Source organism: Diospyros lotus, chromosome 5, assembly GCF_014633365.1.
Source record: "Diospyros lotus cultivar Yz01 chromosome 5, ASM1463336v1, whole genome shotgun sequence".
Taxonomy (NCBI): domain Eukaryota; kingdom Viridiplantae; phylum Streptophyta; class Magnoliopsida; order Ericales; family Ebenaceae; genus Diospyros; species Diospyros lotus.
Genome location: NC_068342.1, coordinates 289847 through 393473, shown reverse-complemented (window position 1 = coordinate 393473; position 103627 = coordinate 289847). Strand labels below are relative to the sequence as shown.

General features: G+C 38.0%; 13 protein-coding genes across 39 annotated transcripts; 4 read left to right on the top strand and 9 right to left on the bottom strand.

Annotated features, from left to right (window-relative positions):
- Positions 1-1524: 1524 nt before the first annotated feature.
- LOC127802000 (uncharacterized) lies at positions 1525-7643 on the bottom strand. 2 transcript variants are annotated; one of them, XM_052337604.1, is made up of 4 exons: positions 7383-7531; positions 7144-7292; positions 6491-6562; positions 1525-1905 (listed from the first exon to the last, which is right to left on the bottom strand). In XM_052337604.1, exons 1-4 carry the CDS (start codon positions 7489-7491, stop codon positions 1828-1830), a joined length of 408 nt encoding a protein of 135 aa, XP_052193564.1. In that variant the 5' UTR covers positions 7492-7531; the 3' UTR covers positions 1525-1827. The 2 variants fall into 2 exon arrangements, with proteins under 2 accessions (XP_052193564.1, XP_052193565.1); XM_052337605.1 differs by lacking the exon at positions 6491-6562 and having other exon boundaries at positions 7383-7643.
- Positions 7644-7802: 159 nt separating this feature from the next.
- Positions 7803-21932, top strand: LOC127801997 (E3 ubiquitin-protein ligase RFI2-like). Its single transcript, XM_052337597.1, has 6 exons — positions 7803-7974; positions 12544-12713; positions 16225-16283; positions 20522-20547; positions 20652-21057; positions 21210-21932. The coding sequence occupies exons 1-6, from the start codon at positions 7803-7805 to the stop codon at positions 21652-21654; spliced, it is 1278 nt and encodes a 425-aa protein (XP_052193557.1). The 3' UTR covers positions 21655-21932.
- A 214-nt stretch (positions 21933-22146) lies between these two features.
- Positions 22147-31905, bottom strand: LOC127801998 (serine/arginine-rich splicing factor SR30-like). Of its 10 annotated transcripts, none has more exons than XR_008023249.1 (16): positions 31806-31905; positions 31130-31221; positions 28028-28093; positions 27731-27805; positions 27515-27620; positions 27381-27427; positions 27153-27210; positions 26449-26498; positions 26208-26264; positions 25809-25972; positions 25589-25693; positions 23429-23517; positions 23054-23302; positions 22887-22920; positions 22638-22718; positions 22147-22497 (listed from the first exon to the last, which is right to left on the bottom strand). XR_008023249.1 is itself a non-coding variant. In XM_052337598.1 (14 exons), exons 2-14 carry the CDS (start codon positions 31214-31216, stop codon positions 22483-22485), a joined length of 945 nt encoding a protein of 314 aa, XP_052193558.1. In that variant the 5' UTR covers positions 31217-31221; positions 31806-31905; the 3' UTR covers positions 22147-22482. The 10 variants fall into 10 exon arrangements, 6 of the variants coding, with proteins under 6 accessions (XP_052193558.1, XP_052193563.1, XP_052193561.1 ...); XR_008023248.1 differs by having other exon boundaries at positions 23054-23213; XR_008023247.1 differs by having other exon boundaries at positions 23054-23517.
- A 1024-nt stretch (positions 31906-32929) lies between these two features.
- On the top strand, positions 32930-33855 carry LOC127802003 (uncharacterized). Its single transcript, XM_052337607.1, has 3 exons — positions 32930-33139; positions 33323-33413; positions 33519-33855. The coding sequence occupies exons 1-3, from the start codon at positions 33067-33069 to the stop codon at positions 33652-33654; spliced, it is 300 nt and encodes a 99-aa protein (XP_052193567.1). The 5' UTR covers positions 32930-33066; the 3' UTR covers positions 33655-33855.
- A 140-nt stretch (positions 33856-33995) lies between these two features.
- Positions 33996-39010, bottom strand: LOC127802001 (F-actin-capping protein subunit alpha). The gene is made up of 10 exons (XM_052337606.1): positions 38884-39010; positions 38660-38775; positions 38353-38442; positions 37898-37962; positions 37429-37590; positions 35947-36025; positions 35721-35798; positions 35075-35149; positions 34962-34997; positions 33996-34197 (listed from the first exon to the last, which is right to left on the bottom strand). Exons 1-10 carry the CDS (start codon positions 39002-39004, stop codon positions 34090-34092), a joined length of 930 nt encoding a protein of 309 aa, XP_052193566.1. The 5' UTR covers positions 39005-39010; the 3' UTR covers positions 33996-34089.
- Positions 39011-39415: 405 nt separating this feature from the next.
- On the bottom strand, positions 39416-52580 carry LOC127801671 (uncharacterized). The gene is made up of 7 exons (XM_052336987.1): positions 51632-52580; positions 43625-43743; positions 43485-43550; positions 43130-43327; positions 41511-41629; positions 41026-41131; positions 39416-40221 (listed from the first exon to the last, which is right to left on the bottom strand). Exons 1-7 carry the CDS (start codon positions 51852-51854, stop codon positions 39613-39615), a joined length of 1440 nt encoding a protein of 479 aa, XP_052192947.1. The 5' UTR covers positions 51855-52580; the 3' UTR covers positions 39416-39612.
- On the bottom strand, positions 43729-60030 carry LOC127801672 (uncharacterized). Of its 8 annotated transcripts, none has more exons than XR_008023121.1 (8): positions 59489-60030; positions 57494-57571; positions 57247-57389; positions 56700-56770; positions 55940-56035; positions 53970-54039; positions 53765-53837; positions 43729-43743 (listed from the first exon to the last, which is right to left on the bottom strand). XR_008023121.1 is itself a non-coding variant. In XM_052336989.1 (8 exons), the coding sequence occupies exons 1-7, from the start codon at positions 59978-59980 to the stop codon at positions 53776-53778; spliced, it is 1035 nt and encodes a 344-aa protein (XP_052192949.1). In that variant the 5' UTR covers positions 59981-60030; the 3' UTR covers positions 53195-53467; positions 53765-53775. The 8 variants fall into 8 exon arrangements, 5 of the variants coding, with proteins under 5 accessions (XP_052192949.1, XP_052192950.1, XP_052192952.1 ...); XR_008023120.1 differs by lacking the exon at positions 43729-43743 and adding an exon at positions 53195-53467; XM_052336989.1 differs by lacking the exon at positions 43729-43743 and adding an exon at positions 53195-53467 and having other exon boundaries at positions 53947-54039.
- A 3603-nt stretch (positions 60031-63633) lies between these two features.
- On the bottom strand, positions 63634-70710 carry LOC127802820 (ATP-dependent Clp protease proteolytic subunit-related protein 3, chloroplastic). 3 transcript variants are annotated; one of them, XM_052338857.1, is made up of 10 exons: positions 70339-70708; positions 69623-69724; positions 68844-68966; positions 68407-68466; positions 67338-67434; positions 67168-67241; positions 65620-65673; positions 65417-65500; positions 65184-65309; positions 63634-63914 (listed from the first exon to the last, which is right to left on the bottom strand). In XM_052338857.1, the coding sequence occupies exons 1-9, from the start codon at positions 70618-70620 to the stop codon at positions 65214-65216; spliced, it is 972 nt and encodes a 323-aa protein (XP_052194817.1). In that variant the 5' UTR covers positions 70621-70708; the 3' UTR covers positions 63634-63914; positions 65184-65213. The 3 variants fall into 3 exon arrangements, with proteins under 3 accessions (XP_052194817.1, XP_052194818.1, XP_052194819.1); XM_052338858.1 differs by lacking the exon at positions 63634-63914 and adding an exon at positions 63942-64320 and having other exon boundaries at positions 70339-70710; XM_052338859.1 differs by lacking the exon at positions 63634-63914 and adding an exon at positions 64747-65062 and having other exon boundaries at positions 70339-70710.
- Positions 70711-73176: 2466 nt separating this feature from the next.
- Positions 73177-78464, top strand: LOC127801178 (protein NRT1/ PTR FAMILY 5.4). Its single transcript, XM_052336085.1, has 4 exons — positions 73177-73310; positions 73564-73781; positions 74296-74807; positions 76914-78464. Exons 1-4 carry the CDS (start codon positions 73235-73237, stop codon positions 77770-77772), a joined length of 1665 nt encoding a protein of 554 aa, XP_052192045.1. The 5' UTR covers positions 73177-73234; the 3' UTR covers positions 77773-78464.
- LOC127801456 (pentatricopeptide repeat-containing protein PPR5 homolog, chloroplastic) lies at positions 77793-82748 on the top strand. Its single transcript, XM_052336639.1, has 4 exons — positions 77793-77815; positions 78045-78096; positions 80747-81127; positions 81505-82748. Exons 1-4 carry the CDS (start codon positions 77793-77795, stop codon positions 82585-82587), a joined length of 1539 nt encoding a protein of 512 aa, XP_052192599.1. The 3' UTR covers positions 82588-82748.
- On the bottom strand, positions 78308-80378 carry LOC127801180 (stress-related protein). Its single transcript, XM_052336087.1, has 3 exons — positions 80207-80378; positions 79864-80097; positions 78308-78962 (listed from the first exon to the last, which is right to left on the bottom strand). Exons 1-3 carry the CDS (start codon positions 80240-80242, stop codon positions 78492-78494), a joined length of 741 nt encoding a protein of 246 aa, XP_052192047.1. The 5' UTR covers positions 80243-80378; the 3' UTR covers positions 78308-78491.
- A 134-nt stretch (positions 82749-82882) lies between the features above and the next one.
- Positions 82883-96871, bottom strand: LOC127801176 (pentatricopeptide repeat-containing protein ELI1, chloroplastic-like). Of its 8 annotated transcripts, none has more exons than XM_052336084.1 (4): positions 84524-96871; positions 84387-84442; positions 83621-83687; positions 82883-83317 (listed from the first exon to the last, which is right to left on the bottom strand). In XM_052336084.1, exon 1 carries the CDS (start codon positions 95631-95633, stop codon positions 93606-93608), a length of 2028 nt encoding a protein of 675 aa, XP_052192044.1. In that variant the 5' UTR covers positions 95634-96871; the 3' UTR covers positions 82883-83317; positions 83621-83687; positions 84387-84442; positions 84524-93605. The 8 variants fall into 8 exon arrangements, with proteins under 8 accessions (XP_052192044.1, XP_052192043.1, XP_052192036.1 ...); XM_052336083.1 differs by having other exon boundaries at positions 84533-96871; XM_052336076.1 differs by having other exon boundaries at positions 84294-96871.
- A 140-nt stretch (positions 96872-97011) lies between these two features.
- Positions 97012-98743, bottom strand: LOC127801179 (cocosin 1-like). Its single transcript, XM_052336086.1, has 3 exons — positions 98418-98743; positions 97606-98314; positions 97012-97461 (listed from the first exon to the last, which is right to left on the bottom strand). Exons 1-3 carry the CDS (start codon positions 98617-98619, stop codon positions 97323-97325), a joined length of 1050 nt encoding a protein of 349 aa, XP_052192046.1. The 5' UTR covers positions 98620-98743; the 3' UTR covers positions 97012-97322.
- Between the last annotated feature and the right edge of the window lie 4884 nt (positions 98744-103627).

Here is a 103627-nt window from a genome sequence, read left to right as displayed (position 1 = left end):
AATAACGATTCAACATAAATACCAATGTTGTAATCATTCATCATTCAAATAACTAATTAACACAAATTTCTAGCTTTTCAATCTATTAGGTATCTTTTCTCCTTTCTTTTCTTTTTCTCTTCTATATATATGTGCGCGCGCGCATACGTGTGTGTTTGTATTGAGATTCATAATTCAAATCATATTTATGTTGCGATAACGGTTCAACATAAATACTAATGTTGCAATCATTTATTCATTCAAATAACTAACACAAATTTTAAGCTTTCCAATCTACTAGATATCTTTTCTCTTTTCACCTTGAGTGTGTGTATTTTTATTGAAATTCACGTATAACCAATTATGTGAGGTATCATTTAAAAAGCCCTTACAAAAATTGATTGAGATTGTCTCTAAGTGACAAAATTGAATAAAATTTTCTTTTATCTATGAGGCGCCGCTTAAAAGAAATGAAATGTACTAAATATGGGCAACCAAAGCGAATCAATACCTTGAGAAATTATCACAAAGAAGGAGGCAACGTGACAATCAATGCAAAACAATTGCTATTAAGGGAGATGCCTTCCCTGCTTTCAATTTTCTCCCAAACTTCATTCGTCTGATCCTTTCTTGCTTTATTGCAACAAGCTCCGACAATGCTCTAACAAACTTAATATCGATAGCATCCAGTGATGGAGTTTTGGGAGATCGAGGTGGTTTCAAGCTCGTCTTTGTCTGCTTGTCCTTGACCTTTTTTTTATTCAAAAAATATACCATCTCTAAACCCAACTTGTTATAGATCAGTGCTATGTTCTCAACCAATAGATCACTAAAACTCATCACCTTTTTGGAATAATGTGAACCTTCTCCACCCTTAATACATCGTCTTAATCTCCTAAGGCAACTCAATGCCCTACCCAACAAATTTTTTGAATGAGATCCATTGGTTTCAAGATTTTGAATCCTATCTCCCTCACTTATAGTTCTCCCACTTCCAAATCAGCATTTATATCACTACCTCTTGATTGATGAGATCCATCATGGGCTAATTGTTTGTTGTCACCTTAGCCCTCAGTAAGAATTTCTATCGGAATTTTAGCAAAACTTGCAAATCTTTTTAGGTGACCTATTCCATCAATCAAATGAAAAATTAATTTTCCAATTAGTAGGTAATGAATTCATCAATCCAAACAAAGATGCCTCCCCTTTGAACTTTAAAGGAATTCCAAAATTATTAATCTACGCAAACCTAACTAAGCTATACAAAGGTACAGCAACGACATATCATAAAGATAAGAAAAAAATCACCTTTAAAGATCTAGAAAATCATCTTAAATTGTAATCTCTTCAAACTTCACTAAACACAAAAGACTCTCCAACCTCTCAAAGCCTGATAATGCCTTGCATTTAACCACACATATATATATATAGATAAAAGAAATGCCAACGACAGATCATAAAGATATTGTCAACACCTTTTCCTATCTTAACCATGGAGCAAATTACATTAGCCCACAAGCTTTTTACTTCCCTGACAAATAATAATAAGAAAACAAAGAAAATGACATGTACATTAAAGGCGGAATGCCCCAGGTGGCTATTCAGACAATATAAAACAAAAAATAAAATAGAACTCATGCCATGGATATTCACTTGGTCAAATCAAACAGCTAACTTCATGTACTCCAGCTTAACTTCAAATTCGAACTCTGCTAGGAAGAGTTGCAAAGCTAAGAAAAATGATTACAGAGTACAAGACAAGTTCTCATACTTTAAAGGTAATTTAGCACCAATTTTGTGGGTGTGGCTGTTGGACTTCACTTCAAATAACTAGCCACTCTTGAGCGTTCATGATTTGACAGGCACCCCTTGGGGCCTCCATAGTCCCACTCTATACTTGTGAGTGTATTTCAATATCAGCTTTCTCTGCACAACAATGTCAGATGTTCACATTGGGTTTTGACTATGACAAATTCCATAAACTAAACACACTGCTATGAGAATAAACCAAAAAGAATTTAACTGCACCTATAGCAAGTCTGGTACATTAAGACAGTAAAGAAACATTTTAAGTAAGACGTTTTCTAATTGAAGGTACAAACTGTATCTTTGTATAACAAGAATGTGATATCATAAGTCAACAAATTTATTTGAATATTTCGACAAGTGAGGTTAGGTGAGGAGATAAAAACAAAATTCTGAAAGAACCTAAAGGAACTCATACAAATGATACCAAGAGGAGAGAAAGTGATTATAGGAGGTGATTTAAATGGTCACGTGGATAGAGACGAAAACGGCTATAGAGAGGTACATGGAGAGTATGGATTTGGAAAAATTAATAATGAGGGTAAGTTAATTTTAGATTTTGCTATGGCATATGGGCTTATCATAACCAATACTAGATTCAAAAAATGAGACGAACACTTAATCACATATAAAAATGTCGCATCAAGCACCCAAATAGATTACTTCCTCATGAGACAAGAGGATCGATTATGTTGTAAGGATTGTAAGGTGATACTAGGGGAGTATTTGACTACTCAACATAGACTTTTGATACTTGACTCCAAGTAAAAAATTGGAAGAGAAAAAATCACATAAAACAAAATCCAAAAATTAGGTGGTGGAATTTAAAAAGGAAGAAACAACCAATCTTCAAAGAAAAATTAAGGGGTAGAAGAGAATGGAATGGAAAAGGACATGCAAACTAAATGTGAAGGAAAATGGCTACTGCTTTGAAAAGCACGATAAAGGTAGTTCTTGGAGAGACAAATGATAGAGCACCAAACCTTAAGGAGTTTTGGTGGTGGAATGAAGAGGTACAATTGAAAATTAAAAATAAGAAAACTTGCTATAAGATTGTAAATCACTGCAACAATGAAGAAAATCTAAAAAATTATAAAGAAGCGAAAAATGCAGCAAAAAGAGCCGTTAGTGAAGCAAGATCAAAAGCATATGAGAATCTATATAAACAACTTGATACAAAAGATAGAGAAGGGGATATATATAAATTAGCTAAAGCAAGAGAAAGAAAAACAAGGGATCTAAACTAAGTGAAATGCATAAAAAATGAAAACCAAAATGTATTAGTGAATGAGGGAGTGATTAAGGAGAGATGGAATGAGTATTTCACAAAATTATTCAATGATGGTGGAGACACAAGAGTTAGGTTGGGACATCTTAGTAACTCCGAAAGAAACGTGAGCTATACATTTTATCGACGCACAAGTTCAAATGAAATAAGACAAGCATTAAAAAAGATGAAAAATCATAAGACGGTGAGACTGGATAATATACCAATAGAAGCATAGAAATGCATAGGAGAAGAGGGCATCTCCTGGCTAACGAAATTATTTTACCCGATCCTTAAATAAAAAAAGATGTCAGATGAGTGGAGGAAGAGTACTTTGGTTCCTATATACAAGAACAAATGAGATGTTCAAAACTGTGAAAATTACAGAGGAATTAAGCTAATGAGCCATACCTCTAGGAGAGAGTAATAAGGCAAAGGCTCAGAAAAAAAACAGATGTCTCGGAAAATTAGTTTGGTTTCATGCCTGGTAGGTCAACAATAGAAGCTATATACCTACTGAGGCAGCTAATGAAAAGGTATCGGGATCATCAAAAGAACCTGCATATGATGTTTATAGATATAGTAAAGGCCTATGATAGGGTCCCTAGAGAAGTATTATGAGGGGTTTTAGAGAAGAAATGAGTCCGAATAGCCTATATACAAGCTCTTAAGGACATGTATCACGGTATAGAGACAAGGATCAGAACATGCAAAGGGGATACTGAACCGTTTAAAATTACAATAGAACTACATCAAGGTTCTGCACTAAGTCCATACTTATTTGCTTTAGTAATAGATGAACTCACTAAGCACATTCAAACAGAGGTGCCATGGTGTATATGGAATGTAAATTTAGTAAGAATGTAAGAGTGGAAGATGTTATAATAAAATTGAAAAACTAAATCTTACAAAAAAAAGACCATTTTTGATATTTGGGATCAATGATTCAAAAATATGGAGAAATTCACGAAGAAGTCGCGCATAGAATTAAGGCAGGGTGGCTAAAATGGAGAAATGCATCGGGGGGTGTTATGTGATGGTAAAATCCCATTAAAAATAAAAGGAAAATTCTATAAGACAACTATAAGATCAGTCTTGTTGTATAGCTCAGAATGTTGGGCAGTCAAATACCAGCATGAGCAAAAGATGAGTGTAGCGGAGATGAGGATGCAAAGATAGATATGCGGCCATACAAAAAAAGATAAAATTAGAAATGAGGTTACTCGTAATAAAATAGGACTAGTGCCAATCGATGAGAAAATGAGAGAGACTAGACTAAGATGGTTTGGTCATGTGAGAAGGAGACCAAGAGACGCTCCTGTGAGAAGAGTTGATGAACTGGAATAATTAGTCAAAAAAAGAGGTAGAGACAGATCCAAGAAGACTTTGGGAGAGACATTAAAATTTGATATGAAGTGTATGTGCCTAAATGAAGATATAACAAAAGACAAAAATACATGAAAGTCTAGAATTCATGTAGCTGACCCTACATAGTGGGATAAAGACTGGATATGTTATTGTTGTTGTATGGATGGATAAGTTGATTATAAATCCTCTACTAACGTACAAGAACATAATATAATATCATATATAGCAAGTATTTACCCATCGTTGGACTTTCTATAACTTTTAAATATTTATAAACTTTAATATAGTTTTATAAGTTCCAAATTTTTATTCTAAAAGTGGAATTTGTATTTTTTAAAATATTTTTATATCCTATTCATTAAATAAATATAATTTTTTGAAATTAATTTTAAAACTATGTTAAAAACGGGTCAAACCAATGGGCTTCTGTTAAGTTTGGCCCATTTAGGCTCGGAAGCCCAGGCCCAACCCAACCAGCCCCAGGCAGGCTCATTTAATGCCCCAAATTATTTTTAACATATTTGGAGGCTTAAAGAAATAAATTCAAACTCAAGTTGGAGAATAATTTATTTGGCCACGTGAATGGGTCAAATAGCTTAATTCTTCAGGCATGTCCAAGTCATATGTCTAACATCTTTTTACTTCATTGGATGGATGAATTATAAATAAAAATATTTATAGCATTCCAAACAAGAATAAGAGCTGTAAGTATAAGATTTTTAGTTTAAGAGGTTAAGTGAAACTAAAGCATTAATGAAAAGCTCCTTATCAATCAACCCTTTGTATTGCAAAAGGGAAAAAGTAATTTTAACTCTTTCATTGAACGGTATTAATCTCAATTACCCCCTAGTACCATAGGGGTATAACCATATGCATTCATAGTTTAGGGAATTAAGGGTGTGGAAAATAATGGAATTGGATGGAAGAAGATTTTGTGTGTTTGGGAGGCCAATTAATAATGGAATGGAAGGAGATTGGATGGAACCCTTTTCCATCAAATCTCCTTCAAAAGAGCATTTCATTCCATTCCGTTCCATTACTAAATCTCTCCCAAACACAACCTAAGTGATACAAGGAGATATATAAGAAGGGTTTCCCATAATTACATCAACTACAACACACCAAGCCTGGAATCCCACAAGGTTTCTTGTAATTAACCTAAAAGAATTTAAGGATGGATTTTTACTAAATCAAGTGCATATTCAAGAAACAAGAATAAGGCTCATGGAGAAATTAATACAAAAGTGCAAGTCACGAGAATAAAAGAATGAATTATTAAATGCAAGAACAAAAGTTTGTTTCTTAATTCTAGAGTAAGAGAACTCTTAACATCTCAATATCCTGTACAACATACTTCACAAAAATTCATTTGTAGCACATGAAGGAACAAAACCACGAGAAAAAGATGGCGGGAGAAAGAATCCACATGGAAAGGAGTGGAAGTGTAGAGCAGCTCCATAGGGCTGCAAACAAGCTGAGATTTGCTAAGCTTAGGCTTGTTTGTTAAGGATTCTGCCAGGCTCGGGCTCAAGCTTGTTTGTTAAGAATTTTGGTAGGCTTTGGCTTGGCTTACTTACAGTAAACGAGCTTTGTCATGAACTGTAAACTCAAGCTCAACGTTAGGCTCATTTAAGGTTTCACACAACCCTAAAAATAAAGTTCAAGTTTGTTTATTTAGTTAAATAAACAAACTTGAAAGAGCCCTAATCAAACTGACCATCAAGTTGTTCACGAAGAGTTGCATGCATTTTCAGCCCTATGCAGAGGTAGGGTAGTTATACCAAGGCTGGACAAAAGATTATCTAAATTCTATATCGACTTACAGATAGAGAACCTACAATCTTTAGGAAATCATTATGGACATTTAACCCATTAAAAATAGTAGAAAACTGTAGCAAACTCATTCATTTCAAATCTCAACCTCTGTTGAAATAAGTGCATATGATAGTTTCCTGTACTCTTGGATCCTATTCAGCAGGGAGTGAATTATAGCCATCTTTCTCCCAGTAAAGTAAAGAAGAAAACCTACATAGTAAAGGCTCTACGATGCTTTTCAATGGTAACAAATACCTCCAAGATAACAGCTCCGACGATGAAATTACCGAGGAAAAAAGCAGCTCTAATGATGGCAAAGACCCACACCTAAGCCAAAGTTTATCCCCTTAAAAATCTCAAATTGCAAAAAGAATTGCACCATCACACCATAAAATACATGTCTTTAATAAGCGTGATGAAATGCAAACTTACAAGATGAATGGGGCCTGTCTTGTTACCAACAAAGCCTTTATCCCACTATATAGGGTCGCCTACATAAATTCTAGCTTTCAAGAGCCTGTTTCATTACCATCTAAAAATTTTCTACCGGTTTGAAGAAAAGGTTCTAAAATTTGTTTTTACAAAACTTGTCCCAACTAAGACATTTTAGAAAAATAAAGTAGTTCTCTGACTGGTATATAAATTATTCTTATATAAAATATGAAAATCATTCAAAAACAATGCTCTTTTCAATGTTTTCAGGTGTTTTCCATTCAGCCAACAATGAAATTGTGAAAACAAAAACACCTGGGCAAGCTCATAAATTTTAAATAGAACCAACGCATACTATGTTTATTCAATTTGACCATAGTATGGTGTGCAACGAAACGAAACATAATTTTTTCAATCAAACCCAAAAAATCAGCAGAATGCGAGTAAGGATAATTGCAACGATAGCAAGAGATTACGTGTTTGCAAGGAATGCCGAGTTTCTTAAGCTTCAAGGTACGGGTGACTAGCAACTTCTGAAAATCACCAATCTCTGATTCAAGTTTCTCGACATGAGCTTCGACCCCTTTTCCAACTCCGTTCAGAAACTCGGGTATTCCTACCTTTACTGCAACATGACCGACCATACACCCTAATTACTTCGTCACTGAATATATACAAATCTATACACATAGAAGCCCACTACGAATATATTTACCAATACGAGGAGCTGATTTAGAAGAGAAAGTTGCGAGCCCAGCAAACGAATGCAGAGGAGTCGACAACGTTCTTGGATTGAAGGATGACATCATTTGCCTCCACGCCATCTTCGCTCTCTCCTTCGCTCAAGATTGTCCCCAGTGAGGGTCTTGGGAAATTGGACGTATGCGTGCGCGGCAGCGAGAGCAAGAGTTAGAGAGCCAGAGCCAGTAGCCACAGATGCGACCTCCCCAGCTACCGACCGAGAGGCGAGAGCGAGAGAGCCAGAGGGGGAGAAGGGTTTGCAGAAGGAGCTGATTGGGGGTGGGCTTTGAAAAAATTTATGGGCCCTGAGGCAACCGCCTCTTGGGCCTCACTATAGGTCCGGCCCTGCACTGCCAATTAATTCGTATAATAGCGATGGTTTGCGTATATTTATATGAATGAATTTGGTTTTCTCGTGATGGGTTCGGAAGATTCCGATGTTCACGACGACGGCGATGGCGGAGGCAAAGCCTCGTTGGAGTTGTGCTCCATTTGCCTGGAGGCTGTGACGGATAATGGGGAGAGATCCTGGGCGAAGCTTCAATGCGGGCATCAATTTCATCTGGGTAAGTAAAGATTGAAGCAATTCGATTCTGAAGTTGCGAGCTTATGGGGAATTTGGTTGAGATCTGAGTTTAGAAATATTGACCGATTGATGCATACGCATCACTGATATTCTGATGCACATAATTGAGTTTGTGTGGCACGTAGTTTTTGGTTTCATTTTTGCTTTATTGAAAATTTTGATGAACTTTTTTTTGATGGAGATCCATGTTGTGTTAGACGAGATTTGGTTGAAGATCAGAAACACTAGATGGTCTGAAAGAGAAGTGATTTTGGGTAATAGCATCTTCATATTGTTTTCTAATGCAAAATAGGCTACTTGAGAGTTGACTTGTGACGGACTGGAAGGTAAAGTGGTTTGAAGTAGGTTGGCATTTTCTTTGAACTGAGTGGAGAAATTTATTCGACAATTTAGTTCTCTATTTGTCTGCTCGAGGATAAGATTTTTTCTTCCGAGATGGGGAGCTAAATTTTTAAAGAGGTTTTCTTCCATATCTTTCATTTAATTTTTCCTGTTGAGGTTGACATGGTATATGCCATTCGCATTTCTCCTCTTTCAAAACTCACTGCTTCTTTCTTAGAGGTTTTCTTCCATATTTAGTTTATTAGATTTTTTTCTAGATCTGGAATTAATCAATAATGGTTCTTGGGAGGGGACTTAAAGGTGGATCATCTTTGAAGCAGGAGTAATGCCATGATAGTAATTTTAAACATGGCATCCTATTTAGCTCCTCCTTCCTTCTTCTGTACTTTGGCTGAAGTCCTTTCCCAGAATATACGCAAGTTCATGTTTATGTGTTAGGAAATCTGATAGTATACTGGACTATGGATAACTGGTTGCTCCTATTACCGGGGTGGTTTCTGCCTGTTGCTATGTTGATGTAGATTAGGAGTCCCTTGCAGCAAAATACTTAAGGAGCAAAATAGTGGCTTTGTGGAAAACCCTCCTTGGCTCCAGTCCCCTTAAATTTCCCAGTCTCTCTCTTAACATCTTTGATGTGCCTTGGCAAGTTCTTTTTTGTAAGAGTAAAGCCAACATGCCTACAGAAGTTTTTTATATTTATGATAGAATTTTGGTTGGGGTTCAGACTGGCTTTTAGTGTCATTATTTATTTTTTAGGCCATCAGCTTGGGATGGTTAGTATGGGTAGTATTACTATGTTGAGAAGTTTAAGTCTTAGCTTCACTTGGCATTAGAGTATATTGCATTGTGTCAATTTGATGGTACTCTCACTAAGCCTGTTACATAGTTTAAAGATATGAGCCACTTAATCTTTGGCAGAGACATTGAACAGATGATTGTTATGAAGCTCAACATATGTTTGAGTGCTTCCTGCTATTGGTGTGACTTGTGAACCTTCTCTTGGACCAGCATCATAAAGATTGTCTTCACAAATTTTTTAATTCTTCTTAACTGTACCCTGGTTTAAGAATTAAAAATACAAAAAATTGAAAGTAAATTTGTTATCATTTATTTTTACATGTTAATGTTTTTTGGATCTAGAACAATAAGGTTACTTTTTTGTGATTGGAAGGCCATGGGTTCGAATTGTACAAACAACCTCTTTGCAAAACAAGGACAAGGCTACATAGAAAAACAACACTCCCCCGACAAAGTGGCGAACCTTGGTCCACTAAGGATGCCCTTTTTTTAGTGATTTTTAGAACCAACCGACCATACTTAGTGGGATTAAGGTTTGATGTTGTTGTTGTAGTGATCTTTGCTAAAATTGGGATGTTTTGAGTTCAATTCCTAGAAATAATTTTTAAAACTAGTTCAATAAACATGTTGTAACGACTCTGCTCCCGGAGTCCCCACAACCAAGGAAACCGAGAGGGAGCGTTAAAAAGAATGGACATAACATAAAATTCAATTAAGAACATTTGCTCCATTATGCAAAATAATGAAAACTACCACCATTTTTCCATTCTGACAAAATAAATATCATTCTTTACATCTCACTAGGTCTCCTCATATAACAGCGAAAGCCATAAGCCTTCACTTACAACATCATTCATTTAACACATATATTAGGGCTCAACCGCCCAAACCTCTCAATAGAATTACAACAAACATATACTACCTTCCTTTACATCCAAACCATCCCCAAGACCTTTTAGTCAGGAGAGCTCTGTACACATCTAACCCAAAATGATCATGCCCCACTAGAATCACCCTCCACCTTAGCTTTGCCTTTACCTAGAATGATGTTAAACAAGAATGAGCCACAAGGCCTAACAAGTATAATATAAAAGAACATATCATGAGAATATAGATCGCAGCATTAGGTAGACTCATGAAATACCAAACCATCAGTGACATAAAGCAACAGGAACCATCAAAAGATCTATACACAATAGCATGAGTCCACAACTGATGTAAAACACGATGGCATGAGTCAACAATGAATCGAGATCTACTGCAACACGAATCAATAATAGATAGACTCATCAACGAGGAGCAATGCAACACAACACCATTATTATCATCACATACACCCATGCCATGCACCATCCTCACATGCTCTATGAATGAGATCTGCAAATCTTTGAAACCACATAAACTCACATACATATGTACATATCAAGCGACTCTTGGGGCCCTTTAGCTCAATCCAAGGCATAGCCCATAGATAGAGTACGGTTCTTGGGGCCCATTAGCTCAACTCAAGGACTATGCTCATATATAACATACGAACCTTGAGGCCTATTAGCTCAACCCAAAGCCTTGGCACACAAATATCATACACAATATAACGATCATATCACATTATATATATAAAACATGCTCATGAAATGCTTTCCATACACAAGCTTCCATATGGCCCAACATCGGCCCCTTTATCCCTTTATCATGTTTACGCATGCACATTTATCCCCCAAAACATTTACCCAGAAGTGAAATCAAAAAGGAAAACACCCAAGAAACAACTTGTTTTTCATAGCGGAAAAATAGCAACATTGGTTGACAGCCCTTAAAAATTTTCGACAGAACGATCGACAGCTTCCAGGGCATCTGTCGACTAGCAGTGTGTTTTGGGGTGAACAGTTGACAGCCTCAAGCCATCTGTCGACCGACAGAACATTTTGCAACTCGAAACAAAGCATTTTCAACGCCACCACATGCAAGCCACACCAAATCCCTTCCATATTCTACACCCTAGTAAGAAATACATCATTCCCAAAGAATTATAGGGTGGAACAAACCCTATTTAAAGATCCAAGAGGCTTCGACAAGAATCATCAAGAAACAAGGAAGAATTACAAAGCTTTCTACATAGACATTTTTCAAGAACTCTTCTTCCAAAAATAGAGAGTTTTGGCTAATAAAACACAAAGATACTTTGCTTCAAGAGTTAGAGAGCTAAAGGAGAGATTAGAACTTGCATATGAAAAGAAAGAACAAGAGGAACTTACCTTTACTAGCTCTTCCTTTAATTTGAGCTTGAGAAAAGCTCCTACAAGGATCCAATCTTCACCAAACTAGAAGAAGCCACCCAAGGGAAGGAAGAAGATGATGGAAGATCAACCACCACTCTCTAAAATTCCTTCTTGAAGCACCAATGACCAATGAGAAAGAGAGAAGAAGAAAAGGAAAAGAGAAGAAGAAATCACCGCCTCACGAGGCACTCTCCTTCTACCAGTTTCCACAAGCTTCTCCCTCCATCCCTCTTAAATTTATCCATTGGATGGCTTGGAAAATCGTGCCTCAGCAGAAATTGGTCGATAGCTCGAAGGCATCTATCGACAAACTCAACACCATCGGTCGACAAACTACATGGAACGGGCAACCGACAAAAGCCAATTCCTCTCAAACATCCTCAAACCGCCTCAAACGGTCAACAACATCTGTTAATCGCCAGTGTCCATTGCACTAAACGGTCGATAGCCTTGCCCTATCTGTCGACTGCCAGAAGTCATTTCCTCCTTTGACTTTGATTACTCAACTTCAAATTTAGCTGCTTTGACCATCAAACATCACATGTGACCTTCCACTTCACCCACAAATAACGAGTAAGCCACAATTTAATCAACATAGAGTTAATCAACTTATTTCCTTCCATTTATTCTTTTTCCAAAATGCCGGGTCATTACACATGTTCTCTGAGTTTGTTAGATTGAAAACAAAAAATAGTTCTTAAAACTGCAACAAACCTGGCAGTTTAACTTAAAAACCTATTTGAGGTACTTAAAATGACAATGCCAAATGGTTTTAAATTGATAATTTGTAGCTACCACAGGCAGTTTAAATCAAAGCTTTCCAATCCATGTTCAGTGATGGTGAATGAAAGGTCCTGTTGTAGCTATTGCATAAGATATGTGCATTGGACTCAATTACTGGTAGTCATTCAACAAATATCTTGTCTGAAATTATTCTGGGGACATTCCAAGATTCTGGGGTTTTGTATGTTTCCTAATGCTCTGCAAAATTTTGAGAAGCTGATTTCTTTTACATATGTTCAGCGTTTCGCATTTAATTTCCTGTTTTGCAATGAATAATTTCTACTTAGATGTATTGAGATCTGTGCTGATCTTTGTTGTGTTTGTCATGCCCTTGTGACTATTTTCAGATTGCATTGGTTCCGCATTCAATATAAAAGGAGCAATGCAATGCCCCAACTGTAGGAAGATTGAAAAAGGTCAATGGCTTTATGCGAGTGGGTCCCGACCCTTTTCTGAATTTAGCATGGATGATTGGACCCATGAGGAGGATCTGTATGATATAAGCTATTCTGAGATGGTAAAGACATCATCTTGTTGACTTTTTTCTTTTGTTTATGTGGATTTTGAATGCTTACTCACTTTTGTTGTTGGCATCTTTAAAATGCTTATTCATTATTATTTGTCTTTGTGTGAATTTGTACTCTCATTGTCTCTCGTCTGAAAGGTGAAAGTTGACTGGTATTAGTTGGATTCCTCTGAAAATGGAGAGAAATTTCTACTGAAAAATGATTTGGCAAAGTATTGTTGACTTTAGGGTTAGGCTCCCATCTGCATGATATATATCATCATTGGAATTTATTATGGAATGTACTTGTTAAGCTGCTATATTCTTGAATTGCTTGTTTCCTCTACTCTTATCTGTGGAATATTTCTTTTGGTTTCCTTCATCCCAGTTAAGCAAGTTGTGTAAGTGGAAGTGTTTTGCCATTTTATGTCTCATATTCTTGATCTCTACTAGCACTTTTTAATGCGTAGCAAGTTACATTGCCCAGTGCCCATATATTATTCTGACAATGTTTCATAATACACTCTATTCTGAGAGATTCATGTGCTTTAAGGGAAAAGAATAAACAATTAAATAACAAACATCCCTTAGATGACCCACGTTACATCTTCATTTTGTTATCAGTTATCATGATCAAGGCTTGTTCGGTAGAAAGAGCTATTTGGTTTTGAGTATTCTGACAATGGTACAATGGCCTTCAATTTCTTTTAAAATCATGCGCGGATGCTATGCTCTCTTTTTTTCCCTGCTAAGAAAAAGGGGATACCTAGTTGACTAGGGACACAGCATACTACTTTCTAAACTGGTGGGACTCAACACATTGGCCATCTAGGACATCTGAGAAAATTCATGTTAGGAGTAGTCCGAGGCAGTATCATCAGCTTTCTAACTCTTAAATCCATGGACCATGTGGTGGACGACCACCCAAGGTACCGAGGGCCAAATTACTAAAACTTGAGACCTCAAATCTCAACATGAGGGGTGACTCCCATTGAGCTACCACCTTGAGTGGTTATGCTACTCTCTTTCTAATACTCTTACAAGTCAACCTTATACAAGTGCCTTTAGTTTCTTTTAATACCATATGCGAATGTTTGTATCATTCCAGAAGTTCTTTTCCTTTTGCCAACATAACTTGCTTGAATTTTGTTCATTAGTCAGAGCTGGGTGGTAACCATCTCTTTTGTCACTTATTTGTTTGTAATTTCACTGTTCTTCACAATATGGACCCTACTGCATTCTTCCTTTTAGCAAAGTTAAGACAAAATCTTTCTTTTTTGGTACCCATACTTTTACTTGGTGTCTTACAGCAGACTTGTCCTTTGCATTTGTTTGAAAAAGGAGCCCTGCTTCTTTATTTCTAGGGCAGTGAAAACTACAGATGGTATTTTATTTGTCTTGTTCATTTAAAGGCTTAAAATTGTGGGGAACAAGCTGGACTCTAAATGGGTTGATTTTAATGAATTCAAGAACACTGGGGGTTCTCCATTTGGTTATTTTAGCTGCAGTATCGATTTTTTTTAGGATTTCATGGATCTCAAGAATGCTGAAAAACTATGCAATTCTGAGGGTTGGAGAAGATTTTAAATCTGGTTTACCCTCGGACAGCTATAAACTTGTCTGATGAGGATGAGGAATATCACCTTCAATCTTCGCTCTCTTTGATCATTAGCAGCATATATTCAGAGATCAATAGGTCAGATGTTACCCTCCTTAAGCAGTGCTATTCTATAATTGAAAGCTCTTTGACTCTAGCTTATATCAGATGTAGTTGATAGATTGTGTATCTTTTTGTTCCCCTCTTCTTTTTGTTTTCTTAAAAACCTAGGAGTGTTCTTTGCTTTGATATTATTCATCTCGTCAGACTAAAGACTTGTTGCTTGAGAGTGCATTTTTTTTTTTTTTTGAACTTTTTTATTTTCATATGTTTATCTGTGTTTGCCATGGAGTTGGAAGTGAACCTTCATATATGAAGAAAGATATGAAGAATGATATGTTTCCTTTGGCAGAGTTAATGTTATCCGTGTGAATGTTGATGATCCAAAATGTTTACTAACTTGTTTCCAAAATACTTCATATGCACAGAGCTGCACTATTCAAATCTCACAATGACAAAAAGATAAATTTTTTTGCTCTGCTCTGGTCTCTCTATGTCAACCAGCAACGCATGCCTCTCTCATCCCTCCCTCCCTCTTTCTAACTACCCTCACCATTTTCTGCTTCTTATCACTCAAATCTCTCTCTAAACATCACCATCAGCTACTTCCCCTGTGCATGCCCCTCTCTCTCTCTCTCTCTCTCTCTCTCTCTAAGCAAGCAACAATGTCTTCATTAAGCTAAAAGAAGGGTAAATTACACAGCTTAGTAGTTGGGTTAAATTCAGAAAATACCTGCGATATTGAAAAGTTACACTCCGTACCCCTGTCAAAATATGTTGGCTAACTGAGTTAACAATGTCAGTAAAATGATGTTTGTACCCTTTGTCTTCAATAACCAATGAAAACTTACCACACTATAAAACAACATTTAACTACAATGTGCCATGTGATCAGTAATATCGTGATCAAAACACATTTATAACTCAACATCTCCTGTCCAGATAAAAGTTGACGCTTTATTACTATGGCAGGGAAACACACCAGAAAACCAACTAAGTTTCCCTCTTCAATCAGCAGCTCACAAATTGACCTCATTGAACACTGTAACAGTCACAACCCTGCCCCTTACCTTCTCTTCTTCAACAGACCATGACCATTTTCTCTGTCTCCAGCCACCAAAACCTAAATCTCCATACAGCCAAAGGCCCCAACCACCATTTTTGGTTTTATTTATACTTCTCCATTACTCTCCTTACTTGATAAATGGCATCCATTGTTGACCTCTTTTCGCATTAGCCGAGACTAATTATTTCTTATATGTTTTTTTAATCACAGATAACGTGTTATTATTATTATTATTATTATTATTATTATTCTTATTATTATTATTCTTATTATTATTATTATTATTATTATTATTATTATTATTATTATTATCATCAGTGACAGAATATATCCTAACTTGAGTCTTACTTCCATGTGCTATTTTATGTGCATAAAAAATAATCTGTTGCCCTGATTTGGAATTTTTACTAAATGTGTGAGATCTAATATAAACCTTGCTATGAAACTACAGGCAGTTCTAATTAGGATTTATTTCTTAAATCCATGTACACTTGGATAATTAATAGGACGTTAACATCTGGTGACTCCATGCTTTCTGAATCTGCCATCTGTTAATCAACACTATCCAATTGAATTTTATGTGTGGTCTTTGCTATTTCTTTTCTTTTATCCTGATTTCTGCAACACTGTTGTGCAAATCTGAAAATATGTGTGTGAGAAACTATATACTGTTGCTAACATTAATTTACTCCCCATCCCTGGGGTTCTGTCATTTTCCATACAAATATGTGCAAGTAAAGTTTGACTGGATATCTGTTGACCATGTAAGTTTTTTTTTTGGTCCCTAAATGGTTTTGCAGGCTTTTGGAGTTCACTGGTGTCCATTCACTGGATTAATGCAGCTTCCTTCAGCTTTTGCGTAAGCATGAGTTTTCCACATTATACTTTGCATACGAGGTTCCTTCCCTGCAAATATGATACCAAAATTTTGTCACTTTTTTGTATATGAAATGTTTTCTATTTGAATGCCTTTGCATATTTATTGAATTTTTTATTTTCTCATTTGGATGCTTTTCATCTATGAATTAGTACTCCACACCCATGTACCTTCTAATTTTTATTTGATATGGTATTTTTATTCATTTCGAATATTTTTTGGAGTAGATTATAGTCGACTTTTGTAACATCCTGCATCAAACGATAGGAAGGACTGGATCAACTTACCCTGATGGGCCTACACGAACTTGGCAGGGGTCACCCATCTTTGAGCAACTCTAGTTCAAGCACGCTTAACCTGAGAGTTCTTTATCTACATTCAGCAGTGTTCTAAAAATCGCTCTAAGCGGCCACTGGCCGCACCAAATATGCCTTAGTCCAGCCTCCTAGGCGCTGACCTAATTAATCAACTGCGACAACGCCTAAGCGGCCCACACCGCCTGGGTCGCCCAAGTTTTTGCTTTATATATCAGTCGATTTTAGGGTATTTTATTTCTTAATCTCGTCTCTCAGCCTCTCACCCCAAGGCCGTCGTTGCCTCAATGCTGTCGCCTCAACCCCATCGGCTCGCCGGTACTCACTACCGCCATCGCTGCCTCCAGCTCCATCATCGCCATCAAGCTTCATCAACACTGCCTCTATGCCATTCGCATCCTCCTCGCTGCCTGAACATAGTCGCCGCCGCCGCATCCTCGCCGTCAAGCTCCATCTCTGCTGCTAGCGAGCTCCACCTCCTTCATAACCTCTCTCTCTCTCTCTCTCTCTGAGTCTCTGGTTATTGGTTTCTCTTTCTCTCCGTTACATTGTTTCTGTTTTTTATTTTTTTTATTTTATTTTTTTGTTCTATTTATATATTAGATATGTATTTAGTTTTAATTATTATTAATTATATATAATATATGTGTTTTTACATGATGAAGAAGATTGAAAACAAAAAATTATAACACAACAACAACAACAACAACAACATATCCAGCCGTTATCCCACTATGTGGGGTTGGCTACATGAATTCTAGACTTCTATGTGGGTTACATCCCAACAGATAGTTTGTCTAGAATTCATATTTGGATCCGACTAGGTTTTACGCTGGCTGTCGGCTACCTAATGCAACCCTGCTCCTTTATCCGGGCTTGGGACCGGCAGTGGATAATATCCCCTGGCGGAGTAATGATGAAATGAAGTTTGAACACCATCTTCACATGGAGAAGTTTCATGAGATGGTGGTGGGTGGTGAATGGAGATAATTAATATGGTGAAAACAAAAAATTATATGAGGTTATTAGTTATTTGCAGAAAATAATTTCTGTTTTCATTATATTATAAAACAAAAGTTATTTTGCTATTTTATTGTTTTAATTTGATTATTTTGTAGTTATTTTGCAGTTATGGCATGATATGTTATTGTTATTTTGAATATTAAGTGAGGTTATTGGTTATATATATATAGGTTTCTATTGCAAGTTTCTCCAATTAAAAAAACATAAAATTTTTCTAGGCTCCGCCTAGGCACTAGGCCCCAGCCTGACGCTCGACTAGCACCCAACGTCTTTTAGAACATTGACATTCAGTCCAAAAGGTATTAATTGGTGTTATTTCCTTCCTTACTATCCTCGATATATATACTAGCTTCTCTAAATCTCTTCTTAGACCTGATCTTAGGCTCTCAAGGTATTACATTCTCCCCCCATTGGGCACATGATATTCTCGTCATGTGACCTTACAACTGGTCTCAGATCTTCTCCCTTTTGGGGGCTGCCATCCTAAAAGTCTGCCAAGAGCCGCTCCTTGTTCAGGCTTTTGTGCGCCGCCGCCACTCTTCGCCCTCATCGGATCGCCTTCTCCAAGGGTCAACTCGAATACCACCTATAACATCTCACATCGAGCGATAGAAATGACTGGATCAACTACCCTAATGGGGCTACGTGAATTTCCCAGGGGTCACCCATCTTTGAGCTACCCTAGTTCAAGCACGCTTAATCCAGGAGTTTTTATCCATATTTAGCTCAAAAGATATCCAGCTGGTATTGTTTCATTTCTTACTATTCTCGATATATATATTAGCTTCTCTAGAGTCCCTTTTCGGACCTGACCTTGAGCTCTCGGAGTATTACAACTTTAATCAAACTTTGGTTGCCTTTTATGCCTTTTTGATTCTTCAGGAAACTGGTTCTTACCCTACGATGTAGATGTGGAATCTTGTCTTACATTATTGATGGTGTCCTTTGCATCTAATGACAGCTCAACATAGAAAAAGGAAAACAAAAAGAAAGAAAAAAGAGATTGTGGCTTTGTGATAGAGAAAAATGAGGCCACCTTGGTCTACTACTATTTTCTGTGGTCTTGCATATTGTAGCAGAAAAGTCTAGAGAGCCCGACAGGCTTACCGATCGGGTTACCGAAAGGGGGCAAAAAGACGAATTTGCCCCCACGCCCTGCTCTCCTTTCCTCTTCCATGGATTGCCCCCCTTACTCTCTCATCTCCCCTCCCATGGCCGCTACCCTCGCCTCACCTCGGCTCCGTCGCCTCTCTGCCATCGCCGACAGTCGATGACTGTCGGCGATGGCAGAGAGGCGACGGAGCCGAGGCAAGGCGAGGGCAGCGGCGGCCATGGGAGGGAGGAGGAGAGAGGCAGGGGCAGTGGCCCTGCTTTGCAAAGTGGGCGGGGGCAAATTCGTCATTTTGCCCCCATTCAGTGAGGCGCTAGGCGCTCAGTAGGGCTATCTAGCCCTGTAGAACGACTCTATTGCAGCATATCCAAAGGCATCCTATTTTACTATTGAGGTCTCATGACGTAAAACTGGGGCTTTAGGATGGACAAACAGAGGGTTAAGACTTTTCTCATTGGTCAATCAAATTTGGCAGTCATTTATTTTTGACATCCCCTGATGTCAAGAAAGGGTTAAGATACTGAATGTCCCATCTGTTTGCCATGTTTTCATCAAGTTGACATTTAACACCAGTCTATTTTTCTGGCTTGCTGACAATAGGTGACTAGGAAATACAATATGCTTGGTGATAAGTTAAAGTGCCATAATATCATGTGCTGCTGAGTTATTTGATAGTTCCTTTATTGGACCCTTGTTTCTAACCTGCAAAAAATGTGTAACTGTAGATATGAGATGCTTTTGAGAGTGGGTGTCGGTAGCAACGGTAGGTTGTTCCTTTATGACTGGAAGGTGGGAGGTCATGGGATCAAGTTGTGGAAACAGCTTCTTTGTGAAGAAAAAGTAAGGCTGTGTATAAAAGCAACCCTCCCCTGGCCCTCATAAAGTGGGAAACCTCATGCAATGGGGATGCCTTTTTTTTAGAAATATGAGGTGCAGGGTGATAGTTTTTAAGCACCGAGAACTCATATTTTCCATATAGTTCTTTGATGTTTTGTGCTATGTTTTGAGGTCTTCGGGGCATATGAATCTTTTCTCCCTAGACCCCCTTTAGTTCAAAGTAAATGCTTGTGGAAAGTGTTTACTCATTTCTGCAGTTTGACATGGCAAACATGTTGAGTACTTTTTAGAAAGTATTTTTCATCAAAAGCCCAGTTGACTTGTGACATGATATTTTTCATCAGAAGCCCAGAATTGCTTAGGTTTCAAAATTCCACAATTCTTTTGCAGTATATTAAATTCTATAGTGCTTGATTCAACAATGGAATGAGGGAGAAGGTGTGAAGATTTCCCCTCTATTTTCTCTGTCAAGGCTTTGGGTTCTCTCTTTCTCTCCCCCTTTTGTGGTTCCTCAAAAACATAAATGCTCCTCTTACAAAACTAGCCATTCCAACTTTGAGTTCACAAATTGCTCTCTGTTTCTTCAAAGACCTAAACTTCAACTCCCCTGCCAGCCTCTCTCGATCTCAGACAAAGATAAAATAGTCCACACATTTCACCAACCCAAAACTAGTTCAAGAGGAAAGTTTATTTTATCTAGCTGGATCAACCTGTAGTAAGGCCTAAATATAGGAAATCTCATACTAATTTATCTTTTGCTCTGATTGCTAGTTTCTTCTTGTGTTTATATAACTTGTCCATTGGTGCATTATGCAGTCTTTCTGCTTTATTTTATTGATGTTTGTTGCTGTTTTTTAATTTTAATTGCTTATTTTTTTTCTTTCTTTCTTCAAGTTGAATCAATTCTCTCATGTTCATGTTTCTCATGTTTGCAGCGAGGGGGAATTTTCATCAAATGCATGTAAGGTTTTCCTTTCTCTAGCTGAACTGGGGCTCATTTTAAGTTTCAGGAAAAGCCAGTGTTCTACACTTGAAAGTTTAGTAACTGCTTTTGCTTTAATGCAGATCATGATATTCTCGAACAACATGCTATCTTTACTGAGCAAACAGCTGTATCCTCTGCTAGTCATCCTTGTCCATATATTCCATATTTTGGACCGATTCACCCCTCTTCATCAAATTCTGGTGGGAGTGTTTCAGACGGTACTAGCTTCAATAATTACTGGAATGGGCCATCAGTTCCAAGGGAGATACCCGATTCATATACTTTCCCTGCTATGGATGTCCACTATCCTAGTTGGGATCATCATTCTTCTCTCTTCTCCACATCCACATCCACGTCAACATCAACCAGCCGTGCTGTTGGTGCCGATCAGCTTTCAGTTGTATCTGTGACTCAGAGGGCTGCTAGGCCAAATTTGGATATACCGAGCCCAGGATCTTTTATGCATCCATTCGTAGTGGGCCACAGGTAAGCACTTGTGAAGTTGATTTGTGTGCATGTTTAGTATTTTCCTTGGGGGGGGGGGGGGGGATATGGATGTTTCTATCAACCCCCACAAATTCTTCTGATTACAATCCTGCATGTGCTCAACGTTAACCTGGGTTTATGCATTACTGCAGTTCTGCTGCTAGAGCTGGGAGCTCAATGGTATCTTCAGTGGTTCCTCCTTACCCCGGGAGCGTTGCTCGGGCCCGTGACCGAGTCCAGGCTCTGCAGGCATACTTTCAGCAACCCAGCAATGCACCACGCTTGCAACCATCCATCATTTCAGGTACACGGAGATCTAGCAGTCATAGGGGTATGGCTCATGTTGGTCCAGTTGCCCCATTGTCTGACCAGAGTGGCGGCTTCCACTTCTTCCCATCAGCTGCTTCTGGTCGAAATTTCCAAGAAACAGAAAATCCGGTTCCAAATCGCTTCCATGCATCATGGCAAAGAGAACATTTGACCTCGTTATCAATGGGCCAAGGCGAGGCAGATCTTGGTTGGGGGCCATTTCTTCAGGCTACTGGTGGTGGTGGGTCAAGCATTCGCCTGAGGCAGGGATCTGAAAGGATGCCATGACAATTGATCAGAGACTCGTTATTCTGGTTTGGTGAGAGAAAACGCCCAACGTTGCGAATGAATGAAACCAACATCAAAGAATTATGTACAATTTGAGGAAGAAAAAAACACACAATGTTAAAAGGCTGTGCGTCCGCCCTCCTAGACAGACTCCTATTCAATGATGCCCTTCCTGTTTAAAGCTGCTTCCTGATGATGGGTGGAGTTGATGATCATGTTCGTCATCATTCTTAATGACGATTTAAAATAAGCTGTGGAATTAAAGTTTATGTTGGTTATGATGCGGGATTTATTTCTTCGGTTACTACTACTTGACCTCCCTCCCGAGGATCAGGCAGGAGGCGGCTTCTTCTCCGGAATCTTACATTGTTCTGTTTGTTACGTTGGTTGGTTTGTTTGTGTTGATTCTGTCAACACCAGAGCTTATTAGAGAAACAATTCCAATCAGAGGAATTGATTTTCTCCTTTTAGAAGAAGTACACATACTAGAGCTAAGCAAACCCAAGTAATCATTCCTAGCCCATTGCAGCCTGAATCTGTTTTATTAGTAACAATCCACTTAGAAGCGGGAGCATAAAAGGAGATATCACTACCAAAAGTAAACAAGGCACACAAGGTCTACAACAAGCACTACCGAACAGACAAGAGAACATAGTTTAATCGCAGTATAAGTCAATGCTCCCAGCTAATATGAGAGTTCGAAATCCAACGTGCGGATGCCGCTGACGAGTTCTTTTCTATAGGGAACTGGGTTTCTATAAATAACATCTCAGAGTGGTCTATTAGAAACTTGATTCTCTGGGGATACTACTCGAGCGAGCCTCTTCCTTAACCCGATCTCACCTGCATATTACAAACACAATAAAATGAGTAAAGCATGAAATGAAAAGAGGACGTAGTATAGGAGGAGGTTGCAAACAACTGCAACAACAGAAAAGGTAAAAACTCCTAAATTAGGAGCCGAGAGGAGAAAAGACGAATACAGGTGAAGGGGACTGAGAAATGCTCCTGCTCCCGCTGGGGCTGCGTACTGGGCTTCTAGTCACCAGCTTTTGCCGAGGAGGCTGCAGTAGTACCTCATGTCAATTCCATTTGTTTGTGTGGATGCGCATATGATTGTATGACTATTACTAATTTGAGTTTTAAAAAAGGGGAGAGGGTGACGGAGGGTTGGTTTTTAAGGTTAGGGGTACAGTGCATCAAAACATCAAGAACAAGGAGAATTCACTGACCGATGGCAATGGAGATCTGGACCTTGATTTAGATCTGCAAAAAAGTTTCAAAAACAATCCAATTCAATAACCAGAATTTTGCCCTAAAGCTTTGATCCAAAAGCATCCATGTCACTTCCACCCAGGATAACAGAAGAACTTCTAACATATGTTAGTTTCAGCCTCACCATTACGACAATGATTTTCACCCAGCAGGTCAAGCCAGACCAGCCAAATCAAGAGAAGACCAGAATTGACGCACCACATTATATAACACAATGAGAAAAATCAAGAACACCATTCCCATTTGTATGATCGCATTCCAAATTGAGATCCACAGGGCAAGCCCTACAAGAGGTAAGACGTTGAACAGATGTCGAATTGTTCATACTGCTCACTTAGGGTTGTGGTACCACTAGCACTTCATAGTAATCCAGCTATAAATCAAAATCGGCAACTTTACTTATTAAGTCTAGCATCCAAGGGTTCCACCATGAATAACATATTAGAATTAGTGTAACATCAAGGTTTTGCCAGAGGTACCCATTGACAAAATAGCATACCTCCACAACCAAATGAGTTGCAGGAATTTGAGCACCATATCCCACCAAGTCCCTAACATGCAATTCCAGATCTCCTCGAAGAGCCGGATCTAGAAAAAAAAAAAACAAGGCAATCTTCATAATCATGGCATCAGAACCACGCAACCTGGAATCCTTTCTCAATTAATCCCCACCCACTTCTGAATAATAAAAAGAATTGTGCAAAGCAAGGATAGTACAAGGGAAGAATGTGAATAAGATTAAAAAATGAGGATTTTTTAGAACATTTTTTCCCAGGAAAATGACATTAGAAAAAGATCATAAAAAGATGCAAAACCTTTTTTTTTTACTTTTAAGATCCAAACATTAAATCAATGTACTAGAATGCATTTCAACGCCCGATGCAATGAATGATAAGTTGATGGGACTCAGTAGAAAGGGTGTTCAATGAAGTTTAACAAATGTTTTGAGCCATTAAAAAGGCAGACAAAGATCTAGATTTGAATCACTCATTTTTTATGGTTAGATAAAAGAGAGGCAGACAACAATTTTTTTTTTTCTTTTTCACTTTTCTCCAGGGGGTAGGGAGGGGTGGACAATGGAAATGTTTGGGTATCCACATTAACCAATAAATCTGGGTCTATCCCCATAAGCACAAGAAAAGTTAAAGAGGTTGAAAAGTCATCAATAAACAAGAGACGTAGACATTCCCTCCCCACACCAGAAAGGAGAAGAAAATTTAAAAAAACTCCACAATGAGGAATAAATTGAAAGAACAGATGTGGCTAACTCGGTTACACTTCCAGGCATTTCTGTTTCAGCTAAATCAATGTACTTATCCACAAGTCTTTTCACCTTGGAGTGCATGGATCTAATTGGTCTAGAGATATTTATCTTCCCAATAACCAATTTCTCTTTCTACTGTTTTTGCTAAGCAAATCCTTGACAAAAGGTTGAACAAAGCACCACAACAATTTTTTCGATACTATCTAAACTTAATTTTTTTGGAACTCAAGATATCATTTTAACATTTGTCTAACATACAGTCAGAAACAGTTAAATTTGATTTCTGGAAATTATTCAACTTAGTTTTGGAGAAAAGGAAAAAAAATAACACTGCCAAACAACTTTCCATGCAAGGATTTTAGGCATAATAATGCAGGACAAGTAATAGAACTATGAAGCATAACACGATTGCAATTTGCCACTTTATAAAAAGCAAAACAGGTATTATCGAATAGCAATAAAGTACATTAAGGAAACATAAGCAAGAAATAAATGGAACAGAAGTCTTGAAACATGATTCTGAGGCCCTGCACTAACCCAGGAAAGGGTACCAGACAATTTTGGTCAACATGAAATACAAACTTCAGATAGATCAAGGAGAGAATTCCAACGTGATAACCTAAGGCCCCATTTAGTTTTTTAGAAAAAAAATTTCTAGTTTTCAACTCCAATTTGATAACTAGACAAGTCCTAACATTTTATGTTTCAGAAAGCCATAGCATTCATTTTCAGAAAATTTAGAAAACATTGGAAAAGATGTTTTCCAATTAGTAGTATAAAGTTAAAAATTAGGAAAAAAAATAGTTTCCTATTTTCTATGAAGTTGAAAAAATAGAAAAAATTGAGTTTCCTATTTTAACTGAACAGGCCCTAAAAATTTTGAGTAATGCTGTTCATCTCTAGTAAAGATGAATAGCGGTGATATGGCAGCTCATGTGGAAGTGTTTGGTTGACATTACACATCTATTCAAAGAATATAAAAAATAAAATCTGTTTAGCGCCCTTTCATCTTTCCTAGGCAAACACTTCCACATGAGCTGTCACATCACTGTTGTTCATCTCTACTGGAGATGAATAGCATTACTCAAAATATTTTGAAGCAGAAAAAGAGATTTCTTTACACAGGAATTACAAAATAACTACGCTACTACTTATTAAATGAAAATTTGCATAAGGGCAGATTAACTGGAGCAGCATTAAGATCATATTAATAACCTAGATAATTGTGCCAGAGCTAGGGAGAACATATCTAGACAAAAGCAGCTAGGACACATAAGAAATGAGGTGACATCCACTGTGAAAGTACCATAAAGAACCTCATAAAAGTTAAAATGAGAATTTTCTACAAATCTGGAAATAGACACACACACAAAAAAAAGGTGCATTGGTGCATACCTTGAGACAGAGCGCTGTGATGAATCAGAATGATGTTGTGACGAAACAGACCTTGAACGGGATCTACGTGTAGAGCGATTAGAATATTTGGCTCTAGGAGACATGCTGCATGATGACTCAATCATGTAAATTTACATTAGGAATAGAACTATGCTTGCTACAACCTTACATTCCATAGGAATCAATCAAAGGAAGAAAAACAGGGGAAGGGTGAGGATACCTGTCCCTGGTATTATAGCTACAGCTGCGACTAGGACTCCTTGAGTAGCTGCGTCTTGAATAGTAAGGGCTACGGCTGGGACTCCTTGAGTAGCTGCGTCTTGAATCATATGGACTACGGCTGGGACTCCTTGAGTAGCTACGTCTTGAATCATACGCCATGACCTATAGAGACAGTCAATAGATACCACACCAATAAATATAAAACTTACATTTGACAGGGAGAACAAAAGAAAGAAGTAGGATGGCAGTCCTATTGCAAACAAATAGTGGATAAGACAAATGTTTCAAATGAACACTAGATAATTCTTCATTTCTTTGGCAATAAAGCCTCATTGAATAAAACAAAATGCAGATGGAATAATGAACACCAGGTATCAGAAAATCCAATATAGCATACCCTTATATAAGCCCGAGAAAATTGATTCCGAAAGAGAGAGTCATCAAGTTTTCTGATCTACATAATGAAGAAGTGGAACAGTTAGGGAGACAATAGTGAGCATGAAAATTCTTCCAGAAAAAAGGCTAAGACATTGTTTAGAAGTAAAACCCAGGTTGAAACAGCCACGACAACATCCTAGGGTATAAGTAACTACATGGATTTCAAACAGCATCAGATTCAGTGGAATTAATCAACTCACCGCATATTTCATGTCTTCAGAATTTGTATAGTCTACAATTCCTCTCATACCTACAGATCATAATTAGATAGTTAAAACAATGTAAAATCTTCTTCAAATCTAAATAAAATTTTCCAAACTGAAGAACTGTGTGTATATATATATATATATATAAACTCACTATGGGGACCATCATCAGCACACATCCCAAACATTTTGAGTATGCATAAGGGAAACATAGTCTACCAAGATAAACTACTACATGGAGAGAGAGTATTGGTAATACATACAATTTAACAAGACTGCAAAAATAATAAAAATCTATTTTACCATGAAAGGGATCAAACCCAAGTCATAGCGAACCTAACAAAGCCCAGCAACATGTAGCTCAACTGAATATTATTAATAGATTAACAAAATAAAAAGTAACAGAAAGAAAAGCACAACATATGCATAACCAATAAAAAAATCAGTTCCCTGTACAATTCTTATCAATTAGAAACCTTAGAAAATATATATTGCAAATTCCAGCTCCACAATTCCCAGGTTTCATATACACATAAAGACATCAATAGCCCTATCTAAACTCAGTGAATCATTTAACAATGCCTCCTGGAACCAGATAAAATTCATCTCAGAACCAGGATCACGGAAAACTTGCCATCACGATCATAGAAACAAGTGTAAGTTAACTTAAGTATGAAATCAAGGGTAGGTTAACTTACCATCACGATCACGGAAAACTTGTGAGAAACAGACATCCCCAGCTCTCCGCATGTGATCCTAGTAAAAACACACAAATTGTAAGAAACTGTAAAGGAAAAAAAGGCTCTCCAGCATGCAGGTTCTCTTCTTCTATCTGTTTGTTATTTTATTAGTGGGAGTGTTTAAACAACCACCCCCACGTAAACATGCAACAAAGGAGTACCGGAAGAAAGGAAATTCACAATCACCTTCAGGTCTTGCCATGAAGCAGAAGAAGGAAGTCCAGTTACCAAAACTGCAAGGAAAATAATTGCAAACATTTCTTAATTGCTTGCAAGTTGATGATACAGATAATACAAAGTTCAGTCTGGGGGGAACAAACCACGATAGTCAGACCGCCTAGAAACTCCACCTCGACCACTACCTCCACTGTAACTGCTGTAGCGATCAACAGATGATGATCCTCGCCCACCATGTGCAAATTCAACCTATAAAAGCACAAGCACAAGATGAGAAATTGAACAATGGAGCAACATCAGTATGGTAACAATATATTTGAAAAGCCATTAATAAAATGAAATTCAGATTAACAACTTACACGTAAGCGATGCCCATCAAAATTGTATCCATCCCGACCACGAATGGCATCTTCAGCATCACGATAATCTTCAAACTGAAATATATGCAAGGAAGACAAATTTTGAAAAAGAAAAATGAAGTGGAAACAAATGTGAATGAAATTGAAGAATCTGCACTAACTTATAATGCCAAAACTTATCAAAGGGAAACATGCACCTCGAGCCAACATATCAACTTTAGAACATTATAAGTAACATCTTAACATTGGAACACCCGGGAGACAAATTCTACAGACAATGTTTACATTTGAGCTTACCTCCACAAAGGCATAACCAGGAGGCCTTGGAGGAATTTTCAGATCAATATCCACAATACGGCCATACTGCAGTAAAGAAACCAACATTAGTAGCAAACAGTCTCACTCACAGGGGAGAAGAAAAAGAAAAGAGGGGGGGGGGGGGGGGGGGGGTGGAGTAGCTCAACCTACCCTACTTTTTTTTTTTGGTAGGTCTCAACTTGCCATACTTCAACATGCTACTTACGTGCCAACACAAAGAATGCATAATATATATTGGACCAATCAGGAAAGCAATTCTCATGCCCAAACTAACCAATTGCATCTATGATCTACCTACTTGCCAACTCAATCCTGATAGCTCAATCGGGAAATTTTACCAAAATTTTACTTAACAAGAGTCAAAACTTAGATCCATGTAGTTACACAAATACTCATACTTGATTGTCCATTCTAAAACCTAAAATCTGTTAAGAATGAAAAGTTGTGTTAGGACACCAAGGATAAAATAGTAAATCTAGTAGGCATTTTCTGTTTGTTCATGTTCTCTGTTTCAGTTTATGCTGTAACTGTAACTGACTTACCGCCAACCTAAAGGAAGTAGCTATATAAAGCTACCAGAGATGTACAGAGGCCTTATTGTAGAAATTGATAATTGAAATTCAGTCTTTTCCCTCTAGAATTCTCTCTCTCTCTCTCTCTCTCTCCCTTGTTCTCCCTCACTACCTCTGTCTCTCCCTCATTCTGTTCTGTTTTCTCCCTCCAATCTGTTCTCCTCCCTCAAAATTCCGTCTAAACCCTAGCTCAACTTTAGGAACCTAACAAGTTGCTACTTCTCACGTTAAAGCAACTCCCACAACATGGAAATATCAAGTTACAAAATCCACTCTCACCATGCCTTGACATACATTAGTTAGGTCCACTGGAAAAATGTACAATTCATTTCCATCAACAACAAAATAATAAATTGCATCAAATCAACAAAGAAGACAAGAATTATCTAGACTAAAGAGAGAAGTGAATGCAGGATGGATAACAACCCACCAAAAAATTGAGAAAAATGCCTACACTTTCCTACCCCATACTCCATGCTCTGTAAAACACAATTAAGGGGTAAACCATATCTCAATTGTTAACAGAAAAAGGCTTCTTGCCAGTGGGTGTTGTAGAGGGTCCATGTTCAAGTGTAGGACTTCTTTTCAAACCATTTTTCCAAGTATGGGTTTAGAGTGCCATCTTGATAGTGTAGGCATAGACTTTGTGGAAGGTGTTTCCAAAAATTTTTTACTTAGCCAGAGATAGAGATAGCTACTGCAAAAGAGACTCTCTCTCTCTTCCACACTCACCCCCGGAGGGTGGGTGGGGGGGAGGGATTAGTATTTGGTTACCACTGCATAGGCATAATGTCTAGGATTATGAATTTGACTCCATGACTGCATTCTTTTGGATTACTTAACAGCCAGCCCATAACCAAGCACAACGACAGCTAGGCATGACACCAATCAAGGGTAAAAATTTTTACTGTTTGCTTTGAACTTAGGGTAGGACAGGAGGATGGGTTCCTTGTAATTATTTGCAGAGTAAGACTGCCAAACAATGTGGCTTTCTTCACTTTGACAGCATCATATAGCTCTATACTTATTACTGATAACTTGAGAGAGAGAATGCATGTTAAGAGAGACTGGTGCTTCATGTTAAAGTATGGAAAGCATTGTTGGACCATCTCCTCTTACATAGCCTGGTTGCCTATCACTTGTGGGATCTTGTTCTCAAGCTTTTGCAGTGTTTGTTGGGCAATGCTTGCATTTATTTTGGATTTAGTTTCCATAAGACCAAGGATAGGTTCAAGATTGCTTTTGATATCAAACCTAATGTGACATGATGTTTATGAAAAGGGAAAACACGTAAATAAAGTAAAAAGAAAACAAAATAAAAGAGCCTTCGAGTTGCAGGAAATTCTATGTATTATTTGAAGGGAATACTTCTCATTCACTTTTTCCCCCATTTCTGCTTGTGGATGATGGAGGATGCCCCCTTTTGTATTTCCTCCTCCACATCTTTTGCTGATGAGAGATGTTCTTGTAGATAGATAGTTCAAAAAGTTTGTAAAAAAGTGTACTTGTCTCCTCCTGACATTCTATAGATATAATATCAAACCAGCATAAAGAGAGTGGCCAATAAGCACAAGCTCATTAAAACATAGATGGTATGCCTATTGCATTGCCCAATTGTAACTCAAATTAACAAAGGCCTGGACCAAATATTTATTACTTAAAGCCAGATGAATCATACTTCACAAGTATGTCAAGACCCTAGGGTTTCCTAGGGTTTGAATAGGAATTTGGAAGAAGAAGAACATAATTAGAGGGAGAGACAGAACAGATTAAGGGGGACAGAGAGAGAGAGAGAGAGAGAGAGAATGAGAGAAAGATGGGAGAGAGGATTGAAAGAAAAGGACTTGTCATTATTCTCTGATACTTCCTTACTGCTGTGTAGGTCTCTTTATAGAGCCTCTAGTACACTTCATCAGCTAATTCAACCACCTAACTGACATACCTAACCGCCTAACCCTTTTTAGTTAGCCCCCAATGACTCATACAAGATAAATGCCAATCAATTACAATTATAACCCTAGGGTTGTGACAAAGTATTGCTACAACTTCAAGTAAATCACATCACCTTATATATCTCATTAACCCACACTAACTTTATCACTCTTCTTCAAGTAACTTCCCCAGTCAAATGCACTACTCTGTCTTCCCCATTAGTTTAGACAGTCTTCATTCTTCACACACAAACCACTTAAATTAGTCTTCTACAATTTTGTTCATATTAAAATAGTCATTAAAAGCCTTAACACCGAATCTGACTTGAAAATGCCCAAATTTGAAAAAAAAAAAAAAAAAAATCATTTTCCTTTTCCAAACCATTACTACGATATACACAAAGTCGATTAAAACATTGCATGTCATCCCATAATGGCCTCAACTCATAATTGTATATTAATATGTATGTCACAAGTATGAACAGATATAGTTCACAACAAAACCAAAGAATTGAAATGAGGAGAGGGGTTCATCATCAAAATTATACAGCCAGTTTTACAGAGAATTATAAACAAACCTTGTAAAAGAGATCCTCAACTTCTCTTTCACGAATATCACCAGGAAGATTGCCAACATAAACAGTTCTGCTCATGCGGCTACTCATTTTGCCTGCAACCACCACAAAATTTTGTCCAGTTCAAACAAAAGGAGCGGTATGAAACTGCAACAGACATTAATCAATTAGAACTCAATTATTTTATTTGACCGCATAAAAAAAGGTGCCCAAGAGACCGCGTCAAGTACGAAATAGCCAGATAACCCTGGTAAATGATATATAAACCAACAATCAAGAAGCCCCCTTAAAATTAATCGCTGATCAAGAAACGAGAAATGAGTAAAATGATTAAAAAAATAAAAAATAAAATTATTAATTTTCTACTACACGCAGAAACCCTACAAGCGTTTTCCGTCCATGTAAAGCCCTAAATGAGAGAGAAGAAATCAGAAACTGAACCTACGAACGACGATCGGGTAAAGATGTATAAATAAAAGCAACAATTTGAGAAGACGAGTTATCAGAGAACGGATCCAGAAACGCACGCAGATAAGAGAAATGAGCTCTACAAAAGACGAAATTCAGAGGACCGGTTATTCAGATAGTTGCCTTGGAGTGGCCCAGGCAAATGGGTCGGTAGGAAAGAACAAATAAGGCATTGATTTGATCTGATGAGAAGAAGAAATGGCGTACCAACCTGATAAGGGAGAAACCAGGGAACAAGGGCGTGAGAGAGAGCAGCCCAGAAAGAACGGTCTAGAAGCTGCCCAAAACAAAGAGACGTATGGAGAGAGATGTACACACCCACATATATATATATATATATATAATATAGAAAGAGAGCGTTGAGAAAACGGAAACAAGCGACCGAAGGAACTGGCCCAACCCAATATGCTGGCCCAGCCCGGCCCAACACTGTACTAATCAGCACCAGCCCCATAATTGGGTTAAAAACAGCTTCTTCTTTTTTCTTTCACAAGTAAGATCATATTATATTAATATAAAATTAAAATATTTTTTAAATTAAGATATAAAATAATAAAAATAAAAATAAAAAATATTTTAACATTTTTATCAGACTATTAATTAAATTTTTTAGAATATATTAAAAAATGAGTTTTGTTTTTATTTGTAAGATTCAAAATAAATTTAAAAAGAGAGATAAATTTATTTAAAAAAATTCAAATAAGAAATTATGCGAATCTCTTTTATGAATTATTAAATAAATATAATAAAAAAATTAAAATATTTTTTATATCTTATTTTTTTAATATATATTTTAATTAATAAATACTAACTTAACAATAAAAAATGTTGGGCCAAGAAAGAGGAATGGCAGAGGTGGATGAATGAGTAGGGCTTGAGATGCGTTCAAATAAACGTACATTATCAGATCAGAATATTATTATAAATAGAAAGCCATGTATGTTACCAGCAGCGGCAGCACTCACAGTTGTTTTAGCCCACCACCTTATGAAGAAAGATATTTTAAGAGTAAATTAAATTAGTAGACCTCTAGTTTTATTAAATTATTATATTTTTAATTTAAGCACTACACTGACATTCTTCTTATTAAATAAATTTGTATATCACGGTAATTTTGTAAATATAATTTTTGAAAGGTTGGAGACATAATGATAGAATGCATTGCATTTATATTTAATCATAGAAAGCAAGCAGTATTTTGGAATTTAAAAATGTTATTTAAACACTTTTAATTTAAATATTAAACTCTAAATAACACTTTATATTTTAGAATTTGGTAAGCAAAAACAGGCGCGCCCACAGTCTTGTCTTTCTGGCAGCGGAGCAGAGGTTGCAGAATCCGCTTTGGCTTCCGCCGCGTCGTCCCACCATTCCAAATACCCTATGAAACCAACCCACCTCCCCATTCTCCCTCATTTCCTTCCCCCCTCTCTCTCTCTCTATCTCAACAAACAACAGAATACGAACAAGTTATGGCAGAGTCCAAAACCACCTCTTTCGAATCCATCAGGGAATGGGTCGTCCAGCACAAGCTTCGCACTGTTGGTAATTAATTTCTTGCCTTTTTCCTCTTCAATCTCTCTAATCTATTTCATTTCTATGTAGGTAGGTATGTAGTTGTTGGTGCTAGTGGTGCATCTGTATCAGCTAGCAAGCAATAGCATGCACTTGAATGAATGAATGAATTTGGGTGTGGATTTGGTTTAAATTGGTTGCTTGGAAATGAAGGGTGTTTATGGCTGAGCGGTATAGCGGGATCGATCGCCTACAACTGGTCTCAACCGGCCATGAAAACCAGCGTCAAGATCATTCACGCAAGGTACGTATAAATAGAATGCGTATTCCTCTCTAATTTATTTTCTTCGGATTACCAACCCTGGGTGATTTATATAATGTTTATATATATATATATATATAATCTCAGGTTGCACGCACAGGCTCTTACGCTGGCTGCACTAGCAGGAGCGGCTGCAGTTGAGTACTATGACCACAAAACCAAAAAGGAACCAAAGGCAGATCGCCCATATGCCAAGTTTCTCCGCTTGGACAAGACGGATTGAAATGTCTACTTATATTCCGACGTCGCCTATCTACTCAAAATCAAATGGACTGACTGACTAGTCTCTGCCAAATGCTTTGTCCTTCTATGCTATTATTCTATGCCTGTTTAAAGCTTGGGTGGGTTATTTCACTAAAAATGATTATGTAAACTACAAAACAATCGCCAATGATGACTCATCTTCAGTTCTCTACACAAACAATTACAGAACAAGAATGATCGTGGGTGTACGTACAGCTATAAGCATTAAAATGGCACGAAAACTCTACTGCAGTCTTGTAATATAGCAAAGCAGCTGGCTACTGAGACCATCCCGCAAGCAACACTCCGATCCACCAAGAAGAAGAAGAAGAAGATAAAGAAGAATAGAGAGTAGTATGGCCAGACCTCACTACCGATCTCAAGGAAGCAACAATACACCTCTAGCATCGTATTTTTACTTTCCAATCCCGAGCTCTTTCGTGATATCTCTTGTTAGGCTAAATTGCATAGTGTTGTGCCATGGGAATAGAGTTCGCGTAACCGGGAGTTTTCTTCTAAGATCCTGCAATACAATCGTCAGACAAAAGGGATGTATTAGATGAAGAAAATTATAGACCCAACAAAAAAAAAAAAAATCTGAGTGGTCAAATCCACCTCCTTCAATCCAAAAGGCACCTTACTTTCTGGAGATATTACGAAATCTTAAGGAATTCAAGCATGGTTGTTTAACAAGACAAAAGTGTAGCAAATAAGAACCAAGGCATTTATTTTAACAGGGAAGGCACACACAGCTATCTTTGGAATATGCAAGTATGATAAAAATTCTTTTTAATTTGATCAACATGGATAAAATGATTCATGCTTAGCATAGGTTACCATATGGCAACACTACACCTGACCTCCAACAAGAATGGTCCACCAGAGGGTCTAATGCTATTAAGCAAAATGGGAGAGTCAAGTATCATCTTGCGCAACAGGATGCAGGAGACATGCTGCATAAACAAAGAATATGACAGTCCAAGCATCAAATTTATGAGAACGGAATTAGATTTACCACCTTTAATTCATACGGGGAGCCATGCAAAGCAAATAAGGGTCCAGTCACTGGAAAACAAATATTGGAGGGATGGAGCTCCCTAAACTACGATGGGAAATTGAGCTTTCAAGGAGTAATAATTCGAAGAATGCCAAATAACTAGTGCAGTCCCATATTGGTAAATCGGGCACATGAGGCCATTTATATCAATTGAAACAAACTAAGCAACTCAAATGCTAAAATGGATATTCCATGCAAATTTTCCACAAAGAATTTTAGCTAGGGAATACCTTAAATGTGGTATCTGGCAAACTCAAGTAGGATGCCTGCCAATATGCAACCATCAGTAAAGATCTCCAGAACATTCCAAGCATTCAACCAAAAATAAAAACATAATGAGAACCTGAAGAGCAGCTAGATACTCTGTCTCATGGTGACGAATAATGTTGGTCAAAGAAAACGCGCAGTCATCAGGAGACTGAAAAAAAAAAAAAGATTACTAAAAATACGAGACAATTATGTTTCTCAATCTTCTATTTGTATAATCTTTCCAGGGTCAGAGACTTAAAAACTGGCAGTTACAAAATTCATCCCCATTCAAACAAAATTAAGTGAATCTATTAAATATACCCAATGAAACTGGTGAACTATCGATCCAAAGGCCTGACAAAATTAACACTTTAAGTCCAAGAAATTTTAGAATGTTAAATTGTGATCTCATGAGTTGGGAGAAATTGAGCGAGTAGGCAATCTTGCTTCAATACATTTCCAAAGCTTGTTAGAAAATATACTATTGGAGACTTGAAGACCAATTCGTAATCTATTTTCTAACATTCTTTTAGCCACTCCAACTATGTTGCTTACATTTTTACTTATCACACATACACATATATATACACACTTTTGATGCTTTGCTAACATAAATTTCTGCTGACGTGCTAACTGATCTAGTAGGCTATATAAGGAGTTTGAAAAGAGGAACCTCATAACATATGGCATTGCAATGAGGTAGAACAGTGAAACGGGTGGGAGTTACTTTTTATAACAACCTGAAATATTGTTGAATCCTTGCATTCATGTTTAGCATCTAACTGGACATTTCCCTCTTCAAAGTAATGGGCACCTACCTGAATGAAGAAAATTACAATTTCATTGTTAAATAAGACCATGCATACAGATGTAACAGATCCACTCCATCTAACCACAAGACCTTAAAAGATGTCTCTATAATTCAGCTCATATATGGTTATGCATTATACAGTTAAATATGAATACCTGCATTCTACCTCTTACTTCTATTATTTGCAAATCATCTTTGAAGTCAACATTCCATATTGAGCACCAACTTCCATTGCTGCAAGATGTACAAAAGAAAACATTAAAAATAGTTGAAGAAATGTAAAACCACCAAAACCACGAAACATGATGAATAAATTTGCAGGGTTACAAGGTCAAACATGGAATAGAAATTATCACTATAGACTGACTGGAAAGATACGGTTGAATGGAGTAAGTACTTTATATTGCTAACACCAAGCCTTTGACATGACCAATATCTCACTGGAAGTATTAGCAGATAAATACATCAGTAACATAAGGTCTACTGTCAATAAAATATTAACTTGTCTTGTACATGTGTGTGTGCGCGCGCGCGCGCGTGTTTATCGTGCTTAAGTTGATCTGACAGATAAGGTGAAATAAGCAGCCTGAAGTTAAATCGATACTTCGTCAAGTAAACTGAAAAGAACGGAATTAAAGAGAGTTCACAAGGAGGACAGCCAATATAACTTAGGGTTTTTGATGAAGAAGAAAATATTCTAATTCTTTTTTGAATGGAGGATCAATTGGGAAAAATAAAAATAAGTGAAGTGGAAAAAGGATTATTAAATTTTATGTTTGATAGGATATTGACTGATTTATCTTGATTTATCATATTCGTTTAAATTTTAGATTCTTAGACTTTCTCTTTCTTTTAGCCCTTACATAACAAAGAGTCCATTTCTTAACTTGAACCAATGATCTCCAGGGCACACCCTGCAGCCATGGTACACCCGTTCAGCTATGTGACCACTTGTCCACCCCATGTAATTCACCTACATGTTTCTTCTGGCTGATGTGACAGTTTAGACAACCTTTTGAGATTGTTCCTTTCCCTTGCAAACCTGGTATAGTCGAACCTACTTTAGCTTCTTACACACCCTTACAAACACTTGAGGCTCATGCCTTCGCTACTTGGACAAATTTGAGCCCATTGTATCCCTAACCAGATTTAGGCACACACTTCATTTTTTTCATCAGATGAAATCATGTTTGACACAATTACAAGGTGGTTGGCTGCTTAGAGCAGCCAGCCTGCTGCCACCTTCGCCTAGTATTCATCAACCTGTAACACAATCAGCCTCAGTCCTCCTCTGTGCTAACCATACACCTCATTGCACCAAATCATTCACAGCTAAGCTGGTGGCTCCAGGCCACTGCCTGCTGCAGCATGCAGTCCAAGCAGGATGCCCACATCCTTCTAGCACCACTAGGCACTAGGGTTTGGGGTATTATATATTTTGAGATCAATGCAAAGAATAAACAAACTTCAGTCTCATATTTGGCCAGCATAATATCATCATGGCAAAATGAAAAATTACATGAGGCAAAATCTCAAGCAATTGCACAGCATGCTAATGTATCATGAGAAATAATGACATTTACAGGTTAAAAAGTAACGAGTATAAGGCTAAAAAAAGTGGAGCCAACTTGACACACCAGAAATTCTGTGGGCTATGTCGAGCAGCTGAAATTACTACCACAAGCTCAAAATCTGATCCTGGTTCTTCCACTTCTTTTCCTCTGGTACAGTAAACTGAACACACTCCTTTTGGATATGCTTCCCCAACATATTTCATAATTTCAGCATCAAGTGCAGATCTACCACAAAAGAAAATGGCATAAGGAAAATGAATATAGCTACTAGGGATAAAATGAATCATGGTTGAACAGCCATCATCTAGTTCAATCAGCCAGTGGAGAACAATGGAAATGAGTTGTGTTTTTCTTGTGCATGGAAAGGAAACAACAAAGTTATTTGCAAGAACACAAATGCAGCCATCAAGTACAAATTAAACCTCCTGTCCCAGTCAATTTTTTAATGGTTAAATATTCCATTACCACATGGTTTAAAATAAAAAACCTCATATAGTAATACAGATGGAAGGAACTGGAGAAACAAAGTTACCGGTAATCCTCGATATATGCAGATGGAAGTTCTTGGTCACTTGCTGGTCTCACTTCTGTACAAACCTGAACAAATTTAGCATTTTATCACACGCAATAAGCAAGGAGGAACAGACCAACCACTCGTCAGAGGTTGAAATCAAGGGGGGAAAAACAAAGGTGGGCGTGTAAATGATTTGCTATAAGGCAGCTCAAGAACTGCATATATTGGAGATTCGTACGGTTGGTGGCAGGATATCTCTAGCCACTTACAAATTAATTGTTAAGATAGGATCAGAAATGGAGAGAACAGCAACAAGAGTTTAGATAATAGAATACCCAACTACAAAATTTAAGAATCTTTAGTGCCTTTACTTGTTAGCTCCCGCCTCACTGGGGATGATTAATAAGTGCTGCCCCACTTTCCTATCCCAAAAATGAAATGCACATCCTTCTTGAGACAAGGAAGACACTTACTTGCTTGACATGGTCCACTTTAGCGACTTGGGCAGTCCTGGAATCAAGGTATTCATTCTCATTAATCTCGCTAAAGGGAGTAATGAGAACCTGCAAACACACATGAGGCAGAGAAATAGAGAGATGTTAAGACCTTCAAAGGTAATACTAGACCATCACAAACACTATATCTTCCCACAAAATAGGAAGTTACTGTGTTGCAGAAAACTTAATCAGTCAACAGGTGGAGCGAAATAGTGAAGTTGTTGAAAAAAGCACAAATCGGAGTCGCAAAAACGTAAAAAGAAGAGGACAACAAGGACTTTACATCGGCGGTCGAGCCAGGCAAATTGAGGCATATCATGTGAGACTTGTTGTACAGAGGGAACGCCTCCGAAGCCGCCGCGTCGTAAGCATTGTCGTCATTCAAAACCGATCTAACGTCTGAAGGAAAAGAAAAACCGAAATGGTCTGCAATCAACTGAGGAGGCAAACAGAAATCCGAAGCAGAAACAGTTGAGGGAGCGAGAAGGGAGAGTGTGTAGTCTCTACCTTTGGCAACGTACTGGATTTCGCCGGCGGGGGAGTTGAGGAGGAACCACTTGGCGATCTCTCGCTTCTGCTTTTCGCTGAGCTCTGAGACTAAGTGGATATCGTCTTCCTCTTCCGCCATTTATCTGTCTAAAATTGGATTATTGTCTCCAAATGTGTTCCCTCTGATCAAATTCCTCTCTCTCTCTCTCTCTCTCTCTCGCTGGGGAATGGACGGGAAGGGATTTGGTTTGGATGGTGATCTGGAAAGGCCGTGCCACTCCAAATGATTTTGATCGGTGGGTTGTGCTGCTGTGGTGCGTTTTTGAATTCTAATTTCATTTCATTGGATTGGATTACACATGCATTACAGAAACGAATCGGGGTCGGGTAATCGGGTCGGGCCTTTGCCCCGAACCCCCCCTTTTCACAGATGCATGACTTTGTACTTTGTAGTCTGTGTGTCCATATATATATATATATATATATATATATCAAGATTAGGTAGTCTGGCTGGCTGGGATGCCTAATTCCACTGTTACAACACCAATACTTTTGCCAAAAAAACAAACTCAAAATTTGAATTTGTCTATTAAATATATTAATTCCAAGCAAACAAAACATATTTAGATACAGACAGAAAGGACTACATTATGTTTCATTCTCAAGGCAAAAAGTCTTTCACAACTCTAAACCCACCCTCTAAAACAAGATAATGATTCTAACGACGTCCGCGTCGGGTCAAAGTTCTTATGTTACAACATAACTGCCCCCTACCGGAGAAGTAGTGTCAGCAGGCAATCCCCTGTTGTCATAAACTAGTCTACAAAACTTTCTCCATGTTTTCAGAGGGCCAACCTGTTGCTGCTGGTCACCGCTGAGATTGTTCTTCAATCTAAGGTTCGTAAACAACCCTCTAGCTGCGAATCCCATCAGCTCTGTTGGGTCCATGTAACCTCCTCCTCCTCGTATTCCACCTTCATATGAGAATCCTGTTCTGAAGCATCTATCAGATGAATTGGTATTTTCATCATCTTCTGGTTCTGGTTGGATATGACTTGTCCTCGGATCCATCAACCTGGGGGAATCATCTCCATGGACTACGTAACTTCCCATTCCCAGTGATTCCCAGTCAATATGCTGCAAAATTCCTGCTGCTCTCTGTGTGTGTCGCCACGCATAATTTTCTGATTCCACCAATTGATCAAGTGCTATTCTTTCTGCCTGGGCCTTCAATTCCTGTAATCGATTTCCAATCCTTGAAGATACAGCATCATATAGAACGCCTCTTGCTTCAATGTCGCATTCTTCCACGAGTAAATCATCAAAATATATAGGATCGCCAATAAGAACAGTCACCTATATGTCCAAGCATATGAATAATTGTCAAAACACAATATAGAAGACTGTCGAACACAATAGCAAGTGAAGGCATATGTTTCATTAACAATCTGATAGGTACGTGGGTACAACAGAAATATAGCAAAGAATAATATTTCTATATTAACAACATTTATAAACATATTAACAAAAGTCTTTGCAAATGTTGAAAATGCATTACTAAATGAACATGAAGATCCTTTCAAAATACAATAATATATAACAAAAAACACTAATCCAACTTAAAGTTATCATTAAGCCATAATAATGATGATATATCAATATCATTCCACGTACAAAAGAAACATTAACTATTTTTATTACAGTTGTGATTAGGCTTATTATTTGTGTGTTTTTAATGTTTACCCAAAATTTTATTGTATCTGTAGATTCTAACCAAAATTAGAAAAAAAAAAGATTCTGGAACTCTTTGGACTCTCCCTCGGCATGACATATGCATGTCCGCCGACCAGTGGACATGCCATCTGAAATAACTCGGTCAATAATGTTGGAAATAACCATCTCGTATGTCTAACATGTGTCTTTAATAACTGACACCCATCTGCAATTAAGCATTTTATATACAAGCAGTAAAAGACAACGCCTAGATAGGAAAAGCAAGAGTGAGGCCTAGACAACATTCAAAACCTAAACAGCAAATCAGCATTTTTTGACAATGTAAATTTCCATTTCTAGAGTGGACGAAAAGGTGAGGCAGGGGAGGAAACCTATCAAGTCAGAATGTTTCCAACCAGCCAGCTAGAAGAGAAACTAATCACATACCGTCTTGCCAATCCGTGGAACCTTGGCTCCAATTGGCATGATATCTTGCATGCCAATATGCACAAATGGAACAACCAAGGGGATATTGTCTGCATCCAGGACCAACCTATTGAGAGTTCAACGATATAAGAAAATGATTAATTTTCCAAAACCAAATTGAGAGAATGAATAAAAATTTAAAAGGAACAAAAGTACAAATAAAAAGAAACCCCAAAAACAGCCCCCTACACACAAACACGCACAAAGAAAAAATGATGGAACAAATAAAGCAGATCCCAGCATAGGAGTGTTACAAGTAGTGGTAGTTAACAGAATTCTGGACCTCATTAGACATGGTTCTTTTCCTAGCTAGTCACAAGAAAAAAAAGGATAATGTTTTCCCAGCAACAGTGTGGTGTGACCTTGCCAGCATCAGAAGTTTCAACAAACAAGAAAATGAATAGTATGATAACAACAACATTGCTTTGTCAATGGAAATGTCTAACCTCCCAACGCCTCTCTTAGCAGACCCCATGGTTCTTCCACCATCTCGGGAACGACTTCCTTCAGGAAATATGTGAACCCACCCGCCATGATTCAATTTTGAGATAGCCATGTCCATACCCTGATGCAAACTAAAAAGTAACATCAGCACATAGTTACATAAGCAATATTAACCCCCCCCCCCCCCCCCCCCCAAAAAAAAGCAGCAAAAGAGAGGTTAAGCACTACCAAACATACAATAAAATAAACACATAAACCCTATGGTAAATTTGTGCATACTCTCCCAACAAATTTAGAAAAAATATATCTGTTTGTCAAAGTTTCACAATTTCGGGATACAAGGGCAATCTGAATTCCAAAAGTGACTAAGCTCAAATAATCATACAGTACTTAGCCAAAAAAGAAACCCACAAATGTGGCATCAATGAAAAAATAACCCAAAAACAAGATGGCATTTCATCAAGACTTACCACTCATATTTTTTATAAATGTAATGTAACTGTTATCCTCTGTGTGTGTATTTGCAGGGAAGCCACCTTTCTTAATTTAAGGAAAAGGGAAGAGAGTGTAAAAAGAAAAACAAGTTTACTTTCTTATTCTATTTTAGGAGCAAAAAGTAACATCCCAAACTACATTTTTCTAAAACCCAATATAACAAAAAGTGGCTTGTAAATACAGATGAACAGCAAGAAAAGCTATGGGTAATCAGTAGTTCAACTTCCAAGTCCCCATCATCAAATTCCAAGTTTGAGAAGCTAGGTTATAGTATCCAATCAAAAAGCTGACAAAAGTGAGCGTTCTTCTATATAACACAGTAATGAAGAAGATAAAAGACAATACAGCATTTTGTTTTTCCCAGAGTGTCCTCCCACGTATTCATCAAGGGGTTTGGTAAAAATTCTCAGTAATGGTGAATCCATCTTGGATTGAGTTCCATTTGGAGAAAAGGGAAAAAAGAACGCAAGGATATATCAAAGAGAAAAAAATTCACTGGCACATAATTTGCATTGAAACAAAGCTGTAAGGTGTAGTAATCTGTAAAAAAGGTAACACAACTGAATGATTAGAAGTGCTTTCTAAGGAAAATAATTCAAAACCATAAGGCAACAACAAAAGAAAAAGATAAAGGCCTTCAGACCTTCCATCTGAGTTTCTCATTCACTTTTTTTAACTGGTCAGTAAGATTAAATTCATGAAGATAGAAATAATGTTGGAATGCAAGGGCCATACCCTAGGCAAAACAAGAAGGATGTTGACTATCTAAAGCTAGCAAGAGATGACAACCATCCACATTGATAACTCATCAAACCAATGATAATGAGTGACTTGGAATCCCAACAACAATTCCATTGATTAAATAAAAAATACCAATCGAAAAGAAACCAGGAAAAGGTTAACAAAGAGAAAACAACAACATATCCAACATTTATCCCACTATGTGGGGTCGGCTACATGAATTCTAGACTTCCATGTATTTCTGTCTTTTGTCATATCTTCATTTAAGTCCATACACTTCATATCAAACTTTAATGTCTCTCCCAAGATAATATGCATTTATGCTAGCGGAGGCTACCAAAAGTTTCAAACAATAAAGAGCAATAGTTATAATAGCATTCAATACCTTCTGATAAATCCCATCACCACGGGAAACAGGCAAAACTTTCACACACCTAAAGAATGCAGATGTCACTGGATTTCGGAAACATCTATCTGTTGCACAAAGTGTCCACCTCAATCTATGGGCATTCAAAAGAGTGCTTGGTGGAAGCAGTGAAGCAATAACCAATGGATCATCCACTGAAGCAACATGATTGCTAACCTACAATCAGTGTAAAATGCTTATTATCAGGATAAGCAATGAATAAAGGAGAATCCAAATTGACAATTCAAATGAGGGTAAAATTGAAGAGATGCAAGATAACTAAATGAATCACTTTAAAAAAATGAAACCATTTTAACTGCTGCATGCTGTATACCGTTATAAGAGGTTGCTTGTCATGTCTATTTAGCAATGCCCAATGTAATTTTTCTGCTCCATATATCTGAAATATAGCCATACTGGTCAGGAAAGAAGAAGTTGTACATTGAGATTTTAATGCCAGCTAATTTAACATACCTCAACACTATTCAGGCCATGCATAAAAATATGGCATGCATTTCCAATGAGAGGAACAGTTAAAGCTCGAAGCAAGCGAGTAACTAAAGAATCTTCCTCTGCATCAACATCCTTCCCAACTGCAATCATGTTCATTAGTGAGAAGAAAAGCTCTCAATTCCCAGATCCTATGAGATGCAAAATTAATAAACAATTGTGGCCATTTTGACTTATTAATAGATAAAAAGGGCATTCCTAGTGCACTAGGTTCCCCGCTTTGCGAGGGTCATATTTGTATCCAGTCCTCACCCCCCTTTTTCTTTTTATTCTTTTTTGCATGTGTGAAAAGAGGCTGTCGCCACAACTTGAATCTATGACCTTCTGATCACAAAAGAACAACCTTACCATTGCTATCAAGTAAGTTGACAGAAAATTAACTAAAACAATGAAGATGAGAAAGATTCAATGATGAGGCACACAGCTCAAGTCATGGACTCACAATTTATGTAATTCCTTAACCAGAAATGGATTAGATGGCGGGATACAAATAAAAAACTAAGCATTGTAACTTTCCATCACATAATATACATACACTTAAACATCTATCTAAAGATTTCAAATGTCTAATTTATGCAGCAGAAAAACATATCTTTTCTTTTCTCTTTCTTGCCCCAATTTTTGGTAGAAGCTAACAGAACTTGAACTTGATTCTTAAAAAAGAGATGCATTTATGCAACTTGGATCTACCCAATAGTGTGTTTGCAAGAAAGGGACAAAATGAAAATGGATGTAATGGAAATAGACAGAAGAGAATTCTCTTCATTTGGGAGAGACAATAGTACTCAAACAAGGCATGCATCTAAGCAACTTGGGTATGTAACATAGCGTGTTCGGCAGAGAGGGATGAAATGGGAATGGATGGAAGAGTGTTCTCTTCATTTGGAAGAGACAATAATAATGGAATGGAATGAAAATAGGTGGGAACACTTTCCATAAAGCCCTAGTTTCTGTTGCATCCCCCAAATTGGAGGACGAATGGATGGAAAACTTAATTTTGTTCCATCAACATTAACTTTAATAGTTTATTAAAAGTTGAAAATTTATCTTACTAAACCGAATTCTAGTCTGTCATTGAAAAGGTGTTAATGATAATTTTGTTTAATATTCTTCCATTTCATCCATTTCGATTGCTCTACCAAATAGAAAAGCATTTTACATAATTTTACATTACTTTGCTGTCACAACCTGGTCTGTGACAAGCTGGTTTTAGCTCCGAATAAGAATAAGTGTAGGAAGAGAAGGAAGAGAAGGATAGAAGAATGAGACAGTGAGGGAGAATAGAAAGAAATGAGAAGGAATGTGAGGTAGAAAGAAATTCTGATTCAATTCATAGATGCCTTCTCCAGAGAACCTTGGAGAGGATATATACTAGCTGGGTAGAGTAAGTCTGCCATAGCAGATTCCCATCCTCAGGCGGTTACAACAACCTTTTTTGTCCTATTCGCCCCTTGCACGTGGGCCTCAAACTAACTCATAACAGAAAATACAGAAATAGCAGTAAGGTAATATTTGGCTACTAAAAGGAGAGAGAAAAGATTCCGATCCCTGCTGGTTCATCTCTTGACAATTCTCCCCCCTTAACAGATTTCTTGTCCTCAAGAAATTTGGAGTAAGCTGGCCGCTCTAGGGAACTTCTTATGCAAATCCAGCAAATATTCCCAATAGTTATTTTCTGCTGACCCTCCCTTCCATTTGATTAACATCTGAATGAGTGGCACTCCCTGGTGGTAAGTTACTCTCTTGTCCAGCACAGCCTTTGGTTCTTCCAACACATTTCATTCCTTTGGCATTGGGGGCAATATTGGGTTCACCCGTTCTGTACCCACTGCCCTCTTCAAGAGAGAGACATGAAAGACAGGGTGTATGTGAGATTCTTCAGGCAATTGTAACCGGTAGGCCACCTTAGCCAAAACAGTGAAGGGCCCATAGTATCGGGGGCGAGCTTAGACACTTGCCCCCTTGTGATGGACTTCAAGTGGGCATGCTTCAACCTCAAATAAACCTTCTCCCCCACAGAAAATTCTCTCGCTTCTTCTTCAGTCAGCCACCTGTTTCATTCTGTTTTGTGCGGAAGCCAACTCCTGTTTTAGCTGCCTTAGGACTTCTCTCCTTCGTTGCAAATATTCCTTGACCGCAACCGCAGTGGTGTGCTTCCCCATAGCTGGTAGGAAGGGTGGTTTATACCCAAAAAGGGCTTCAAATGGAGACATTTTAAGGGAGGAGTGATGGTTAGAGTTATACCACCATTGTGCTAAAGCTAGCCATTCCTTATGTTGTAGGATACACATGCACCTCAAGTATGTTTCCAAATTCTGGTTTACCCTCTCAGTTTGCCCATCAGACTGAGGGTGATAAGCTGTAGACATACCCGATTTTATCCCCATAGCCTTCGTTAGCTCCTGCCACAAGAGGCTTGTAAAAATCTTGTCTCGATCCGAAATTATTGTCTTAGGAACACCATGCAGTGCCACCACCTGATCTAGGAAGACCCTGGCCACTTCCTTGGCCGTGTAAGGATGAGCAAGGCCTATAAAATGGGCGAACTTGGTTAGCCTATCAACGATTACCAGAATGTTGTCCCTGCCTTTCGACTTTCGACTTGGGCAACCCCTCCACGAAACCCATTGAGATGCTTGACCAGGCTTGTTCTGGTAGGGGTAGCGGTTGCAATAATCCCGGGTAGGCTACATTTTTAGACTTGCATCTCTTGCAAATGTCGCAGGCCATTACAAATTCCTTTACATCTGCTTTTAGCCTCGGCCAGTGGAAGAGCTGCTTCACTCATAAGTAGGTGTTTTGAATTCCCGAGTACCCTCCTATTGGTGATTCATGTAGTGCTTGTAGAATCTTCCTTTTGAGGCTAACACTATCGCCAATTACGATTCTGCCTTGATACCTTAGTAATCCGTCCACTAAGGTGTACCCTTCTTGTTCCTGTGAGCCAACTACCACTCTTTCTAACACTTCCGCTACCTTTGCATCCCCTTCATAGCTGCTTATCACCTCCATACACCAATATGGAATTATGGCTGTCATAGCTGCATTGTTCCCTTCCTCATGACACCTCGAAAGCGCATCAACGGCCTTGTTCTCCTTACCCTTCTTGTACTGAATTGAGTAGTCCAAACCCATCAGCTTAGCCATCCCTTTCTTTTGTAGCTGGGTTTGGCGCTTCTGTTGTAATAGAAATTTCAGACTTTCGTGATCGGTTTTTATCACAAATCTGCCACCTTCCACGTAATGCCTCCACCGATCCACTGCCATTAGCACCGCTAGGAATTCTTTTTCATATATGCTGAGCCCTGGATGTTTAGGGCTCAAGACCTAACTTAGGAATGCCAATGGCCTACCCTCCTGTACCAGCACCGCCCCAACTCCAGTCCCACTAGCATCCGTTTCCAACACAAAGGATTTTGTGAAATCTGGCAGTGCCAAAACCGGCACCCTGCTCATGGCCTCCTTCAACCTTTGAAAGGCCTCCTCTGCCTTGGTATCCTAGCCGAATCCCCCTTCTTCAATAAATCAGTTAGGGGTTTGCTGATTGTACCATAGTTTTGCACAAATCGGCGGTAGTACCCGGTTAACCCTAGGAATCCCCTCAAGGCCCTAACCGAGGCAGGCCTTGGCCAATTTATCATAGCTTCTATCTTCCTTGGATCGGTGCTAACTCCTTCCTTTGATATAATATGCCCCAAATACTCTATTTGTCCTTGACCAAATACACACTTAGATTTCTTAATGAAGAGTTGATTAGACCTGAGGATATCGAGGGTAGCTCTAAGATGGTTCAAGTGTTGCTCAAAGATAGGACTATAGACAAGTATATCATCAAAGAATACAAGTATAAATTTTCGAAGATGTGGCTCAAAAATTCTATTCATGAGGGATTGGAAAGTGGCTGGGGCATTGGTAAGCCCAAATAGCATTACCAAGAATTCAAAGTGCCCGTGGTGGGTCCTAAAGGCTGTTTTATGAATATCTTCGGGATTCATTCTAATTTGGTGGTATCCCGAACATAAATCTAGTTTAGAAAAGTATTGGGCATGATGCAATTTGTCCAATAGGTCCTCTATCAAAGGTATGGGGAATTTATCTTTGATGGTCATGGCATTAAGTTGGCGGTAGTCTACACAAAATCGCCATGATCCATCTTTCTTTTTAACTAAGAGGACGGGTGAGGCAAATGGACTTTGGCTTGGTCGAATTATAGCTTGTTGAAGCATGTCCCTAACCATCTTTTCTATCTCATTTTTCTGAATTGGGGGGTACCGATAGGACCTGCTGTTGACAGGTTCCGTGTTGGGTTTGAGATGGATAGAATGGTCAAATAATCTGGTTGGGGGCAAGGATTTGGGTTCAGCAAAAAGATCCTCATAGTCTATCAACAGTTCATTAATAGTTTCTAAGTAATGTACCTGGTCTGGACCCCCTTGCGGTGTGCTGACAGTCAAGCCGATCTTGTTTTGAACCTCTATCCCTTCCTCTATGGCCATCATCGAGAAGAATTGAGCCAGCTGATTCTACCTTCCTTTGAACACTCTTTGTAGCCGCTTCCCTGAAATCATTTTACAAGTTCCAGCTTCCTTTTCACCCGATAAAGTCATCCTCCTACCCTCCTTTTCAAATGACACTTCCATTTTGTTAAAATCAAAGCTGATGGGGCTAACCCCCTTCATCCAATCCACCCCAAGGACTACATCACAACTTCCCAACTGCAATAATCTTAAATCCGCCTTGAACTTTTCTCCCTGCATTTCCCAACAAAAACCGTTACACGACGACCTGCTCAATACCTTTTGGCCGTTGGCTACTGTTACACTTAAGGGAAGTGTCCCGGCCAACTGACAATTCAACCTTCGGGCCGTGCTTTTATCAAGGAAGCTGTGGGTGCTCTCACTATCAATCAAAATCATGAGGTTACCTCCTTTGGCTTGTCCCTCCACCTTGATGATTTTGTTGTTAACTACTCCTTTTAGGGCGTGGATGGAAATCTCTCCATTATCTTCCTCTTCTAGGCCTTCACAATCTCCATCCTCTGCCTCCCTTTCTTCCTGGATATCATCCCCTTCTAGTAGTAGGATTTGTCTTTTACATTAACGTCCAACGTGGTATTTATCCCCATAACGGAAGCAGAGGCCAGCGATTCGCCTCTATTCTCTCAATTGATCTCCATACGGCAGTGAGCCGGCGCCCACTCCACCTTTACTCCCACTGCTTACCTTCACTGGTTCTTTAGCGTAACCTCTTCCTCCCGAGTTAAAGGCTCCCGCGATCACTCCTCTTGTTTGTTGCCTCTGTTTTTTTAATAGCGCCTCCACTGCTAGCTCCTGTAAGCGGGCACTCTCTACTGCCTGTTCCACCGTTTGGGGCCTTAATATCTTGACCATCGGTCTCAGCTCCTCGTTGAGTCCACTCAGATAGCTGGACACAAAATATGTCTCGGATAGGTGGGGGTTATGCTGAAGTATGAGAGACCTCAGCTCTTCGAATCGCACCTAATATGTCTCCACACTACCGGTTTGTTTGAGTTTGTTGAATTCCTCTATGACATCCACCATGCTCCTCTCTCCAAACCTTTCACACACTTTCTCCGAAAATTCCTCCCAAGTACAATTCCTTCTCCACCTTATGCATCCTTGATACCAGGCATCAACCACCTCATTGAAGTAAGCGGATGCCAGCGACACTCTCTGTCCGTCAGGAATGTTGTACCAATCGAATATTCTCTCACATTTTCGTAGCCACCATCTGGGATTCACTCCATCGAATGTGGGAATGTCCACCCGAGGCATGGGAAATCCTGGTTGGTGGATATTACCCTGACCATTCCTTCCCTCATGGATTAATCCTCCCAACTCGTCCTCGGGTTCCACTCCTAACTCCACAGCACCATGGCCACCCGCTTCCCAATTCCCTTGAAGGATCAATTATGTTCACTCCCTAGGAGGAAATTCAGGGGATATACTTACTTGGTTCTGGCGACCGAACATTAACATAAACTGCTGCATTTGAGTAGCCAGATCCTCTCATACCCGCATTATGGAGCCTTCAAGTCTACACTCCAATCCTTCTATGGAGCTCTCCACCCTCCGATCCATTGCCGCAATAGCTTCGTGACTCCGGTTAGCTCCTAACTCCAATTGCTCTATCCGATTGTGGGTGTCGGACATAGTCAAGCTAAATTGTTGCACTTGCGTCTCCAATGCCTTCATTCGAGTGCCTTCCGCCATCGCCTTAATCCTAGCTCGGCCGAGGATGGTGGCTCTGATACCAATTTGTCACAACCTGGTCTGTGACAAGCTGGTTTTAGCTCCGAATAAGAATAAGTGTAGGAAGAGAAGGAAGAGAAGGATAGAAGAATGAGACAGTGAGGGAGAATAGAAAGAAATGAGAAGGAATGTGAGGTAGAAAGAAATTCTGATTCAATTCATAGATGCCTTCTCCAGAGAACCTTGGAGAGGATATATACTAGCTAGCGGTAGGGTAAGTCCGCCATAGCAGATTCCCATCCTCAGGCGGTTACAACAACCTTTTTTGTCCTATTCGCCCCTTGCACGTGGGCCTCAAACTAACTCATAACAGAAAATACAGAAATAGCAGTAAGGTAATATTTGGCTACTAAAAGGAAAGAAAAAAGATTCTGATCCCTGCTAGTTCATCTCTTGACATTTGCATCCCCTACTCTCCAAACAAGGAGAAAATATTTTACATTCCATTCCATTATTAGTTATCTCCCAAACAAAGCTAAGGTGCTAAGTAACCAAATGACATCTCTTGTAAAACAATTTCTCCAAACAAAGTAAACCAAAACTCTCTCAATGGAAGACAAGATGAAATAAGAGGAAAAGTGTTGTTGTTGATGCTAAAAAAAATCACCGAGAAGCAAACTCTATTGAAATATGTAGATGAACTTAGAATTGCATAAATTATTTGATAACCTATGATTCTAAATTATGTAACTTCTACTTGGTAACTTAAAAAATGTGTTAAATGAAAACTTATTTATGGAAAGGGATAAGAAAAAAAATGTCCTTGGAATGAATATAAAACTGATTCTTACCTTTAAGAATAAGTAGGCATGAATATAAAACTGATTCTTACCTTTATGAATAAGTAGGTTCCAGTTTCCGCCAAGCAAAAAAGAATTAAGTAGGTTCCTGCCAACTATTTGCCATGGTCCTAGGGTTTAGCCTAGGACTAGAATGGAAATCGGAAGGATCCGATACAGTTAAAGTCAAGAACAGAATGTATAGAAGGGAAATTGAAGAAGAATGGGGGGAGAAATTAGAGAGAATTGAGGGAGAATGGCAAAAGAACGAGAGAGAGAGAGAGAGAGAGAGATTGGAGAGAAATCTTGGGAAAGAATTGAGAATTCAATTATCAAAATCAGCATAAGCATTCCTCTATTTACAGCGGCCTTTTATAGGCATTATCAGCTTCTAACTAATTGCATAACAGCACCAATATGCTTCTAACCACTAACTAAAATATCTCCTAACAAACTAATATAAGCCTATTACAATATTACCCCTTTATTATATCCTTATCATAATATTACCCTTCTAATCCTCCTAGGGACATAACACTATTCTAGTGCGTAATTGTTAAGGGAATTACTGCAAATCGATTATAACTTTTCTAGAACCGAAGCTAATAATCTTAGATTTCTTTATTCGCTTCAGTAGAATAGAAACAATTAGTTTTAGATGAAGCGCGTGAAGCTTTTCTTATAATCAACTATATATTCATGAATTCACGACTGCCATTCTATGTAACCGAAAGTCCAAGTGCTGCCATGTAACTCAAAATTCAAGGCCGGCCAGATATCATAACAAATTTTCTGGAACAAAATCTTGAATTAAGCTCGAGCATAAGCTAAATGGGTTGGAAAAGGCATATCAAACATGAATAAATCCAATTTGCCTGTCAAGAAATCGGGTGTATGCAGGACAGGCAAAAGATACCAACCTCTCTTGCGATAGAAAACGGAGGAAGAACGCAAGGAGTCCTTGCGGAAACTGCGGAAGCGTTGCAGCCACCGTTGCATTTTCGCCGAAAAATAGCCATCGGAGAACCTCGGCCGACGGCGATGAAGGTCGACGGCGACTCTGAACCGGTCCCTGAGACGAACCTGCAGCGAGCGAACCTTGTCTTTCCACAGATCTCCCCTTTCAATCCACTCTCCAACCATTACAGTCGCGATGACCCAAAGTGAGAGACGATCCAAAATCCAAGCAATATGTGCAGTATCCGAGAGAGGGAGAGAGAGAGAGAGAGAGATGTTATTATATATATATATATATAGAGAGAGAGAGAGAGAGAGAGAGAGAGATCAAAGTAAAAGTTGATGTTGATCCACGGTTTGTGCAAAGAGAGCAGCCGCAGCGCCAGCTCGTCTGTATGTTTAAGATGCGCCGCGGGGTGCGGAGTGCTCCCATCTGAGGTCGACAACGGATAATATGTGGAGCCATGGAGGGTAGTAAATATCTTCCGGGCCCAGGATGACGTGGCGAAAAGAAGACACGTAGGCCCACAAGCTTGTCCAAACGTGGCACCGTGTCAATGAACGAAGCGGTCGTCGCTCGTCATGCCGTGCGTCCGTTGGGCCAATTCCAGAAGAACAATCTCGGGGAGAGAGAGAGAGAGAGAGAGATTTTTTCCGAAAATCACAAGTTCGCCACTACTATTTGGAAAAATTACAGATCCAGTTCACATGTACACTTTTGGTTGGTTGGTTGGTTGGTGTATGTAATTGGTAAATTATTGTTTGTGGGTTGTAAATTGAAAATCACAACTAATTCAAATCTCCCGTCCTGACATGATAATTCTAACACTCACTTGTACTACTTTTTTCTTGTTCGTGTATTAATATATGATTAAATCTATATCCTTATTCTTATATTTTTTTTATAATAATTTAATTTTTTTATTATTTCAATTACAACTTAACTTTAAATCAATTTAACTTCAATACTTTGACTCTTTCTTTTTTTTTTTTGTGTAATAAGTCAAACTTTTCGTTATTTCAATTATACTATTAAATTTATATTTTCAAATCAATTTAACTCATATATTTTTATGTATAAAAAAAATAAAATAAGATATCATAATATGCGTCATACTTTGTTTATCTGTTTACATCAAAATACAGAAGTTAAATTAATTTAAAAATACAAATGTAATCGAAAGTCCAAATTATTATATGAAAATAAGGTCAAAATATATAGATTAAATTGACTCAAAAATAAAGATAAATTAAAATAACAAAAAATTTAAATGATAACATAAAAAAATGTGAAAATACAAAAACAAAAATATAAAATTGACCATTAATATATTTTATTTTAAATCACATCAAAACATAACTGTCATAAAAAATATCACAAATAAATATTTAATTAACATTTTGGTCCCAAAATCATTGTCATACAAAATATAAATGGCAAGAAAACATTAATGTTTCCCAAATTTCATTGTGTTTTAGTTTTAAAAAATAATAATAAAAGCAAAGAAAACATAGACACGAAAACCGGAATCAAATGGGTCCCAAGTGTCTCACAATTTAACTTCCACGTGGACAGTTCAAACTAGAGCAAAAGTATGAAATAATACAAAAACAAACCCAACAATCACAACCCTTAACCTTACTAGGTGGGGCCGGCAAAGTGTTAAATAACACAAATTTGTAGAAATTTTTACTAGCCACAACAATGATATGAAGCTCAACTGAATGAAATGGTCTCCATGAATGAATCTGTACGGCAGCAAGCCAGCAACATCGGGATGAGACTAGCAGCATCCCCCCTAATAAACCAAGATGTGTAAACACATTTACCTTCTAGGTACGTCTAAGCTATGCTAAGCGAATGGGAATAGAGAACAGTATATTTGTGTGTTTATAATTTGTACATTAGCGGGCTATATTTATACAAGGCGATGACCTACAATTACAGTAGCCTAGAATCAAGGGAGATACAATTGCAGTAGCCTAGAATGAAGCTGAGAGTTGATGTTGATCAAAAGTTCAGTAAAAAGGAAGGAATCATCATCAGTTTTTATCGAACCAATTTGACATGTGATAATGTAAATATTGTTGCCTACCTTATATGTTGTTAACAGATGAAAATTTGATAATTCAGGTAGTTGACATCGACAGCAGCATCCCCAAAGTCATCTGTGCATAGCAACAAGCTTCCCTGATTATGCATTCCAGATAATCTTACAAAATGATGATTACGCTAACGGGTTGCTCAAGCAGGGTTCCTGGAAAGAGAAATCAAAACCTTCATATATAGTCCTAGCGTACTTTGCGTATTCAGGTATTAGGTCTCTATATATGATCCCCGCTTGATGTGCATCCAGAACCACCAAAACTCCTATCATCAGCAAGATAAAAACAAAGTCAAACATTGTAAAATGAAAGAAGCAAGTGATCTCTAGCTTAGAATAAATGAAAGTAAAATATCTCTGCCTTAACCTACACCTTCTGGTATATATATAAAAAGCAACCGAGGGCACAAAAATCCACTGTTGCTGAGCCAGGGAAGAATCAGGTCTCACTAAATTTCGTTTATTTTCTATAGGAACAATCCTAACATTTCTATTTCTTCAAATGGGATTCAAATGTTTAGACTCAAGCATGTTGACATGCACAAACTGCACCATGCATTAAGGGCTCGTATCCACAATACAAACAATATCAAATGAGTTATTCTTTTATAAGAAGTGCATAAATACGTAACAGAAGCTTCTATGTAAAAGTAAACTAGCTGGGAGACATATGAGATGAGAAATGACCATCAAACCATGTTCTTTTCCTGAGCCCTAATCTGCAACTAATATAAAATTGTTGACTCCAAGGTTTTAGTATTCATTGTCCTTGATTAAACTCAACTCTCAAGTGTTATTTGATGGCGATTTACATCACTATTATTGTTAACTTTCTAACTTTTTTTGGTCACAGTCTATGCAATAGATACTTGTGGTTTATATAATTATTTATTAATAAGCCTTGGTAGCAACAGTAAAGTGGTTCCTTCAGACTAGAAGGTAATAGATTCAAGTTGTGGAAATAGCCTGTTTGCCCAAAAAACAAGGGGAAGACTGCATACAAACATAAGGGACAATTTCTTTACCCTAATATTTTCACACATTTAAATAATTTTATGGTTTCCTTTACGTTTCTGAAACATTTTCAAAACATTCCCTTTCCATATTTATTTCCAAGCTAACCAAAACAGCACATTGCAACAAAATTTTGATCATCATTGGGTAAACATCAACTTTATATCACACTGACAGGCCATTTTCTTATATCCATGAAATAAGGGTGTGTTTGATAGGGGTAGAAAATGAGGGTGGAATTCGAATTCCATCTAAATTTCAAGAAATTTTATCAAATAGCTTTTCAATTCCATGGAATTCGAATTCCATCTTAGTTCAAAAGGTGAAGATTTTCCTTGAAATCAAAGAATTGGAATTTCTAGGGGTTGGGGTGAGAATTGGAATTCTATGGAATTAGAATTCCACTCTCATTTTCCACCTCTATCAAACGCACTCTAAGATCTTTGAATTTTTCCAAAAGCAAAGACTTCAAGTTCCAGTTCATTGCAACTGCCACAGGAGTACCGTATTAATATGGTTAGAAGATGAAGTATATTGAAGCAGGAATTTTTCTACAAAAGCAACGGTTGATAAGGCTTCAGTTCTTTTCTACTTCTCCTGGCTCTGCTCCTTTTTATTTCTAATTGGACAATTGGACATTAAGAACCATGTTAAAAAGAAATAAAACAAACCAACAACAATCAAACCAAAGTACAGACTTACTGCAATTAATATCAATAACATGTTGAAGTTCCAATTTTTTAGATGCTCTAATTACTAATAGGGGACAGAGAAGGCAATTGGGATCATGAGTCTCCAATGCCAATGTTGTTCACCACAATACACAAAACAAGTTATGCTGCCTGTATGCATAAGTAATCTGTAGCATTAACTTAATTATTTAAAGATTTAAGCGAATAGTGTATTAGATAGATGAACTCATATGCCAATAGTTCAGCTTTATGATTTCAGCTCCCAGGGAAGATGGGACATCAAAAAGGAATCCCTCCAATAGAAATATTTCAGAGGAAAATATAACTAGCGAGTTATGAAGGTTTAATTTTAAAACATGCATAATCTTCTATTATGAACTAGAGAACTGGAAATCCTTTGCATCATTGCTAGGGCTAACATGGTAGTGTGTGATAAAATCCAGATAAAGGCCAGTCTTACCAGGTGCCGACCAACCCTTGGTGGAATTACTTGGCATTGGGGCCAGCCAAAGAATGTTCTGCAAGTTCATTGAATCATCATATAACACATTAGATCCTGTGGAAAAAGACTAGAAACAATTTTAATAGAGAATGGTAGCAATAAAATGCCTTAAACTTCCACAATTGCTCAGTGAATCAATTCACCATTTGGCCAATTAAACAAAGCAAGAACAGATCCAGACATTACTTCATGGTGATTCTGGGTAACAGATAAAAGAAATTCCAACAACATTGGATAAAGGCACTGTAAAGACATGGACATTTGATTTCTTTCACTACTACTGTAATATGTAAGATGACATTGTGATAATTGTCCTTAAAATTTTATACTTATGGTATAATGTGAGACCTGAAGCTTGAGAAATGTCATCTAAAACAATGCACAGAATATATTTTCTGGACTGATACATTGTCGTACCAGTAGAATATTTCCAGTTTCTAAATAAAAAAATCTGTTGTTTCCAATTGAACTATAAAAACCCACGTGTGCCATTTAACAGCAGTGAAAAGTGTATCAATTTTGGCAGGGCTTTAAACTTTTTTCCTATTTTCAAGTGCCAAAACATACCCCCTATTCATATTTGCTGATGCTAAATTGTCATACATCAGGGAAATCTAAAAACTGTACAGCAAGATCTGTAATTGTAGGGTAATGGTAAAGGAAGGCAAAAAATCTACATAATTAAGTTGACATGAGGACATAATCAAGCCACTATTACCGATTTGGCAGTAACCCATGTTGTAAGGGAAAACCTCCATATCATAGGTTGGGTACTCTTTTGCATGGAACCTGCAAAATTTGGTACCAAAAGCAGTGAAGATGTCAGATAACAGGATGTCAGTATCTTATATAGGGTTTACCGTTTATTGCAAAAAGATGATAAAATTTGTATCATTTTGGCTGAATGTGTTTAGTGTTATATCACACCACTTGATAATCCTCTCAATACACCTCTTTTCTGCTCGAAGAAATCCATGAACCATCATTCTCACTTCAAGATGTGTAGTACACATTCCGATGATAATGACAAACTGTGTCACTTTCCTCCATTTTACAATGTGGATCATTTTACACGAACATGTCAAAGATATAAATTCAAAACAAGACAAGCTATTGCCATCCTTTTTGTGGCGAACATATGAGATTGATTCTAAAACTGGTTCCATTCACTGTCAGTTTTGATAAAAATAGAATGAAATTTCTACCCAACATTTCAAGAAATAAAAATCCTTATATTTGATAACAGCAGATGTATATCAACTTACAAGATACCAAGTCTTCCAGATCCTGTAGCAAGAAAGAGGTGACCATGAAATAAGTCAAAGCGACTTAAGGACACATCCAATCCAACACTGGGACCGCGAGAAGCAATAATCTCAAATAGGAACTTTAGGTAAGAATTCAACTCCTACAAATGACAAGGCAAAGCAATATTGTTCAATTGAAGTGACTACTTAAATAAAGATAAAATCAGAATAATTGAAACCTATAATATCTAGTATCGACACAAACCTCATCTATAAAGCGTCTACCATATGGGGTTCTAGTAAGCTCACATCTATTCTCTTTTGATTCTTCTACATCAGGTATCTGTTACATAACCAAAAGGAATATGCTCTATTAATAAAAGTGAAAAACAGACCGATCATAGCAATGTCAAACAACAGTAAAATCAATCTACAATAATATCATAGTGCAACCGTTAAAATTTGTAATTGAACCATCACATGCACCATCAGCATCACTTTGTTGCACCAAACATTCAGTCACAAAATGGTGTTGTTTTACATACTATCATCCATGCATAACTTCATCTATGCAACCATTACCTGCATATAAATACATATGGACTTATAACAGGTAATTATTATCTCCTCCTGTAACTGTGAATTAACTTTTAAGGAAGAGGCTTGCCAAACTTCGCATCCGTGAATTTATCCACTTAAACTATTGAAAGGCAGTGAAAGAAGGTAGAAGTTGGGAATTACTTTAAATGGGTGATGGATTGCAAATATTGTTCAAGAACAAGATTAGTATGGTCAAAAAAAATTTATTGTTATTGTTATCATTAATTTTTCAAATGAAAATAATAAAAAGAAGTTTTAAATGAAAATAATATAAAAGAAGAATAAGAAAAGAAAATTGGAAAGAAAAAAATCAGACAGGGGAGTACAGAAGGAGTGGATACTTGATTGTCATGAGTTAAAAGTACAAAAGGTTACCAAATATCTTTAAGATTGACAAATTATAAGAATTACATAAACCTAACACATTTTTTTGGCGATATGATGTTCGAAATTACTAGGATCTCTCATCTCCCAAATAACTCCCTCCTACATCTTCATCGCTCCCCTGAAAAGGAGAAAAATAAGAACTAAGATGTCATGACCCTATGAGCAATAAAAGGGTATTATTGTAATAGGGTAGAATAGTTTGTTAGGGATATTTTAGCAAGTGGTTAGAAGCACATGGGAGCATGTGCTAGGCTGTTAGAAGGCAAATATGCCTATATAAGGTTGTGTAATAGGTTTGATTCCTTATCAAAGAAATTAATGAATTGAAATCTGAATTCTCTCCCCTTTCTTGATCTTCATCCCCTTCTTTTCTATTCTTCTAATTCCCCCTAACAATTCTTCTACTTCTCTCCCTCTCTACATCCTTCCCCCCCATTTCTGTCCAAATATCCCTCTAAACTTTCTGTTCTTAACCCTAAGCCTTTCGGATCGCTCCGAATGCCAATTTCAGCCCGTTATGAACCCCAGGTCCATGACATAAGAATTAGAGTCATTAACTTCTCCCCCTCTTCAGTTGTATGGCCTCCACCTGTATGGAAGGAACCTGAGGCGGTGGAATCAGTTCCCAACCCCTAATAGAATTCTTATCTTAACCACAAGGTTGCTGTATATGACTAATCCTTGTTTTGACTTGATATTGTACCCACTAACCAATCTAAATCCATCCACCCACAGAACTCTCAACTCTCTAAATGTTAATACATGGGCCCACCAAGCAAGCGGGCTCCCTCTTCCTCCAAAAATTATACTCACTCATTGTTGTGTTTTGCTACTATCGAAACATGAATTCATTTTGTTGTTTACTGCATATATTTTTAGGGGATGCAGGGTAAAAGAAGTTGGCAGGAGAGATTCCACTGCACGAGAACCCTTGAAGAGATGGTTGTAAAAAGGGAGCAGCCATTAAATCTGGTGAAAAAAGAGGCACGTCTACTCTTAGGAGAGTGTTTTGAAGTCATTGACTAATTAACAGAAAATATAGCAGCTTTAATTTTATTTTAATATCTCCAACCGCCTTAACTTGCAGTAAATCTACCTATGTGTATATGTGCAATAGGGTGCATTCCACAAGAAAAGCGACCGTATCGCAAAGGAGTCAAGTTAAACATGCTTTGTAGCAAAGTAAGTAACAAGTCATTATGAGTTGTTCACTAGCAGCAACACAGAGTGACAAAAGTATAAATAGAAAAGAAAAACAAGTGAGAGAACTCACGGGGATAATCGAAGGATCAAGTGCGCGATAAATGGCGTCGGGATCGCCACCGTAGTCGAAGGCGAGGCGGGCGAGCTCCATCACCGGGGGTGGCGGCCACCAGATGAGCTCGTTCTCTTCGCTCCACGTCCGAGACCGAGTCCGACAATCGATGGGTATTTTCGATTTCCGGGAGGGGGAGGGGGAGGAAGGAGAGAAAGGGACGAGGAATCTGAGGCAGGAGGTGAGCTGCTTGGCTACGTCGGGGTCAATTGAAGAGGAGGCTTGCTTCGGAGTGCCAAGGAGGGAGAGCAAATCGGAGGGCGTGGCTTTGGGATTGGGAGTACTGGGAAGAGAGTTGGATTTAGAGGAACGAAGCTTGCGGAAGAAGGAAAAAGACGATGAGGAGGAGGAGTAAGAAGCATACGAATAGGTTGTGTAAGACGCTGCTGCGAAAGAAAGGGAGAATACCAAGGCCAACCTGATCGAGGGAGTCGGAGATGGCCAGCCCATCCTTCTCCTCCTCCCCCACCTCCCAACTCCGCTTTTCTGGCTAGTTTTTCTTTTTTTATATTCACTTGTCCAAGTTTTGTCGGCTTAGTCTTTGAGAAGAGAAGACTGATCTTCATTATTAATTCAATTTTCAGATAAATTAAATATTATCGTAAGTTTATACACCTCTAAAAAAAACACAAAGTCAGTTCTTATCAAATAAAATATTTTTATTACCACCAAAACTTAATCTCCCGTCACTCTTAAAAAAAGTTAAGAGATTTACCAATTGCATCATGCCCTAAGAGCAAGAATCAGCTAGTCTATTCATTAACATTCATGATAACAATATATAGAAGATCAAACAAAATCGGCCAAATCACTATTCAATTTCGTTTTGTTTTAAATTTATAGTTTTAATTAATTTTAATCCCTATAGTTTAATCTTTTTCTATATATAATAACTTAAATTTTTGTTCTTTTAATTATAATCCTATACCTATATTTTTTAGTTAATTTAACTTCTTTACTATCTCACTTTACTTTCTTTTACACATAACTCTTGTACTAATTTATCTCACTTTAACTATTTTTTTATACAAAGATTAAATTGACTTAAAAATTAAATTAACTTGAAAATGCAATTATATAAGTATAATTGGACTAATAAAAAATTTATATTATCACATGAAAAAAAAATCAAAATATAGAGATTAAATTAAATCAAAAATATAAGTATAAGAGTGTAATCAAAACAACGAAAAAATTAAATAATTATATGACAAAAAAGTAAAAGCAAAAGAACAAAAATATGAATTTCAAAAACAAGATGTCACTTCTAAACCCAATGGTAAACCAAGATGGTGTCATATACAAAACTAGTATATACTCGTGTCTAAAGATATGGTGTAAATAATATTAAAATTAAAATACAATTATAATTTATACATATCATGTTGAAATTTGTGAAGAAATTGTAATAATTTCACTTATATTAAACGCTCTACAAAACTCAAATAAGAAATAAATATATAAGTTTTATAATGTTTACTAATATTATAAATCAAAATTAAAAGCAAGTCAAAAAAAATTGTAAACACTAAACAAAAAATAGAAATTAAAATTCTTATATATTTATTAACGTTTTATAATAAAAAAAATTACTAAATCTATATAATAAAGCATATCAGTAAGTGTTTTACTATCTGAACAAATTAAATTAAAAATTAAATATCAAACAATACATATCAATCGGCGGCGACCGTCGTGGTTGCGGCCATCAACCAGGGGAGGACCTCGGTTCTGGGTCGAAGAACCTTGGGTTCCTGATCATGAATGGCTGGGAACCCTTGTGTTCTCGAACCTTGAGTTCCCCGACCATGCGTGGTCAAAAATTCTTTGATTTTTATATTATTTTAATTTAAAAATATTATTGTGCCTAAAATAAAAAAATATAATTAATAAAATAAAAATATAGAATTAAAAAACTAAATGAATTCTTTTTGAATATTTGCATGTTTAAGTAACTCAATATGATAGATTAACCAATTTCATATTTCTTTAAATCTCAAAGGTTCAACACCTAAAGAAAAAAAATTTAAATTTTAAATTAAGTTTCCTGCTTTGATATCATTATTTGAATAAAGTTTTGAACTAAAAACAACATTTGATCATCAATGATTTAAAAAAAAAGATTTTTATTTCTTTTGGAATTGAATTATCCATGTTAAATTCTTAAACATTAAAACTTATACTATTAATATTTTTTATTTAAAATTTACATAATATTTCAAAACTTACACCGTTGATATTTAGAATATTTAAAAAATAAGTATTAAATGCTTTTAAAATTAGAATATTTAGAATGATACTCTTTAAGAAAAAAAATCGTAATCTATGATACTCTTTATTTTACAGTGGTTAAGTAGACATAAATTATAATTGTAATTTTATCTTATTAACAGGCATACGTAAATAGACACAAATTATAAGTGTAATATTTCTAATTTTAAATATAGATTAAGGAAACTTTAAATATCGATTAATGTTTCTAACTTTAAATATTTTATCTAAAAATATTTTTCTCACAAAAAATAAAAGAAAAACAACAAAAAGGAAAGAAAAAGTATAGAAAGTCCGACGGGTTTACCGACCGCCTTGCTGAAATGGGGCAAAAAGACAATTTTGCCCCGCCTACTTTTCAAAGTGGTGGGCCACTGTTGCTCTCTCTTTGCTTGCTCGTCTTTTTTCCATAGCCACCGCCTTGCCGCTACCTTCACCTCGCTGTCACGCCTTGCCCCCGTCTCCTTGCTACCCTCGCCTCTGCCTCATCGCCGCCTTGCCTCGCCGACCTGTCGTTGCATCTTGAAGATGCAACAACGGTCGGCGAGGCAAGGCAAGGCAAGGCGAGGTGGCAGAAACGAGACGAGGGCAGCGAGGCAATGGGGGCAAGGCAAGGACAATAGCAAGGCGACAACCATGGAAGGGAGACGAGCAAGCAAGGAGAAAGTAAGTAGTGGCACACTTTGCAAATTTGCAAAGTAGGGGAGGGCAAAATCGTCTTTTTGCCCCCTTTCTGTAAGGGACTCGATAAGCTCGTCGGACCTTGTAGAATGAGTCAAAAGGAAATTTTCTAAAATATTATAGAAACATATACTATAACATAAGGAGTAAGTGAGCAGATTCATCCGCAAACAACTTGTTGAAAGCAATCACAAACTCTCATATTTATTGATTTGGGAAAACACTTCAGCTCCAACGACATAAATCGATTCAGCCAAGAAGATCATTACAATTCATAAATCATCCACAACAACACATCCAAACGAAACACAGCTCGTTGACGACATCAAAGATGAAGAAAATGATTTCCAGAAACATATACTGATGAGTTATCGAAGCAAGAAATGATCACCTTGGAGGAAAGGGTAAGGGATAAGAGATTGAAGGGTGGGGGTTTGTGAGAGAGAGGAAGAAAGAGAGACACTAAGTGAAGGAGTGGGTGAATGGATCTGTGAGAGAGAGAGGGGCACTGAGGGAGGATGAGATGATTTTGAGAGAAAAAAATATGTTGATATTTGATCTTAGCTATTAATCAATGTTCAAAATTCATTTTAGTTATAGGATTAAAATGTATTTTAGACATTTTTAAAATTGGTTCTGTTTTATTATATAGATTTTCTAAGACCCATTAATTAAAACTCAAATTTTACTTACACATATCCAAGGCATACAAATGTTACATGTCAAATTTTGAAAAAAGAAATACGCGGGGATTGTGATTTTCTATAATAATAATAATACAAAGGGTGCAAAAGGTACTGTGTTTCTTTTTTATTTACCTGAAACTTTTTCCCCTTTTCCAACTATCATATTTGGCTTTATTTTATGGACTTTCTAGTTTACATAATTCAAACCTATTTCATAAAATAAAAATTAAAAAAAAAAAACATTTAGTAGAAAGTGTTCGGAAAGACGGATAAGATCCAGTGATCCACCTTCCCATCCCATCGAGCTTTTAAAAGGATGAACCATGCTCTCTCAAAGCTACCTCCTCCAAAGCTTGTTTCCAAGATAGGAATACCACCGTAAGGAATTAAAGCCCATGCATATATATATATATATATATATAGCATATAGATAGATAGATAGAGAGAGAGAGAGAGAGAGAGAGAGACAAAGAAACAGGATGATTCAAACTGCATTCTCCAACCAAGTTTGTGTTTGCCACCCATTACTCATGGTGGGGCTCTCTACAAATGAAATGAAATGAAACGTGTTGTTGAATCAGTGCTGGAAGATAAGGTCCACGGCAATCCTTGATAACAAATAGTAACTTTAATGTCTGCACATTCAATGATTCTTCCGTGGAAGTTGGTCTTTAGATGATTGAGCATCAATCCCATCGATGATGATTCCAATATCACAACTGCATCCCTTCCTTGAGCTGTAAACTCTGCCATCGCACCAGATACCAGCATTACAGTAGAGTAAATATTTGTTCCGTAAACGTCCCAAGGCGCCAACCAAGGTAAACTAAAGCCTAGTTCTAATTATTGTAGAGATGAAAATATAAAGGTAGATAGCATCACTCCGTTCACATACTATCCACTCTCCTCCGTTAATGACAGCGCAAGAATTTCAGGATTCAGAGTGCATGCCAACCGAGCATATATAAGAAATACACTAAAACATAAGAATACTTTCTAATTCCAAGCGTAGAAAGTTTTTTACCCAAGTTGAAAATAGGTACCAACAACTACAGGGCATGTTTGTCAAGCTTGTCCTTTGACAATTAGCGCTTCAGGGGTTTAATCAAGACAAAACGCCATAACTTCAGTTCCATAGCCCAAAAAAGGCACCTAAAAAGGTTGATGGCATTAAACCAATAGTTCAATGAAAACACCTAATTGCCAATAGGATTTAAGTTCCACAATAAATGTTCCAGCACACTGCACACTACGTTCCAAAACAGTCCAAAAGTTTTGCCCATTAGTACTATTATCATTTTTTGTTGCATGAGATAATTAAATATAATGAACTAAATCTAGAATTACCAACACTTTTGGCATCACAAGATGTGAAGAACAGAAGCAGTTGCTTATTAGGCTAAAAGCCCCTTTAATATTTTGGTTTGGCAGTTGGTTTTCCAAATGTAAAAAACAAAACTGACTGCCCAATATAGGAAAAACTGTGATCTGGTGCTTTGGGGCGGTTTGATTTTTTCCTGACACACCCCTAGCATGCAGCATGACAAACATGACATGACAAATCTTAGAGGAGAAAGCTGAAAAATTAGGAATTTGCAATTGATTGTCAAAGATTACAGAAACAAATCAATAGCTGCAGCTTATATACAGAGCTCAGCTAAGAGAAGCTAACAGAAAAGAATCTATCGGTTACAAAACTAAACTCTATACAAACTAACTGCCTAATATAACTTTAATAGATTTAACTAACATCTGTTATAGTTTGTTAGCCCTTCTTTGATATGATATTCCATTAAAACTAAAACTGACCACTCACTCCATGCAAGGGGAAAATAATTTCTGGCAATAATGCTTTAAGTTGAGGCCCCAAAAAGCTTCAGAATGACGCCTTTGTCTTGCAAAGATACACCTCATATATTAGGTTAATTGGTGAAAACATCACTTCCAGTTTCCATGACCATGGGCATTTTAAGTCAACAAATGATTATGTTGGATACAAGAGAGACTAAACTTACCTAACACGCTGAGCATTTATTAGAACAGAATTATATTGGATCAAGTACTCTGATGCCAGCAGTCTTGTCCCATTCTTCAGGCGGGGCAGCATCAGCCATTATCTTTTCCTGACCACGCCAAAGTATCTGAATTCCAAAAACGAAACAAGTTATTGAGCAAGGCTAAACAAAAGCAATATGCAGACCAAGGAATATAAGAAACCTCACAAACCTGGAAAATGCGAGTAGCTTACCTTATCAATGACACCAAATTCTTTAGCTCTTGTGGAATCCATATAAAAAGGTCTTTTCATCACACCAGCGACATCCTCAACAGACTAGCGCCATATCAAATTCATCCAATCAGCACTTCTTTATCTTCTGTATTTTTTTTTTTTTTATAACTTTTTTTCCTCAAAAATCAAACAATAAATACGTCTGATGAATTCATACTCACATTTCCAGTGTGCTTAGCCAGGAGCTCCACAAGAGTATCCCTATTTATTATTACCTGCAAAAGCAATTAAGTAGGTCTGAAGATCCCACAAGATGCAAGTCTACTAACATGTAGATGCACAGAGGCAAAGCACACACACACATATATATGTATACATGATATGCAAGCGGTGGTCTAAATTATTAATTGTACTTATCTTTCAACTGAAGACACTCCAATATTCACCATAGCAAAATCAACTACAGGAAGCATTCTTCTAAAACCAATGTGTCTAAGCTGAGAAAAAATAAGTAAATAACCAAAGAGTAATGAATGAAGCAGAGTACAGCAATGAATGAAGCAGAGTACAGGAGCAAAGATCAAAACCTACCCGTATGCTACACTACTTATAAAGAGCTTGCTTAAAGAGTAACTAGTTCAGAGTAAATGCTCCATCACTATAAAACTAGCTCTAGACTAGGATTTCTTACTAAATTCAAACATCAAAAACACTCCTGGATTTGCGTGCTTAGGAGAATTCAGTACAGATCAGGGACATTTGGACTTAAAAGCTCCATGAAACAACACATGCTAGTAGCAGGTGTATCACAAATGGGATTCCATCCATCCAATTCTGGCTTCTGTTTGTTTTAAGTTTTCAGTAAAGTAAATCCTAACCTGAAAGTTCCATGCAACTGTTGGAATGTGCATCAAACTTGATGACTAACCCATAGAATTATGTAACCAATATGCTGGGAATCATTTTAACAAAATGTATAAAAGAACACTAGAAATCTCAAAGAACACCAAGCATCTATTGCTATTCGCCAAGCCCTAGGGGTTGCTTGGCACATCTTTGCAATAGACCTTTTTTCATTTTCATGGGAGATTATGCTTCCATTCACATCAAAGAGATAGCAAACAAGTAATAGAAGTAGGTACGATACTTATAGCTTCTAGCCTATGACTTTTATTGCCCCCCCCGCTGCCGGTTACTTGTATGCTACTTGTCAAAAAGTTTATCAGTAGGAAGAGTAACTTTTTTGATACTTACTGTTGTTCTCCATTGACATGAGATGCAAGTGTCTATGCTGGACAAGACTATTGTGGTGCTACAGAACATAAACTAGAGCAGTTAGTTAAATAAGATTTCATTTTTTAAAATATTTCTATTGTATAGGTTTGGTGCCCATCACTTACTATTACATAAACATCCAACTTTTGTAAGTTAAAAAGCACGTTGCCACACCCGGCCAATTTTAGAGAATTTTAAACTATATGAGCATTTAAATCACACAGCTAGTGTGTTGTTTGCTCTTCATGGCTGAGCCAAAAGCAGAATATGCAGCTCTGTGGCTTCTTTTCCACACTCACATACATTTAGCTGAGGAATAGACATGCGTGCACATGCATAACACAGAAAATCTGTTATGGGCAAGTCCAAAGATTTAAAAAAAAAAAAAATGTTATCCTATATAGGTTTGCATTCCATAATAACTAGCCAATCAAACTGAGTCACAACTGTAATTCAAAAACAAAGCCAGGCCAACCAAATGAATTTTAACCAACCTCCTTTGCACGGATAAGAACGTCACTGGCAGGCATCAGTCCAGATGATGGGACACGGGGCTGTTGGATCATGGCTACAATGAATAAATAAATAAGTGATTCCTTATGCAAGTTAATATTGAACAATGCAAACTTAACAAATGCCATTTTATTAAAAATGCAAATCATACCTTTGGCATGGGGCATCATAAATCGTTTGCCCTTGGTTCCTGCTGCCAGTAAGAGGCATGCCTGCCCTATAGCAGCCCCAACCGCAACTGTGTGGATCTACATAAGGAAATAAGATATGAAAACACAACACTAGACAAAATTAATAAATAAGTCACTTTTAGGATTCCTATTGTGAACCAAATTTGTTGGACGATATTTGATCATAAACCTCTTTGGATATTTGATTTGTGTAAAACAAATAATTATGCACCCATGGTGCATCCTTCATTACAAAGTAGAGCTGGTGGCTACCCCACATCAAAGTCATGTTCCATTCATGTGATCAGTTTGAGCACAATGTGAAACAAGCACCTTTACCAGTTGGGCAGTCAATTCATTCAAATTACAAAATTTGTTTGATCATGGAATTCATAGGAAATAAGGCAAAAATTTTAGTCAACCTATATGGTATACTGGGTTGAGCATAGAGCAACAAGTGGACTGCGGACATAAAATCTGGACTCAATTTCAGACTCACCTACATTCAGTTTGGCTACAAGTCAATACATAGGTATGTTTTAGACATACAACAAACTGATCCATTTACCTGTCTTCTCTAGCCATGACTATATCTCTAGTAAAGCCAATATATCTCATATAATGCTTAAAAGCTTCCTACCAGATTTTCTTTCATCTCTTTTTACTTCTTTTGCTACAAACTTCTTCCATTCCACCCACTGTCCCCTTGATTGCATCTTGCACATTTATCTTTAATAACTTGTTATAAATAATCTTGTTTTTAGTTCTATCTTCTCCTATACTACCGCACATCCACCATAACATTTTCACGTCAATTATGCACACATTTTTGTATTATTGATACTTAGCTACCCTAAATTCAATGCCATGGCCATAAAAAAAGGTGCCTTTAGAGCGATTTAATAAAACCTCCATTTTAAGTTTAAAGAAATTTTACAATCATATAAATACTGTTGTTACGAGAGTTATGCACAAGCATATTGCACATCTATGTATCATTACATATATCAGTTGGAACCGAGATTTGCAAATTTGCGTGGCAAACTTTACCTCATTCTTCAATTGCATCATGGCATCATAAATTGCAAAACCCTCAGTCTCCATCCCAACCTGAAATATGCATTTGAAGGCATGAATAGAAACCAAAAGAACCACTATAACATTCAAGAATCCAGAAAGGCAATTCACAGCTCACAACATAGAAGTACATATAAATAGAAAATGAAAACATAAATTTGTATTATCTTCTTTAGGTTTGTACAAGTTATGAAATAAAAAAGTATTACATCTAAAGCTGGAAAGAAGGCAGTTATTTTTTATAAACAACAGAGAACCCTTTTTCTTTTCTTTTTTTTTTCCACAGGTGGCAGACTGCATAGACTAGCCAGTTATCTTGCTCATTAAATGTATAATGCAATCTTGAATATTATCATTTAAAGAGAAACAAGTTTATACACCAATTAAAAATGCATAAGTATAATTCTCACAGTTTCACCATCATCACGAGTTGTTCCAGTAGAATTAATATAGAGATATATCGGCTCTTTGGGGTCCATCCATTGCAGGTACATTAGTTCTGCAATGACAAGCTCCGTAACAGCAGGCACCAACTGAAAAAAATATTGAATTTGTCATGGCAAATTTAAGGGACGCTATTTGGGAGGGGAACAAGGAGAAGAATATAAAACAAACATTTGACTCATTATACATTTTATTTATGATATTCGCTTATTAAAAAGAATAGAATGGTGAACTGACATTCAGAAGTTTCTAGAAGTAAACAGAATACTTTACTGTTTACAGATATTGTGCCCACATTAAGGAGTTTTCCCTCTTATTTCATTGTTTATCAATCTGCCAGGGATGCAATGCTAATTACAGGATATCAAATTTCATGTGCTTTCAAAAGGTTGCTCCAAAAGGTTCTGAAAGTGAATAAAACTTAAGCATTACATTTTTTTCTCTTTTGCTTTTCTTTTCAGGTAAGTAGAATACTTGTGCATTTTACTTATCTTAGAGCCACATTAAATGGGTGCTCTCTCCATTTCACTGCATCATTGTACTTATCTAAGTGTCAGTGCACAAATGAATTGGAAGTATAGAACAACTTCCCCTAGCCATTTGCCTTTTCTTGTTATTTCCCATTGCTTAGTGTTAACTTTCCTATCTGTGTGTTCATGTAAACAGTTACATGCACAACAACATAATGGCACGCTATAATCCTAGAAAATAAAAGGGAGTTATATATGGCAGTTAAAGCACCTACCGGCATGCCAATGTAGACTATTCTACCATGAAGAAGTAACGAAGGCAAGTCTGGCGGTGGTCTCCTTGGTCTGTGTTCATTATATGAAACAGATCTTTCCACCTGATTAAAATGTAGAAGGGAAAAGGTCATCATCAGAAAATAATTAAATAACCACAAATGCATATAACCTCCTTGACATTTTGATATATTAGAAAACATGAAAGGAAACTAGATATTTTTTGAATTAGAGCAAAGAAAGTATTCATTTAAAAGTTGGATAATCACGTGTGCTAAGGTTGCAAAAGGAAAATCAATTGAAAGAAATCTACAATTTGATCGTTGGTATTAGGTAAATTCAGTAGGGTAAATTCAAATTGTAGATTTCTTTCAATTGGGAGAATCAGATTTCTCTCTGCTCAACTTCTACGCAAACTTAAACTAAGTTACCATTTCACATATCTCAAGTTTGCTAATTTCAAAAAATAAATTCATGAAACAAGGCAATTGACATATAACAAAATTTGCCTTGGAGGAATGAAGTACTGTGTGCGCGCGCGCGCGCGCATGTCTGCAAACTAAGCTGAAGCAAAACGCGTATAACAAATACACGAATATGCAATAGAAATCACGTATGACGAACCAACAAACAAATTTCATAAACATCAAATTGGCGATTCTAGCAACTAGTCAATTACTATTAAGAAGTGAAATTGAAATAGAGCAAGATTCAGTACTTGAGCGGGAGTAGCCATGAGCTTGGGAGAATCGAAGAGGTCCAAATACGGAGGCGTGTCTGAGTTGGAAGGGCGATTGAATAGCGTTTCCGGTGAAGTCGCAGCGACGGAGGCGAGCTTCGACAGGAACGGATCCTTAGGGTTGACTGGAGGCATTGGAATTTTAGCACTGCTTTTGGAATTAACCGCACAGAAGGTCTTAGTGAGCCGACGCCTCACGGACGACGACGAAGATGAAGAAGGAAGCGAAGTAGCCATCGGCAGCTGCAACGAGGCCACCATTTTTTCTGGCGACTTCAGCTTCGGTTCGTGTATGAGAACTTGGTTTGGATGGTGGTGGCTCCCTAGAAAGAAATGGGCTCTGGAGAAATGGGAGGTTCGAGTTCGACGGGTGGTCGATTCGGGCGTGACCCGATTGCCCAAATTCAGAGTTGGGTCTTCCCACAAAATGGATGATGGAAAGGTTTTATATTTTTATTTTCATTTTTTATTTATATTGTCACATAAATTAACTTTATTTAAAAATTAAATAAAATTTTATTTTATTTCATATTTCTACCTAAAAAGGGAAAATGATTCTTCAAACATATATTCGATGGTTATATGATTTTTAACATTAAATATTATTTATATGATATAAAAAAATTATTAACTAATTATTTTTATTATTTTATTTTATCAAAATAAATACATACTAAACAAGAGAATAAACAGAAAAATCATTAAAGTTAGAAATGAACAACATTTTGGTTAAATTAAAATAATCAAATTGAATCGATTGAAATTGTCGATTTGATTTAATTCAATCTATAAGTTGGTTTGATTCGATTTTTAAGTTTGAATGTTTCGGTTATTTTAATTTAATTTAATTTTTAAATTTATTTGATTTGAATATCTATTCAGTTAGTTCAATTCAAAATTTGGAACATATCTTATTTATTTAGATTGAGTAATTCAATTGATTCGATAATTAAATTGACCAAATACTCACTTTAATTCTTTTTGACTTCTTTGATCTGTTATGTTTTTTTATTTTTCAGTTTGCTTACTTTAAACGTCTATTCAATTGGTTTTGATTTAAATTTTGGAATAAATTTTATTTATTCAAGTTGAGTAATTAAGTCAATTCCACAACTAAATTAATTGAATTCTCATCTTGATTTTTTTTTTTTTTTTGGGTCAGTTCAGTTTTATCTAAATTTTCAATTTATCAATTTGTTGAATTTAAAGATGTATGGTATCACTTCAGTTAAATTTTTGAAACAAATTAAATCTATTTAATTCGAGAAGTGAATAAAATGATTCAGAGTGTAGTGTAGTGTAGGGTGGTTGTTTTGTAAATAAAATGATTCTATATGAATGAAATGGGGGGCAGCGGCAGAGGCAGCAGGTGGGGTGTGGGGGGGTTGTCAAATCGGGAACGACACAACAGTGGAAGCGCACCAGAGGCAGACATAGAGTCGGCAGTTTTTGCATTCAGTGGGGGACTCTCTTTTTATATATATATATATATTTTACGGGACCTGAGTCATACGAGGCCTCCGTGATGTGTAAATCTTGTCGTTTCAACGGCCCAGATCTCGCCCAACCACCCCACTCCCCTTTTATCCCACGATGGTGATGATGATTCCCATCCCCTCACTCACTCACTCCCCCATCCATCCTTCAGATTTACATCCCGATTTCACCGTACAAACAAAGCTAAACACTCACTCACTTTTCTCTCCTTTCCTTTCATTCATTTTCTCTCCTTTTTCTTTTCTTTCCTTTTCTTTTTAACATTGAAAGTAAGTAAATACACACACGTCATCCCTCAAATATCCCCTTTGCATTGCATTGTTTAATAGCATTGTATTAAGATAAAAAATAAATACATATTAAACTTTAATTTATTATAAAATTCTATAATTATTATCGATTGTTATTAAAAAAATTTAATCGGACAATGACGTAGTTAACAACATAAATAGTCACTTAACTTCACATAAAAGTACAAAAATATCACTAAACTTTGTGATAAAATATGAAAAAAATACCAAATTTGTACTGAGTTCGTTAGTTTTTTTTTTAATGACAATTGACTGTAAATATAGAATTATATATTAAATTAAAGTTCGATAATCTTTTGATTACAAATTAAAAGTAGATAATTTTTTTTTTGTTCCTTAGTGTAAAATTTGATGACTATTTATATTATTTAGCCGATAGAGTGCCTATCCCAAACTCACTGCTACTGATCTTTATATTATCATTCAATGAATATAAGTAATATTTATAGTAGATAGCATCACGATAGATCTAAAAATAGTAAAGTTTATTATTATATGATACAACACGACACGGATATAATAGGTCACGAAGTAATAATTTAAGTTTAAATAAAAAAAATATTATGTGCTTGAATTATTAGTCATATCATCAATCAATCCCGTGAATTTAATTATGAAGATGTCATTTGGCAATAAAAATAGAAGAGCGAGAATGTGACTAATTTTTTGATATGAAGGTAAGATTAATTAGATAGTGGTTGACATTAATTAATTAATTAATTATCTTCCTTGGCATGCCATATCCATATGGCTGGCTGGCTGGCTCACTTTCAGGTTCCACTGAAGGAGGGTTTGCCTCCAATATCCGACTGCCCTTACTATATAATATATATATATATATATATATAATTAATGCCCCCCAAGTTGCCACGTTAATTCCTTGACTCCACAATCTCACTCACTAGTTAGTGACAGGCCTCCACAGGCACTGAAATTCTGAAGCTTAATTCCTCCCTCTATATATAACAAGCAAAGCAACCCCTATGACTCGACTCAACTCTCCAGACTCTTCACTTTCTTATTGACTTAAAGACTTCTCTCTCTCTCTCTCTCTCTGTGGCCAATCCATGGCGGCCCACTCTCACGCCACCGGATCACAGAAACCCTCCGGCGGAGGCTGGAGATCCGCCATTTTCATCATCTGTAAGCTTTCGGCTAGCTCTCGGATCCTCTAATTAATTAACTGCAATTCTTCTTCTTCTTCTTCTTCTTCTTCAAGTTATTTACGACAATCTAATTGATTAATTACTCGACGAAATTGATGAACGCTGAAATTAATAAAGCAAGCAGTTGACTGTCCAGTGTGTGGTGATCGTTAGAGTTTAATTAATTGCTGTACATGTGACTGGAAATTAAAATGAATGAATAATCTTATTGAACGAATTAATTCATGCAGTTGTGGAGATGGCGGAGCGGTTCGCGTACTACGGCGTTTCCGGCAACCTGATAACGTACCTGACAAATGTGCTCGGGGAGGCTACTGCGACGGCTGCAAAGAATGTCAACATCTGGCACGGAGTTTCTGCAATCTTCCCCGTCTTCGGTGCATTTATTGCCGACTCCTATCTAGGCCGTTTCAAGACCATCCTCCTCTCATCCATCACCTACCTCATCGTGCGTTCCTCCCACTCACATCTTTTAAATTATTTTCTCTTTCTTTTTTTTTTTGGTTCAAATATGTTTCAATTAATCATATATAGAAGGATTCATAAGTATACATATATATGTGTGTGTGTGTGTGATGATTAAAATTATTCTTACATAAACGGTACGCGCGCGCGCGGAACTCAACTCCATAGCAATATTCATCAACCTCTCGTGATATGTATATACACGAAAACTAACATAACATTTGTATGTATAGCATATATAACATGAGTGAGACTGATATCTTACAATTATTAAACGATTATGGTTAGGGTTATAATATTGACAAACCATTATTTTATTAAAATTTTTAATTTATATTTATACGAAGAAAAGATCATCATGATGTAATGTGCGGGGACGAAGGACGATCATTTCGTTTTGAACAAAAATTCCAATTGCTTTTTACTCTTAAATTTTCCGAAGTAATATTTAGAGATAACGCGCATCGCTGATGGGTTGTGAATTAATCAACTTATAGGGACTGGTTCTGTTAACTATATCGGTGAAGACAGCTTCACTGCGGCGTTCCCCGCCTTTTTTCTTCACGGCTCTTTACATACTGGCCGTCGGAGAAGGTGGGCACAAGCCATGTGTGCAAACATTCGCTGCTGATCAATTCGACGAGGAGGTGCCTGCGGAGAAGAAGGCCAAGAGCTCCTTCTTCAACTGGTGGTACTTGGGAATAGTGGTCGGCGCTACCACCGCCATACTGGTGGTGATCTATGTGCAAGATCACGTTGGATGGGCCGTTGGGTTCGGAATGCCGACGGGGGTTACCGCAGTGGCTCTTGTGCTCTTTCTGATAGGGAGTAGGACTTATCGCCGGGAAGCTCCTGTAGGAAGCCCCTTTACTAGGGTGGCGCAAGTGTTAGTTGCGGCGGCGAGGAAGCGGCGTGTTCGTGAAAGTCATGGTATTTTTTGTGAAGAGACCGGCGGAGATTCGGGAGGTCTACCTACGCTTCGATCTTTGGCTAGGACGAATCAGTTCAGGTATGTTTCAATTTTTCCCAAAATTTTAAGTGCTGAAATATTCTGTTTTTCTTTCAACTTTCTTTCACGAATCTTTAACTCCGAAATTAATTAGTATAATAGGGTACCTTTCCTATCGCATATACTTATTTCTTAAAATGTTCTTTCTTGCATAATTACGCTTCATATATATATATATATCTCAATTCTAAAACTCGACCGATGACGACCTTACTGATATTAACACTTTTAATATAACGATGATTATATATCTTTTTTTAGTAACCATAGGTTGCGTGGTTAATTCACATGCTAGAGTTAATGTATAGCATTTGGTTTTTTGATCTCACAGCGCAAGTGCTTAGCTTATTTCACATGGATGACTGCTTAAAAAAAGTAAGGATGGCAACACTTACTGTATGCTTTATTGACTCCAATCAATCAAGAAGGTTGCGTACTCCCATATACTAATGATTGTCTATTCCATGAGACAATAACCGTTGCATGATACATTAAGAGTCATCGAATGTATATCTATAACAGTCAGCATTTTCAAGTGGTTGTTAGGACTACGACTATCCAAAATCATCACAAAAAGCATATCTTAAGTGGATCGAATTGAATGAACCATTCACTATATGTGGCTAATACTAAAAACCCAATTTCTATACAAAAAAACCTAGCACATCCCAATTAGGATAAAAATTGATAAATTAAGCTCAATAGCTTTAAAATTTCATTAAATTACAACGGAAATCTTACATTTTGGATAATTTTATAAAAAGTCAAATGTGACCCATGTAATGCAAATTTTACTTATTTTTATGTAACTTTTGAACGGTATGATCATAGTTAGTGTTATTTTTACAAAGTGTGAGATATATTGAACTTTAAGCTATACTATAAAGTGTAATTTACAACAAAAAGATTTAAGACAATCAAAATTCTATAAAACGAGTTCACCTACTATTTTTTTGGCAAGAGTTCTCACCCTCAAATTTTGCATGCTTGTTTCATGTGGCACTCATGGTTTTGTGGGCTATATGTGCATAATTATAGTACTAGCTAGAAGAATAGTGATATATAATTATAATTATATATGTAAATAATGTATATTAATAGTCATGTTCATTGAAAATCTCTCTCATATTCATTGAAAATCTCTCTCCAATGAACTTGGTGTAAAGATGTAGTAGACTGACCTCAATGGATCAAATTCATTTGGAAGAAGCATCCCTTGAAGTGGGTTGTAATCAGTGCATCTAGTGCAAAGTTGTCAAAAAGGCTACCCTCCAATATATGGATCAAATTGTGCAGTAACTGCACCCTGTGTGTGTATATATCACACGCGCGAGCAATCACCCAACCGGTCATGTGACATTTTGTCAAGGTGGGTAGAGAGAGAGAGAGAGGGAGAGGGCGGGTATGAGCTAGTTAATACATATCTATACATACGCAAATGATTCCGATTGGTCCGGTATATGTCATATCAGGAAAGTCAAAAAGTTTTAAATCACTTTTAGTGAGCTCTGGTTCATGAACGACTATTGCACTGGTACCTAATAAGAGCTGAGAAATGAAAGGAAAGAGAAACATAGATGGTCTCTCAAGATCCTGCAGGACAGGAAATGTATCTTAAAAAGAGTCCTAGCCAATACCAGTACTGCTGGGGGGCTGAGGTTGGCCCTGCAGATGGATGGATGGATGGATAAAAGTGTAATGCGCCAGGTTTAGTGTCTCACCACTTAAAGCGCACTAGCTTCTACTAGCCATTCAAGTGCTTTCTTATTGAAAGAAAAAATATGAAATCTAATCATGGCTAGCTACAATTTTGATAAACTTTAATTGTGATATAAAGAAATACTTGGAAATTGACCAAGGTTCTCTTGACTATGATCTCCGTGATTTTATGTTTTTTCCCTAATTTTTTGTTCTTCTTCGTTTCAAAAATTGAACGGTACTGCCTTCATAATTAGCTGATCAATACAAAAAGAGATTATTTTCCTGACTAGCTACTTTTGTTGTTCATTAAATTAATGACACTCTGGGTTACCTCTGTAAGCAAGAAGAACATCTTCCACACTTTAACTGATCAAGAAATTAACTTGAGATTAATTCGAAATGCAGATTCTTGAACAAGGCAATGATCATGGATGAAACAGACATGTCAACAAAAACCAGAAACCCCTGGAGGTTGTGCTCAGCAAATCAAGTGGAAGAGGTGAAGCTCCTCCTTCGACTAGTACCCGTATGGCTAAGTTGCTTGATGTTTGCTGTTGTGATTGCACAACTGAGCACCTTCTTCACCAAGCAAAGCAGCACAATGATCAGAAAGATTGGGCCGCACTTTGAAATTCCTGCAGCTTCCTTCCAAGTGTTCACCGGCCTGACAATTCTCGTGGCCGTCCCGATGTATGACTGCGTCCTCGTTCCCACGGCCAGAAGCATCACCGGCCACCCAGCGGGCATAACAATGTTACAGAGAATGGGAACCGGGATTTTCCTATCTGCAATCACCATGGTTGTATCAGCTCTTGTGGAGGCCAAAAGGGTCAAAGCTGCAAGAGACCATGGCCTTACTGAGGCTCCAAAATCAATTGTCCCCGTGACTGCATGGTGGTTGCTGCCACAGTACATTTTATGCGGGCTGTCTGACGTATTCACTGTGGTGGGGATGCAAGAGCTGTTCTATGATCAAATGCCGGAGCAGATGAGAAGCATTGGAGCAGCGGCACACATCAGCATTCTGGGGGTGGGCAGCTTCATGAGCAGCGGTATTATATCTGGGGTGCAAGCCATCAGCTCGAGATTTAGTGATGGGTGGCTGGGCGACAATCTGAATCGGGCCCACCTTGATTACTTCTACTGGATACTGGCAGGTCTTAGTGGTGTGAACTTGTGTGTCTACGTGTTGGTTGCCAAGGGTTTTGTGTACAAGAAAATGGACTGTGATGGGCCAGGGAAGGTGGTGGACGGAGGAGCTTAAGTAGTAGAAGGCAGGGCTAGATGCCTAGGCAAATCCTGGTCAGGTCAATTCTGAAATCCACAATGACATATAGCTTGGAATTTGGGATTTGGATGCAATAGATGCAATAGCTAGCTAGCTAGCTACTAGGGGTTTGGACATATATATATATTTATATATATATATATCATATGAATGGCAGTCTGTGTCAAGGTCAGATGGCAGAGGCTCAGACTTGGAACTCGAGAGTCAACAAGTGGAGTCTGCATGAGTACGTGACTTGACATCACAAGTATCAAAATTCCATGTTTTATCATATGTTACCTGCCCTTTTCTTTTCTTTTTATGAATCATAATCATATATTTATATATTGAAGTCAAAAAGAACATATAAAGTGTTTAAAATTAGGAATTACTTGAAAAGATAATTTTCAATTTACACATTTTTACTGAAGAAATGCGTATACAGTAGAATATATGCAGAAATTACAAAACCCAAACCAGAAATCAATTAAAAAGTAAAATGAACCGAAGAACAGAATCATAAGCCACCCTGTAACACCAAGGACTTTTAATATTTTCTGACATATATTTTCACCAAGCAGTAGTCAGTGACTCAGTAGTCACAACCAAATTCAAATCCTTTGCATACATAAAAGAATTGAAACGTATCAAACAATCCAGACCAAACGCACGTAGAGCATATTTGTCATTCGCCAAACATAATATGAACATCTCAATCAATGAGCCGAGACAGCTCCCTCCGCCCCGGCGGCCTCATGAGCAGTGAACACCTTGGCAATCCTCTCCGTGGGCACCAACGGAAGATACGACGCAACCTTGTAGCCCTTCCCGGCACTGCAGCGAACAGTCTCATTGTACTTCTCGGAGCAGTAAGCAGCCGTTGGAACCACCGCCTGAGCCACCCGTGGGAAGAGAGGAAGGCGGTTGAGGGAGCGCCAGGCCGATGCAGCATACTGCTCGGCTACAGGTTCATACTTGGTATACAGACCCCTGGCTGCTGGCTCGTACTTAATGTACACATTCTTTGCAAGTCCTGATGCGGTGTCAACCACATTGGTCCGCTGGACTTCTGATGCCACGGCACGAGCAGTGGCCGGGGCCTTCTGCGCAGCTGAGAGTGCTTGGATCGACACCTTCTTCACCAGTGGTGACACCCTTCGCTCCAACTCGTTCACAGACACATCAACCTGCATCCGATGGATTTTTTATTCTTTTACAACTACGATCGCTTCATTAAACTAATACTCAATCCAAACTCGTTAACAAATTAGCCCCTCCCTTAAGCCATAATTTGATTCTATAAGAGAACCTCACCTCTGCTCAACCAATGGTTTTATGCTGCAGGTGTGGCATGTTAACTGAATGGTAGTTTGATAAATAGTTTTGGAGAAGTAGTGGTTCATTGATCTTTTTCTTATAAACAGTAGTAGATTTAAGCGAGATTCGCATTCAGCTCCACGTGAAACGAAGAGGATCTTTTAACTTCTAAGAACCAAACTGCAAACACCGTGGAGATCCCTCGACCTAGATTAGACGTGTATAGAGGAGCCCTAGACTTTGGCCCTTACCCTTTCATTGTCTCAATAATTTCAACTTCTCTTTTCACAGGGGGGCTAAGCTTATGAAAATTTTGGATCGCCTTAACGACAATACAATCTAATAACTGTTGATTTTTATGAGGAAAATCCAGCATTACCATGAATTCCTTCTCAGTGATATATCATATCAATACGGGTATTAAGCAAGAAGTCGATAATAATTAGCCAATTTTGATTGAGCCCAGATGAGTGAACTACACGGATTCCAGCGGTCTGGAAATGAATTTGGGGTATAAATTCAGAACCTTCGATGCATTAGAACAACCCCGAATTCCAAATTCCCAAAAACAAAACACAGACAACAAGGAGTTTGATTTAGAAAACCCTAATTCACCCAATTCAAAAGAAACACAATTGAGCCCGATTTTCATTTTCTTTCCCTTTCAGTTTCCTTGATTGCAAGAAACGGCCGGCCAAAAGCTATAAATGAATTTGTAAAGAGCAGGGGAAAACAGATTGATTAAAAAGAGAAGGAATCAAGGAAGCGAACCTTGCGATCCACGAACTTAAGGAGTTCAATAGGAACGTCGTGGAACTTATCGTAGACTGGACCGACGACGGTCTTCACGGTGCCTTCGACGGTTTCGACGCCGGGCTTGAGAGGGCCGGCGTTCTCCTTGGCGTAGCCGTACAGCCTGGAGAAGCACATCAGAGCGTGAAGCGTCGCCATCTGCACGAACTCCAGATACTTGAGCCTCTCCTTCTCCTCCTCCTCGATCTCAACCTAACGCACACAAAAATCAGGAATCCATCAAACCAAAAAAAAAAAAAAAAAGAAACATTTCAATTTCTTATATCACCATTTGCACTTCAAAAATCTGGAATCTCCTTACCGTTTGGGCTTGGAGATTTGGGTCTGATTCGGCCATGGTCAGAAGGTTTCGGAATTGTGAGGATTACGATGTTGGGAATGAATTGCAAGCAAGCAAGGAAGGAAGGAAGGTCGGTCGCGTGATATAAGCGAAGGAGGGGAGGGGGGATGAAGATTCTGGAAGAAAAGGGAAAGGCTTTTGATGAGAAAGCGTGTGAGGCGGAGAGGATCGGCGATTTACTCGGCGAGAGTCAAGAGTCAACGTCGATAACGACTGACTCTCCTTAGAGGTTAAGTTACGCCGCAATGATACAATCGGTTTCCCTGGGGACGCCGTTAACGTCAAACCCGCCCGCAGAAACCGAAACCGACTTCGTCAACCCAACTAATAATAAAAAAAGAAAGTTCAGTTTTACATCCGGCCCACAGATCTTTTGGGCCGGTCGGTTATCTAACTAAACTGGACTAGGCCCGCCACCAAGCCCAAGATACACAGTGTGAGTGTCTTTCTCCTCTCCTCTCCTCTCCTCTATATTAATTAACAAAATAATAATAATAATAATTCAGCTCGACTCAACTTCTCCTACATCCTTCAATTATGTACGCCAATGCGTCTCTGCAATTCTCATCTGTTCTTGCTTTTCTTGCCCCCATCCCCATCCCCATCCCTCAACTATGCTTTCTTCAGAGGAAAAGACCCCGTTGCAGAATCGCCTGCGTCTCCACCCCCCCGCCACGCAAGAGCAAATCGAGCACCAAGTTTACAGAAGGGACCAGCTCCTCCGACGCCGAAGAACTTGTTCGTCGGCTAATTCGGAATTTCGACGACAAGAGACCCTTACTCTCCACACTCAACAAGTATGTTAAGTTTATCAGGACAGAACACTGCTTTCTTCTCTTTGAAGAGCTCGGCAAGACCGATAAGTGGTTGCAATGCCTCGAGGTTGGGCCTCTTACTCCAAATTATTCATTTTCATCTTCTGGCTACTTGTGCTGATCTTCCAAATGTTTGTGAAAATGCTCCACTGATTATATACCAAACAAGCATTCATGCATGTAGCGAGAATTTTTGCTTTCCATCCTCAACAGTCCCATCTTTGAATTTGGAACTAAGTTTAACTGTAAAACAAACTCAGACCTCAGGCTAGCTGTTCTTGTTGTTGTGCTATTTGCTTTAATTACTTGGGCAATGGTTAGAAATTCGATTTGTACAAATTTGGGAAGTTAGCTAGAACTGGGTATTATATAGAGTATATTGGTTGGCACTTGGAGGGACGGATGTTTGCTTTACTACTTACTATTATTATGTCTTATGTTTAGGTCTTCAGGTGGATGCAAAAGCAACGGTGGTACATAGCTGATAATGGGGTCTATTCAAAGTTAATATCAGTTATGGGGAAGAAAGGCCAAACTCGGATGGCCATGTGGCTCTTCTCAGAGATGCGCAACAGTGGCTGCCGTCCAGACACTTCAGTTTATAATGCACTCATCACTGCCCATCTCCACTCTCGTGACAAATCCAAGGCTCTAGCCAAAGCTCTTAGCTACTTTGACAAGATGAAGGGAATGGAACGGTGCAGACCTAATGTTGTGACCTACAACATTCTTTTAAGAGCTTTTGCTCAGGCCAGAAACATTGATCAAGTCAATGCTCTGTTCAAGGATCTCGACGACAGCATTGTCACCCCTGATGCCTTCACCTTTAATGGCGTGATGGATGCCTATGGGAAGAATGGTATGATCAGAGAGATGGAGTCCACTCTCTCCCGCATGAAGAGTAATCAATGTAAGCCAGATATTATCACTTTCAATTTGCTGATCGATGCATACGGTAGGAAGCAGGAATTTGACAAGATGGAACAAGTTTTTAGGAGTTTACTGCGTTCCAAGGAGAAACCAACTCCTCCTACTTTTAATTCGATGATCACAAACTACGGGAAAGCACGGCTTAGGGAGAAAGCAGAGCACGTTTTCAAGAAAATGAGTGATATGGGTTATGCTCCGAGCTTTATTACCTATGAATGCCTGATCATGATGTATGGATATTGTGACTGTGTTGCAAGGGCTAGGGAAATTTTTGATGATATGGTTATGGTTGCGTCTGGAAAAAAAATCAAGGTTTCCAGTCTAAATGCTATGCTTGAAGTTTACTGCATGAATGGTTTAGCAATGGAGGCAGACAGGCTGTTCCACAGTGCCCGAAACAGTGCCAAGCTTTCTGTAGATTCCTCAACATATAAACTTCTCTATAAGGCTTACACTAAAGCTAACATGAAGGACCTTTTACAAAGGTTACTGACACAGATGAACACAGATGGTGTCATCCCTAATAAGAAGTTCTTCCTGGATGCTTTGGGAGCCTTTGGGACTTCCTCACCTGCAAGGCCCGAGTCTTCTGATTGATATGGCAGAAGTCTTAGGTCTTGTCTTTTTATTTTTTATTTGACCAAGCTCAAATTGGGAGTGGGCTTTTATCTAGATTGGTGAGAGTTGAACACCAGATTATTGCACTGCTGGGTCTATCTTGTTTCCCAAGTTACATATGGTATGCATTTCTTGCTTTTTGCCTTGTTTTTTAGGACACATACTCCTTACTGTAATCATAGGTCATGAGCCTTGAAGTTTTCCTACAAAAGTAGTATAAATATTGGGCATTTTCAAGGGGGCCCCCCAAATCCCACTTCAGCAATAATAGTTAATGTTTGTCTATAATTTACCAAGTCTAAGACTAGAACATAATATTATTTTGAAATGCATGAATCCTTCCGGGCTCAAAGAATTAAACACAGATCTTGTGCGTACCCTTTGCCGATAGCATCAAGATAGTTCTCTAGCTGAAAATACACCAAGCCCAAATATTGCATGCTCATACGGAAAATGTTTCCAAATATTGTATATTTCTCAGACACTAATTAGTTCTATCACCTTTGAGGTTCCGAGGGAAATCCAATATATGGTTCATTAACTTCAAGAATGGACATGATTAGCTAACTATTAATTGAAACATATACAGGGAAGCATAGGTGACATTACCTGTTGCACCAGTAGACCGGGTTGTCTCTAACAAGGCCAATTGCGCAACTGTATAGCTCAATGGCATCCGCATATCCCAAATATTTCATTGCCGTCCTTCCTAAAAGAGTCACAATATTGGATGTCACAAATGTGATTTTTATGCAATATATTTGCACAGGCATGCAACTTTCTCGACCTCGTAAAAAATCAATGGATATTGTAGGATTTAAAGTTCTTTTGTCATAACAAAGAATGCAGAGAAAAGAAACAATCCCACATACTATCATTAAGATGGATAGATAGACTGCAATGTGTTTGCCAATTTTCAAAAATAAAGCAAATTCCATTGGAGTGTTAACCATGAAATTTTTTGAAAAAGATTCTATTATACTAATTACACAGGAAAAAAGATAGGTATTACCAAGTGATCTCAGTCCCTTGGCTAATTTATCAACATTGATTTCTTCATAAACCAATTTTACCATCGCCTGGCATCGCAAACAAACCATTCATGTCAAGCAATAGGAACATTAGAGCAGTAACATCATATAAGAAGCCATAAGAGAAAAAGAAGTCAACTATATACATGTATATTCTGGGTAAGATAATACTGAGATTCTTATATGTTTAGCTACAAGGATGAACTGAAAATATGAAAATCCAACTAACAAGGAGATGAACTTTATTTCATTTTTCTAATTCCCTCGAATCCATAAATGGAAACTTAAATATGAACACTACTTGGGGAGTGGACCAAACAAGTTTAAATTACAACTTAGAATGAGTAAAAAAAGAAATGAATGGGACTAGCTATAATCATGGAATCAAGCTTTTGGTAAAGAGTGGCCAAGTTAAATTCAATCAGCAAGCCAACTTCTACTAAACATAATCACAATTTCAGACGTCACCCGAGCAAGAAGAACTTGACTAGCAATTCAGGAGAATCTTGGAACTCCATATAAAAAAATGTCACGGCATACATATATATTAAGGGCATGCTCTGTGACCAAGGACCAAAATAGGTTAATGCTGTCTCTTTAGTAAGGAGTTCATCAAAAGAGCAATTAAGTTATTTAAGAGGAAACAAATTTTACCCCCATTGCATTACTAAAAATTTGACGCGTTTTGTTTATCTGAACAGAATTTTCACACGATGCAATTGTGAACAAGTTAAAACCGGTAACTACATCTCAAAATTTCTGGAACAGTTCTCCTATCGCATTGGAGGATGATGCAAAAGCCCCTGCCAAAGAAAGATAGTCAGAAAGAAATCATTTAAATAGGCGCCTGCAATTAGGAACTAGATGTATAGGGATCAACAAACCATCATTACAATGAATCCATGGATAGTTACAAAAAGCTTGATTTTGTCATGTATGTTCTAATAGCTTGAAAGATTTCTTGGATGTGGAATGAGTGAAAATAGCGATTAAGATAGGGAAGGGAGGGGAGGAAGTTCAGTGAAAGACAGCATAATGATCTGCAAAAGAGTTCCAGCATTAATATATATATATCCACCCCCATTAATAATTTTGAATAGAATATCTTGCCTGATGTGGCAGTTGCTGTCTCTGATGGAAACTCTGAACTGAGTTCTGGAATAGTAGCTGGATGGCATTGCTTAGTGAACAAGCCCAGTAATAAGCCCCTGGGAGGTTTATCATTGATGTTTTTTTCCTTGAGCTGGAAAACTTCTTCCAGCATTCTTTTGCAACTTCCAAACCCTCAGCTTCTACCCCATGGGCAGCTACCACTTTCCAAGAGGTACAAAACCAGTGTAAGTACTAGATAGGGAAGGAAAAAAAAAAAAGAATACATATAAAGGAAAATAAGCATCTGGGGAGAGAGAGAGAGAGAGAGAGAGAGAGAGCAATAACATAATAAACGTGATCATATATATCTAATGGACTCAAATGCACACATTTCATTGTCCTACCTTCCTAGCAATATTGATCTGTCCATGAAATCAAGGTAAAGGTTAGAATTCTCAATGCAAAGAGTTAAGAGCTTCTTTTTAAGATTAAAGAACTTGTTAGTGAATCTAGGGTTTAGTGTATCCTATATGGGTGATTGTTTTTTCTAGGCAAAACCAGTGAAACAAGGCAGCCAAGATAGCGACATTATAAACCAAAAATCCTTAGGGTTGCAAACCAGAGGATTTGACAAAAGAAGGAAAAAGACAACCACAAACAAAAACAATCACCAATACAGTCCAATAGGAGAAACAAACAGGAAAAAATTCCTGGCAACACCAACAATCTAACGGGAAGCTTGATGGAGATCAACCATTGAACAACACACACAGTTTCACCTAACAAACTCACTTCTTCTAAGTAAACTCAAAAGCCAGAGAACCAAATAAAGGGCTGGTAATGACTCGGGACCTTTCTACTTGAAACAAGCTAGCCCATTTTATATACTTCCATCTTTTTCCCAATAAAAAAAAATAAAACACTCAAGATATTAGAGGTCAATCTAGAGAAGACGTTGTCGCAGCGACAGCATAAACACCACCAAAAGCGAAGATAACATATCTATTTATCAACATCTAGCCATACATATTTGTTGTTGCCAAAAATACAACAATTAAAATTTATGATGTGGGGGCTGCTTGAATTCGGTGTCGGGTAAAGTAAGGTTACCATGAGAGAAGTTGTCGCAAGAGAGCTTGCCACAAGGATGCTCGCCGCAAGGATTTTTCCACTAGGATTTGTCTCATCGTAATGATCTTCCTCGCCACAAGGATTTGTCTTGCCACAAGGGTTTCGCCACAAAGATCTTCCTCGCCGCAAGGATTTGACTTTGCCACAAAGATCTTCTTCGCGGCAAGGATTTGATTTCGCCACAAGATCTCGCCGCAAGGATTTGACTTCGTCAAAAGATCTTGCCGACTCCGCCACAAGGATTTACCTTCACCACAAAGTCTCGCCGTAAGGATTTGACTTCGCCATAAGGATTTACCTTCACCACAAGGTCTCGCCACAAAGATTAACCTTCGCCACAAGGTCTCGCCGCAAGGATTTGACTCTGCCACAAGAATTTACCTTCGCCACAAGGTCTCACCACAAGGATTTACCTTTGCCACAAGATCTCGCCACAAAGATTTTACTCCGCTACAAGGTCTCGCCGCAAAGATATGACCCTATTGATACTCAAAAATGGGTTAGAAGGCTCGCGGGAATCCTCGCCCACGACGACCCTCCGATGCCTAAGTCAGTACCGGATCTAGATAACTATTCACGAAAATAGTAAAAATGCAGTTAATGTGTCAAAATTTTATCGAGATCAGAAGTCCTCTTCAATGTCCTATAGCTAGGTATTTATAAGGCACGATTCACAAGGATGGTTGATGCTGACACATGGCGATTGCTAAATGGAGCTTAGGTTTCATTGAGAGGGGGCGTTTGCCACGAGGCCAGTGAACTAAAACGCGGCCTAGGCGGCGCCGAGGCGCTAGGCGGCCGCTGGCCGCCCTGACTGTGGCTTAATCGGCCACCTTAGGCGCCAGCCCGGCTAATCGATACCGAGCGACGCCTAGGCGGCCGCCTAGCCGCGTGAACGCCTGGCCGATTATGGCCGCGTGAAGCCTGGCCGATTGCTTTTTTCCCCTTCTCTCTTGCGCGCACCACCACCGATTGTCTATTGCAGAGTTGCCGTCACCGTCGCCTCTCTCGTGCTCGCACGCCACCACCGTCTCTTGCAGTTGCAGAGTTGCCGTCGCTGCTTTCCATTCTTATTAGCCTTGTTGTCGCACGCCGCTGCTTCCTCTGGTATGTATCCATCTTCCTCCACCTCCACCAGCAGCAGCAGCAAGCAGCAACGCAAGCTTGCTGCTCCTTGTTGCAGCAGCAAGCATCAAGCAGCAAGTTGCTGCTCTTTGCTGCAACACCGAGCTTTAATATTTGTTCGCATCCGAGTCATCTCCTTGCTGCTCCTTGTTGCTGCCTTTGTTAATATTTTAAATATTTTAATATTTACAAGCAAGTATTGTTACATCATTTATTTTAATATTTGTTAATATATTAATAAAAAATAAAAAAAACTCTAGGCGGCCCGGGCGCTAGGCGCTAGTCTGCCGCCCGACTAGCGCCTAGCGCCTTTTAGAACACTACACGAGGCTGCTGCGAGGCCACTTTGTGGAGAGCCTTCATTTTTTCATTAAAAAAATTCTCATTTTTTTTCCTCCGATTTTTCATAGCACAACAATTGCCCCCCACTCTTCTGTTTTGTCTTTAGACAAAATTGAAGAGTAAAATATCAGCCAAAGAGTCGGGTCTAGTTTGGGAGCATAGCACCAGACTCAATCAAGGGATCCAGATGAGCCTACGGTCATAGATGTCAGAATATCCAAAGATCTCACGTCGACCAGGTCATAGGCACTAGATTATCTCTGGGCAGGCCTTTAAGGATAGGTTATGCTGTGGGATTCCTGTCGGGCGTTTGAGTTTGCCGGGAGGCCTAGGGGCCAGATCAGTTAAGGAGTCGGGTCTAGCTTGGGAGCATAGCACCAGACTCAATCAAAGGATCCCAGTGAGCCTGCGGGCATAGGCTTTGATGCATCCGATGATCCCGAGACGAATCATAGTGCACTGGCTATTGTGTCCTCTATGTCCGTCTTTCGGGGTTGGTCTACCTCAGGGAATCTGGGTTTGGCCAGTGGTCCAGCACGAGATTCCTACCAGACATCCGAGTTTGCTGGGAGACCTAGGCACCAGATCAACCAAGGAATTGGGTCTAGCAAAAAAAGGTGTAGCACTGAACTCAAACAAGAGATCTAGGTGAGTCTACGAGCATAGGCATCGGATGTTCTGGTGATCCCGGGCTACCTCGTGGTCATCGGCACCAAATTGCAACGGGGTGACTTAACTCCGATAAGCGAAATCATGGCAGAACCGTCATATGGTCGTTCCATCTCTCTTCACGCCTTCTTTGGGCCAGTCTGCCTTAGGGGATCTGAGTTTGGCCAGTGGTCCAACGCGAAATTCCTACCAGACATCCGAGTTTGCCGAGAGACCTACCGTCAGATCAACCAAGGAGTTGACTCTAACTAAAAAGGCATAGCACCGAACTCAAACGAGGGATATGGGTGAGTCTACAGGCATAGGCATCAGATGTTCTAGTGATCCCGGCCAGCTTGTGGTCATCGGCATCAAATTGCAACTGGGTGACTTAACTCCGATAAGCGAAATCATGGCAGAACCGTCATATGGCCGTTCCATCTCTCTTCATGCCTTCTTTGGGCTAGTCTACCTCATGGGATTTGGGTTTGGTCAGTGGTCCGGCGCGAGATTCCTACTAGACATCCGAGTTTGGCGGGAGACCTAGGCACCAGATCAACCAAGGAGTTGGGTCTAGCCGAAAAGGCATAGCACCGAACTCAAACGAGGGATCTGGGTGAGTCTGCTGCGGGCATAGACATCGGATCTTCTAGTGATCCCAAGCCATCTAGTGGTCATCGGCGCCAGATTGCCACTAGGCGACTTAACCTTTGGGAGCGGGCTCATGTCAGAGCTGTCATGTGGTCACTTCACCTCTTTCCTGCTTTCCTAGAACCAGTCTACCTCAGGGAATCTGGGTTTTGCCAGTGGTCCGGCACGAGATTCTTGCCAAAGATCTGAGTTTGCCAGGAGGCCTAGGTGCTAGATCAATCAAGGAGTCGGGTCTAGCCAAAAGGCATAGCAGCGGACTCAAACGAGGGATCTGGGTGAGCTTGCGGGCATAGGTGTCGGATCTTCTGGTGATATCGAGTCGGTTCATGGTGATCGGCACTAGATTGCCACTAGGAGACTTGACCTTCGAGAGTGAGTTGTGCTTGACCCGTCGTACCTGCATCACATTCTATGACACATACAAATAATCTGGGCTCATGGAGATTTTACGTGATTCGGCTTATAGTTTTGCCTACTCCACAGGAATACAGGGGGTATATTCTTTTATTTATTAGGGGATATTATTACAATGGAAAATTAAAGACAATCCCAGCCCCCAGCCAGATAGAGCAATGCTTCTGGTGATAGGCTTGGCTTTACGTCTCGTGCTTCGTCCCCTTCCCTGAAATTAATGACTGGTGAAGCGAAGTACCTCTTGAGGTGCACGATGTTCCAAGTTTTTCCTATCGCCTCGCCTTGTAGCGTCTGTAGTATGCACGTGTTGGGGCCCAACATCTAAATTATGTAGGGTCCTTCGCAATTCGGGCTGGGTTTCCCTTCCTCTTCTATTACCTTCCCATGCGTTCAAAATTTCCATTTGGATGATAAACTGTTCTACTCGGTCAAATAATTCAGTCATAGAATCCAACTCGGAGAAGGCTAGGGATCTTCTAAGCAGGGCGTCTGTAGTTCCGTCAAGCAAGGCTGACACCACCAATCCGACTGCGAGATCCCTTACTTCCTGCGTCGCGACTCTGAATCACTTGATATATTGCTTTAGGGATTCATTAGGCTTTTGCTGCAAGTTCATCAGATATATAGCCCTCTTCTTCTTCGAGAGGTAGATGGAGAATGCATTCAGGAATTCTTTCTTCATCTGTTCGAATGATCGTATATGCCCTGCTGGTAATTCAGTGAACCACTATTGAGTCTGTTCTGCCAAGGAGAGTGGAAAAGCTCTGCACCTAATGATCTCATTCCATCCATGTAACATGGCCACTGCGATGAAGTGTTGTAGGTGTTTCTCTAGGTCCTCCTTTCTTGAGTATACCGAAAGCTGCGGCAGTTTGAACCCTGGTTGCCTTTGGAGTTCCTCAGACAGAGGAAACCCCTTCGGGGGCGTTTCCTTTGGCACCATCACTACCTGCTTCTGCTCTAGCACCTCTTCTATAAGGCGTTCGATGTCAGATGCCCTGAATGTTTCCTGTTCTGCTTCATTTTTGCAAAGAGGTGGGACATAAGGAGCTCTTAAGTATGTGTTTTCTACTGTTTCTTTATACATGGGAGCTTTCCATGCCCCCCTGTCATGTTCCCTTCTCGGGTCTGTCATTTCTAAGACTTGGATATTTAGCCTTGGAGTTCCAATTCTTATCCCCTACCGTGTGGTCCTTGGAGGGTGGTCTTAGGATCTCCAATGTTCTCCCCCTGTATCGGTTTGTCCCTTGTGGGGAATGTGGATGTCTGTCATTAGTTCATGTAGTAAAGCAGTGATTCCTTGTAGTCTTCTCATATTCTCCTCATTGTTCATCCCGAGTTCATCATTCTGGTGTTTCAGCTCCTCAAAATCTTTCTGTAATTGTTCATAATATGAGAGTAGGACTGTGGATGGAGCTATCCTCGTGGGTCCCGGAGGTACTAAGTCACCATGAGGTTTCTATTTGGAATTGAAGACTACCCAAATGAGTGTTGTTCCTAACTAGCAGGCGCTGCATGTGGGACTTGCTTCCCTTGCCCTGTCGCATGTCTCCTCAATCCAACTACGTGTACTTCTCTCTGTTCTAAACGCTCCATGCCCCCCAATCCGATGGTCTGGTCGCCTTCAAGTATAGAAAAGTTCCATGAACGCACTTCGTTGTCAATGTGATCTTCTAAAAATTCTAGTACTGTAAGGTGCACCTGATCGGGGCCTCTTGTGGCTCCCGTCTTGGTACGAGCGCTCCTTCGGGTGGGGTTAGGCAGGTTCGCCAAACCAGCTGATCTTGTCCCTCTCGACATCTTGTGTTAAGATTGATTTTTTGTTGCGTTTCCCACAGACGACCCCAAATTGTTATCAAAAATAGAACAATTAAAATTTATGATGTAGGGGCCCCTTGAGCTCGATGTCGAGTGAAGTAAGGTTACCGTGAGAGAAGTTGTCGCAAGGGAGCTTGCCACAAGGATGCTTGCCGCAAGGATTTTTCCACTAGGATCTGTCTCGCTGCACATAGTGGGATAAAGGCTGGATATGTTGTTGTTGTTGTTGTTATCTGTCTCGCCGCAAGGATTTCACCACAAGGATCTTCCTCGCCACAAAGATCTTCCTTGCCACAAGGATTTGTCTTGCCACAAGGGTTTCACCGCAAGGATCTACCTCGCCGCAAGAATTTTGCCACTGGGATCTATCTCGCCGCAAAGGTTTCGCCACAAGAATTTGTCTTGCCACAAGGGTTTCGCTACAAGGATTTGTTTTGCCAAAAGGGTTTCGCCACAAGGTCTCGTTACAAGAATTTGACTTCGCCACAAGGTCTCGCCGCAAGGATTTTGACTTCGCCACAAGGATTAACCTTCGCCACAAGGATTTGACTTCGCCACAAAGATTTACTTTCGCCATAAGGTCTCGTCGCTAGGATTTGACTTCGCCACAAGAATTTGCTTTCTCCAGAAGGTCTCGCCGCAAGGATTTGAGTTCGCCACAAGGTCTCACCGCAAGGATTTGAGTTCGCCACAAGGTCTCGCTGCAAAGATTTGACTCTGCCACAAGAATTAACCTTCGTCGCAAGGATATGACCATGTTGATACTCAGAAATGGGTTAGAAGGCTCGCAGGAATCCTCGTCCGCGACAACCCTCCGATGCCTAAGTACCAGATCTAAATAACTATTCACGAAAACAGTAAAAATGCAGTCAATGTGTCAAAATTTTACCGAGATCGAAAGTCCCCTTCAATGTCCTGTAGCTGGGTATTTATGGGGCACGATTTTCAAGGATGGTTAGTGCTGACACGTGACGATTGCTGAATGGAGCTTAGGTTTCATCGAGAGGGGGAGTTTGCCACGAGGCTGGCCCTTGCGGCCAACCTCTAGCTGCGAGCTGCATCGCGGCAAGGTTGTCGCGAAGCTGGCCCTTGCGGCAAGGCTGCCGCGAGGCAAGTCACGGAAAGGCTGCCGCAAGGCTGGCCCTCGCGGCTAGACCCTTGCCACGAGGTTAGCCCTCGCGGCTAGCCTCTAGCCGCTCGCAGACAGCTTCTTGCCTCAATGCCACTTCGCGACGAGCCTTCATTTTTTCATTAAAAAATTTCTCATTTTTTTTCTCCGATTTTTCATGGCACAACAATATCAGATCAGAATTAAATCAAAAAACAAACTCTTTGAACTACAATCAACGGTGAATTGACAGAAAAGAAAAGAAAAACAAGATACAGACCAATCAACAAAAGCACGGCCAGTACTCCTAGAAGAAGATGAGGAAAAATCGTTTTATCACCCAGCAGTTCAAATTTGAGATCAAACAAGATTCACATTGATCAAAGAAATGACCAAAATTGAAAGGAGAAACTAGAAAAGCACAAACCATCAGTCAAGAACTCTAGGAAAGCGAGCAGAATCATGATGCAGATTGGCGAGTTGGTGCTCAAGTAAGCAGCCATTTCAACTGGCAGATCGAGAAGGAAGGAAATATTATAGGGGATTTCAAAGAAGATCGTCTTGAGGGTGGACTTAATTTGCTTGATGAGTTGGCAACAGAGACCAGAGAACTGGTAATATATGGAATTGTAAATTAAATGCAGTGACAAATAACCACCCATGAGCTGTGTGCGTGCATAAAGAAATGGTGCTATTTGTTTAGTGCTAATTAAGTAGCAACACACACATCAAGAGGTACATAATTAATTAAATGCTCATCCAGTCTAAAATGGTTTTTGGAGGCAAGTTTCTTGTATTAATTATTATTTTCTATAATTTTTTTAAATAAAGGAAAAATGTTAAATGGAACGAAAATTTCCAAGGACCATATTTCACACACCAAGTGTCCTAGCCCCTAAACGAGGCAGACACCCTCAAGTTCAAGCTTAGCTCATTTACTAATTGAGCTTAAAAACCAAGCTCAAGCTTTGTTTAAAATGAGCCTAAATCAAGCAAAGTATCAAGTTGTTTACAAGTGGCTTTGTTCATTTGCAGCCCTATGCAAAACCAACAAAGAACAAGAACAAATTCAAAGAACACTCAATTAGAATTCTCAAATCAATTTAGAATCATTTTCAAAGTTATCACAAAGAATTCATCCAAATGAGATTATATAGGCTATTAATCCTATTCCTATAGGAAACCTGAGGTAATTCCCTAATTAGATTCTAAATAATGAAAACATGAAAAGATAACCAGTAAAGAAATAAACAATTAAAATATGTCGATTTCTGTATTGGCACTTAACAATAATATCTCCCAAAATATCTGCTTCTGCACCCTCCGTCATAAGGGTAAGATTTTCTCTTAGGAATGAATAATATTGGTGGCAGCAAATCTGATGGCTAGCTGCTCAAATTGTAATGTGGTTGTTTTTATCCTATCCTTTTCATCAACTTCATATTAAAACAAGTGATTGTATTAGAAGCCACCTTCCAAGATCAGACTGATATAAACCAAACCTTTCACCATTTCTTGGAAGAGCTCTCTCACACCATATGCTGGGAACCAAAATTGCTCGACTACTTGTAGAATTGAATCTCAGGGTTCAACATTTTATATATGAGAAAGCTCCTTCAACGTGACATCCCTGTTAATCACCAATAGTCTCCACACGAACATTGTCCATATTTAAAATGATGGAACCGGTTCACATCTCTTACAATGATCTCCCTCATGTAGATTTGCGAAATGAATTTCATGACTGTGTGGCAGTCCCCACAGATACGAAGGTTCTTTGTCACTCTAAGAACTGTATTTGGGGGCGTGTTCAGAAGCCCAAATGCAATAGCCAGCTTCTCACTGTGAGTTGCTAAATTATGTTCTTTCTCTTCTTCACTAACATCATGCAATACAAAACTAGTATCTGGTATGTACCCAGCTGCCCTCATCTTCTCTGGCAACGTCTCCAACAATAAGTTAATTTCCTTTGACTGCAGATGAGACATATCTCCTCCAAGAAACAAGTGTGCTTTTCCATTGATCTCAATCCAACTGCTTCCAGGATTCTTCTTCACGCCCTGACTTTTCAATACAACTCTCAAATTGTTGACTTCTTCCCACATCCCAACATCTGCATACATATTTGAGAGCAGGATATAGTTCCCACTGTTCTCCGGTTCCAAGACAAAGAGCTTCCAAGCCGCAATCTCTGCTATCTCCAAATTCCGGTGCTTTCTACAACCAGCCAACAACGCACCCCAAACGCTTGGTCCTGCTTGCATTGGCATGTCATAAATAAGCTCCTTCGCTTCCAACAATCGGCCAGCACGGCTTAAAAGATCCACAACACAAGCATAATGTTCATGTCTTGGTTCTAATGAGTATACAGCAGTCATGAACTTGAAATGTGCTAAGCCAATATCAACAAGACCAGAATGGCTGCATCCTGAAAGCAAACCAGTAAATGAGACTGCATCAGGTTGGATCCCACTTCTGACCATTTCCTCAAAAGTTGACACAGCTTCCGCGCCATATCCATGAGAAGCATATGCAGTGATCATAGTGTTCCAAGCAACCAAACCCTTATTTTTTGGATGTATCCTATTAAAACAGAGACAAGCATCAACGAGGCTCCCGCATTTAGCATACATTGCAGCCAGTGCGGTTTGCACAGAAGGATTCAAGTCTAGACCAACACCACTAGCAAACTTATGAATTAGTCTGCCTCGCTCTAGAGAAGCTGAATGCGTGCATGCAGGGAGTACACTCATAATTGTTACCCAATTGGGTTTCACGTCTGCATCCTTTTGCAACATCTCATTGAACAAACACAATGCCCGTTCCCCCAACCCATTCTGGGTGTACCCAGATATCATAGCAGTCCAGGACACAATATTCTTGTTTGACATTCTTCCAAAAATATCTTCTGCAACATGAACCATCCCAACTCTAATGTAGCCAGTAATCAAGGAATTCCAAGACGAAATATCTCTTTTGGGCAATTCATCAAACAACTTATGTGCATCGCTTAAATCACGACACTTCACATACATATCGATCAACGAAGTCCCAACGTACATGTCAAATTCCAGTCCGACTCTCAAACTCAGCCCGTGAGTGCATTTTCCCAACTCGAGAAGCGATAGTTGCGCGCAGGACTTGAGCACAAAAGGGAAGGTGAAGTGGTCGGGCCGAAGGTCAAGCCAGTGCATTCGGAAGTAAGTTTCAATGGTCTCTTCGACGCATCCATATAAAGTATAAGCCCGAATAATGGAATTATAGAGAAGAGAAGATGGGTGGGCGATGCGATGAAATATGAGTAAAGCAGAGTGTAGGTCGCCTAAGCTGGCGTACATTGAGACCATTTTGGCTGCGACGAAGGCGGTAGGGTGGAGACCTCGAAGGAGCATGTGAGCATGGACTTGGCGACCAAGCTTGAGTTTGACCAAGTTTTGAGGCTGCTGGCCAGTTAGTAGCTGGAAAATGGGCGCATATGACAACGGCTGCGGCAGCTCTTCCAGCAATGGCTTCAGAACAGTGCGCCATTGTGCTGCTGCTGGAGTAGTAGGCATTTCATGCCAAGAGAGTTCTCTATTTTCTGTTGACAGTTGAAATATGGCACGGCCGCACGGGAACGCGGTCAAACGCGACTCGCAATGTAACAATGTTACATTAAATATCATTTTTAAATATTCAAATAACTAAGGGTGTGTAACCGGTAAATGCTGTTATTTAACTGATTGAAATTCATGAATGGAATAAATTGATCTGGACGATTAAGTCCAAGAAAATGAACTAACTAATAATTAAAAAATTGAACACAAACCATATAAATCAAACTAACCGAATAAACCGAACAGACATAAAAAAAATTAATCAGAATCAAACTAATCGATTAGCCAAAAACAAACTGAAAATCATGCGATTAGCCAAAAACAACGTTATCTTAAAATTCAGTTATTTTCAACTAAAAAATCAAACTTAAACTAAAAAATTGAACTCTCTTAAAAAATTAACCGAATTGAACCAAATTAAAAAAGAAAAAAACCTAAATCAAATTGATAATTTCCATTAATTCATTATGATTAGAGTGAAGTTTTGTACATCCCTACATGCAAATAACATAATGTTTAATGAACGAGTGCAATTTTGTGCATCTTCGTTTAATGGGGGTGAACTGACTCCCGTCAGTTTGGGGTGAAAGTCATTATTTTTTAGATAGGAATTTTTAGGAGTTTCTTTTTTCAAGAAATTTATCTTTTTTTTCTGTCTTTCATCGTTGCATTCTCCCTCTTTGTGGCAATCGATGAGATAAGGCAACGGTAAAAGAGTTATTAGAGAAAAGAGGAAAGAGACTACGCCGCATAAAATTGACAAAAATTGCATACACTTTGGCTAAAATGGATGCACAAAATTGCACTCTTAATGAGCCCTAGTTTTAGTCATAGCAGATTGCTAGCTAGTTCACTCCACCCTATTGATGGTCATATGGACCACGTACGCCACATGGGTCGCTTAATTAGCCTATTATTTACATATTTTTACAAATTACATTATAAAGCTCACCACAAAATTTGAATTATATCAAACGAGGTCGTATACATAATATATTGATATATATAATTTCTTTATTAGTAGATGAATCCTTAAGAATATATATAATTAATAAAATATTCATCACCATCTTATTTTAAAGGAACATAAACAAACTAGTTCAAGTCAATCAACATTAATGTTATTCGTATTACTATAATTACTAGGACATTATTGAAGCTTCAACCATGCATGCATGATCGATGCAGCTAATTATATATTTTGATCTTTTTGGTTTTGTTTGTCTTTTATTTAATGAATCTATTGGTTGCGACCCAATCTATGGTTTTTTTTTTTTTTTTTTTGTTGTAACGCCTCTAACTAGGTTGTATCATTTTATTATATATTTATTTATTAGTTTTATCCATGACCATAAAATAGAACTGAAAAATTGAACAGATATATTATAAATATTTATTTTGACTACAATAAATTAAAGTTGAGGTTGGAGATTGCAAAAGAAAGAAATACACAACACAAACTGAGTAGTACTTATTAAGCATGTAGGGAATTAGCCAAAACCCAACAAAGCCAAGCTTTGAAGCTAGCGGTTAGGTGCGTGGTTAACAACTACCCCAAAACGCACCTATATAACAAGAAACATCCATATAGGATTGACAGACAAGAATACAAATTCATTGTAAGGTCAAGAGCTAATAAACCTCAAAAACCTAATTAATTAAAAAGGTCATTACATGTAATGTATATATATATATGCTTCATATTTGGTTCGTAGAGCAATTTAATTAATTAGACGTTCTAGGAAGGAACAATTGGCTTTAGAGAGGAGTGTTGCTTGTCATCTTGGACACGAAAAGTTGAGCAAATTCTGGACTAGTACCAAGAGAAGCTTGCAGAACCCCTGGAGACATGGCCTTCCAAACTGATGTCTTGCCGCCAAGCTGCCCAAATTCAGGCCTGCCAATTAATTAAGGAAGAAATAATTAGTCGTCGGTCGTCGATAATTAGTACTGTGTTTGTTTGTGTATATATATATATTGTTGCAAGGATGAGGACAAGGGATCTAGGTACATATATATAGATAGATAGGTAGTTGCTTACTGGGAGGATGTAATGACAGACAAGCATTCAACTCCTTGTTCTTGATCTGCGATTTCCATGGCCGCGTAGAATGGAGGTATCACAAGCAAGTCCCCAGCCTTCACTTGGGCATCCAATTCCAGCTTGCCATTGATGCCGACGAGCTGAACTCTACCACTGCCTTTCACAATATAAATAACTTGAACCGCCGAATCTGCGGCATACGTTGGTGGGAGCACTGCGGCTGCACCTTCCGGTTCCAGCTTTACGAGCTTGGCGCTGAGCCCAACTTCTTCAAACGTGGAATAATTACCATTAGCATTAGCAGCAGCAGCTGTTAAGCTAGTGTGGTGGTGGTGGTTGCATGGCTGAGGGTGAGGGATATTGGGCATTGAAATTCCTTCATCGAGCCTGACGAGCAAAGTGCCCGTTTGGCTGGTCACAAGCTTGTTGGCTTCTTCTTTGGTGATGCCATTATAAGCTCGACGAACAAATTCGTTCGAGAAACCGCCCAGTAGGCCTAGCTTCCCAGTCAATAAGAAGTAGGTGAATTCACCTGGAACATAGGCCTTGGAGGTTTCGCCGATGAATACGATAACCACATCGGAGTCCCCACCGTTAAACCACCAAGACACTACTCCCACCGGTACCGGGACTGCATCTCCTTTCTCAATCGTCAACACTTGTTCTCGTGATGCTCCGGGGGATATCATCCCAACCGTACAGGTGCCTGCGTGCGTGCGTGCGTGCGTGAGTGATTAATAAGGGTAATAATAATAATTAACTACGATCAATTTAATTACCTTTTTGAGAGAAATTAATTAATTAATTACCTTGAAGGACGTAGCCAATCTTGGTGGAATCGGAGTAGTGGGGGAGGGCGAAACCACGGGGATGCAGAAGAAGCTTTCCGGCGCCGACCTTGAAATGGGCAAGTAACGGAAAGTTAGAAGAAGACCAACCGTGATAGGAACCGCCATCTCCCTCAAAGATCTTACTATCAGCCGCCTGTGGTGATAACTTCTCCTTCGTCATCGTCGACTCGCCCAACACGTACGTTGCCAATCAAAATATATAAATTAATAATAATATGGATCAAAGAAGATTGATAGATAGATAGATAAATGAGCACTGCAGGGTGCACATGCATGTAGATGGGTTGTGTATATTATATATATATATATATAGAAGAAAACTTGTAGTTGTAGCTATCAATGAATGGGGCCGGGTGGGTGGCGGCGGTGGCAGTGGCAAAAATGTGTACGTATGCAGGGTGGGTGGGTGGGTACTTGATTTTGGAGCTGGGACTGTTCATACTTCATAATAAAAAAATAATAATTAATATTTTATTATGAGATACGTACGCCGGTACCACAACCATGCACGTGTCTAACAAGTGGCAAGGATGCATACAAGGGAAGGGAGGTAGGGGATGTCGGCGGAGACCTGACCCGGTCGCCCATCATATCTTGACTGCAATTGGAATTGGAAACAAAGAAGTACACATCATTATGGTCTTCTACGCAACACCGGATTCGTACAAACATCTTATCGTCATCTTCCACGTAACTCGTGATTCACGAAAATATAAAAACATCATTTTTCTATATAAAAAAAAAGAGAGTAAGAAATTGCAAGACTGTAAATAAAATATATATATATATGAGATTTTTGTAAATATAATTTTTAATATAAAAATAATTATTTAATTTAAAAATAAACATAAATTTTTTAATGCATTCAAACAAATTTTAAAATTAAATTCTAAAAGAATTTAAAATTTTTGAGTAAAAGAAAAAAAAATTCACCTTTATTCATTTATGAAAATAAGTTTCTAAATCAAAAATATATTTTTAATACTGTCTTAACATTATAAAATAATTATGAAAAAATTTTAAAATTATAAAAATAACTCAAAAATATTTCTTCACATTTCAAAAATAAAAATATTTAGAAAATGAAAAAACGACACCCCAATAAATTTTTGTGCATCATAGATTGTGGTGTGTGTCAATAATAAATTAACTTAAAATGGATTCTCAAATTTAATAAAATATTAAATTTAAATTAAATCAAATATCAATATTCAAGTAATTAAATTTTGATTAATAACTCACTAATCTTCCAAATTTTGTCCTCTACTGCACTGGCTTTAATAATTTTGTTTGCCTTCTTCTACTTTTATGTCTTTTTGTGTAATTATTCAATTTTTTTATTATTTCAATTACACTTTTAAAATTAATTTTTGAGTCAATTTAATCTTTTTTATGATAATTTAATTTTTTTTATTTTAATTACACAATTTAAATTATATTTTTAAATCAATTTAATTACTGTAGCAATATTAATATGTATTATAAACGTCACAATTCATATTATCATAATTATTTCTTTCTTGTTTGCAAGAAAAACCTTTGAGATTATTTATCGGTTTGCTGAGAGCCCTACCAATTAACAATCACTGAAGCATTGAAACGGCTCAAATTAAGACGTGTAGCATCTTCAAACCGTTTCTCGTTTTGGAAACGACAAAGACAGTCGAAACCTTTTTTTGAATCATTTTCGTAATTTATAAAATATCTCAGGATCGCATTTTGTAAATTATAAAAAAATAACCAGAAACGCGTTTCTATCAACCGATAAGGAGAAAAATGAAAGAAGATGCAAAATATATTATATATAGCATATATATGCACAGTTTGATGGCAGAAAAACGGAGGAATTAGAAGAATTATAATAAAGTTGCCTGACGCACTCCATCTTCTTACAATATTTCTCTTCATTTATATATATATGTGTGTGTGTGTGTGTTTGTATGCAAGAAGGCCGAGAGAAAAATAGAAATTAATCGGGAAAGAGTGGCTGTTGCATGTTTTGGACGGATAGAACAAAGGAGGAAGAAAGACGACAGACACATGAAATCACACAAAGGAGAGAGGGCTGTCGTTTCTACCTTTTTCATATTAATAATATATATATCTTTATCTTTATATATATAAAAGTAGGATAGTCACTACTAAGAGTTTACTTACCTAATTTTCCGCCTAAATTGTGCTGATATATTTATTTTTTTCCCAAGCTATTACTCTGCTTATATTAATTATTCAACAAGTTTCAATGTAGCAGGTTTATTGAATATAGCAAGTTTCAATGTACCAAAAAATAAATTATTCAATAATATTTTATTCAACTTATTAAATACAACAAGTTTCAATGCACTAAACCAAAAGATTAATTATTCAATAATATTTTATTCAACTTATTAAATACAACAAGTTTCAATGCACCAAAAATTAAATTATTCAATTTATTGAATATAGCAATTCCAATGCATCAAAAAATAAATTATTCAATTTATTGAATATAGCAGTTCCAATGCATCAAAAAAAATGAATTATTTAGTCCACTAAATATAGTAGTTCCAATGCATTAAAAAATAAATTATTTAATTTATTAAATACAACAGACAAATATTTAAAAATAAAAAGATAAAAAAAATATATCTTACCCATTAGATAACAGATAAAATTACCCCTCCAAACGAGTGGAACGTCTTTGGAACCTGTTTGTCAAACAAAAAAAAATTCAAGCTCCTTATGACATCTGAATACAACATAGTGATTAAATAAAATATATAATTATTTAATTATGATTTATTCAATTTATTAAATACAACAATTTCAATATATCAAAAAATAAATTATTCAATCTATTGAATACAACAGATAAATATTTAGAAATCTAACAGATAAATATTTTTTGGTGCAGGTTCCAATGCACCAAAAAATAAATTATTCAATAATAATATATTCAACTTATTAAATACAACAAGTTTCAATGCATCAAAAAATGAATTACTCAATTTATTGAATATAGCAGTTCCAATGCATTAAAAAATAAATTATTCAATTTATTGAATACAATAAATAAATATTTAGCAATTAAAAAATAAAAAAATATATCTTACACATTAAACAACAAATAAAATTACCCCTCCAAACGAGTGGAATGTCTTTGGAACCTGTTTGTCAAACAAAAAAGAATTCAAGCTCCCTCTGGCATCTAAATACAACATATAAATATTTAGGAATTAAAAAATAAAAAATATATATCTTACACATTAAACAACAAATAAATATGATTGATGATGATTTCAACGTTAATTCAATATATTACATTCAATTTATTGAATACAGACACAAAAAAATAAATTATTCAATTATGATTTATTCAATTTATTGAATATAGCAGTTTTAATACATTAAAAAATAAATAATTTAATTTATTGAATACAACAGATAAATATTTAGGAATACAGCAGATAAATATTTTTTGAAGCAGATTCCAATGCACCAAAAAATAAAGTATTCAATAATAATAGATTAAACTTATTAAATACAACAAGTTTCAATGCACCAAAAAATGAATTATTCAATTTATTGAATATAATAGTTCTAATGCATAAAAAAATAAGTTATTCAATTTATTAAATACAATAGATAAATATTTAGGAATTAAGAAATAAAAAAACATATCTTACACATTAAATAGTAGATAAAATTACCCCTCCAAAAGAGTGGAACGTCTTTGGAACCTGTTTGTCAAACAAAAAAATTTATCTGCTCCCTAAATGGCATCTGAATACTGCATATAAATATTTAGGAATACAGCAGATAAATATTCTTCATTGAACCGAATTTTTAAACAATATCAAATGTTTTGGTGTCCCTAACCACGAGTTGAGATTAAAGGTTGGTATTCTGGTTATGTTGTTGGGAACATTGATCATACCGCTGGACTTTGCAATGAGACTAGGCTAATTGTTACAAGACTTGGAAGTCACGTGTTGGAGGCTACAATATTGTCCGGTACTATTGCAAGGCATAAAGTGTTAATTTCGAGAATGTCATTAAATCCATCCGATACAAGGTTGCCCTTCAAATTTCAACGAAGACAATTTCTCCTTATTGTTTCATATGCCATGACCATCAATAAGAGTCAAGCCCAATCTTTGATCCATGTAGGTCTTTTTTTTGAAGAAACTTGTGTTAAGTCATGGGCATGTAACTGTACGTTACAATATCAAGAGTTACAAGTCACAGTGGGTTGAAGATGCTAATATGAGATAAAGAGGGTGAACAAACAACTTCGACCACAAATGTTGTATACAAAGAAGTCTCTTCCAAAATTTACTTTAATCACAATGAAATAAAATTTTTGTTTCTTCACTAATTCATGTAGTATATTAAATTTACTATAATGTGCATTTCATATTTTGAACTATTTATATATATATATATATATTTGTTGAATATTGTATCATGTGCATCGCACGGGTCGTGAACTAGTTATATATATAATGCACCAACAGCAAGCAACGGGTCAGGCTGGCCTGGCCCGCCTCTTGCTTGTCCCACTCATTTGGTGGGCCAAGCTAAATTTGACCTGCGACGAGGCAGGTTAGGCTAGGGCTGAGTTGGGTCAGGCAATGGAAATTGGGGCCTGTAACGACTCTGTGGTCTTTAATAAATTAGCCAAAATGGTCAAGGCCAAGTCATGGGCCTGGCTATTTGGGCTGACCCGTGGCTCTTAATAAATTATGTTTTAATTTTTTAAAGATAAATTTTAAATATTTTTTATTTTTTTTCCAAATACAACAAATATTTTTTAAAATATGTTTATAAGTAATTAGTTTAAAATATGTTTTTAAAATATGTTTATGTTTGTAATTACCAATTACAAACATAATTTTTTAAATATTTCTTTTATTTTTGGTGGGCCAAGGCATTTTGGCAAGCCGATACACGGGCCATTTTGGTGGATTAGGCTGAGCTGCGGGCCACAGATCATTGGCCCTGTACGGCCCGCATTCTTCTAATCGGGTCAGGCCGGCCCGTCTGCTACAATATCGGGCCAGGCTGTGAGGCAGGCCGGCCTATTTGCCATCAACAAGGGACAAACATTTCTCCTCTTTACATACGCAATGATGCACTTGCACAACCAATCTTCTTAATTATCTTTTCTTCTTTTCAATCCCATCACT

Excerpts from the sequence above, each read along its gene's own strand:
- LOC127801997 (XM_052337597.1), top strand. The coding sequence starts at position 7,803 with ATGAATGAATTTGGTTTTCTCGTGATGGGTTCGGAAGATTCCGATGTT. Across the intron at positions 7,975-12,543 it reads CGGGCATCAATTTCATCTGG|ATTGCATTGGTTCCGCATTC; the intron begins GTAAGTAAAGAT and ends GACTATTTTCAG. Across the intron at positions 12,714-16,224 it reads ATATAAGCTATTCTGAGATG|GCTTTTGGAGTTCACTGGTG; the intron begins GTAAAGACATCA and ends ATGGTTTTGCAG.
- LOC127801998 (XM_052337598.1), bottom strand. The coding sequence starts at position 31,216 with ATGAGTAGCCGCATGAGCAGAACTGTTTATGTTGGCAATCTTCCTGGT. Across the intron at positions 28,094-31,129 it reads TTGAGGATCTCTTTTACAAG|TATGGCCGTATTGTGGATAT; the intron begins GTTTGTTTATAA and ends TCTTTACTGCAG. Across the intron at positions 27,806-28,027 it reads CTGGTTATGCCTTTGTGGAG|TTTGAAGATTATCGTGATGC; the intron begins GTAAGCTCAAAT and ends CATATATTTCAG.
- LOC127801176 (XM_052336075.1), bottom strand. The coding sequence starts at position 95,633 with ATGATATTTAATGTAACATTGTTACATTGCGAGTCGCGTTTGACCGCG.
- LOC127801178 (XM_052336085.1), top strand. The coding sequence starts at position 73,235 with ATGGCGGCCCACTCTCACGCCACCGGATCACAGAAACCCTCCGGCGGA. Across the intron at positions 73,311-73,563 it reads ATCCGCCATTTTCATCATCT|TTGTGGAGATGGCGGAGCGG; the intron begins GTAAGCTTTCGG and ends TAATTCATGCAG. Across the intron at positions 73,782-74,295 it reads CATCCATCACCTACCTCATC|GGACTGGTTCTGTTAACTAT; the intron begins GTGCGTTCCTCC and ends ATCAACTTATAG.
- LOC127801671 (XM_052336987.1), bottom strand. The coding sequence starts at position 51,854 with ATGGTTGGAGAGTGGATTGAAAGGGGAGATCTGTGGAAAGACAAGGTT. Across the intron at positions 43,328-43,484 it reads ACAAGCAACCTCTTATAACG|GTTAGCAATCATGTTGCTTC; the intron begins GTATACAGCATG and ends CACTGATTGTAG. Across the intron at positions 41,132-41,510 it reads GCTAAGAGAGGCGTTGGGAG|GTTGGTCCTGGATGCAGACA; the intron begins GTTAGACATTTC and ends AACTCTCAATAG.
- LOC127801672 (XM_052336989.1), bottom strand. The coding sequence starts at position 59,980 with ATGGGCTGGCCATCTCCGACTCCCTCGATCAGGTTGGCCTTGGTATTC. Across the intron at positions 57,390-57,493 it reads GTAGACGCTTTATAGATGAG|GAGTTGAATTCTTACCTAAA; the intron begins GTTTGTGTCGAT and ends TGTCATTTGTAG. Across the intron at positions 53,838-53,946 it reads CGCTAGGACTATATATGAAG|ATGACTTTGGGGATGCTGCT; the intron begins GTTTTGATTTCT and ends TGCTATGCACAG.
- LOC127802001 (XM_052337606.1), bottom strand. The coding sequence starts at position 39,004 with ATGGCGGAAGAGGAAGACGATATCCACTTAGTCTCAGAGCTCAGCGAA. Across the intron at positions 38,443-38,659 it reads TGCCTGGCTCGACCGCCGAT|GTTCTCATTACTCCCTTTAG; the intron begins GTAAAGTCCTTG and ends GTGTGTTTGCAG. Across the intron at positions 34,198-34,961 it reads TGCCAGATACCACATTTAAG|GATCTTAGAAGAAAACTCCC; the intron begins GTATTCCCTAGC and ends ATTGTATTGCAG.
- LOC127802820 (XM_052338858.1), bottom strand. The coding sequence starts at position 70,620 with ATGGTGGCCTCGTTGCAGCTGCCGATGGCTACTTCGCTTCCTTCTTCA. Across the intron at positions 67,435-68,406 it reads TGATGCAATTGAAGAATGAG|ATCCACACAGTTGCGGTTGG; the intron begins GTAAAGTTTGCC and ends TTCCTTATGTAG. Across the intron at positions 65,310-65,416 it reads AATTTGGTGTCATTGATAAG|ATACTTTGGCGTGGTCAGGA; the intron begins GTAAGCTACTCG and ends TTTGGAATTCAG.
- LOC127801456 (XM_052336639.1), top strand. The coding sequence starts at position 77,793 with ATGCCTAGGCAAATCCTGGTCAG. Across the intron at positions 77,816-78,044 it reads CCTAGGCAAATCCTGGTCAG|TATCAAAATTCCATGTTTTA; the intron begins GTCAATTCTGAA and ends TGACATCACAAG. Across the intron at positions 81,128-81,504 it reads AGTGGTTGCAATGCCTCGAG|GTCTTCAGGTGGATGCAAAA; the intron begins GTTGGGCCTCTT and ends TCTTATGTTTAG.
- LOC127801179 (XM_052336086.1), bottom strand. The coding sequence starts at position 98,619 with ATGACGAAGGAGAAGTTATCACCACAGGCGGCTGATAGTAAGATCTTT. Across the intron at positions 98,315-98,417 it reads GATTGGCTACGTCCTTCAAG|GCACCTGTACGGTTGGGATG; the intron begins GTAATTAATTAA and ends GCACGCACGCAG. Across the intron at positions 97,462-97,605 it reads TCTGTCATTACATCCTCCCA|GCCTGAATTTGGGCAGCTTG; the intron begins GTAAGCAACTAC and ends ATTAATTGGCAG.
- LOC127802000 (XM_052337604.1), bottom strand. The coding sequence starts at position 7,491 with ATGGCGTGGAGGCAAATGATGTCATCCTTCAATCCAAGAACGTTGTCG. Across the intron at positions 6,563-7,143 it reads TCGGCATTCCTTGCAAACAC|GTGTGGGTCTTTGCCATCAT; the intron begins GTAATCTCTTGC and ends ACTTTGGCTTAG. Across the intron at positions 1,906-6,490 it reads TCGGAGCTGTTATCTTGGAG|AGAAAGCTGATATTGAAATA; the intron begins GTATTTGTTACC and ends ATTGTTGTGCAG.
- LOC127801180 (XM_052336087.1), bottom strand. The coding sequence starts at position 80,242 with ATGGCCGAATCAGACCCAAATCTCCAAGCCCAAACG. Across the intron at positions 80,098-80,206 it reads CAAATCTCCAAGCCCAAACG|GTTGAGATCGAGGAGGAGGA; the intron begins GTAAGGAGATTC and ends TGTGTGCGTTAG. Across the intron at positions 78,963-79,863 it reads TTAAGTTCGTGGATCGCAAG|GTTGATGTGTCTGTGAACGA; the intron begins GTTCGCTTCCTT and ends CATCGGATGCAG.
- LOC127802003 (XM_052337607.1), top strand. The coding sequence starts at position 33,067 with ATGGCAGAGTCCAAAACCACCTCTTTCGAATCCATCAGGGAATGGGTC. Across the intron at positions 33,140-33,322 it reads GCACAAGCTTCGCACTGTTG|GGTGTTTATGGCTGAGCGGT; the intron begins GTAATTAATTTC and ends TTGGAAATGAAG. Across the intron at positions 33,414-33,518 it reads GTCAAGATCATTCACGCAAG|GTTGCACGCACAGGCTCTTA; the intron begins GTACGTATAAAT and ends ATATAATCTCAG.